We start from the raw sequence: 144,179 nt of genomic DNA, 5'->3' as shown, positions 1-144,179 counted from the left end.
CCTCCACTGCCCCTTCTCAACTCCACTCTCCATCATATCCCCTCCTTTTCTCCATTAGTTTCTCTTTTATTTTGATGTCATTGTCTTTTTCTCCTATTATGAGGGTCTTGTGAAGGTATTGCTATGCACTATGGGGTCATGGATATCAGGGCCAATTTCTATCTGGATGGTTGCATTGGAAGGAGTGGTACCCTTCCTTTGGCTCTTACATTCTTTCTGTTACCTCTTCTGCAATGGACCCTGAGCCTTGGAGGGTGTGATAGAGATGGTTTCATGCTGGACACTCCTCTGACCCTTCTTCTCAGAACTATGTTGCCTTTTGGGTCATCCCAGTGGTCACCACCATCTGAAAAGAGAAACTTCTCTAATCAAAAGTGAGAGTAGCATTAATATATGAATATGAACATTAAGTGTACTGCTTTCAGGGCAGTTTGGTGAGAATAATATATGCATTTAGCCAGACAAGAGCAGGCTTTACACCCCTAAGGCTCATGACCTCCCCTCCCATAGGCTTTTGATTTGGTTTTCAGAACCAGGCAAGTATTCCCTCCCATAGATCAGGCCTCCAGTCCAATTATAGAGCAGTTGGTTTTCCCCAGAGCAGACATGCTGCTATTGCACCCATTCTGTCATTTGGCCTGTCTGGACAAATTTGAGGCTTCCATTGTCTACTGTTTTCACCACTGATGACTTTTGTCTCCCATAGGGCCGCATACAGTGCAGCTTTATCCAGCTTTCAGTTGGCTGATCTACAAGGAGAAGGTTTATAGCTCAGCATCAGGCATGTGAAGTCTTTAGTAATAGGGTCTTACTATCTGTTTCTCAAGGGAACCCAAGGGCCTTAGCAATATCCTGTAATGTTTTGGAGGCAACAGGGACCTTCCTGGCCAATAACTCACTGAAAGGTATTCCATCCCTGACACTGAAGTTTTTCTAGTAGCAAATTTTTCTAGGATGGCTTCTGAATATGCCATTATCTAAAAAAGTGGGCTTTCATATGTCCTGTTCAGAATATCTTGAATTTTGATTTACACCCCACCCTTCTCTTATTCAATCTCTTCCACTGGCCTCACTTAGGCCATTCCACTCCCTGTGATCTATACTTCTACTTACATATATACAATACCATCTCCTAAAGTCCTTCCCTTTCCTCCCTCCCTTATAGCCTCTTTCTAGCTTACTGGCCTCTGCTACTGATTTTTGGTTCCAGCTCACACACAAGTCTAAACATTTGTAGCTAGAATCCACATATGGGAGAGAACATGCCATGTTTGGCTTTCTGGGCCTGGGTTACCTCACTTAGCATAATCCTTTCCAGATCCATCCATTTCCCTAGCAAACTTTATAATTTCATTTTGCTTTACCACTGAATAGAACTCCATTGTGTAAATGTACCACATCTTTATTATACATTCATCTGTTGAGGGACATCTAGGCTGGTTCCATTTCCTAGCTATTGTGAACAGAGCAGCAATAAACATGGTTGTGCAAGTATCTCTAAGGTAGTGAGAAGAGTCATTAGGATACATGCCTAGAAGGGCTGTAGCTGGGTCATATGGAAAGTCTATTTTTAGCTGTCTCAAGAACCTCCACACTGATTTCCTCAATGGCTGTATCAGATTACATTCCCACCAACAGTGTAGAAGGGTTCCCCTTTTTCCACATCCTTGCCATTTATTGTCATTTGTTTTCTTGATAATAGCCATTCTGACAGGAGTGAGATAGAATCTCAAAGTAGTTTTAATTTAAATTTTCCTGGTGTTATATCCTTTAAATTTATCAGAGTTCCAATTTTGCTTTTCTAAACATATATCCTTGGTTTGTTTGTATTAAATTACTAAAGTGTGTGACGTATTATTGAGTTTTAGGAAAAAAACTGTTATCTGGGGGTTTTGAGATATAACTTCAAGGGGCTGGAGAGATGGCTTACCGGCCAAGTGCTTGCCTGTGAAGCCTAAGGATCCTGGTTAGAGGTTCGATTCTCCAGTACCCACATAAGCCAGATGCCCAAGATGGTGCATGCATCTGGAGTTCGTTTGCAGTGGCTGGAGGCCCTGATGCGCCCATTTTTTCTCTCTCTCACTCTGTCTCTTTCTCACTCTGATTGTCTGTCCCTCTCAAATAAATAAATAAACCAAAAAAAGAAAAAGAAAAGAAAGAGATATAACGTCAGCTAGTATTAAAAATAGCTGATCAAAGAAGAAATCTTTAAATCAGGATAAAGGTTTATATCACTTTTACTCAGAACAAATAATCCGTGAACACTTTATTAAGTCTATTACAAGACAAACTATAAATCAATGCATGGTTTTCTTCTTCAAGAAACTTGCTTTAAAAACCATTAGCTGAACTAAACAGTGGGCTTAGTGACATAGCTGATTTATGTCACAGCAAAAGCTCCTAATCTTGTATGTAGAACAAACTTTGAGGAGTATGGATTTATATGTCATTTTCCTTGTTTGTTTTTTTTTTTTACTTGTTTGATTTATCATTGTCTGAAAAGGGCTTGTTTAAAAGCAGCTCTCAAGGTTGTGATGTTGTAACTTTGTTTCTATATTAATGTCAGCTTTTAATTCTTTTTTTATATATCTTAGGTGCATATAAGTTTATAAAAATTTTATCTGATTAGACAATGATTTGGGCACTCTGCATTAAATACTGATAATAACTGTACTAGTTTAAATATATGTCATCCCCCCCCCAATAGACTTAGATGTTTGATTAAAGTTTGCCTCCAGCTGCCAGGCTGGACGAGGTGTCACTGGGGGACAGATCTTGGGGTTCAGACCTAAGGTGTTACTGATGGCGAATCTGATTTCCAGATCAAAGGTATGCAGAGCAGTTTGACCTCTTCCTGGGTCCCTGCTGTTTGTGCTTGCTTGTGGTGCAGGCTATTGGTAGTGTCTCTCAGCTTGGATTTAGAAACAGGAACCAGCTTCTTCCACCATTGATGGAACTTGCCCTTGGATCTATAAACTGAAATAAACCCTTCATCCTATAAACTGTGTCTGGTTTGGCTGTCCATCCCAAAAACATAGTGCTGTCTTCAACAGTAGCTTACCTCAGATATATTCTCCCCTTACTCCTTAGCAGAAATACTCTAATTTTAGTTGGAGATGTCAGATGCATAGCTGAAAGTTTATAATTCCTGGTTTCCCTTATATATATATAGGAGTTGTTCTGTTATGGCTGAGTAATGCAAAAGTCTCAGGTGTCAGGTGGGGTTCTATGGGAGGAGGGCCTGGCCAGAGGAAGTAGGTTATTGCAGGCATGTCCTTGGGCTTTGTTTTGCCCTGACTTCTTCCAGGATACCTTTTTCTCTGCTTCCTGTATGCCAAACATGCCTGCAGCCATATGTTTTGCCTCACCATAGGGTCAGAAGCAACAGCCAAGGGCTGGGGAGTACACCTTCTAAAACCACAAGCCTCCAATGAGGTGTTTTGTCACAATCACAAAATGTCTAACCCATATGGCATAGATACACGTAAAGGAGGAGCCACTCCTTCTGCACATGTTCTTACTCTTTGTCCTGTCTAGAGTGCAGTGGACACACTGGATATCAGGCAGTCATTTCAGTATCTCCAGGGAGCTATGAAGATGACAAAAAGTAGAGAAGGATGTTGGGAGATTGCTAACAGCAGAGCCCATGCCAGCTCTAATCCACTGGGCACTTTATGCATTATTAAAATAAATTCCCTTTTCCGAGGGTCTCAATTGTAAGGTGTGTTCCTAAGATTGGGTCTTGTAGCCTGTTAACATTGCTGTACTGGGTTTTATTTCCATAATATAATATTTGCTTGATACATGTTTTTTTAAATTTATTTTTAGTCTTTCTGTTCTATTTTGTGTCCTTTTTTTAAAAAAAATTATTTATTTGAGAGCAACAGAAAGAGAGAGAGAGAGAGAGAATGGGCACACTAGGGCCTCCAGCCACTGCAAACGAACTCCAGACACATGGGCCACCTTGTGCATCTGGCTTATGTGGTACTGGGGAATTGAGTCTCAAACCAAGGTCCTTAGACTTCACAGGCAAGTGCTTAACTGCTAAGCCCTCTCTCCAGCCCTATTTTGTATCCTCTTGATGTCCCTCCCATATTAATGTGTGTTTTTCATGCAGTATGAGAGTGAAGCATTTTTAACCTTCAAACCAACTGTCACCTACAACTCCTTGTGCATAAAGTTGGCATGCTGAAGCCAGGAAGAGGGCATGGTGACCATGCCTGTAATCTCTTTCCTGAGAAGCTGAAGCAGAGCTATTGAGAGTTTAGGCCAGCCTGGCTATATAGCAAGAGCCTTTCTCAAGAAGACAAAAAAGAAAAGAAGAGTCTGTGTGGTGGTTCATAACTATATTTCCAGGACGCTAAGGCAGGAGGATAATTTGCTTAAAATGTATTTTAATTATTTGCAAGATGGGTTGGGAAGGAGAGAAAGGGAGGGGCCTCTTGCTACTGCAAATGAACTCTAGACACATGTACCACTTTGTGTATCTGGCTTTATGTGGGTACTAGAGAGTCAAACCCAGTGTGGCAGGCTTTGCCACTGAGCCATGTCCCCAGTCAGTCCCAGGAGGATCACAAGTTTAAGGCCAGCAGAAGTTACGAAAAAAAATAGTAACTTGTATTTTTACATGTGCCTAACATCTTTTTATAACTTATTTTAGATCTTCAATTTATCTTTCTTGTAACTTGTGTGCCTGTGTGTATATGCAATGACATGTGTCTGTGTAATGATGTGCACGCATGAGTGCGTGTGTATGTGTGATGTATGCATGTATATACACATGTTTTGAATTTCTTGGGTATTTTGGGGGTATGGGGCTTGAAGTAAGCTCTCACTCTAGCCCAGGCTGACCTGGAATTCACTCTATAGCCCCGTAATGGCCTCAATTTCATGGCAATCCTCTACCTCAGCCTCCTAAATGCTGGGATTAAAGGCATGCACTACCATGCCCAGCTTTGAATTTCATTTTTAAATTATCATTATTAAGGTGAAATCAGCCTACTTTGAAACCCAGTTCTATGAATTTTGATACACACATGGGTTTCTATAATTAACATCCCACTCAGGATTGAGAATCGAGAAGAAATTCATAACCTCAATAAACACCATCATACTGCTCCTGTTAGACAACCTCTTATCCTGATACCTGGCAACCATGGTCCTGTCTCTGTCACTGTGGTTTTCCCTGAAAGAATATCATATAATGAAATCACACAACAGTCTTTTGCAAGCAACTTCTTTTATTAAAAAATATTTTATTTGAGCCAGGCGTGGTGGTACACGCCTTTAATCGCAGCACTCAGGAGGCAGAGGTAGGAGGATCACCGTGAGTTCAAGGCCATCCTGAGACTCCATAGTGAATTCCAGGTCAGCCTGGGCTAGAGTGAGACCCCACCTCAAAAAAAATAATATATATATATATGTGTGTGTGTGTGTGTGTGTGTGTGTGTGTGTATAATTTGTTTATTAGAGAGAAAGAAAGAGGCAGATACAAAGAGAGAATGGGCATGGCAGGGCTGCTAGCACTACAAACAAACTCCAAAAGCATGCACCACTTTGTACCTCTGGTACTATATGGGTACTGGGAAATCAAACTTGAGTCCTTAGGCTTTGCAGACAAGTGCTTTAACCACTAAACAATCTCTCCTTTGAAAGCAACTTATTTCACACACCATGACACCATGGAAATCTACCCCCTTCGTGACACATATTAATAGTTGCTTCCTTTTGACTGCTTGGTATTACCCAATGCTATGAATGTACATTCACCTATTGAAAGATGTTTGAATTGTTACCTGAGTTTGGAGACTGAGTCTGGGGCAGGCAGGTTTAGCAACCTGGGACCCTGCTTGGCTTGCTTGCACTGCACACATTCCTTTACTACCAAAGCACTTACCAACTTAAAACTATCACCTAGGCCAGGCAGGATGGCACACACCTTTAATATCAGCACTTGGGAGGCAAAGGCAGGAGGATTGCTGTGAGTTTGAGGACAGCTTGGAGCTATAGAGTTACAGGTTAACCTGGGCTAGAGGGAGACCCTACCTTGAAAACAAACCAAAACAAAACAACAAAAACCTCAAACTGTCAACCTGCATACTTACTTACCCTCTCCAAAGAAAACACTGCCAACTTCCCCTAAGAGCTCCATAGCAATGTGCCCTCCACAGTAAACATGCCCTGGAACAAGAGGTGGGGGCTAATTGTTTTGGGTATATGGACCATAAGGTTGTGTCCTCTTCGTGAATTTTCAAGGAGAAACCCGTTTGGCATTTTATTATGCCTAGTCATGATTGAGCATGCATGTGATTAAAATCAGATGCACTCTGGGAAAGACGTACAGTGAACAAAGGCTTACATAATGTAACCCATCAATCAAAGAAGAAAAGCCATCCATACTCCTCCCCTAGCAACCAACTCTTCTTCCTGAACCTTCAGAAGGAAACCCAGTGCAATAACCCAGGGCCCTTGAGCAGCCTTACTCAAGCAGCCCAGTGCTCCTGTGCAGCATATCCATGCTGCACTTTCCCTTGCCCTCTAAACCCTCTTGCTGCTTTGCTATGTGTGTGACATCTTTCAGTCAGATGTCAAGAACCTGGAAACACCAGATTCAAACAAGACCACAAGGGGCAAGTAGAGATGTTGTATATATCACTTGTCCCAGGGTCCTACATGTGCTTTCAATAATCACTAGGACTATGCTTGCTGATGCATGTGAGAGTAGACTTCATCTGATGAGAGATCATCAAGCTCGTCTCCAGAGCAGCTGTGCCAGTGTGTGCTTCCACCAGGAATGCAGGACAGATCCCATGGTCCCATGTTTGCACCAACACTTGCTATTGTCCCGTTCTTGGTTTTAGCCATTCTAGAACAAGTTGTTTCCCACCACTATTTTAACTTGCATTGCTCTAGAGTCTGACAGTAAATATCTCTGAAAGTGTTTATATGTGGAGCTCAGCTTCTCTTTGGGGAAGTATCTGTTCAAATCCATTCTTCCAGAAACTATTAAGATTTGTAGGCATATTATATAATTTTCACAGCTTCCTTCTTCTACCTGCTGCTCAGTTTCTTCTTCCTTCTAGCATACATCCCATGGTAGGTCTTTATATGCTAATACATCTTAATGTTTATTAACATCACGTAATTATTTATCATTGAGCCATTGGAGTTCATACAATATGCTATAATCACCTTGAAAATCTGAATCCATTTTTTCTCCTATTGTGGCTTGAATATGAAATGACTCCTATAGGCTCATGTGTTTACATACTTGGTCCCCAGCTAGTGGCACTGTTTGGGAAAGTTGTGGAACCTTTAGCTGGTAGAGTCTTGCTAGAGGAAGTGGGTTACTAGGGACAGGCCTACCCCTACTGCCTGTTGACCCTCTACTTCCTGATTCCCATTGCAGTGACCCGCTAGCCTCCCGCTGCCGCCGCCATACCTTCCCCACCCTGATGGAATGCATCCCCCAGACTGTAAGCTAGAATAAACCCTTTTCTTCCTAAGCTGCTTCTTGTTGGGCATTTTGTCACAGCAACAAGAAACTGCTTTCTAGCACTGACATTGGTGAAGCCGAGAAATTGGCTGTGAATCTGATGGCTGTTCTTTCTCAGGTGGTTCTTCTTTTCTATCTGATGACATTTTGGCTTTTCTCTTTACCCTGAGGTTCTACCATTTGCTATAATATTTTCTGATGTGGAAACATTAAAGCACTTTTGTTTCTGCTCTTGGAGGCTTGTGGGGAAGCTTGGTGGGCCTTTTCAGTCTGATGACTCACAGCTTAATTTCTGAAAATGTCTTCCTAGTCATCACTGCTCCCTCTCCTCCATTATTTCTATTGTTAGAATATTCCTGGAAATGCCTCAGGACACATTACAGCGAGACCTGGGGTTGATGCTTTGTGTTGACCTTTGGCCCTCTGCTCTGAGTTCTGCATTCTGAAGGATTTCTTACACTCTACTTACAAAACTATTAATTGTTTTTCAATCCCATGAATGTTATTATTAAAGGCAAACAGTGATCTTGCAAATGAAGTCATAAAAACAACAAAGCCATCTAGGGATTTCCAGCCTTAGGAATATCACCCAGAAGTTGCTGGAGCAAGTATCAGCAAGCCAAGGCCTAAAATCTGCAAGAATGAAGAGAAGATGAAAGTGGAAAACCTGAAGTCAGAAAGTGATGACAGCAAGGTAGAATGGCCAACAGAAGAGGCTGATGGCTAGAGGTCCACAGCCTCAGATTTGGATGTTAAGTGGTCTAGAAGTAGCAGTGGAAGGGAAGAGAAGCAACTTACCCGCCTCCAGACCCACAGCAGGTTTTCTTGAATGGCTTTAGTGGAAGGAATTCTGGCTCGGCTCACACGCTAGCCTGCTCTCCCAGCATGCAACATCACGCCAGACGAGGCCTGAGTCACCTGCTCTGCCAACTGTCATCTTACTGTCCACGGACTCAGCCACACACAGTTCTGGTCCCAACTCCCCAGATTCTCCACACTGGATTACTCTTGTGCACTTGCTCCCTGCGTAACTCTACAATGCTGGTCCTGCCTCCTCGCGCCTAGCTACACTCGTTCCTCCTATTTCAGGAGTCACTTTGTGCACGTTTTTCTGAGCAATCTCTTTCCACCCTCCTCTGCGTGCCCTGCACTGGCCCCTGGCGGAGCCGAAGACACCAGAGCACCACTGCTCATGGTTGTTGACGTAGTCTCCCCTTGCTGTCTCCGGCAGACAGCTCACGGCTCTACTGGATTTGATCTCACCACAAATCAAGTGTGCTATTACTTATTGTGTACTTGAAAGTACCCTCTTTGATCCCCCATCCCACTTCATCTACTCCCACATTTTCCTGGTCCATCTTAGAGCCAACAACTTCAGATTTGCCCATTCTTTTGCAGTTTACATTTGATGTGTTTTTTGAACCTTTTTTTTTTTTAAATGATTTACATGCTGTTTTAGTGTGGCTCTGAAATATCCCCTACAGGCTCATGTTTGAGCTCTTGGTTGCAAGTTTGTGGCACTATTTTGAAAGCTGTAGAGTTTTAGGAAGTGTGGCCTGGCTAAGGCATAGGGGACAAGGGGTGGTCCTTTGAAGGTCATATGCTCCTGGTTGTGGCCCTGCTCTCTTTCCCTCTGGATCTGTGACTGTGACAGCCACTCTCACACAACACGCTGCCATGAGCTGAGACACTCTGCCATGCCGTCCCCACCATGATGAACCGCAAGCACCTGAAACTGGCCAAAATAAACCTTTCTTACAGGAAGTTGCATCAGTCAGGTCTTTTGTCACAGCAATGAGAAAAGTAAGACAGGTCCTTGTTTGCTCTGCAGTAGGGTATACTTTCTCTTTTTCCTTGCTTTCTTCCTTCTTTCCTTCCTCCCTCCCCTCCTTCCTTTTCTTCCTCTCTTTCGCCTTTTTTTTGTTGGCTTTCCAAGGTTGGTTCTCACTCTAGCTCAGACTGATCTGGAACTCAGTTTTCAGTCTCAGGCTGGCCTTGAACTTAAGGTAACCCTTCTACCCTAGCCTCCTGAGTGCTGGAATTAAAGACACGTGCCCCAACGCCCCACCTGAGTAATGTGTGCTTCCTTGTAGTCACTTTTATTTCTTTAGACACAGTTTCTTTTAGTTCTGCAGACATATTTAAAATAGCTGCTTAAAGTCTAGTATTTGGTCTGTTTCACTCTCGAGAAGACCATACTTACCTAACACTTGCCTCCTGGATGTATACAACTATTCTTTTCTTTAAAAAAAAAAAAAAAAAAGACTGGCATGGTGACATGCACCTTTAATCCAGCACTTGGGAAGCACAGGTAGGAGGATGGCCATAAGTTTGAGGCCAGCCTGGGTTAAAGTGAGACTTTACCTCAAAAAATAAATAAATAAATAAATAAATTAATAAAAGAGCAACAACACCCCCCCTCCCAAGTTTGCTTAAAAATAAAACCATAAGATCTTTAGTCCAATGCTGGGCCTCCTTTGAGATATTCCCTATTAGTTGTTTTATTTTCTCCCTATATAGAGACAATGCTTTCATGTTTTTTGGTCTGTCTCATATTGCTTGTTGTCAAAAACTGGATATTTTATTATATATTAATTTATTAGATAGAGATAGAGAGAGACAGAAATAGAGAGAGAAAGGGCATACCAGGGCTTCCAACCACTGCAAACAAACTCCAGATGCATGTGTCCCCTTGTGCATCTAGCTTGCATGGGTCCTAGAGAATCGAACCGGGGTCCTTTGGCTTTATAAGCAAATGCCTTAACTGCTAAGCCTTCTCTCCAGCCCCCAAACTGGATATTTTTAATTGTGATTCTGTTAGTATAGTGCTCGCCTAGCACCTGCAAAGCTCTGGGTTCCGTCTCCAGCACCACATAAAACCTGAAGTGGTGGTACACACCTGTGATCCCAGCACTTGGGAAGTAGAGGCAGGAGGATCCGGAGTTCCAGGCCATCCTCAGCTCCATAGGGAGGTCAAGGCCAGCCTGGGAGTACATGAGACCCTGCCTCTAAATTAAAGAATTCATTAATTTTAGTAATATAACAACTCTGAGAATTGGATTTTCCTCCCCTTCTCAATACATGTGGCTGCCTGTTTTATGTGCTTGTGTTTAGCAATTTTTCTGAACTAACTCTATCTGCATTTGCTTTAAGACTGAGATTCAAATGATAAAAACTAATGTAGTAATACTGGGAAGTAGGGACTTTTCACAGGATGGGTCATCATGCTGTGTATCCATTTACTCTGAATTCAAACACTGAATTGAAGCATTCCCTCCTGGAGGGAGCTCAGGAGATAAACAAGACTGGCAAAGAGGAAACTTGAAAGGTCAGGAGGGCCCCTACCCCTTAAGGACACAAAAGGATTCAGCTGTCCTCAATTGACACTTATGCTGGGGTGGGCTTTTCAGTGATGCAGTTGCCTTTAAGTCACCCATGATCCTGCAAGTAGCCCCTAACCCTGCTCTGTAAGTAACCCCAATAAACTCATTGGCTCATCACAATTGTTTTGGCAGAGTCGTGCTTTGCTCTGGGTTCTGTGCCCTATCTGGGGTGAGCAGACATGCAGAAGGCTCCATGTATAGATCACGATGAGGTCCTTTGTGAGATTCCAGATGCGTGTAAAATAAATTTCTCTTAGTCATAAGGCATACAATCTCTAGTAGCAACCATCTGAGCAGACTACAATAAAATTTCTTTTTGTGTGTGGCCACAGAAGTCTTTGTTTGTGAGCCCAGTGATCAGATAATGAGCAGACAAATTTCTTTCAATTCCTAAACTAATCATTCTCTGTATGTTTGCTAAGAGTACCGTGGTCAAGGTGAGCCATGCCTTCAGCAGTCAGCCAGGAGTTGACAACTCTGCCTTAGCCCTTACTTCCTGCTGACATGCCTCAAATTCAGAGGAGAGAACTTTGAGTTTTACCTTTCTTGAGTGGGCACAAGTCCATTGCTGAGATTAAAAACGTGACCAAAAGCAGGTTATGGAAGAAAAGGCTTTATTTGAGCTTAGTTTCAAAGGGAAGTTTCACCATGATGGGGGAAGCATGGCACAAGCAGACAGATGGCTTAAATCTTCACAGCAAGAAAGGGAGGAAGTAGCAAGCAGGAGTTCTCAATGTCCAATGGAGCTAGACTAAGAAAACTCAAGGTCTGTCCCCAGTGACCTACCTTCGCCAGCAGCTCCATTTCTCAAAGACTCTACCAGCTGAGGATCAAGTATGAGGCTTAATGACAAACACATGAGGCTATGATGAGCATTCTGCATTCAAACCACCACACCTGGTGATAGCACACTATCTCACACCAATACATAATAACAAATGACAATCTGCAGCTTGGACCTTGCCCTGATCTTTAATGCCATGTGTGTTACTCAACATCACTGCTTGACTTTTGAGAGCCATGTCAAATTTCAATTGTCTTTAAAAAAAAGAAAAGAACAACTACAGATCTGTACCTAGGATGTTCTTCTCCACCAATCATCATCGCATCACATTATAAACGTCACTCAAGCTACAGACTTTGAATCTTCAGTGATTCTTTACGTTTCTCCCAGGCCATATCAAACCCCTTGAAATATGTTGGCTTCACCTTTAGAATATATCCCTAAACGAACTGATGTGTACAGACCTGAGTCTCCCTGCCTCGTCCACCAGTGACTACGCCGGTCTTGTACTGCACCCTGCTTGCATCTTTGCTGTGCTAAATCTTTTATCAACATTGACAGCTGATAGATGCCACTAAAATCCAACTCCTGTGTTTTTCTCCTTCCCACTAACTTTCCTTACAAATGTTTATACAAGTCTATAGAGGAAACAGACATCTCCCCAGTAGCTAACAGCCTCCACAGGACCTGTGCCCCAGGGAATACCTATCCCCCCCTCTTTTATCCCTTCTGTGAAGCCTCCCTTGGCTTTCCTGGGAGGGTAGGCGCTACCCCCACGTCTAACATTCTCCTCTGGCAGCCTTCACGGCAGGCTTCTTCATTCCTTTCAGGATCTCCCTCAGGTCGCTTCCTCAGTGGATGCCTTCCTGACCACTCCCCACTTCCTACTTAGTTTCCCCTTAAGTTCTTACTGTATTTTCTCACTAAAGCTTACTTATCCTTATGATCTAGTCACAATGACTTCTTTGTCATTTGTCCATTGGTCCAGGTTCTGGAATGATCTGTCCTTTTGGAGTGATGTGCACCCATCTTCTTTCAGAGTCTGTATTCCCAGCAGTGGGATGACCATCTCAAGTGGTCTTTTCAGGTTGGTTACATTCTACAGATGTTTGCAGTGTTTCTTTGCTGGCACAAACAAGGACTCCTATCCTGCCACACAAGAATCTGCGATTTATGCATCTCTCAGGGGGTGTACATTATATAAGACATCTTATATCATGAATTCCAACCCTAGTCCTGTCAGTATTTATTTGAGAGCCTGATGCCATATCATAAAGATGATATGAACATTAATGCTGAAAATTTATGGGGACTAGTTGAAAATTAAGATTGATACCTTGTTGAAATAATAAAACACAGTGTTTTTCTTTTTAAGAAGAAAAAGAAATTTAGTACTCACATGGGATGGAAACTAAATCTTTCTTGGTAAACTCTGACTTAACCAACAGAGCAAAGCATATGACAAGAACTGTACCACTTTCAACATGGATAAAGTTGTGATTTGAATGTAAACTGTCCCCAATAAACTCAAGCTTTTAAATATTTTTTTCAAAGCTGGGTGTGGTGGCACATGCCTTTCATTCCAGCACTTTTGAGGCAGCAGTAGGAGAATCGCCATGAGTTCAAGGCCACCCTGAGACTGCATAGTGAATTCCAGGTCAGCCTGGAAATGAGACCCTACCTTGAAAAAAACAAACAAACAAAAATGAATGACATAAGAAAAAGACAAAGGCAGTATAAATCAGAAAGAATCAAAAGCAACAAGGCTCAACTCCAAAATACAGCTTATTTAAGAATGGTAAGGCTGGCTGGACATGGTGGCACACGCCTTTAATCCCAGCACTTGGGAGGCAGAGGTAGGAGGATCGCCATGAGTTTGAGGTCACCCTGAGAGCATAGAGTAAGCTCCAGGTCAGCCTGGGCTAGAATTGAGGCCCTACCTTGAAACACACACACACACACACACACACACACACACACACACACACACACACAGAGAGAGAGAGAGAGAGAGAGAGAGAGTGATAAAGCTGATCAAGTGTGCATCAATCAAATCTAACACATAACGTGCCTTGACATGGAAAGTGCAGTTAGCACTTCCAGTGCAGGCTTACATACCTAGATTTGGGGAGGGTATTATTGATCCAGTGTAAGTAGGCCCTGTTACCTTTTGGAATGGCTTCTGGTCTCACCTGTGCTGTTTACCCACCTGGGTCCCTCCTTTTTGCACTATGGGCTTGGCTAGGCTGTTTTACTTGGAGAATCTGCTGGTCCAGTTGGCTGTGCTGGATGCTTGGTGGCTGAGGGGTGCTAAGATCCTCGGAGTCTGGAGTTCTCCAGTGGCTCCCTGCACTGGTGGTTGGTGGAGGGGAGGCTGTGGCGAGCGCCTGGAGTTGTTTTAGAGCTGCTTAGCTGGTCCCTGCTGTTCAGTTATTCAGGCTTCTTGAGTTTGTGAGAAGGCTGGTGTGAGTGAGTGGAGAATCCCCTCACTGTGGCTCTGCTCCGCTAGCTAAGGCAGGGCTGGGTGTGGGCATAGCTCTTTCCAGCAGACTAGGACCACTGGCGTTGTAGCTGGAGCTGATTCTAGCTGTTTGTGTGGTTTCTAGAAGCTCTGTGTCTCTCCTGCTTCTCTGCTGTGGTTGATAACTCCTTATACACCATAACTTTTCTGTATAAGAGGGTATTGTGGTGTTTTTATGCTTATTTCCACCCCCTAGGCTGCTTTGGCATGGCTACTTTGCCATCTTAACTGGAAGCCAGGCCTTGAGTTTTTGTTTTTGTTTATTTTTTTTTCCCCTTGAGGTAGGGTTTCACTCTAGCTCAGGCTGACCTGGAATTAACTGTGTAGTCTCAGGGTGGCATCGAACTTATAGTGATCCTCCTACCTCTGCTTTCCAAGTGTTATGATTAAAGGCATGCGCCACCACACTGGGTGAGTTTTGATAGTCTCACTCTTCTGGGTGTTCTTGCTCTTGCTTCTTCCTCCATGCTAATGTGAAGACATGATGCTGGCTGCTCCAGACGTGCTTCCCCCCCATGACAGACAGCTCCTTGAAATCATAAGTGAAAATAAAATCTTGTCTTCCATAAGCTGCTTCTGGTTGGGTCTTTTTCAATCTCAGCAATGAGAAAGTAATTGATAGAACACTCTACTTCACTAACAGAGCCAAGTAACAAGATGTGTGCCACCCTCAAAGTAGATCACACTCTGCTTAACCAGTGGAGCAAAGTAATATGACAAGAGTATACCATCCTCAAAATTGATTACACTCTCAAAGTAAACATTTTCTCAATTGCTATATGTGGTGGTTTGATTCAGGTGTCCCCCATAAACTTAGGTGTTCTGAATGCTAGGTTCCCAGCTGATGGATATTTGGGAATTAATGCCTCCTGGAGGGAGTGTATTGTTGGGGGTGGGCTTATGGGCTTTATAGCCAGATTCCCCATGCCAGTGTTTGGCACACCCTCCTGTTGCTGTGTCCCACCTTATGTTGGCCAGGGGGTGATGTCCACACTCTGCTCATGCCATCGTTTTCCCCGGCCATCGTGGAGCTTTCCCTCGAGCCTATAAGCCAAAATAAATCTCTTTTTCCCAGAAGCTGCTCTTGGTTGGGTGATTTCTACCAGCAATGTGAACCGGACTGCAACACTATACATAGTAATTCCCAATGCTTTGCTGTAAATTTATTTTTTAAGAATGTTATATTAAGTTAATATCCATACTGCAGACATAGAAATGTACCTACTAAACTGTAAGCCCCACATACACAAGCATTTAATTAGGGAACATGAGGATGTGTGGTACTATGCATTTTACTTTCCATGTGAAAAAGAAGCATATAGTAACATCTATTGCTTCCAAAGAATCAAAGGAACATAGAAGAAATAATGAGAAACTGAAAATAATTTTTTAGATTTTATTTTTATTTATTTATTTATTAGAAACACACAGAGTGAGAATGGGCACACCAGGGCCTCTAGCCATTCCAAACAAAGTCCAGATGCATGTACCATGTGCATCTTGCTAAAGTGGGACCTGGAGAATCAAACCTGGGTCCTTAGGCTGCGCAAGCATGCACCTTAACCACTAAGCCATCTCTCTAGCCCCAAAACTGAAAATAATTTTTTTCCAGGTAGGCTCTCATTCTGGCCCAGACTGAATTAGAACTCATTCTGTAGCCCATACTGGTCTTAAACTCACTGTCAGCCTCTTACCTCAGCTTTCTGAGTGCTGGCACGATAGGCATAAGCCACTCTGCCCAGCAAGTATTGATTGTATTCATGGGTTAATGGCTCAAGAATTTGGATGAGCTTAATGAAATCTCTGAGCTATGTAGGTCAGCAAGTGTGGGTGGGCCAGAATCTTTCCCTCTCAGACAGTTTCTTCACACATGTGTCTGGATGCTCATTGGCTTTCCTCTGGTCACATAGTGTCTTACTATCTGGAGTGATGGCTTGGGCTTGTCACATATCAAAAAAAAAAAAAAAAAAAAAAAAAAAAGATATTTTTAGGGCCATTACTCAGAACTCCAAGAGATCAAGCCTACACTTGCAGGTCTTACAGGCAAAGCCTGAACCTGACACTGCCTTACGTCTGTACGTTCCAAGGTTACAAGCCAGCCCAGAGCCACAGGGAAGAAAAACACCAAGGTCATGGGAGACACAAGACACACTAAAGAACTTGTATCATTCTTAAAATGCCACAGAGAGTCTAAGTGGCTTAGCAGTGGAGAACTGTATCCTTAGCTGATTGTGTCACTGTGTGGCCATCATCCCATGCACCTGCATGATGGTGTCAGCTCATCACCCAACATCACATGCCACCAAGACATGCTTTAAACACAAGATGTAGGTAGCCACTAAAGTGCATGGCATGATGCTTTATAGTAAGAATCAATATATAAGTAGAAGGAATATATTCTAAAATAATGATTGTAAACACACAAACAGTAACACAATCATTTATTTACACTATCCAGGAGTATGTGATCAATATAGCTGTATGTGCCTTACTTTTAAAAGACTGGGGATACTGTGGGATTGTTTTCACTGTTATCACCACAGACATCATTGTGTTATTGCTTCATGATTTCCTATCAGCCAGTTTTGTATTTTATTTTATTTTATTTTATTTTATTTTATTTTATTTTATTTTATTTTATTTTATTTATTTGAGAGAGGGAGAGAAGAAGAGGCAGATAGGGAGAAAGAGAGAATGGGCGTGCCAGGGCCTCCAGCCACTGCAAACGAACTCCAGATACATGCACCTCCTTGTGCATCTGGCTTATGTGGGTCCTGGGGAATCAAACTGGGGTCCTTAGGCTTTGTAGGCAAATGCCTTAACCACTAAGCCATTTTCCCAACCCCAGCTTTGTATTTTAAACTTCTATCATCATCCTCAATGTCAGTAGTTTCTCTTTCATGTATCTGAGGACATACCTTTTAAACTTTTCTTCTTGGTGTTTGTCAGGTTCCGTCAATCTCAAAATGCTTTTTTGCTCATCACTAAAATATTCTTTCACATTTTAATATTATTTTTTATCTATTGGCTGTATTTTTGTCTTCAAAGAATTTGATAGACTTGTGTGCTTTGATTTTGCCTTACAAACCACATATAATGTCATCTTTATCCATTTTCAGTCAGTAATTCAAAGCTTCAAGTGATATCTTCAATTTTAGCAACCACACACACATATAATTGTATATAAAATAAATATATAATACTTAAATTCTTAGGAAGTTTACTCTGCTTTCTGCCTTTCACAGTGGCTCTTTCTTATGTACTTGTAATACACACATGGGTTTCTGAGGCTTAGGGTTACCATTAACATTAGTCAGGCTGCTTTTAGATAAGAAAGAGCCTATGTGCTTTCTAGTGTACAGTGTTTATTTATACTAAGAATTTTTTTAAGACAGGGTCTTAGGTAGACAAGTCTGGCCTCCAACTTGCTATGAAGGTGAGGAGAGCTTGGAACTCTTGAATTTCTTGCCTCCACTTCTCATGTGCTGGGATTATTTGTGTATACCACCATGCCCAACTATACTCAGAGTTTTTGTTTAAAGAATTAGGGACAGATAGGGGAGGACCCAGGTGTATTTGCTAAAGAATTTAGCCTAATGCCTCAAGTCAACAATTCTTAGGAGATTCCCAGGAAGCTACTATAAAGCCTCATGGATCTTTGGAAACATTTGCTCAGCACATTTGTGGGTGGCCTGCACAACCTGGGAAGATATGTGAAATTTAACATATGGCCATGTCACCTCGGAGTAATGTCTTTTCTCTCTCTCTCTTTTCTTTGTCTTTCTTATCTCTTACTTACAATAAAAGGGGGCCATATTCTTCCACCATCATGGAACTTCCTCTTGATCTGTAAGCTTCAATAAATTGCTTCCTTCCATAAGTTGTGTCTGGTCTGAATCTTCATCCCAGCAATGTAAAGCTGACTGTGACAGAATTAGTACCAGTTGTTTCTGAGTGATGAATCTGACCATGTAGATTTTGGTCTTTGGGAACTTTTGTTTTGGAGGAATGGACATGGACTTGGTACTTGTAACTGAAGATGCCTTCCAGAGCCGTAAGCCAAGTTTTATGGACTATTCTGGTGGGAATTTGAAAATCCTAGGTGCAGAGATAATTGTATTTGTAGGCTTGGTTTATGAACTTTCTAGGGAGGAGGACAGACTGCAGATAACTTTGCTGGAACTGGGCTACCAGCATAAGGGCTGGCTTCATTCTGCTGCCCATACCTAGAGAGTTTGATCAAGGTTAAATTTGTAATGGACTGATGTACTTGGCTAAATATATGGAACTGAGAAATTTAAGATTTAAAGATGGGGGACTGGAGAGATGTCTTAATGGTTAAGCACTTGCCTATAAAGTCTAGGGACCCTGATTCGAGGCTCGAGTCCTCAGTACCCATGTAAGCCAGATACACAAGGTGGCACATGCATCTGGAGTTCATTTGCAGTGGTTGTTGGCCCTGGTGTGCCCATTCTCTTTTTCTATCTGCCTCTTTCTCTCTCTGTTGCTCTTAAATAAGTCAATAAAAATAAAAAGATTTATAGTTGGAAAAACTCAAGCAAGTTTAAAGTTATTGGCACTGAGACTGGTTACTGAAGCTGCTATTGTTAAGGAGATATTACCATAATGGATTGCTCTTGGCTGGGGATAGAAGTTTTCTCTGGCTATTCAGCCCAGCTGGAATGGTGGAATTTGGGAATTTTGGAGACTGTTAGTCATTGGTTATGATATCAGACTTGAACTGCAGATGTTGATGTGTCCTTGATGATTATTGAGTTTGCACTGGCCCATTCTCTCCTTGTTATGCCTTATAGCAGTTGGAAATGTTTATTCTGTGCCTTTGTATGTGAAAGTCTATAACTTGTTTTATTTTACAGGACTCACAGTTAAGATACAGTCTTAAATCTCAGATGAGACTTGGGACTTTGGAACTATCTTAAGCTGGTAAAGATTGTGGAGACCTTTGAAATTGGACTGTGCAGTTTACAATGTGAGATGGTTATGAATCTATTGAGGATCAGAGGTGGAATGTGGTAGTTTGAATGGATGCCCTCCAATAGATTTAGAAGTTTTAGTAAGACTTTTTGGCTCTCTCTATCTGCTTCTCTCTCTTTCTCTCTCTCAAATAATAACATAAAAAATAAAATATTTTTTAAAAATGGGATGAAGAGATGGCTTAGCAGTTTAAGGCACTTACCTATGCAGCCTAAGAACCCAGGTTTGATTCCCCAGATGCTCAAGATGACGCATGCATCTGGAGTTCATTTGCAGTGGCTAGAGGCCCTAGTGTGCCCATTCTTGTGCGTTCTCTCTCTCTCTTTCTTTCTCTCTCTCTGCCTTTTTCTCTCTCTTAAATAATAAAATGAAAATAACATTTTTTTTTTAAGAAGATTGTTGGATTTCCAGCCTCCTGGACTGGCGGTGGTGTCACTGGGAAGATCATGGGGTCCAGCCTTAAGATGTTACTGGTGGAGGTTCTGAATTCCTGTCTAATGATATGCAGAGTGCTTGAGCTCTGCCTGGGTTCCTTAGAATGTGCTTGCTTGGTATTTCTCTCTGCATGGACCTGTGAAAGGGAACCAGCTTCTTTTGCCATTATGGAACTTCCTCTTGAACTGTAAGCTTTAATAAATCCCTTCCTCCCATAAACTGTGTTTGGTCTGGAGGTTCACCCTAGCAACATGATGGACCAGGCGTGGTGGCGCACGCCTTTAATCCCACTTGGAGGCAGAGGTAAGAGGATCACTGTGAGTTCAAGGCCACCCTGAGACTCCATAGTGAATTCCAGGTCAGCCTGAGCTTGAGTGAGACCCTACCTAAAAAAAAAAAAAAAAAAAAAAAAAAAAACTCAAAAAAACGGGCTGGAGAGATGGCATAGCGGTTAAGCGCTTGCCTGTGAAGCCTATGGACCCCGTTCGAGGCTCAGTTCCCCAGGTCCCACGTTAGCCAGATGCACAAGGGGGCGCTCACGTCTGGAGTTCGTTTGCAGTGGCTGGAAGCCCTGGCGTCTCTCTCTGTCACTCTCAAATAATCAAATAAATAAATAAAAATCTTAAAAAAAAAAAACCTCAAAAAACAACAACAACAAAAAGCAAACTTCCAACAAAGATGGTACTGCCTAGCTGCGCTGCAAATCCCAGGGAAAGAAAGATAGATGCAGATCCTAAGGAGAGAGCCACCCCATCATACCCCAAAAGGGCCCCGGCTGAAACTAAGGAAAATTGGCTAAACAAGCAAGGGTGCTGTTTTCCTGATGAACGGGATACCAGCACAAGGTGGAAGGAGACCAACAGAGAGAAAAATCAACTCCTACAAAATCAGAGAGCCAGAGCCTCAGAGGCCCTCAACACCTCATCACTGAAGCAGACCAAAGTGAACCGAACATGGCTCAGGGAAATTTTGCGGAAGAGGGGGTAGAAAGAATGTCAGAGCCACATGTTGGGTCATGATATGCAGAGACATTTATCGTACCAATAACTGTGGGCTAACTCCACAATGCATGACCCATATACCTCAACAAGGAGGGGCCAATGGGGAAGGGGTAGACATGGATGAGCCTAATAATGGTACCAAACTGCCTGTATTTGCTGAATACAAAACTAATAAAAAAGTAAAAAATTTAAAAAAAAAGAATACTTTCAGGGCTGGAAGTATGGCTTAGTGGTTAAGGTGTTTGCCTGTTAAGGACCCAGGCGCAATTCTCTAGGACTCATGTTACCCAGATGATCAAAGGGGGCACACATGTCTGGAGTTCTTTTGCAGTGGCTGGAGGCCATGGTGTGCCCATTCTCTCACTCTTTCTCTGTATATTTTTAAAAAAGATAACTTTCATTCAAAAAAGAAAAGACAAATCCATCAGCCTAATAGAAAAGTAACAAAACAGATGAGAAGATGCTTCTCAGATGACCAGTAAAGATGTCATTCACAAATGATCAATAAATATATGACTAAAGCATTTACTGCATCACTAGTCAGAGAAAATAAAAATGAAATCACAGTGAGATGGCGTTTTATAGCCATAGTTCTTTTGTTTTGTTTTGACAATAATGCTAAAGAGGAACACCTAAGAAACTTGTCAGAATAAGCATGCAAAATAAAGCAAGCCTTCTGAAAAACTAAAAAACAAAACAAAACAAAACAAACAAACAAAAAAACCTTCATGGATCTTTGGAAACTTTTGCTTAGTACATGTGTGGTTAGCCTGCACAAATTAGGTAGCTTTCTGGCCATATGTCTAATCACCTCTGAGTAATGTCTGTGCTCTTTTTTTTTTTTTTTTTTTTGGGTCTTTTTCATCTCTTACTTACAAGTGTCTTTCCTGAGCAAACACCTTCCCAAGAGCAGCCAGGGCTGAGCTTCTAGGAGCCATAGTCCCTGGCTCTCTTGCAATGTGAGGCCCATGTGTAGAAGTGATGGTAATGACTACTGAGGAACAACAATATAGCCCATGGGCTTCCTTTGTCACCTCTGTTTTCTTCCAAGTCTGGTGTGTTTGCTCATCTCCATCCTTCTCTTTCATGCACTTTCTATGTGTTTCAGTAATACAAAGTACCCAGGGGGACTTCTTGTCTGTTCCCATTCAAAGTTCCTAGCTCTTCTCTCTATGGAAAGTTGGGCAATATATAAACATGGCAGGGATCCATACCATAGTCAGTTGTGTGCCATGTTCAGTGGCAAAACATCTTGAGATATCCAATGGAGATTGGGTCCATGTCCCAGTAGGATATTAAAATCCATAAACACTCTGGGCTGGAGAGATGGCTTAGCTGTTAAGCGCTTGCCTGTGAAGCCTAATCGAGGCTCGGTTCCCCAGGTCCCACGTTAGCCAGATGCACAAGGGGGCACACGCGTTTGGAGTTCGTTTGCAGAGGCTGGAAGCCCTGGCGTGCCCATTCTCTCTCTCTCCCTCTATCTGTCTTTCTCTCTGTGTCTGTCAGTCTCAAATAAATAAATTAAAAAAAAAAAAGAATCTCAAAAAAAAAAATCCATAAACACTCAAGTGCCCTGTATAAAATTGCCTATAACATACACATGCCCTCCTATATACTTTAAGTCATCTCTAGATAACATATAATACCTAGTTCAATGTAAATTCTATGGGAACAGTTGGTATACCATGCTGTTTAGGGAATAATGACAATTGAAAAACAAGCCTGCACTTATTCAGTAAAAATGTAATCCTTGTTCTAAATATTTTCAGTTTACTGTTGATTGAATCCATGGATAAAGAACTTATAGATAGAGAGGGACAATTGTAAGATATCTTCTTTTTTTTCCAATTTCCTATTAGTTCAAAATTTCTTCATTCCCTCCCATGCTTCTCCAGGGAAACATGGCCATACTTATTTTTTTAAAAAATTTTTTGGTTTTTCGAGGTAGGGTCTCACCTAGCTCAGGCTGACCTGGAATTCACTCTGCATTCTTAGGGTGGACTCAAACTCACAGTGATCCTCCTACCTCAGCTTCCTGAGTGCTGTGATTAAAGGAGTGCTCCACCACACCCGGCTATGGCCATACTGTTAGGATGGATTAATTACATGTCTTGTTGTGACTAAGGATCTGACAAGAAGCAGCATAAGGGGCTGCAGAGATAGCTCAGTGAGTAAAAGCATTTGCTATGCAAGCATAATGACTAGAATTTCAATCCACAGAACCCACATAAAAGTTGGATATGGTAGTGAGCATCTATATTTCCAGCCTTCCTATATAGAGGTGGGAGGCAGAGACAGGAGAATCCTGCCAGCTCGCCTGACGTACATAATGGTGAACAATAAAAGAGACCCTTCCTCAATCAAGGTAGAAAGCCAGATTGACACCTGAAGTAGTCATCTGACCTCCACATGTGTGCAATGGCACATGTGTATACACACACACACACACGGAACACAGAAGCAACACAAGGGAAGAAGGGTTTACTTTGGCTTATGTTTCAAGGGTACATAGCCCACCATGTAAGTGAAGGCATGGCAGCAGAAGCATGAGGCAGCTGGTCACATTCCATCCACAGTCAGGAAGCAGAGACACATAGGAAGTGAGGCCTGGCTAGATTTGCTCCAGAGACTAACATCCTCCAGTGAGGTCATATTTCCTAAAGGCTCTACAACCTCCCCAAACAGCATCACTAGTGTGGGACCAAATATTCAAACACATGAACCAGGGGATGTCATGTCTCAATCCAACCACAACATAGGGAGTGTAGGACTTTAGAATCCACAGATACGAGCTTAGCTTTGAGTATTAAACATCTGTGCCCATTAAACACCTCTGCCTATTCTCTCTTTCCTTGAAAATAAATAAATAAAAATATTTTTTAAAAGCAGAAATGAGTGAGCTGGGCGTGATGGCATACACCTTTAATCCCAGCACTTGGAAGGCAGAGATAGGAGGATGGCCGTGAGTTCAAGGCCACAGTGAGACGACATAGTGAATACTAGGTCACCTTGGGCTAGAGTGAGACTCTACCTCCAAAAAACCAGTGTTCTTACAGTCATCTGTTAATGTAACAATCCAGGTTTTCAGCTGGGTACCTGGTCTTCTCAGGTTCAATTTTTATGGAACTGAATATTCCTTAGGAGCCTTGGAATACCCATTAGTCAGTGTTTATAAACACAGTATATTGCTATGTATCTTATATCACACTAGGGGTCCTCAAGGAGCCAAGAGCTTCATGGGATATTGCACTGAATTTTGTTGCTTTCTTTCTAAGTTTCCAGACACTTAGAAAAATTTGTGTAACCAATAAATAATAATGAAACAACATATATTTATTTCTTACATTGGAGACTGACCTTAGTTGTTTTTTTAATTCCTGAAACATAGCAAAAAATAAAATTATAGTAAAGAAGTTAAGGAAATAAAAAAAGAAATAAGGAGGTATGCTGGGGCTTTGTTTGAGGTAGGGTCTTGCTCTAGCTCAGGTTGATCTGGAATTCACTGTATAGCCTCACAATGGTTCTCCTAAAGGCTGGGATTAAAAGTGTGCACTGTTACGCCCAGCAGAAATAAGGAGTTTTATGTGCTGGTTTTGTATGTAAGGGTTGTTTTGGTTTTGGTCTTGCTATGGAGCCCTGGCTAGCATAGAACGCATTATGTAGACCAAGCTAGCACCAAATTTGCTGAGGTCCTCATGTATCTGTCTCCTGAGTGCTAGGATTAGAGATGTGCACCACAAGCCCAGATATAGAAATGCTTAGACTTACCTTAGTGGGACTTTTCAGGACATGTAGAAGCAAGTACCTGTGACAGTTCATTTCACATGCCCACTTGTTTTGATCCATGTGGTGAACAGACAGGTGAGCAGACAGAAATAAGGTTAAACCTTATTTCTGAAAGTATCTAGGAAAGCATTTCTGGAAAAGATTTAGCATTTGAATCTGAAGACTTGCACAAAACTGATTCCCTCCACTGTGGCCAATAGCCAATGTTTTGGGCACCATCCAAATTGTTCAGGGCCTGTATCTACCAACAAGGCAGAGGAGGCATGGATTCCCTTGCGTCTGAGCTGAGCTGTGGCATTCATGCTCTTCTGCTCTTTCAGCTTCTGGTGCTCAAGCCTCCAGACCTGGAATCTTTCTGACTGCAAGCTCCAGGTCTTTGAACTACCCCAGTGGCTTTCTGTCTCCTGCTTGTGGACAGCAGGCTGTGGAAGCTCTCAGCCTCTATAATCAAGTCAGTATCTTATAGCAAATCTCTTGTATGTAGGGTGTCTTAATGGCCTGTTTCTTTGTCAGTCTCTAGCACTGGACTCCAAATTGCATTTATCAATGCAAGGATTTAAGTCTTTCTTGTACTTAACATATTGGGCTTAGGGGAAAACTATATGCGTTTGGAGAAAGGCCAACTACTTAAAAGCTAAACATATTAGAATTTTCTCAGGAACAAAATAAGAAGAGACCATTGTTTGTATGTTTTACTGTCTTATCTGGGAACATCTGGAAAACATTGTTATTCCATTTATATTACTTTTCTAAGAAATGAAAAGTAAAAAGGAAATACCAAATAGCAATGTTTTCTTTTGCACAGCCAAATGTCTCTCCCTATCATTTAATTATTGATATAAATCTTAACAGTCAAAAGCCAGAATTACAGTGACTGTACACTGACAAGTGTTGAGTATGACAGTTACAGCTATTGTTTGATTGTGTGTGTGTATGTTCATGTGGGGGGTGCATGTATGTATGAGCATGCATATACATGTGTGCACATGTGTGTGAAGGCTAGAAGACAACCTTCAAGTGCCATGTACTTGTTTTGAGACAAAGTTTCCCAGTGGCATGGAGCTCATCAAGTAGTGTTTAGAATATATGAGAACTGGGCTCCATCCTCAGCACCACAAAAGGGGGAAACAAGTCATTAAGAAAGAAACTGTTAGCAAGTTGTAAGTTACTCTCCTGGGGCCTAATCACAGGCTGTGACATCCCCACACTCACTGTACTCTGTGGGTTAGAAGCTGGTCACCAGTATCTCTAGTGGAGGCATTGCCCTAGGGCAGTGTTCACTGTGCCTATGGTGATACAGCATGTGTACCCGGTATAAACAGCTGCTGTTTATGTCTCAGCACAGGCAGAAACACAGAGGGCTGAGTCTAGTACTCAGGAGGCAGAGTTAGAAGGATGACTGTATGTTCGAGGCCAGTCTGGGAATACTGAGTGAGGTCCAGGTCAGCATGGGCTACAGTGAGACCTGACCTCAGAATAAATAAATAATAAATAAATAAATAAATAAATAAATAAATAAAAAATACATGAGTGTTGATCTCCACAGTAGTCTAGCCCAGAATATTCTGACTCAAGTCTCAACAAATCTTTAAGCCAGGTGTGGTGACTCACACTTTTAATCCCAGCACTTGGAAGACAGTGGTAGGAATATGGATGTGAGTTCAAGGCCAGCCTAGGGTTACAGAGTGAACTCTAGTTCAGCCTGGGCTAGAGTGAGACCCTACCTTGGGAAAAAGAAATCTTTAGCCGTGACATCCACTTTACTCAAAATAAGCTGACAAAGGATCTATTTGCAGAAGGAAACAATCTGAGAAAAATTCTTTTTAAAAAGATTTATTTTTATTTATTTATATATTAGAACCAGAAAGAGGGAGAAAGACAGAGAGAGAGAGTGAGAATGGGTATACCAGAACCTCTAGCCACTGCAAATGAACTCCAGATGCATGCACCACCATGTGCATCTGGCTTATGTGGGACCTGGAGAATCAAATCTGGCTCCTCAGCCTTCACAGGCAAGTGCCTTAAGTGCTAAGCCAATCTCACCAGCCCATAAAAATTCTTTTAAGCCACTTTTCATGATACTAAGTCTAGCATCATCATTGAGAAAATACCCTGAGGAAATGAAAAGATAAAACCTAATTCTTTGTATGCTAATAGAAAAAAAATAACACAAAAGAAGTGTTTCCCTTCCCCTCTCTTTCCTAATCACCTTCTATCCCCCATCATAACCTCCCATTATTTTGCTTTTCCACATTTGATGGGTAATGTGCCAACACTGTAGCAAGGTCTGAGAAAGACACAGCTCATACAATGGTGCAAAACCTCCATCACATTTGTGAATCATGAAAGGATATAGATTCAGGTTTATTGATGTTTTTTATTATTGATTTTTGAGTTAAGGTCTTGCTCTAGCCCAGGCTGTCCTGGAACTCACTCTATAGTCCCAGGCTGGCCTCAAACTCACAGTAATTCTTTCACCTCTACCTCCTAAGTGCTAGAATTAAACACGTGTGCCACCATGCTTGCTAGTTTCAGGGTTTTTTGTTTTGTTTTGTTTTTTGGTTTTCTGAAGTAGGGTCTCACTCTAGCTCAGGCTGACCTGGAACTCACTATGTAGTCTCAGGGTGGCCTTGAACTCATGGTGATCCTCCTACCTCTGCCTGCTGAGTGCTGGGATTAAAGGCATGCACCACCACAACCAGCAGATTCAGGTTTTTAAAAAGCAAACAGCAGGTAAGAAAACTTCAATACAAATTGGGAATTCGAATATGTTAGGGGGCTATGAAATTTGTTAGGTATGATAATGGTATCAATAGCTATAGAGATGAAATATTGCCATGCCTTTATATCCATGAACTTCTTTCCTATAGATTGAAGCAAAATTGTTAAAAAAAATATTTGAAAGAACATCCTAGAAAGCTCCAAAACAAAACTTGAGTTTGTTTGGCACTGAGCACCAATATGCTACATCCACTCATAGCACACTCTGCTTTCTGTCTTCAGACTCTTACTTTTGTTAGCATGCACCATGGGTGTGTGCACTCGCCTCCCACCTGAATACTGGGTAGCTGGGTGTGAGTGTTCACTCTGCCTCTCATCTGAGGACTGGATAGTTAACTGTGCGTGTTCGCTCTGATTCCTGTCTGAGTACTAGTTTGTTAGACATGAGTGTTCACTCTGCCTCTTGTCCGAGTACTGGGTATATAGGCCTGCAACAGCTGCATCTGTACTGAACATGTGCAGACCTTTATCTGTAAAAACTATTTAAGAAGTATTTCTTTTGTTAGACACTTTAAAAATCTAGATGTATGTAGGGCAGGATGTATGTGGGCTATATGCAAATACTATACCATTTCCTATGAGTCTTTAGCATTCACGGACTTTGATTATCTACAAAAAAGTTCTGAAACTAATGCCCAATGAATACTGAGGGATGATTCTGTCATATGCTTTGGAAGTATAAGATGAATTATTCAATGATAAAGTGTTATGGAGGTTGTATTTCATTTTATAATGGCTCATAAAAATGTGTGCATAGTCTTATGCTAGGAAGTCATAATAGAAAAAAAGCCCAACATATACCAAGACCTGGGAGCATGATAATATTGTCAGATGTGTACGTCTGGTGTATGTCAATGTTCATGTGTGTGCAGGTGTGCATGCACATGTAAACATGTATGTTGAGGCCAGAGGTCAATGTTAGCTGTCTTCCTCCATCACTCTCCACCTTATTATTTTTTGTTTTTCAATGTAGGGTCTCACTCCAGCTCAGTCTGACCTGGAACTCATTATGTAGTCTCAAGCTGGCCTCAAACTTATGGTGATCCGCCTACCTCTGCCTTCCACCCTATTTTTCAGACAAAGTCTGTCACCGAACCTGTAGTCATCAATTTGGATAGACTAGCTGGCCAGCAAAGCCTGAGGATACTCCTGTCTCCACCTTCCCAGTTCAGGGATTACAGGTGTGTACCACCATACCTGGCTTTTACATGGTGTAATAAGTCCATCTTTGCTGGACAAGTATCTGATCATAAAGAGCTTATTGGAGAAAAGGGTTTATTTCAGGCTTAGAGAATCTAGGGAAGCACATCAGTGGTGGAAGAAGCTGACTTCCTTCTGTAGATCATAGCAGAGACACATCATCAAATATCCAGCACCACCAACAAACATGAACAGCCAGAACTCAACCTGCTCTTTACACATCTTAAAGCCATACTCAAGATTCTTCCCCAGAGGGCTGGAGTGATGGTTTAGCGATTAAGGCCCTTTCCTGTAAAGTCAAAAGACCTCAGTTCAGTTCCCCAGGACCCATGTAAACCAGATGCACGAAGTGGTGCATGTGTCTGGAGTTCGTTTGCAGTTGCTGGAGGCCCTGGAGCACCCATTCTCTCCCTCCCTCTCTCTCTTGCTCTTTCAAGATAAATAAATAATTTTTTGAAAATCTAAAAAAAAACATTCTTCCCCAAGCATACCTTAGGGCTTGTCTCCAAGATCCAATCAGAAACATGCTCCCTGAAGCAGGCATCTGTTTGCTAGGGGCCCAAATAGAAAGTTTAATAAAAAAAATACCTCAGTAAATAGGGCTTTACATTCAAACTACCACATTCCATCCCTGGCCCCACAGATTCATGACCATCTCACAATGCAAATTGCAGTTAGGCCAACTTCAAAGGTTCATATGCTTTATTAACTTTGAGACTATTCCAATGTCCCAGTGTTACCTGAAATTCAAGACTGTCTCTTAACTGTGAGTCCTGTAAAATTAAAAGAAGTTACATACTTCTAACACATAATGGCACAGAGTAAACACTTCATTGTAAAAAGGTATAATAAGGAGAGAGATGGCTTAGCACTTAAGGTGCTTGCCTGTAAAGCCAAAATACCTAGGTTCAATTTCCCGGGACCCACATAAGCCAGATGTACAAGGTGGCGCATTCATTTGGAGTTTGTTTGCAGTGGCTGAAGGCCCTACCATGCCCATTTCTCTCTGTCTCTCTCTTTCAAATAAATAAAATAAATATTTTTTTTAAAAAGGCATAACAAAGAGAGATTGCACCAAAACAAATCAATAACCATCAGGTTAATATCAGACATGTGAATTTCAAATCTGACATCCATAACAGTGACAACAGTCTCTAGATTTTCTATTCCACACCTCCAGCTGGGCTGAGTAGCCAGGGGAAAACTTTCATCCCAAGCGAACAGTGTGCCATGGTAGCTGTTTCACAGATCTGGTCTATCCAAAACTTCTTTGGGTTTATAGTGCAAACCAATGGGAGAAAGGGGTCTCTTTCCTCTCAGGACTTATAGTTCCACAAAATGGCTGTTCTGGTCTTCAATACACAGAACTCACCCTGCTTCATCTCTGCAGCTGTTCCTAGAACTGGTTCTCTCCATACAATACATATTGGGCCTCTCCACAGGGATTCAACCCCGTTTCACATACTGAATCTCAGGAGCAACTTCTGGTACCATGTGCAGTTCATGACCCTCTTCCCTGCATTTCTCATGCTTTCAAAACCATTACCAGGTATATGCATAGCAAAATTTGTTAATTCAGAGAGAAAATAAACCTGACCTTGAAGAGAAGAATGGACCTTAGAATTCTTTAAGTCAACTTCTTTCAAAAGAATTTGTGTTCCTACTCACTGAGCCTTTCCTAGATAGATTTCATCCTCGCACATCATTTCCATTGTCCCAATGCAAAGAAATTGGCCCATACTTAATGGTGATAATCTGTTTACCAACTGCAGAACAATTGCAAAAGCTTCAGTAACCTAAAACCAGTCTCTGTGACTTTAAACTTGCTTAAAGTTTTCTGTGATAAACTATACACCTTCATACCTACATGCTCCATGCCTTCCACCAAACACACCAGTCCATTACTTTTAATTTCATTTAATTTTTATTTATTTGACACACAGGGAGAGAGAGAGAAAGGAGGGCGGGGAGGATAATGGGTATGCCAGAGTCCCCAGCTGCTGCAAATGAACTCCAGATGCATGCACCACCTTGTGCATCTGGCTATGTGGGTCCTGGGGAATTGAACCTAGGTCCTTTGGCTTTGCAAGAAAGTGTCTTAACTGCTAAGCCATCGCTCCAGTCTCAGTTCATTACTTTTAAATTTAACTTTGATCCAACTCTCTTGGCATGGGTTGAACACAATCAGCCTTCATGGATGTAGCCCAGTTCCAACAAAATTCTCTCCCCCTTTGAAAGTTCATAAACTAAGCCTTCATAGTAGACAATTCTCTTTGCATTTAGCATTTTCACACTCTCATCAGTATAGCTCATTGCAACATTGTGTGGCTTCTGTGGTCCCAAGTACCAAGTCCATCCACATTCTTCCAGCACACAAGTTCCAAAAGACCAAAATTCACATGGTCAGACAAACATATGGCAGCTATGACACCACTCCTCTGGTACCACAGTCTGTACTAGTCAGGGTCCTCTAGAGGAACAGAACTGATAGAATGAGTTATAATTTAAAGGGAATTTATTGGATTAGTTTACATTAGTTCAACAATAGCAGTCTATAGGCTTCAGAGTTAAGGAATCTAGTTGCTGCTCAGCCCACATAGCTGGATGCCTCAGCAGTCCCAATCCTAATGGCAGTTTCCAGAGAGCCACTGGTCTTGATCATATTGGAAGGCATAGGAAACTTGGTTCCAATGCCAATGAAGGATAATGAATAGGATAGGGGCACATACGGGTGAAGGCACTCACGAGCAAGCAGCACAGGCATCCAGGTGGGAGGAAGGGGGCTCTTTCCTCGCAGAGCTTCCTTACATAAAGCCCACTACCAGGCGGGCCACCCACTCTGGGCCAAGGGCTCACTCTGGAGGAAGAACTTAAGCCTTCAGTCATTCCTTTCTGGAAGCAACCTCAGAGAGCCACCTGGAAGGAAGGTCTGTGGATTCCTAATCACATCAAATAGGTCTTGGGGATAAGAACTCAGGTCCTTAGCCAGGCGTGGTGGAGCACGCCTTTATTCCCAGTGCTCTGGAGGCAGAAGTAGGAGAATCACTGTGAGTTCAAGGTCATCCTGGGACTACATAGAGAATTCCAGGTCAGTCTGGGCTAAAGCGAAACCCTACTTCAAAAAACTAAAAACAAACAACTAAAAGAATTCAGGTCCTTGTGCTTGTTCAGCAAGCGCTTTACAGGTGGAGCTTCACCTGAGCCCCTCAGCTCTCTTATGAGTGCTTATTTTCTTTTGTTTTCGAGTTGCACTTAGTCTTGGTCAAGCCGTCTTTCCTTCCAGGGAGTACAGGGCTCACCAGAGCAGCTGCTCCTTGATGTGTTCACAAATGCTCAGCTTCCTCCTGGTGGGTGCGGCTCACAGAAAGCAGGGCTTGCTTTCTTACCTGGCAAGTCTAGCGGCAACATTGCTCCGTAGGGTCTCCTCCTCACCCGACACCCATCCTGCCTCTGCTCATCCGTCCTGGGAGGAAGGGAGTCCTGGTCCATATCCATGTTTCTGGACGCTGGTAGACCTAACAGTGTTCAGCAAAGTACATATGACAGGGCAGCTCTAGTCACCCACTTCTTTCTTGAGCCTCCCAGAGGATTTTCTCTGGTGTGGTGTGGTTATAACTGAGTCACAAGGAAAAGCGAGTCACAGGGAAGCTGGGAAACTAGTACTTAGCTATTCTACCTTCTTCTAGGGACAAATAAGGGAGTATGGGATTAGAAATTTGATTATCAAGATGCTAAGAAACACAAAGTTTGCTTCTACACATTTCCAGCAACAAGCTCTCTTTCTCTTTCTTTATCTAATATTTATTTATGTGCAAGGAGAGAGAGAGAGAGAGAGAGGGAGAGAAGAGGGACAAAGAATGGGCATGCCAGGACCTTTAGTCATTGCAAACAAACTCCAGATGCCTGCACCATTTTATGCATTTGGGTTTACACGGGCACTGGGGAATCAAACCCAGGTCATTAGGCTTTGTAGGCCTTAACTGCTGAGCCATCTCTCCAGGCCCCCTCTCTCTTTTGAGGTAGGTCTATTCAGGTGTATCTCATGCTGGCCTCAAATTTATTATGTAGCCCATGATGATCCTGAAATCCTGATCCTCCTGCCTCTATGTTCCAAGTGCTCAGAACACAGGCATGTGCCACTACTCCTGGTTTATGCAGTTCTGGGGATTGAACCCAGGACCTTATGTATGGTAGGCAAGCAGTCTACCAACTAAACTTTCTCCCCAGAACTTCAACTATATCTAAATGTACTTCTGAATAAATTTCTTTGGTTGGCAACTAAAATATTAAAAAGATTGCAAAGTAATTAGAAATTCTGAATTTATTGTAGATTATATCATTAAATTCCTTTTGTAAATATTTAATAAGCTGCTTTGACATGCAACTCCACACCACACATTAGTCTAAAACCCCAATTTACAAAGATGAATATGTGATGCCTTGTGTCCTCGGAAAGTTTATAGTACAATGGTAGGGACAGGTCTACACACACACACACACACACACACAGAGAGAGAGAGAGAGAGAGAGAGAGAGAGAGAGAGAGAGAGAGAGAATATATATATATATATCCTACAAAACAAATTCAGAGAAATGGCCTCACCAGTTGGTTGGAAGCCAGGACAGGAAAGCATAGCAAGTGATGAGGACAGCTGGTACCAGGGGAGATTTGAACAGTTTTGAACATGTGTTCTTAGAATTTCTAATTTGGGGCTTTCAAAAAATGTGCAAGACCTGGAGTCAAAAGTCTTCTCTCCTAGACTGGCTACTGACTAACTTTGTGAAGGATTTGTAAATTTAACGCAAGGAGGGCTGGGAGACGGTTCAATAATGTAAAGTGCTGGCTGTGCAAGTATACTTGAGTTCACATCCCCAGAACCCAAGTAAAAATCCAGACACAGTGGTAAGCATATGTAATCCCAGTGCTCCTGAAGTGTGAGATGGGAGATGGAAACAGGAGAATCCCCAGAAGCTCATGGGCCAGTTATCCCGGTGTACATAGAACTAAATGATGCTGCTTCAAACAAGGTCAAAGGACAGGACTGATATCTATGGTATCAGTAGCACATCCACACTCACACATGAGAACACACATCATACACACACACACACACACACACACACACACACACACACACACACAAAGAAATTTAACTCAAGGGAGTCCATTTATTGCTGTAACGGTACATTTCTAATCACATAAGCATGGCACGTGCTCTGCACAGTTTCTTAACTGGGTGGCTGACATAGTGCTTGGAATTGCATCCATCTGCTAGCACTTAGGATGTTTTTTTTCTGCAGAAAAAGCCAGATGTAACTTACTACAGCATATTTGTACCTGGAAATCTTGGTGCTGTGATGGCCCAAGAGCTCTGTAGTCATCTAGGAAGTCTGGAAGTTGAAACTGGGAAGGAAAACTGTTTCTTGTGTGGGAATTTCCCAGGACCACAGTGGGTGGCCAGGTGACTGGCAGCCTTGGAACAAACCCTTAGCAGAAGAAAAGATCCCACTCAGGAAACTCTGACATAACCTCATGTCTGCCAGATTGAGAGAGAGGTCATGCAGTGTCGTCAGCACTTTAACTTAAACATTTAAAGAAAAAGAAATCCTTCAGCTCTCCTTTTTTGGTCACTTTGGCTTTTCATTGGTGGCTTTAATGTCTTTTCTTCCATGACATGATAGGAAAGGCACTCTTGGAGCTGTAGTGTAGTTATAAATGACTCTCCCACAACTGTTTTTTATTTCCATTCTGTTTCACTGACTGAGAATGTAAATTGAACTCCGGGGCTGTTGTGCTTTGTTCAGCCTGTCTTTGTGAAAATGTGTTCTGAATTAAAGTCCACGAGCAAACCAGAGTGGTTGCAAATACTGCCCTGTAGCTTTTGAACAACCCAAAAGCCAAGAAAAGACAGAACGTGGTTTTATGAGCCCCAGATGGTGCAGTGGGTGTCATGGACATCTTTATGTGGAGAGGTCAAGGGATCAGGTTTCATCTGGAGGGGACTCAGAACCTTCATATCTATGGAAGAAAGATGAGGGCTTAGGCAGGAACTGTAGCCACCTGCAGGGACAAGGCTTGCTGCCTTCCCAACATAATCACCACCAGCACTCGCTCAGGCAGCTACAGGGAGAATGGTGGCGACTCAGAACAAAGCAAAACCATGAACTATTTCCCTGCCACTTTCTGTCCCCACCCACTGTTTTTGTGGAGATCCTTCAATCGACTTTTCCCTTGCTCATTATTGGCTTGGTGTCTTATTGCATCACTCTTGAAGCAAGTATGAATATGCTTTAGGCCATGACTATGTGATGGTCTTTGGAGAGGGAAGCAGCAAAAGAAAGTTTCTGGGGCTCAGTTGGTGAAGAGTTTGCCTCACAAACATGAAGGCCTCAGTTTGGATCGCTAGTATCCATGAAAATACTGGGCATATTGACACATGCCAGCAATTGAGAGACAGAGATAGGTGTATCCCTGGAACAATCTGGTGAGCTAGACTAGCCAAATCAGTGAGCCAAATCTGTGGTCAGGGAGAAACCCTGTATCAATAAACATGGTGGAAAATGGTAGAGGAGAGACACCCAATATCAACCTATGGCCTTCACACACACAGCACACACTCACATGTCCCCATGTACATTGAACACATATACACATGCATATCACACGCATACATGTGTAAAAGAAAGGAAGATATTGAGACAAGTTTCTGCTTAGCAGGTGCAAATTCATCTTGATGGTCACATTGGATGTAACATCCATCTAGCAAAGTTATGACAAAGCTGTAACATCTTTATGACTGTGCTCCTAATCCATATATATGTATCATTTTATTTTTTTATTACAAAAAAAACTTTGTTGGGGCTGGAGAAATGGCTCAGCAATTAAAGGTACTTGCTTATGAAAAATGACAGCCTGGGTTTGATTTTCTCAGAACCAATGTAAAACCAAATGTACAAAGGGGCACATGTATCTGGAGTTCATTTACAGTGACAGGAGGCCCTAGCATGCCCATTCATTCATTGATTAGTTCATTAATTCTTTCTACCTATCAATAAAGTCAATAAATATAATATTAAAAGAAACTCTGATGAATATGGTGGCACACACCTATAATTCCAACACTCAGGAGGTTGAGGCAGGAGAATGGAAGTTTGAGACTGGTCTGAACTGTGGAGTGAGAGCCTGTTTAACAAAGCAAAACAACAACAAAAGCAAAACAAAAAAACCCTAGCAAATAGAACCGAGTGTGATGGTGAACACCAGTAATTCCAGCATTTAGGAGGCAGAGGTGGGAGAATTGATGTAAATTTGAAGCCACCTTCCAAGTTATAAGCTACTTCCAGGCTATAAGACCCTATTTCAAACAAACAGAAACAGCGTCAATTGGGATAAAACACACATCATCTGAAAGGTGCGTTTCTGACCACACTTAGGAACTCAGTGTAGCAGCACTAGGGCATTCCCTCTGTGCAAGCACCAGTACCTTCTATCCATAGAACTCCTTTTAGTCTTGTAAAACGGAAGTTCTGTCCCTCCTCTGAGCTTAGTGCAACTCCTAGGGAGCTGACCCATGACAGTGGAGTTCCACGAGTGAGTCTGCCCTTAGGCAGACTGGTGAGCTTGTAGGTGGCTCTTCCCCATATGCCCTCAATGGGAGGGCAGAGTATATTTTGGAGTGGCATTTCCTCAACTCCTTAAAACACACTTTAACCAGCTTATCTGGATATCTTGGAAGAGCCCTTCATTCAAGTCTATGCTGAAGTCATGCCAGGTTTGACTCTCTCATTGCCCACAGCCTGCATCTCCTTATTTTGCATGGAACAAATCAGTAAATAAATCCCTAGCTCATATGGGGCTGCCCATTGTTTCCCTGGGGAAAAGCAACTAGACCACAGACCAGTGGCAACAATCAGACTTGATGCTCTACTTGGAAGGCTCCATCTTCCATGTAGCCATTACTTCCTTCTGGTATGTATGTATGTATGTATGTATATGTATGTATGTATGTATATGTATGTATGTATTGGGTTCTACAAATCAAACCCAGAGTCTCAGGTATGCTAAGCATATTCATTGAGTTACATCCTATTCTCCTCCTATTTTCTTTTATTTTTGCATGTGCATAGTGTACATGCATGTATGCACGCTCACATGTGTGTGAGCATATATGTGGAAGCATGCATATGGAGGCCAGAGGTCAGTTACTTTCCACCTTGTCTTTTTCAGACAGGTCATACTCTGAATATAGAGTCCGAAACTTGGTTATATTGGCTGGCCAGCAAGCCCCAGGGCTTCTCATGTCTCTGTCTCCCAGAGGAGATTGCAGGTGTATGCCACCACACCCTGGTTTCATATGGGTGCTGGGGATTGAACTCAAGTTCTCATGTTTGTACAGCAAGCACTTTACTCACTGAGCCATCTCCATAGCTCCTACCCCAACTTTGCATTTTCTTATTTTGAAATAATGTCAGACAGACAAGAAAGCTGAACAAATAGAACTGAGTCCCTGTACCCAGCTTCCCCAGAGTTAGCATGTCCCATCACTACAGCAATATGATAAGACCGCCAGGAAATCAGCATTTCTGTGATCATACTAATCATACTGCAGACCAGCCTGGGGTTTTGAAAGTTTCCCCTTGACTCTATTCTCTTCCAGAAGTCCACCTGGTGTTAAAGCTTCTCAGTTACTTAGCCTTCTCCAGTCTAAGGTGGTTCCTGTCTTTCCACAGCCTCAGCACATGCTGGAAGAAGTTTGTTTGTTCTTCCTGTAGGATGCCTCTGAACTGTGTTCAGCATGGTGTGCCACATTAGGCATCCACCCCAGAGGTGTCTCTTTTTCTTGGTGATGGCCTTGATGTCTTGGCCTGAGGTACCTGCTGCACCTCTCCCTGTATATTATCATCATGGAGGGTCCGTTCGCAGAGTCTGCAAACATGTTCTCCTTGAGTGCTTTACACGAAAGTAAGCCTCCACCTGTGGGTCTGCCTACAAGTCGTTACCATCCCACGTGCTCGCTGGGATTTTCTCTTCTCCCTGGTTCTCCACCTTTGTTTGAGTTTTGTATTAGCACACTCCTCCTTGTGCTCCTGCCTCCCTTTTTGCACAGCCGTCCTGTTGGCCTCCTTTGTGCTCCGAGACAGTTTTATTTGTCCTTGCATGTCACATAAACACACATGACTTTATTCACCTATGTAAAGTTCAGAATCCACAAATGTGAGAAAAGAGGATGTATTTGTTTCTGTGAGATTGGCTTAATTCACTTAATATGATTATCTTCAGTTGCATCAATTTTCCAGCATATGTCATGTCTTATTTTCTTTCCTTCTTTCCTTCTTTCTTTCTTTCCTTCTTTCTTTCTTTATTTCTTTCTTTCTTTCTTTCTTTCTTTCTTTCTTTCTTTCTTTATTCCTTTCTTACTTTTTTTTTTTTTTTTGAGGTAGGATTTCACTCTAGCCCAGGCTGACTTGGAATTCACTATGTAGTCCCAGGGTGGCCTTGAACTCACAGTGATCCACTTACCTCTGCCTCCTGAGTGCTGGGATTAAAGGCAAGTGCCACCATGCCTGTTTTTTTGTGTTTTTTTGTTTGTTTGTTTGTTTGTTTTTTTGTCCTGTCTTCTTTTCTTTATGGCTGAAAAAAAAAAAACATTATCTATATATACCACATTTTCTTTATCCATTCCTATGTTGGTTTTATAACTTGATTGTTGTTATTGGTACAGCTATAAACATTGATGTACGAGGATCTCTGTGGCATGTTGACTTAGAGTCTTTCAGGTAAATACCGAAGAGTGGTATAGCTGGGTCATCTGGAAAATTTATTTGCTCCATTGTTTAAAATTTACTTTTCTAGGAAAAATAGTTTATTGAGTCCATTGCAAGAGGGCAGCGGGCTGGGCAGTAACTGGCATAATCATTTATTTATTGGAGTTATTTGTAAGAAAGAGTTGTTTCATCTTCCTCATTCACTCATTCATTCAATCTCTACTTTACATAATTTTTTCCTGGTGTTGAGGACCAAACCAGCAGCTTTCCACTGAGCTAAACCCCCAACCCCTCCAATTTCTGTCTATACATCCCCATGGATCTTTATTTTATTGTAAGGATTATGGTCTGTTCCTGTCCCGGCTTTCTGGTTGCTCTGCTTCCTCATGGTTTCTCCTACTGTTCTCTTAATGTTGGGTTCAGCTCTCTCCTGGTGTCTCCCCCAGGTGAGGGTAGGCTCCACCCTCCCTTTCCACTTTGGCCTCACCATCTCCCATTCCTTTAAATGGATGTCCCCTACTACCTTAATACTTTTACTAATTTGTCTTGATTTAATGATTATGTGTACTAATAATAAAAAGTTTGGTACTCATGGGAGGTTTTGCCTGGCTTTTGAGTTGATAGTTATTTGATAAATTATGTTGACTTATTAAATGTCAATCACCATCATTATGATTATATCACTCACATGCAATACATAAGATAATTTGTAAGATACCAACAGAAATTGTAATTAAAAATCCTTATTCATAGATGAGAATATCTATCACACAGAATTTTAAAGATACATATAAGTATTTAATTTTTTAGTATGAGAAAGAGAAGAGAATTGACATGCCAGCACCTCCAGCCATTGCAATTGAACTCCAGTCACGTGTGCCATCTTGTGCACATGTGCAACCTTGTGTATCTGGCTTTATGTGGAAAATGGGGAGTTGAACCTGGGTCCTTTGGCTTTGCAGGCAAGCACTTTAACCACTCAGCCATCTCTCTGTCAAACTAACTCTCACTGCTTTTTTCAAGTTGTAATAATGACATGTTGGTACCTTTGTTGAGGTAGAATTAAGATAATTTTTGCACATGATACTTCTCTGAATATTTACTTTGTAAGCAATCCTATGTATTTCTTCTATTACAATAAAATCTTCCAAATATTTTGTAATGTAACCATTAAACCCTGCTCAAAACAGTGAAAATCTCGCTTTGCTTGAGACACATGGTTCCCATTCCTGGCATGGCCATGCACAGTGGCGTTGCCTTGGGCACTCATACTCATGTGTTTATACATTAGGATGGTGTTAGGCAAATTATTTTGATAGCTTGTTAAATATTTTATTTATAGTTTTTCTTTGGAAAACATACCATGAGAAAAATGTGATCTGTTCAAATTTCCTCAAAACAGTTAAGAATTTTAATTTACTTATGTTTTGGCTTTGAACAACAGGGTTTCTTAAACAAACTCTCTCAACATCCCAGAGTGTTGTGGGCTAAGTACTGGATTAAATTAACCAAGTCACATTTCCTTACCTAAGTGTAACTGTGTAAGACAATTAGCCCTGCATTAGAATGGCATTTGTTCACCATATTTTGTTAAAACCTTGAATGGAGCTCTAACCTAAATCAGTTTAATTCAGAAAACTTTCTATAGAAGTAAGCCTTGAGAGAATTGTTATTCAAGAAAATACTTGAAAGAAAGCCCCTCAGTCCTAATTTTGGTTGAGATGAAGTGCACTGTTACAAAAGTTCTTCAGATGGCCAACAGTTGAGGGGACAAAGGAGCACTCCCTGGGGATGGGGGAGGGGGAAGATTACAATGGGAAGACTGCCAGCACGGCCCAGAGTCCAGGCCCTCGCAGATTCTGGAAGGCTCCTTGGAGTTCAAAGCACTCATTAGTAAAGAACACTCCTTCTAGTTAAAACTTCTGAACTGTAGGTTCAGAAGGTTGAGAGGGAAGGGGAGGGGAGGGGAGAAGAAGGGAAGGGGAGGGAAAGGAAGGGGAGGGGAGAGAAAGGGAGGAGAAGGAGAGGAGAAGGGAAGGGGAGGGAAGGGGAGGGAAAGGGAGGGGAAGGGAAAGGGAGGGGAGAGGAAGGAAGGGGAAGGGAGGGGATGGGAAGGGAGATGCAGATCTTCTACCTACTCACTGTCCACAGAAGTCCTTTCCTGCAGTTCTGGTTGCTGTGAAAATGGAAATATAAAAACGTGCTTATGTCACCTTGGCAAGGAAGGAGTGAGGTTAAGATGTTATTTCTTTAAAAAAATTTATTTTATTTTAAAAATTTATTTCAGAGAGAGGCAGATAAAGAGAACAATTGAGAGAAAAAGAATATAGGCACACCAGGGCCTCCTGCCACTGCAAATGAACTCCAGTGAATGTACCACTTTGTGCATCTGGCTTTACACGGGGACTGGGGAATCAAACCCTGGACTGGCAGACTTTACAAGCAAGTGCCATTAACCACTGAGCCATCTCTCTAGCCTGTAACGTATATTTCTGAGTAATTTACTTTTTACTTTCTGTGGTTAAGGACATTGAACTCAAGGCCTTGTTCATGCTAGCTAGGTAAGTGTGCTACTGCTGAGCCACATTTTTAACCCTAGCTTAAGACTTAGACTGGTGACTTATTTGGTAAATGAACCTTACTTGGGATGTTTAGTTTCTGAGAATCTGAGATATTAGTGGGTGGTTTCTACTTACAACTTGCAAAAGAGATTCTTGCTACCTTTCATGAAATGTGATGGTTCATTTTAGGTATCCTCATAGCTGGGTCTTGAGATGGCCAGAAAGTCGGTAAAGAAGTTTCTGAGTTGAACACATGAGGGTGTTTCCAGACAACACTGGCATTAATGTTGATGGACTGGGCCAGAAAGGTGGGCTTCACCCATGTGGGCAGGTGCCATCTACTGGTTAAGGGCTATACAGAGCAATGTAAGTTGTGGTCCATCTTGTGGAGCCAGGGTCTCTTCTGGCCTTGAACACCTGAATCCCAAGTTTTCTGGCTTTTGGGCTCTTGGATGTGCACTAATGGGCCTCTCAATGTGAACAAGACTGCCTGGCTAGCTCACTCAGTAGAGCATGAGACTCTCAATGTGGACAAGACTGAGACACGCCATGGCTTCCCAGGGGTTCTGGCTCACAGATGGTGAGACTCCTCAGTGCCCATAATTCCACAAGCCAATTCCTATCCTCTACTGTCCCACTCTGCATGCCATGAGAGTGTAACCAGAATACCAGAGTTCCTCACTGCCTGTCACTTCAGATGCCAATAAGCAGAGACAGGAAGTGAATCTTTAGAACTGTACTTTAGGGCTGGAGAGATGGCTTAGCGATTAGGATGCTTGCTTGCAAAGTCTGATGGCCTGAGTTCAACTCTCCAGTACTCATGTAGAGCCAGATAAAAAAAGTGGCCAACGCATCTGGAGTTCACTTACAGTAGCAATTTTTCAGAGAGCCAACAGTCTGAGAAAATAGTGGATTATTATCTGAAAAATCTGTCTTAAAGTCAAAATTCAGTTTAAGCAGAAATTTATTCAGCAAAGCAAAGCAAACACTCCCTAGAGAGTTTGGAGTGGGTTTCCCCAAAGGTGGTGGTGGGGCATTCAGTGGATCTGTGTTGTGAATTTTTGAACATCTATGAAGTGGGGTGACATACTCATGAGGTAAGGTAACCCTTTTTCCTTCCCAAATCATGGTCGACCAGTTTTCCATTTTAGGTTGTTTCTTCCCATGAACCTATAGAAAATAGAAGGGAGTGTGAAAACCACATTGCAAGTTATATTACAATGATATCAGGTCTGTTGAGGATATTAACATTTTGTTAGTGCACATATATGGGAAAAATGCTATTGTGCCTTTGTTTTGGATATAGAAGTAAAAGACCTACTTGCAGCTTCAAGAATGTTTAACCAGACGGGCATGGTGGTATACGCCTTTAATCCCAGCACTCGAGAGGCAGAGGTAGGAGGATTGCTGTGAGTTTAGAGGCCACCCTGAGACTACATAGTGAATTCCAGGTCAGCCTGGGCTAGAGTGAGACCCTACCACTGGGGGCAGGGGGGAGAAGAGTGCTTAAACCACAAACAGGTATTCTGACCATGAAGAGATGGCTGCCAAGATGTAGCTGCAGGTTTCCTGGGTTACCTCTTATCTAACTCCTTGCCTACTCAATATTAAAAGAACACTGATAAGAAGGACTGTTACCTTCTCAATGCTGGAACTCTTGACCAGAAGCAGCTTACAGGAGGAAAGGGTTTATTTTAGGCTTATGTTTTGGAGGGGAACTTTCACTATGGCCGAAGAAGCTGGCTCACTCCATCATACATACATAGCAGAGACACAACAGCCAGAGCTCAAGCTGGCTCTTTATACACAGCTGACTGGACACACCTTAGAGCTGGACTAGAGATCTACCCTCAGCGACACACATCCTCCAGCAGAGCTCTGCTTAATTTAAAAAACCTCAGGCTATGGAGCCATTTCCATCCAAACCATGGGAACTTAGGCTCTATTTGGTGTGGCACTGACCATTCCATGAACTTGCTGATAAGCCAAAAGGAAAACTGTTTGCTGTGAAGGCGCACCTTGGAGATTGTATAAGCCAGCCTTTTCCCAGAAACAGCAGTATCCTCCAGTTACAATTCTCTACAGGCAGCTTATGTGAATCATCTGAATGTCCCCTTTTACCCACCAGGACACATTCTGGTTTCCACTTGAAACCTGGGCTCCCAGAATTGTAACCGAAAGACCTCAAATCAATGCCTGTTTGCTTTAGAGGTCATGTGGACCTCATTGGATTATAAGAGCTCCTTGGTTGTGTTTTCATGTAGAACCCTAAGTAGTGGGTGGTCAAAGCACAGCCCGGCGGGGGGTCGGGGAGAGGTTGGCAGGTCTGCAGCTCAGCCCTGTGAGGGTCACAGTCATAGTCAGTAATTCTGGAACCTGGAGACCTCCTGGCCACATGCCTCTGCTAGAGACCCTGTAGAGCCCTCTTCCAAGGACTTCCTACAAAACAGGCTAAGCAGACTGAACAACATTCTTATTTTCTCTTGCTTGCTTTTAAACTGGATAGTTGTGAAACATCTAGCTAGTTAGATTAAACAGCAGAGATCATGTTTTTTTGTTTGATTGTTGGTTTGTTTTGTTTTGTTTGTCGAGGTAGAGTCTCACTGTAGGCCAGGCTGACCTGGAATTCATTATATAGTCTCATGCTGGCCTCAAACTCACCATGATCCTCCTACTTCTGCCTCCTAAGTGCTGAGTGTGATTTATTTTATAAATGACTAAAACATTAGATTAGGTTATACCACCCGCTTAGCCACAGAGGAGAATGAGGATGAATAAGTTGTGTAGGAGTGAGCTCACTCTGGAAAAATAGTACAGCATTTTCAGAGTCAAGCACAGGCAGGGAGGACAGAAGACTAGTTAGTGTCAGCTGGGAAGGAGACAGAGAATTCTAAATATATCAGATAAATGGCAGCTTATGGGCCAATAAATTTGTGACAGGAGTTGGTCTCAGCAAATGGCAGAGAAAACGAGAAGCTGTACTTATATGTCTCTATCAGAAATTGGGGTGGGCAAGGGGGAATGGAGCTCAGCCTCTGCTTGTGATGGGCCTCTGGTCCATGTAACTTGAAGCACTCCACACTGCTGCTGTTTGTCCGAGGCTATATTTATTTCTGGTTTTGTTTTTAGAAATAGGGTCCAGCTATGTAGTTTAGGCTGGCTTTCAGATTGTTGATCTTCCTGTCTCTGCCTCTGAGGGAATGGGTATGGTAAGGTTTTGCTCATGCAAACTTATCTCAGTGCTCAGTGGGAAAGGCTGGTCCTCCCTTCCCTGTGTGAAAGTAGAGGGTTCCTCTGTGAAAGGAAGTGCATGCCAGACATTTAAGCAGGTATGAGAAGACAGAGGGTTTTTCCTGAGTTTGTTCTGCTCTAAAAAATCCCTATGACAAAAAGAACGTATTTTGAGGTGCATTCTGACCCCCTTCAGAATATTAAGAAATGCCTATCTATACTAGTGGTTCATTTAATGGGAAGTCAGGTTTGGTACCTCACCATGCTCACCAAGACTTAGGCTCCCTTCTGCTCTCTGCTTCTCCACACTTTATGTATAGCTGATATTCCTTCTTATTGAGATAAGATGGCTGCACTTGTTCCAAACAACACAGCTGAGTCACAAGGATAGAAGCAACACAATTAAGCCATCCTCAGAGGATCTCTCCCTGAATTTCCTTGTCAGAACTGTACCATGCCACAATCAGTCCACGGGCTGGCTGAGGGGTCTTGGATAAATATGTCTGGCTCAGACGTAGAGGGAGTCATAATTTGCATACCTCCAAATCTAGATTCTGAAAATAAGTAAGAAAGGGGAGACAGCTGTTTAGGAATCTGAGGATCTGTTGGGGTGCAGGTCTGCACTTATGTCCAGAAGGGTAGGGTGACTAGTTATTTAGGTGTTTGGGTAGAAGACACCTCTAAGATTGTACTCTTTAATATAAACTTGGTTAGAAAATTTGATTGAATCAGAGGCATTTAATGTAAACCTTTGAAATAATGGGAGTCTGTTAAAGCAGAACAGTCTTGGGAGGCAGGGTGAGGTTCAGAGCACCCACCTGCACATTCAAGGGTCTGGCTTCCATCAAGCACTGCCAGAGGAAAAAACAAAACAAAAGCAAATGAACAAAAAGCCTTGAGCTGTACATTAGCTAATTTTTACTTATCCATTTTACCTTTTTTTTTTTTTTTTTTTTTGTGGTACTGGGACCAAATCTAAGGCCTTGTACATGCCAGACAAGCTCAACACTGAACTACATTTGCAGGACCTAAGTAAATTTTAGACAAAATTTATTGACACATTGGTTTAGACTATACTTAGTCTATGTCTTTTTATCATAAAGATAAGCTTTCAGCTAAGTTTGGTTGTTGTTTGGTAAGAAGAGTAAGGTAGTTTCTTGTTGGGCTCCTGAGGATTGACAAGCACAGACTGTTCATGTAAAATTTAAAATGTATTTCTTATTAAAGCTGACTTTGCTCAGTCACCTCAGTGACTCAATATGACTAATTTACTTAGATCTGATTAATCTGGACTCTTCAAAATGACAATGCCAGCTGGAAGTAGTGGATCACACCTTTAATTCCAGCTCTCCAGAGGCTGAAGAAGGGAGATCACCATGAGTTCAAGGCCAGCCTGAGCTACAGAATAAGTTCTAGGTCAGTCTGGGCTGCAGTGAGACTGCTTCCAAAAAAAATTAAAAATGACAATGCCAGCCCATGGTGACCCATGCATGCTGGAATTATAGGTATCAGGAGTTCAAGGTCACCTTTGGCTACAGAATGGGTTTAAGGTCAACCTTGGCAACATGAATCCCTGTTTCAAAAAAACCAAAAAAAAAACAACAACAACAACAAAAAAAAAACAGAAAACTAGGCTCTGGGAGATGGATCAGTGGTTAAAGGCGCATGTTCTGCACCCCTGTTGATCAAAGTTCACATTCCCAGCACTCACATAAAGCCAGATGCATAGTGGGGCACATGTAGTAATCCCTGTATACGAGGTAGAGTCAGGAGATTCCAGAAATTCATGAGTATCCAGTCTGGCCTTTCCAGAGGCAACACAACAAGAGAGACCCTAACATAAACAAGAAGGAAGGAGAGGACCAACACCCAAAGATTGTCATTTGACCACATGTACACTGTGCCATGCACATGCCCATACATAGATACTTCCTACACATACTCATGCTCATATGTATATGCACACAATAATTAATAACAATAATAACTATGGCAATGCCCAATTCCCTGAGAACCTGGGACACAGGTCAGGGTGTAGTCTTTTAGAAACATGCATATATAAATAAAACATGGCTAACAGATTAGTTTAAAGCACAATTCAGAAACTCTGCTGTGATATTAAAAGTTGCAAGATTGGTGTGTGTCTTTTAAACCCTCATTCTAGAGTATTTCACAGACTTTCTCAATGTGAAGATTCATGCCTGGGTTTTGAGAAGTTTCTATGTATTTCATTTAGGAAGTGTGAATATTGGATTGTATATCCATCAATGATCCTTTAAGAAGTACCACATCTAGGTAATGTGATAGTTAAGCTTTTAGATAGTCTAGTTAAGTAAGTTTCTGTTCTTTCCTCCGGTTCACTGGATAAGAGACACATCACCTAAAATGACTTTCTTGTATACTTTTCATTTCTTGGTCATATCTATGCCAGGATTTCTTTATTATCTTCCAGTCTTCCTCCTGAACTTTATAAAAATAATTCTTGCTTTCTCCAAGATCCTCCTTTTTTGTCTTATATGATTATTTTAAAGTGATGAGTACAGAATTTTCTTTTGTTTTTGATGACACTCAACCATAGGTGTGTGCATGTTACCCAAATGTCGTAGGTTTCTTTGTGCTACTCCCCTTTCATGCTCATCATTCCTCTTTACATTCAGGAGAAAGGCACTAAGAAACCTGATGCCTCTCTCTGAGGGGCTTCTGGCCTGGTGGCTCCCATTAGTGTGTGCCTGGCAGAGAGCTAACTCTTTCACCCCACACACCAGCACCTGGAGATTTCTTTTCCACAGAAAGATCTTGTCGGGGACCAGCACCACAGTGAGACTGGCTTGCTAGTATTTTGGAAGAAAGTAAGGGTCACAGTGCTGGAGATGCACTCCCGCACTGTCAGTGGACAGAGGTGCACTGTTCCGTGGACCCTCAGAGTTGGCAGGTAGCTTTAGCTGTCTGTCTCCCTCCCTCTCCTTTTTGGTGTCTATATCTAGCCTTGAACTTGAATAGTACATCCATCACACAGAGAAAGGAAACACAGCCTAACAGAGGGTCATCTGAGTACCTGTGTTGAACTGTGCTTACCATGAGCAATGTCACTTTGGGGGCTCTGTCAACTCTGAGCTCTCCCTTGCAAGTTTTGCCACCAAAGCTGTAGCAGACCTACTGGTAGCTGTGCTTCATGGCTCCACTTCCCAGTGTTGTCCTTCCAGAAGAGGAGCGTTTTCAGGCTGCAGAGGTCTCTCAGAAGGTCCCACACAGACCTGCTGCCCATCGGGACCACCCTCATTCACCATGCACTCTGGACAACCTCCTTGTCTTCCTTCCCAGACTCCCTTTCAGGACCTTCCCTGGTTGGCTTTCACAAAACCCACTAGTCCTGCAATCTTTCCCTGGGTTTTGCTTCTGAGGGAGCTCAAACCAAGACACAAATCAGTTGGGCCAGATCCTAGATGTCCAGGCGTGGCCTTCTTGTCACCCTGTCCTCTGGCTGCTGTCAGTCCTTCCTGACTAGTCACTGCTCTGTGAGTCAGGGATTCTGTTGTGCATGGACTGCAGTCAGGAGATAGGAAGGACTCTGAGGAAGTGTTTCTTCAGAATTTTATTTGCCAGTCCTTCCTCCTTCCCTCCATCTTTCTCTCCCTCCTTCATACTTGAAGGAAACATAAAGAAAAGGTATGAATAGTAATCCAGTGTGATTTTGGATTATATTCTGCCTGGAAGATCTCAGAAAAGTGAACTAGTCTTTGTCTCTGTTTTTGTCCTTCAAGTGGATTTTAAATGAGATGCAACTTATTAGACAGTTTGAGATATAATACTATAGACATCCTGTACCTTAGGGTAATCTTAAGGTAAGTCTTGGGGGAAAATTAGAGGATTGCATTGGGTCTCCCTGACTGTGGATATGTGATAGTACTGTGCATGTAATGAGAATCTGCACTGCAGGTCTGTGGAGTTGGCATGAATTCCTGCTTAGTAAAGATACATCTCAAAACGTTTTTTCACAAATTCCCTTAGAAATATGGAAGATCATGGAAATAACACATCTATCTTTGAAGCAAAAATGTGCTTGGAATTTTATTTTTATAAAACTATTTGAGAAATGGGTGGTGTAACATAATTTCTAAAACAACATAAAAGATGGAATCAGACAGTCTGTAAATTATTTAGATGTGACAGTCTATTTTTTAAACCAGTCTTTAATCTTAAAAAATAAACATTCTTGAAATCAGAAAACAGTATATATTCACTGCTGGAGCCAACTTTATATCCTTTCATTTGATAGCACTTAGGGATGGCATAAAAGGAGAAGTTTTTTTGTTTTTTTTAAGTCTTGACCACTGGAAGAGACAATGAGGGGGAAGGAGACCCTTCAATACACAATGTGCATGTAGCCACCAAGCCAAAAGCACACTCACATGTTTTAGTGGCAGGTTATTTTACAGTAGTTTTCTGATCATTTAATAATTACTCATTGAATAATCTAACTAGTGTCATGTATGTGTCTGAGAAAAGACGTCAAATACTGACAAAATATTAGATGTTTGATTGTAGCAGAAAGACTACTGTTCCAGATGCAAGGTAAAAGGTTGTATCCTACCAACCTAGAAATAAGATAGTTAAACAACAATGTTAATAATTAATATGAAACTTATATTAAGTATTTAGAACCTACATGAAAGTCCCAAATCATTTCAGGACACAAGGTCTGCCTCAGTAGCAATTTTGTAGAGGGGTGGATGCCAGCACCCTACAACCTGACTTAAAACAATTAAGTCCAGATGCTTTGCCCCAAAAGAGGTCTATACCATTCGCCACCATGACCTGGATTATATTTCAAAAGTGTCAAATCAAAGCTGTCCCACCAAAGCCTGATTTCTTAATGAATTCCTTATGCATCTCATGTCTTGAACACGAAAGTTGGGTGTCCATTGGGGAGTAAAATTCAGACTTAAGAAAACAAAATCTAACTGGTGTGAGCCTTTTGTGAAACCCACACCCAAGCTGTTGGCCTTTGACTATGGGGTTATCTCCTGCCTCCTTCAGATGTTTTCACTTAATAAGTCACAGTAGAGCCATCATAATATTTACAGAGGAAAAAGATTGAGAGCTAAAGGAAGTTTACTAGATAGCTGGACAGTTAGGTCTATTAAAAAACACAGAAGTTCTGTCATGTTAATCCAGTATCATGAAGAGTGAAATTTAAAAATTTTTCCATTTCTGTATTTAAATACTGGCATCCTTCCTGGTGGGATGTTTTTCAGCCCTAGTATATCATGCTTAGTATGTCAGGAGCTAAACAGCAAGTGCACCTCCTTTGGAGAGCAGATAAGAACTATTCTTAAGGTGACTAAATATACACATTTAACAGATAATAGATAAACAGTAAGGAAGGTGGACTGGAAGATGGGAGGATAGAAGGATAGACTGACTGATAGATATGGTGTTAAGTCAATCAATAATTCTGTCATGAAAAGAGCAACTTCCTGCCTTTAGGTCACCAGTTTAACATAAGCTTTCCTCATAAGGATGCATACTTACAGGCTAGGGAGATGGCCCAGTAGATAAAGCTCTTGCCATACAAGCATCATAACCTGAGTTCAGATCCCTAGAACTCGCCTAAAAAACAGAGGTCAGATGCAGTATCTGTATTGTAATCTTAGTATTCCAATAAGATGGGAGGCAGAAACAGGAGAATCCCCAGAAACTAGTGGGTCAGCCAGCCTGGCATATGCAGTGGTAAGCAATAAAATATTCTGTTTCAAACAAGGTAGAAGACAAGGACCTATACACAAGGCTGTCCTCTGACTTCCACGCTGTGATGTGGCACATGCACGCCCACATCCACATGCACAGACACACATATCACCTCTCCCCACAAATGTGCACACATGAACATTAAAAAGAAGCTGGGCTGGGCATGGTGTCGCACACCTTTAATCCCAGCACTTGGGAGGCAGAGGTAGGAGGATCACCGTGAGTTCAAGGCCACCCTGAGACTACATAGTGAATTCCAGGTCAGCCTGGGCTAAAGTGAGACCTTACCTCAAAAAACAAAACAAACAAACAAAAAAAGAAGCCAGGCATGGTGGCATATACCTTTAATCCCTGCACTCAGGAGGCAGAGTTTGAGGCCACCCTGGGACTACATAGCAAATTCCAAGTCAGCCTGGGCTAGAATGAGAACCTACCTTCCAAAAAATAATTAAATAAATAAAAGATACATGCTTACAGCCCTGAGAGGTATTAATCAAAGAATTCATGGCAATGCGGCTTGCCTTGCAAAGGCCTTAAGGGCTCTGAAACTCAAGTATGAAACCTGTTCCTTCGTTCACTCAGCAAATAGTCATAACGTTCACTCTGTAACAACGCCCAGCAGAAACTCCTGCTTTCATGGACTTTAAGTAGTCAGTTTATTCCCAATTCCATTTGCAAATCCTTAAGCAACACTTCCAGTTACAAAACAAGGACTTATGAATCAAGTGTGGTTGTACAGGCCTGTAGTCATACTGATGCTCAGGAGGGTGAGGCGGGAGGGTCACAGTCCAAGGTCAGCCTAGGCTACATAGTAAAGCCCTGTCTCAAATGGCAAAGCAAACAAAAAAACAAACAAATGCCCGGAAAATTATTCGCCCTGCTCTGTAACTCATCATCCTGCTGCTCTGCAAGCCACCCCTAACCCATGCTCCTGTAAGTAACTCCTTTCCAGTGCTCTCTAAGTAACCCCTCGCCCTGCTCTGTAAGCAATCCAATAAACTCATGGGATTTCCAAACTGGACTTTGGTGGAATTATGCTTTGGTCTGTTGTTTGTGCCTTTTCTGGGGCGAATAGATACATATTCATGTCACCCCAAGGAAAAGGTTTCATGCAACAATGATAATTTCTTAAATTTAGAAAGAGACATAAAACCTCAGAATCATAAAGGTGACAGAAACCAAATGTATAAAGTCAAAGAAATTCACACCAAAATGCATCATAATTAAACTTCCCCCAAACTAAACACACACACAGTTCAAACCAGCTTGACTAACGATGTAGAACCTGTAGATGAAAACAGCTGGGTGACAGCTGGTTGCTCTCATCCAAAGTCATCAGAGGGCAGTTTATGAGAGAGTGACTTCAAAATGACAGGCAGGAAATAAAGGAACAGCAAAGGCTATACCATTCCAAGAGGAATAGGAAAAGACATAGGGTTGACTGTGCTGATGTTAGAGCAAAGTAAATTTCAGGGAAATAAAATTATTATGAACAAGATGGGCTTTATTTAAAGATAAAGTTAAATCTTCCAAACTTTCAAAATACATGAAACAAAGACTAGTGGAACTGAAAAATCGACAAATTTAGAATTGTAGTTGGGGACTTCAAAGCTCAACTTGCAGTCATTGATAAAACCAAAAGAGCAAGTGTCAAGGACGCAGAAGGACAAGCACCAGGATAAACAGCATCTAAGTCAGATCCTTTCCAGGGAAGGAGCAGAATGTGTCCTCTGTCCAAGAGCCCATGGGGTCATGGATGTTCACCAGAAAGCCCATATCCCAGATCATCCCGCAAACTTTAACCAGTGTAAAAGGACTGAAGCTGTGCATAATATGTTCTCACTATAATGGAATCAGAGGCAAATCAAAATCTGAGAGTAAAATTTCCAAACAGCTGGAAATTAAAGGATGTTCTTGCTTCCTACATAATCTATGGATCAAAGGGCAGTATCCAAGAAGATTAAAAAATAAAAATAGGGGGCTGGAAAGATGGCTTAGCAGTTAAGGCACTTGCCTGTGAAGTTTAAAGGCCCAGGTTTGATTCCCCAGCACCCCATAAACCAGATGCACAAGGTGGCCCAGGCATTCAGAGTTTGTTTTCAGTGGCTATAGGCTCTGACGTGCCCATTCTCTCTCTGTCCTTCTCTCTCAATTAAATTAAAAAAAAATAAAGATAGGGCTTTGAGATGGCTCAGCCATTAAAGGTGCTCGCACACACACACACACACACACACACACACACACACACACACACAGTGAATAAATATTAAAAAATAAAAATAAACTTTCCTATGATTGACAGCACTTCCTGTCTTCTTAGTCGCCTATCCTCCCCTGACTTCAGTGAAAGAAATCACTGAGCTCCTCATCAACAATGTCTCTGGCATGTGTGGGGCTGTGCTCCCTTCCACTGATGGGCTATGCTGACACTGGGATGTCACGTGAGTATGGGAAAGAAGGATTCCTAAGTGAGCAATGAGGTAAGTCCCGAGCAAGATAAGCTGAAGAACCTTCTCTGGCATCTCACTGTCCCCAACTGGGATGATATCAAGAAGATCTGGCACCACACCTTCCACAAGGAGCTGCACATGGCCCTATGGGGCACCTGGAGTTGCTGACGAAGGCCCCTATCAACCCCAAGACTAACAGGGAGAAAAAGACCCAGATCATGTTTGAGACCTTCAACACCCCAGCCACATATGTGGCCATTCAGGCTGTACTGTCCCTGTATGCCTTTGGGTGTACCACTGGCATCATCATGAATTCTGGTGAAGGGATCACACATATGGTGTCCATCTATGAAGGCTATGCCCCACACCATCTTGCATCCAGATTTGATTGGTGGGACCTGGCATGACTTCATGAAGACCCTGACTGAGAGGCCAAAGCTTCACCGTCAGGGTCAAATGGGAGAGATTATATGTGACATCAAGGAAAAATTGTGCTATGTTGTCCTGGACTTTGACAAGAGATGGCCATGGCTGCATCCTCCTCCTTCTTGAAAAACAGCTACGAGCTGCCTGGCGGGCAAGTGATCACCACGGGCAATGAGTAGTTCCAGTGACAGAGGCACTTTTCCAACCCTCCTTCCTGGGCATCCACGAGACTACCTTCAACTCCGTCGTGAAGTGTGATGTGGACATCCACAAGGAGCTGTATGTCAACACAGTGCTGCCTGGTGGAATTGCCATGTACCCAGGCATTGCCAACAGCATGCAGAAGAAGATCACAGCCCTGGCACCCAGCACAATGAAGGTCAGGATTCTTGTTCCCCTGAGCACAAATGTTCCAGGTGGATTCGTGGTGTAACTCTGGCTTCGTTCTCTACCTTCCAGCAGATGGATCAGCAACGGGAGTATGACTGGTCGGGCCCTCCATCATCCCGCACAAATGCTTCTAGGAGGACTGAGCAGGTGTCAGGCATCTGCTGCATAAGCTGATTCTGAAGCATCAATCTACCCTGACAAAAATACACATATCATGCTAGCCTTAGAAAACTAAAATGCATCTTTCAATAGAAATTTGAGGAGCTGGGGCTGGAGAGATGGCTTAGTGGTTAAGCGTTTGCCTGTGAAGCCTAAGGATACCGGTTCAAGGCTTGCTTCCCCAGGACCCACGTTAGCCAGATGCACAAGGGGGTGCACACATCTGGAGTTCGTTTGCAGTGGCTGGAGGCCCTGGTGCGCCCATTCTCTCTCTTTATCTACCTCTTTCTCTCTCTGTTGCTCTCAAATAAATAAATAAAATTAAACAACAACAACAACAACAAAAAGAAATTTGAGTTGCTAGAGAAATAGTTCAGTGGTTAAGGCTTGCCCATGAAACTTAAGGACTCAGGTTCGATTCTCTAAGACCCATGTAAGCCAGATGCTCATGGTGGTCCTTGCATTTGGAGTTCATTTGCAATAGCTGGAGGTTTTGGCATGCCTATTTCTCTCTCTCTTTATCTATCTATCTATCTATATATCTGCGGGGCTCCTTCCCGCACAGGTAGTGCCGAGGGAAGGACCAGGCCTGCTGGTTCCTCCCTAGGGGTTGAGGGGATGATGAGCGTCGGACGACTCAGAAACCTCTCCTGGCCACCGGAGAAAAACCACACTGAGTCAGGAGTCTTTGCAATGCAGGAACAACTCGCTTTATTACTCTGAGCAGTTGCTTACATAATGTTGGGGACTAAGGCGGGGATTTTAGGGTGGGAGAAGAGGTAAGGGCCAATAGTAAACTTTAACTATTGAAATGGTAATTACAATTACCACGAGGAAGTAGCAGGCCAGAAGCCCTTAGGCATCCTTCTGAGTCATAGCTGGCCAGAGACAGGTCGCCAAACTTTAGCTAGGCTCAGGAAGTTCCACTATGCCTCACGCCTGGGCCTTTCAGGGCCCAACATATATCTGCCTCTCTCTCAAATAAGTAAAGAAAAAAAATTTTTTCAAGGTAGGGTCTCACTGTAGCTTAGGCTGACTTGGAATTCACTTTGTAGTCTCAGGGTGGCCTTGAACTCATGGTGATCCTCCTACCTCTGCCTCCCAAGTGCTGGGATTAAAGATGTGTGTGACCATGCCTGACTTAAAATATTTTTTTAAAAAAGAAATTTGAACTTGAAGCTTGTATCTGACATTAGCATTTGTTGCTAATATTTTTAAAGATTTATTTTTATTTATTTGAGAGAGAGAAAGAGAGAGAGAGAATGGGAACGCCAGGACCTCTGGCCACTATAAACAAACCCCAAATGCATGAGCCACTATGTGCACCTGGCTTACATGGGACCTGAATCCTTAGGCTTTGCAGGCAAGTGCCTTAACCACTAAGCCATTTCTCCAGCTCTTGTTGCTGATTTTTGGCCTTGTATGCAAGCTAACTGTTTCCTAGTACCCTGTGCATAGCTGGATTAAGCTTCTGGTCTAAGTGGCTCTGTCACTTAGTGGCTGAGGCAGAGAAAGCCCCACTGTTGGATATGTTGAACACATGCTGTGATACGCTCAGGGTGCTGAGGTCAGAGCTGACTGCTCCAGGTTGGCAAGGGCTCCTGAACCAGTTATCACCTCCATCTTGCAGGTCTAATAGTGGGAGGTTCTGAGTTTAGAATCCAGTTTCTGTTCTGGCGTTTCCCCTCCTGACCACTGTGGGTTGTTCCTTGCTTTGAGTTGGGAACGTTTGCATGTACACTTGTAACTTATTTATTCTTTGATTTATGTATGGTTTTGTACTCAAGTCTTTAAGAGATGACAAGTTTTGGTTTACTAGTGTTAAATGAGAATATTAGACCCCAGCAACATGCCATTGTATAAAGTAACATAAAGTGCTGCAGTACACTGAGGAAAAAAAAATCAAATAAATAAATAAATAAAAATAAATGACATAAATAAAATTGAAACCATACCTAAGAAAAATCTGTGGATTTTAGCAGTCAGGCATGGCAGTGTATGTCTATAATCATACAGTTAGGAGGCTGAAGCAAGAGGACCACCAAAATAGACTTTGTCTCAAAATTACAATGTAACACACAACTGGGCGTGCTCACACAAGCCTGCAATCCCAGCCTTTGGGAGGTGGAGGCCCAGGATCAGGACTTGAAGGCCTGCCATGGCTACACTGGCAGTTCAACCTGGGCCACGTGAGACTGCCTCAACAAGACAGCAGCACACAGCCTGTAAGCCTCAGCTGACATAGTGCTGAATGTAAAAATTATAGCACTACATGCTTACATTAGGAATGAGAAAGTAGGGATAGGAAGATGGTGCTTGATTACAAAGTCTAACAACTTGGTTTGATTCCTCAGTACCAATGTAAAGCCAGATGCAGAGTGGCACATGTATCTGGAATTGGGTTTGCAGTGGCAGCAAGTCCTGGTGTACCCATTCTCTCTCTCTCTCTCTCTCTCTCTCTCTCTCTCTCTCTCTCTCTCTCTCTGTTTGCAAATAAATAAATAAACATATTGAAAAAGAAACAAGGAGCTAGAGAGATGGCTTAGTGGTTAAGGCTTCTTATGAAGCCCAAGGACCCAGGTTCAGTTCTCCAGTACCCACATAAGTCAGATGCATATGGTGCCACATGCATCTGGGGTTCGTGTGCCGTGGCCTCCCATTCTCCCTCCCTCTCTCTCTAATAAATTAAAAAATATATATTAAGAAAATGAGAAAGCATTTTATTCAATAAGCTAAGTTCCTACCTCAAAAAAAGTGAAAAGAAGGCAAAACAAAACAAGTAGAATGAGTGAAACAGGAGCAGAAATCAATGGAAATTAAAGACAAGAGAGAAAATTAATGAAATAGAAAGCTTATTTTTCAAAGAGAATGAATGACATTAGCAAACCTCCAGGAGCGCTGACAGATGGAGCGAGGAAGATGACACACATGACTTGTATGAAGATGAAAGAGGCCACCACACCCAGCTCACACACAGGAAAGCATCAAAGAAATGGGGCAGCTGCTCAAAACCACGAGTTACCCAGTCCTCAGCAAGATAAAATAGATGATATGAACAGTCCCAGGATCACTAAATAGAAAGGTTTTGGAATTCAAACGTTCCTAAAAGTGAAAATTATAGGCTCCAAATGTTTTCAAATAGAGAACTTCCTTAACTATTTGAAGAATTCACACCAGTTTATTTATTGTTTGTTTGCCTTGCTGGGGACCAAGCTCATGGCTTCCTGCATGCTAGGCAAGTACACTATACTGCTTTATGCTCCTAGCTCAAATCAACACCAATTTTATAAATCTACCACTGAAAAGAATGGCAAGGACAGTTCCCCATTAACTCATACATAACTCATAACTTATTGTATAAGAACACTATTACTTTGATATCAAAACCAAGCAAATAGAGTAAACAAAATTATCTCACATGAACTTACGTGCAAAAGTTCTCAACAAAGTATTGGTAAACTGAAATCAGTAATACATTAGAATTGCCACATAAATCTCATGACCAAGTGCTTGACCGACTTTCTGGAATCCATCGTCTCACAATATGAAAAATGATGAACAAGGTTAGTGGGGCAATTATGGAGAAGTAAAGTAACAACTCACTGAAGCAGGGAGGGCTCCACAAGACGTTGCCAATGCAGCACTCTGGACGGGAGGTTTTTATTCCCCAAGAATGAGCCCAACTGGTTTGGTCTATGATGGAAATTAATTAAGCATTGAGTTGAGATGAGTGTGATAGATTCGTTTAGGCATATATGGAGGACTCTGACGGGTACATCCAGAGTGGCAGGCACTGGCAATAAGGACTGTCCAGCTGGCTGTTTAATTGACAATCCTCGGCTCAAAGCAGTAGGACACCAGGGAAGAGTCTAAGAGCTATAAACTAGGGAATAAAATCTCCCATCCCCCAACATTTTTGCTTATTCACAAGACAATAAGCAGCATAAGAAGTGCTTATAAGAACTTTTATTATTATTATTTTGGTTTTTCAAGGTAGGGCCTCACTCTAGCCCAGGATGACTTGGAATTCACTATGTAGTCTCAAGCTGGCCTTGAACTCATGGCAATCCTCCTACCTCTGCCTCCCAAGTGCTGGGATTAAAGGCATGTGCCACCACGCCCAGCTCAGAATTTATATTATTAACTTTGAGTTATTTTTAAGATTTAAAACATTTATTTTTATTTTTATTTATTTGAGAGTGACAGAGAGAGAGAAAGAGGCAGAGAGAGAGAGAGAATGGGCATGCCAGGGCTTCCAGCCACTGCAAACAAACTCCAGACGCGTGTGCCCCCTTGTGCATCTGGCTAACATGGGTCCTGGGGAATCGAGCCTCGAACCAGGGTCCTTAGGCTTCACAGGCAAGCGCTTAACTGCTAAACCATCCCTCCAGCCCATTAACCTTGATTTTAACAGTGATAAGAGTAGTTTTAACAACTTTCAACTCCTGCCCAGTGCCCTAAGAAGGGGGACAGTCTTCTTAAATATAATAAAAAAAAAGATATAAGTCATGATAACCAAACACATGAAATATCTAGGAGTTATTCAATAATGTAAAATCTTTAAAACTCTAAGGCGATAAACTGAATACACCTGATCCCACACTCTTAAGTTAAAACACTGATGTCAATCATCTCCCCCAAATTACTTTATGAACTAGTTACAATTAAAATTTAATTTTACTAGGTTTTTTTTTTTAAAAAACTCAGTTCATTTAGAACTATACATGAAGGAATAGGAGCCTGTCTATTTCGGAAAAAGTCTGGGCATATTCTGCCAGATATAAAGTCATTCTAAAAAGCCACATTTTGGGCTGGAAAGATTGCTCAGGTATTTGTTTGTAAAGCCTGTTAGCCTGGGTTCAATTCTTCAGTACCCACATAAAGCTAGATGCACAAAGTGATGCATGTGTCTGGAATTGGTTTGCAGTGGCAAAAAGCCCTGCTTGGCATGCCATTCTCATTCATATTCATTCTCCCTTAAATAAATTTTTTTTAAATTTTTTTTAAATTTATTTATATGAGAGCAACAGACACAGAGAGAAAGACAGAGAGAGAGAGAGAGAGAGAATGGGTGCGCCAGGGCTTCCAGCCTCTGCAAACGAACTCCAGACGTGTGCGCCCCCTTGTGCATCTGGCTAACGTGGGACCTGGGGAACTGAGCCTCGAACTGGGGTCCTTAGGCTTCACAGGCAAGCGCTTAACCACTAAGCCATCTCTCCAGCCCCCTTAAATAAATTTAAAAAAAGTATTTTTTAAAGCTGCATTTTAAGGAAGACTTAGTAAGACTGGCAACAATTCACTGGCAACAAATAGACTAAGGGAACAAGATCATTCCTAATCACCTGTTTGTAAGAGAATTACTGAGAAAGTATAGAAATCAATTAGAGGGTAAGCAAGAGACTGCTTCCTAACTGAAGAGTAAAAACAAAACACAGTTATTTCCTAACGCCATCTACAGGAGTAGACTCTAGATAAAGAGGAAAGTATGAAAAGCAAAGTTAAGACCTTAGCAGACAACTCAGGGGCCCAAGGAAGTCCTTGACAAACACCAAATGAAAAAAAAAAAAAACCAGCAAAACAAACAAACAAACAACAACAACAACCAAAACAGCGGTTGGGGGAGATGGGCTAGGGAGATGATTGCGTGGATACAGTGCTTGTCAAGCACGTGGGAAGACCTGAGTTTGGATCCCCCATCCTATGAAATGCTGAACACAGTAGCACCAAGGTCTGTAAACCCAGTATGCCTACAGCGAGAAGGGAAGCAGAGAGAAGAGACTCTTCCAGAAGCTCTCCTAGGATCCGCTAGACTGGTAAATGCAACAGTGGGCAATGAGAGACCCTGCCTCAAAGAGGGTGGAAGGCAAGGTCTGATACACAAGCTGTCCTCTGACCTCCTCAGATGTGCTGTGGCATGTACTCACACACATGCACACACACACACACACACACACACACACACACACACCATCATTACATCAAAATGCAGGCGTCTGTTCAGGGACACAGGTAACAGAAAAGTGACAGACACCTGACAGTGTAGAAAGGCTGCCAGAGGTTACTACTTAGCACGAGCCAGGAACTCCTACAAGAAGGGACAGGGGTGAGATGGGGAGATGACTCAGTGGTGAAGGGCATTAGCTTGCAGACAGGGGTCCAGTTCCTAAAGCTGAGTGCAATCTGAAGACCCTGCTGTAGCAGCAAGAGACTGTTCCAGAAGGTGGGGCACAGAGAGCTTTGTGGTGTCCTTTGGCTTGCCCATGCATGCTGTGACACATATGGCTCTCCCCACACACATGCAGATGTCGTTTCAAATGTTAAAAAGAATGAAAAGGTAAAAGGCAGTCGTTTGAAAAGTGGGGAAAGGATAGGTATAAAAAAATAGTTACGTAACGGGAGATTCCAAATACTGCTGCAGGCTGATGTGTCAGAAAATAGCACCCTGCTATTGTTGAGGCAAGTGTTTGGCTTTCCAGATGAAGAGAACAAGGTTTATGAAGTTCTTCTTGAGGGCAGGATTGAAAGTAGGCAAAAGTAGGAGTGGGAATCCTTAAACCAAATGCATGTATTATTTGAACTAAATGCATGTATTATTTACTGGTTTTTAAAAATTTTTTCTCTCTCACTTGTGTTTGTGTGTTCATGTGTCTGTATGGGTGTGCCAGGGTCTCCTGCTGTTGCAACTGAATACCAGCCACAGGCACCACTGCGGTGTCCAGCTTTAAGAGGACGCTGGAGAACTGAACCCATGCTTTTCTCACCTGTGGCGGCTGCAGCAGAATATTGAGTATCTGCGTCCATCGTTCTTCTGCCCATGCTCCTTTTGAGCTGGTATCTCTAGCTGATACTGGAGTTTGCTAGCTTTCACCAGCTTGGGCTACTCCCTGGTCTCAACTTCCCCTTTTAAAAAATTTAAATTATTATATTTTATTTATTTGAGAGAGAGAGAGATACAGTAATAGGCAGGTAGGAAGAGACAGAGAATGGGCACGCCAGGGACTGCAAATGAACTCCAGGTGCGTGTGCCTCATTGTGCATCTGGCTTATGTGGGTCCTGGGGAGTCAAACCAGGATCCTTTGGCTTTGCAGGTAAGCACCTTAACTGCTAAGCCATCTCTCCAGCCCCTCTGCTTCCCTTTTTAGGACTGGGGTTATAGGCACATGTGGCTACACCCAACTTCTTATATGGGATCTGGAGATTTGAACTTGGGCAGTTTCAGTCCCCTTCATGCTTGCACAGGAAGTTCATTTAACTGTTGAGCCATTTCTCCAGGCCCACTGTGGAATATTTTACATCTTCTGTTAAATGAACACACAGAATTCATGGGTACAGGGAACCTATAGCATGAATGTGTGTATGCATATTCAACAAATAGCACACGAAGAGACAGTGACTTTGAGCAAGGAAAAGGTGTGTAATCAGTGAACAGGAGTACAGACACTGGGATGACTTGATCTGAGTTCTTTTCAGATTCTATCTCTTATGGTGAGCACCCCGCCTCTCTGTTCCTCAGTATTCCAAGTATAAAACATAGATGTCAGTAGCAGCTGCTTTATAACGTTTTTGTGGAAACTAAACGAGTTAGCACACAAAACGAGCTTGGCACAGTGTCTGGCACACACTGGCCTCCAGTGCGGGAACACAGCTCATCTGGTTTCTGGCAGAAGCAGGAGCAGGTGAGGAGGCCGACTTTGGGCCTGTGACTCTGGAGGGGAGGCCCATGTGGGCCTGTGCTTTGTGACGCTGGGGAGTTTGTCGGTGCTCTCACTGTTGGAAACAGGATACCACTGCTCCCCCAGGTCTCAGGCTATTTCCACAACCTTCCAGAGATCCCATGAATGGAAAGTGCCCTGCCTCTTGTAGGTGCTGAGAGGAAGTGTGCATGGTAGAGAGGCTTTGACTCTCTGAAGCTTTACCTGAATTTCCACCCTCACCTTGTACTGTCGTTCATGGAGCCTCACCCTAGAACATTCCCCATACTCAGCCTCCACAGGGCACCCACTGCAGCATCAGGTGCTGCCGTCACCCTAGAGTAGAGAGAACACGTGACTTCCTGGGTTGTGAAGGAGCTGGCCAGCTGTGCGGAGGTGAGGTCTTTGCCCAGAGTCCAACAGCTGCAGTAAAAATGGAGTCTTAAGTGCCTATGCCAGCAGCTTATTCTCTCTGTTCATTAAGTGGTTGTGAAAACTCTGTGGGAGGCACAGTTGGTCTGTTGGTGCTAGGGACACAGGCAAATCCAGCACAGTGACCTCAGTAACTCTTAGCTTAGCAGGCTAGGAGAGGTTTCTGTCCACACAGGCTGCAGCATCTGCATCTCTCCAGGCAGTGAACAATGAGTGTGGTAGAAGGGAGGCTGCGCGAATAAGCAGACAGTTTGGAAACTGGACAGATTTAGTGCTCTTCCAGAAGAGACAAAACTTAAACAAGAATGGCCAAGAGTATTTTGAAACAGAGAAAGATAGGAGGCTTGTATCCCCAGACCCAAAACCATATTAGAACCTCAAAATACTCTGGCTGGGTCATTTACCCTTGGTTGAGATGGATGAACAGCTCAGCAGGCGAGTATAAACAAACCTAGGAACTTGAAGTGAGGGGCATGATGACATACGTCTCTTAACTTGGCAGTAGGAATGATTCTGTAAGCAAAGCAAGACTTCCAGGATATACTGGAAAGCTCTGATGATCAAAAATTTGTAACAAAGGCAGGCATGGTGGTGCACGCCTTTAATCCCAGCACTCGGGAGGCAGAGGTAGGAGAATCGCCGTGAGTTCGAGGCCACCCTGAGGCTCCATAGTGAATTCCAGGTCAGCCTGGGCTAGAGTGAGACCCTACCTTGAAAAACAAAAACAAAAACAAACTGTAACCGTTGTAGGCAGAGATAGAGAGAGAACAACCTCAGTAACTGACAAATGATAATTGCGACACAGAACTGACAGCACACAGAGGTCCAGCAGGATGTTCCTCGGCATCTGTAAAAATTTTGCAAACCCAGCCCCAGTAACTCCAACTCCAAAACCCCTATCACAGAAATGCCTGCTGCTCGGCAGAAAGTTATGTGCTCAAGGAAGTTCTCTCAGCACTGTAACAGGAAAGAAGAAAAAAAAGTGAAATGTCTTCAGAAAGGAAATGGGTCAAGTTAATTAACTGTACCACAGCCAAGCTGCAGAGTCCTTTGCCAGAGTTAAAGGCTCCACTACCTCTCACTGGTGAGATCAAATTCCGGCACTATGTCAGAATAATGAAATTGCTTTGTTTATGCTATGCAGAAAGGCATTAGGATATGGGTGGACGTGAAAGCGCACATAGCATATTCTTGGAGGATGAACAAATTGTTGAGAGTCCTCTCTGGAGAGAGAGGTGAAATTGGGTGGAAACAGGGTTTTCAAAATTTATTACTCATGCCTCCTTATGTGGTTGTTTAATATGAATGCGTATCACCTACATAATTTTAAAGATGTAAGCAACAGGAATGTTGCTCCAGGAGTGACAAAGGACTGTGCCTGTCAGATGAACCACAAATCCTGAGCTGGGAGGCCACACCTCCCCCAATCCTCTGCAGCCTGGGGGCAGATGTGGCAGCCTAATTATGATTAGTTTTCATCCGAAGATAATTCTCATTCAGCAGATACTACTTTCCCTTTGCAGATGAAGACAGACAATGCAACTGTCCAAGCTTAGACACATGGAGAGAGATGCTCACTTCTTGCCTAGAGGTCTAGTTTGAGCCTGCTCTCCAGAGCTTTCTTATTCCTGGACAGTGTGGTCAGCTACATCCTTAGGACTTGGCTCATGGAAAGTAATGATGCGTTCCCCGACGAGGTGCACAGCAGTGAGCACAGCCTTTGAGGAAACTGCTTCAAAGTTATTGATCAAGGGAGGGATAATATTGACTTCTGGTGGGCAGAATATGTGTTAGTCCATTTTGTTGCCATAATGAAATACCAGATTCAGACTAATTTATGAAGAAAAGAGTGATTTAGTTATTTTGGATGCTCAATATCCAAATAGCATAGTGCAGGCTCTGGCAAGGGTTTGCCTCGACCAAGAGCATGTGAGAGGAATAGACCACGGTGCTAAACAGGAAGTCAGAGATGGGAGTCCCACAATCCCTTCAGATGGGGGTATCCCAATGACCCAATTTCCACTAGGCCTCACTTACGAAAGGCTCCACTACCTTTCATTTCATACTGAGAGCCAACTTTCTAACACATGAAACTTTGCAGAACCCACTAAAATTAAGAGTTTTGGAAACTTAACTCAAAATTTGAAGCTTACTGGCTCATATACATTTTTAAAAAATATTTCTTTTTATTTATTTGAGAGGGTGGGGGAGAGAAGCAGATAGAGAATTGGCACAACAGGGCTTTCAGCCACTGCAAATGAACTCTAGATGTATGAGCCACCTTGTGGATCTGGTTTATGTGGGTATTGGGGAATCAATCCTGGGTCCTTAGGCTTCACAGGCAAGTGTATTAACCACTAAGCCATTTCTCCATCCCTCATACATTTTTGTTGTTTTTGTTTTTGTTTTTGTTTTTCGAGGTAGGGTCTCACTCTGGTCCAGGCTGGCCTGGAATTAACTATGTAGTCTCAGGGTAGCCTCGAATTCACGTGATCCTCCTACCTCTGCCTCCCGAGTGCTGGGATTAAAGGTGTGTGCCACCATGCCTGGCCCCTCATACATATTTTTAAACATGTAGGACATTGACTTACTGCGAGCAAGAACGAAAGAGCTGCTGAACCTTTCTGAGAGAAGGTGACTGATGTCTCAGAGTGAACTAGAGTCCTTCAGGATGGGCTGAGGAAAAGACTATGAAAATTCAAGATAATTATGGAGAAAATCCTCAATCCAACCTCTTAGTTCATGGACTTGCTGGGTGAGGTGAAGTGTCTTCTTCAAGGACTCAATAGCTATTAAGAATGAGCTAGGGCAAGATTTGACCCCTGCTGGCTGCTCATTCTCATCCTTCCCTTGATGTACAGACCTGCCACTGTCTACAGACCGATTCCTTTCTAAATGTTTATTAGAGGCCACATAGATAAGAAAATACTTGCTGTAATGACAGAAAGTGCATTAAGTCATTAATAACATCTGTATCTCTTGTCCAAAGTTTATACCTATATTTGATTCTGTGATTTTTGGTACCCACGTTGAACAGCCCTTATATAAAATGCTTAGAAGCAGAAATGTTTCAATATTGTCTCAATTCAGACTTTGGAAAAGCTGCATGTGCATAAGAAACTGAAAACGGGACCCAAGACCCATGTCAAAACACAACATTCATTTGTTTCATGTATACTTTATACACATAACATGAAGGGAATTTTTTCTTTTTCCTTCCGTTTTTTTTTTTTTTTTTCAAGGTAGGGTCTTGCTCTAGCTCAGGCTGACCTTGCATTCACTATGTAGTCTCAGGGTGGCTTCAAACTCACGATGATCCACCTACCTTTGCCTCCCAAGTGCTGGGATTAAAGGTGTGTGCCACCATCCCTGGCTGGTAATTTTTATACAATATTTTTGTTTGTCTCTTTTTCAAGACAGGGTCTCCCTCTAGCCCAGGCTGACCTGGAATTAGTCTCAGAGTGGCCGGAAACTCTTGGTGATCCTCCTGTCTCTGCCTCCCAAGTGCTGGGATTAAAAGTATGCAGCACCACGTCTGGTTTATACAATATTTTTAAAATATTTTTGTGCATGAAACAAAACTCCATGGTATGTAATTCTCTATATATGGAGCCATATTAGTGCTCAATTCTGTTCTGGGGTTTAGAGCATTAAATTTTTGGGTTTTCATAGTAGAGATGCTCTACCTATGTACAGAACTGTGCAGCTATCACTCCAGTCCAGCTTTAGCATCACCATGAAAAGACCCCAGAGGTGGTTCTGAGTGGACCCTATCCTCATTCAGCTACAGGCAAGCACATACCTCCCCGTTGTCTCTTGTTCAATTTGTTTTTACTAAATGTTGAATCTATACTAAATCATATACTCTGTGGTCTATTCTATCTGTTTTTTTAAACTTGGAAATTTTATAAATGTATTTGAAAGGAGAAAGGGGGGGTCTGCCATTGCAAAGGAACTCCAGATCCATACACTACCACACTGTGCATCTGACTTTGGGTGTGTACTGGGGAATAAATACAGGCTTTGCAAGCAGCACCCCTAACTACTAAGCCATCTCCTCAGCCCGACTTAGATGTTTCTGAAGCCATCCACGTTGTAACATTTTGTTAGTTGTCCATTATTTTTAGTTGCTGAATTGTATTTCATTGTATGTGCATTTTGTGTATTCATTTATACGTAGGTGTTTGGATTGATTCTAGTTGTTGGTTACTACATAAAAGGCTGCTATAAATGTTGTATGCTAGCCTTTTCATGAATACATTTTCCATCTTTCTTGGAGCAGAACTGCTGAGCCATATTCTTAGTTTGTTGAGTCACTATAATAAAACATCATAGGCTTGCAAACACCAAAAACTTCTGATGTAAAGGTTAGGAGGTCTACAGTTAAAGCATCAACGGATCTGGTATCTGGTGAGGACTCATAGTGAGTGAGTTCCCTTGGACACTATTCCCATGATCCCTCATGATCTACTCACCTTCAAATGCCCTTTCCGTCGATGTTTCATATTGGAAAATGGATTTTAGCATGTGTATTTGGGAGTCTGGTGGTTTTGATGTGGAATGTCCCCATAGCCTCTTGTGCTTGAATGCTTGATCCCAAGTTGGTGGCACTACCTGGGAAGCTTGTGGAACATTTAAGAGGTAGAACCTTGCAGAAGGAAGTGTCACTGGAGTGTGGATTTGATGTGTTACAGTCCAGCCCCACCTGCTGCGTCTGTTTTCTCTCTGTCAGTATGGAGGGGTGATGCAGCTTTCCCTGCTAGGAAAAGACTTCCTCTCAAGACTTTCAAGCTTAAGAGAACACTGAATTAGAGTGACTTAAGGGGCCAGGGTGGGAGGTAAAAATGATCAGATAGGACAAATTCAGGAAAGAAGAAATCTTGATCAGGGCTGTGCTATTGATGACCCATCATCGTGGGCAGTTCAAGTCTGCAAGTGTTAGGTGTAAGCCACAAAAATAAGTTCTATCTACAAGTGACCCCCTACTTGTGAGCTGTTGGGATGTGCAGTTACAGGTCATCAGAGGCAATAGCCTAGGGAAGACCCTGGCCATGCCTGACCCCACTCTGAAATTGGGGTCTCCCCCCTTGGTGGTCTGTTAGTGCACAAAGCCATGTGCATCCCCACCCAAGACCCTTTACCTTGATGTTCTGTATCATATTTTAATGGAAATGCGAACATATTGAAAATAATTTTTTTCTTGGTCTTTGTTTGCTGTTTTGCTGTTAGCCTCTAATGTGCTAGAATCACAGAAAGACTTTATAAGGATGGTATAAATTCTCCTGCACGGTTTAATTTGATATCACGTAAATATTCCAAAGCAGGCTACCTTGTGGTTTTGGCCTTGTGTTATGTTGATAAGATTGATTTACCGCTTAATATCACTTTATCCGTTTTTTCCTGAACTTTTAATGTAAAAAATAAAATCAATTAAGGGAGAAAAAACCACATTAGATGAACTGTAGGTTGCAGCAAAGACCCCAGGGTGTGAGAAACGCCATGACAGACTCCCCATAAAACTGTAAACTGAAATAATCCCTTTCTGTCCATAAGCTGCTTTTGGTCTTATTAGTTTGTCCCAGCAAGAAAGTAACTGATACAGGTAGTGATCACACATTTTGACTGTGGTCCACATGGTGAATTTATGTTAACTTTTAAAGGAACCACCAGAATGCCTTCCTAAGTGATTACATCATTTTCCATTTTCACTAGCACTTCATGAGGTTTCCACTTTGGCCAATATTATCTGTCTTTTTGTGGATGGCTATTCCAGTAGGTGTGATCTCTTTATAGTTTTAATTCATACTTTTTTCATGATTAATGTTTTACTCTTTCATGTACTTTTAGTTTTTGATTATCAACTACATGGTTCTCTTGTGAAGATATGAAGCTTTTCATCCACTTGAAATTTAGGTTTCCTTTCCTTAATTTATGTGTGTGTGTGAGGGGGGGGGGAACCTGGGTTGTTAGACTGTGCAAGCAAGTCCCTTTACCTGCTGAGCCCAGCACGGTAGTTTGGGTTTCTGATCTGCTTTTACAGAGTTGTGTCATGTGACCAGATTCACATCAGATACATGACATGAGATTTGCAAATATCTCCCAGTCTGTGGATTGTTTGCATTTCCTTGTTTTGTTAGCTTCTTATGCTGTTTTGGTGTGTTGGGTGGTTTCTGCATGCTTGTGTGTAGATGTGCATGCCTCATGTGCACAGGCGCAGAGGCAAGGGGGGAATAGTGGGTGTCCTCTATTGCTTTTTCTCTTCACTTCCTTCTGACAGTCTTTCACTGAACCTGGAATTGCTTTTTGGGTCTAATCGGCTCATCAGTATCCTGTCTGTACCCTTCAGTACAGTACCTGTGTTACAGGCATGTGTGGTCATTCCACATAAAAAGACTCAGGCCTCCATGCTTGTGCAACAAAAGCAGTCTTATCTGCTGAGGCATCTCCCCAGCCCAGGTCTTTCACATTTATGTCTCTCATGCCTTTAGTATTACATGTAAGAACTCCTGCCTAGGATGTAAAGTTTTCTCCTAGAAGTTTTATAGTTTTAGCTCTAACCTTTAGTTCTACTGTCAGTTATGAGTAAATTTTGGTATACGATGTAAAGTAGGTCTAAGTCTGGCAAATAAACTCTTAACTAGTTTCCTATGGCTTCTGCAATAAATAGGCCAAGGTGAGTGGCTTAAATAATAGAACTTTTACTTTTGTACTTAAAGCCAGAGTCTGAAATCAAGTGCCAGAAAGGCCACCTGCTCTCTGGAGACTCCCTGCCTCTCCTAGGTGCTGGAGGCTGCAGTTCCTCTCCCTTCTTCACACTCACTCTCTCTGCAGGGCCCAACTTCCAGTTTACCTTATAAACATACTTGTATGGTTATTTAGGGACTACTGGTGTAAATCAGGCAATCTCATCTCACATCCTGACTAAAGCTGCATCTGTGTTTCCCCTTGTTTTCTTCCTTGGGTTTTTGTGTGAATGTGATACAGTGTGTGTGTGTGTATGGGATATGTAGTGTACGGTGCCTGCACGTGTGTCCTGCTTGAGGTGGCAGGAACAGAATGTGTTTCGCTCTATTGCTCTTTGCCTCCCCCTTCTTGTGTGAGCACTCTCTTACTCACACTGGAGCTTGCTGCTTTTCACTAGCCTGAGTGATTCCCTGGTCTCCGCTCCCCCTTGTGGGACTGGAGGTGCAAGCGTGTGTGGTCACACCCAGCTGTTCTGGGGATTCAAATTTAGGTGGTTTCAGGGCCCCTCAAGCTTGCACAGGAAGTGCACTTAATGGCTTAGCCATCTCTCCAGCTCCATTTCCCATATTAAAAATAAAACAACTTTACTTACTTGTATATGTGTGTGTGTGTGGTATCTTGCCTCTGCAAACATCGGATGCTTACACTACTTTTTGTGTATATGGCTCTGGCTTACATGGATGGCATGGGAATTGACAGGCTGGAAAACTTGGCAAACAAGCACCTTTAACCACTGAGAGATCTTCCCGGTCCTACAAACACTTGCCAATTCCCAAGATCATGATTTGTGCCTTTGGGTGGCTATTATTCACTCTACTACATTATCCAATTTCCCCAGAAACATTTGTTCAAAAGACTCATCTTTTGCCCACTGGATTGATTACCTGGACACTTGGCTAAAAATGTCCATTGAGGGGCTAGAGAGATGCATCGGTGGTTAAAGAAACCTGTTGCAAAGACTTCTAGCCTGGGTTTCATTCCCCAGTATACACATAAAGCCAGGCACACAAAGTGGTACACGCATGTGGAGCTTGTCTGCAGTGGCAAGAAGCCCTGTTGTGCCCATACTGTCTGTCTGTCCCTGTTCACAAATAAATAAAATTATTATTATTATTATTTTTTTAGGGTTGGAGAGATAGGGCGCTTGCCTGCAAAGCCAAAGAACCCAGGTTTGATTCCCCAGGATACACATTAGCCAGACACTCAAGGTGACACATGTGTCTGGAGCTCATTTGCAACGGTTGAAGACCCTGATGGGCCCAATCTCTCGTTCTATCTGCCTCTTTCTCTCTCCCTCTCAAATAAATAAATAAATAAATAAAGATTAAAAAATATTTTTAAAATGTCAACTAAATAAAGCGCTCACTGCTTAAGCTGGAGCATCGGAGTTCAGTCCCCAGATGTCAGTTTAAAAACCTGGAAGCCATGGGCAGCTTCTGTAATCTTAGCAGCTCTGCTGCCGATGAGATGGGATTCAGAGACAGCAAAATTAGGATCCAGAGAAACTCTGTGTCACGATGAGGTAGACAGCACAGAATAATACAAAGTTGTCCTCTGACCTCCACACATGCACCATGGCACACGTGTCCATACTCACCCACAAACATATATATACAAGGACATGCAGGCACACGCACTAAGAAGAACAACATTTAATTCTGGACTCTCAATTCTGTTCCACTGATGTATTCTTGTATCAGGAACAGTTCTTTAGTATTACAATAAATTATGAAGTCAGGTAATACAAATCTTCCAACTTGTGTTTTACTTAAATATGATTTTGGCCAATGTAGAACCTTTGTATTTTCATACATATTTTAGGATTAGTCAATTTTAGAAAAATCTTGATAGGGACCACAGTAAATCAATTTGGGGCATACAATGGCTCTTCATTTATTTAAATCTTTTACTTCTCATAGTAATGTTTGTAGTTTTCAATTCATGCCTTACTTTTTTTCAGTTAAATTCAATTCCTCTTATTTTATTTTTTGACTTATTGTAAATGAACTTGATTTATTTTTTATATTATATATTTACATATTTATTTATTTATTGACATCTTCTATACTTACAGACATCAAACCATGGTATTTCCTTCCCTTGCCCTGCCCTCCCCTCCCCCGCCTTCTCCTTCATAGCTCTGCTCTCTATTAGTCTCTCTTTTAATTTGATGTCATTATCTTTTTCTCCTATTATGAGGGTCTTGTGTTGGTATTGCTAGGCACTGTGAGTGAACTTGATTTCTTAATTTAACTTCCAGGTTTTTATTGCAAATATATGGATGTAGAACTAATTTTTACATTGATTTTATATCTTCTCAGCCTGCTAAAACTCATTTATTAATTGTTCTTTTGTAGTAAATTCCTTAGGATTTTTTACATGTAGGTTCATGGCAGCTATACATAAAGTAATAAGATACTTTCCACATCTTCCTTTCCAATTGGCATGCCTATTTTTCCTTTACTCTGCTCCCTCGTTCCCGTCCTCAGTCCCTTTCCCCTTTTCTTATATTAGTGCATGGGCTAGCTTCTCTAACACCATTGTGAATACATTAAGGGTATTTGCGCCATGTTTAAGAATATCATGGGTTGGATAGTTGGCTTAGCAGTTAAGGTGCTTGCTAGCAAAGCCAGAGATCCCAGGTCTGATTCCCTAGTAGCTATGTGAAGCCTGATGCACAAGGTGGCACATCCCCTCTCTCCTTGCAAATAAGTTTTAAAATACACACAAAGATATTAAAAAAAAATATATTAAAAAACCGGGCATGGTGGTGCACGCCTTTAATTCTAGCACTCGGGAGGCAGAGGAAGGAGGATCACTGTGAATTTGAGGGCACCCTGAGACTACATAGTGAATTCCAGTTCAGCCTGAGCTAGAGTGAGACCCTACTTCAAAAACAACAACAAATTTTATTAAAAAAAAAATATTCCTATGTAGCTTCCTGGTAATTTGTCTGTCATTGGTAGCAGATGAATTATCTCATAGAATGAATTGGGTAATATTCCCACCTCTACTTTGCTGAAACTTGTGAGCTATTGGTATTGTTTCTTTAAATATCTGATAGAAGCTACAAAGATTGTGACTAATTTTGTGGGAGATTTTAAATGACTAGTCCTTCATTATAGGCACACAAAGAACTCCTATTTCATGTTGACAATTGTCTTGCTTTGATAATGTCTTTCTTGACATGTGTATCATTTGCTTAATTTGTTGGTATATTGGTAATATTAGTATAATTTTTAGTTTCTGTTAAGCTGGAATGTTATTTCTCAGGATCTGATTTTGGCAATCTATTTCTTGTTTATTGTTTTCTTGGCTAGTCCACCTAGGATTTGCTAATTTTGCTATCTTTTCAATTTTCTCCATTTTTCCTGATTCCCTTTCTAACCATTTTTCCTTCCCTTGCTTGCTTTGTGCTTAACTTGCGCTTTGTTTTTTAGTTCTTTGAAGTGGAAGCTGACTTAAAGCGCGTATAAGTCTCCTCTTAACCAGGGTTACATACAGCCATCTCACATTCTTACTCTGTACTTCACTTCATTCCATTCATAACACTGCAAAGCTTCCTCTGTGCACTTCTTTGGCCCATGGGTTCAGACAGTTGCTGCTGAGTGACTAGATGCTTGGGGGCTTTCCCTACAGTGGATCACCCCTTTCATTGCCAGAAAATACTTTGTATAATTTCAGCCTTTTAAAATTTACTGAGACTTATCTTATGGCCCAGCATGTGATCTAACTTGGAGCCATTTCATATACACATGGAAAGACTATATAGTACAAAATCTCTAGGCCAAGTGTCCTATAATTGTAAGTTTGTCCAAGTTGGTTCACAGTGTCACTCATGTCCTTTAAACTGTCACCGACTTTCTTCCTAGTATTTCCACCAATTATTTACAACAGACTAGTCAAAACTCCAGCTATTATTTCTTTTGTTGTTATTGTGAGGCAGGGTCTCAAGCAATCAGGCTGGCCTTGAACTCTTGATCCTCTTGCCTCCACCTCCCATGTGCTGAGATTACAGGTCCGCACTACCATGCCTGGCTCCTTCAGCTGTTACTCCTTAGTTGTAGATTTCCCTTTTTAGTCAGTTTTGCTTCATTTATTTTAGGAATGTTTTTAGGATTCAGTTTTGTCTGCAGAAACATCTTCTTTCTTAAAGTACACTATTTTTCTGATATATACTTTCACACACGCACACACACACCAGACACTTGTGCCCCTCCTTTTTTGTGACAGGCTTATGTGGATGGCTTGGGACTTGAACCCCAGGCCAGCAAACTTTGCAAGCAAACGTCTTTAGCTAGCCATCTTCCCAGTCACCATTTTCCAATAGTAATATAAGCAAAACCAGCTCTCTCATTATTGTTTGCCTGGCATACTCAGTTTTCATCCCTTCTATTTCTTCTGACTTGTGTCTTTGAATCTAGCCGCTTACAGAAACCAGTTTCTTTGGAAAAATTCAGTCTGTCAATCTCAGCCTTTTGAATGGAGTGTTAAAAGTCCATTCACATTTGAACAGAATTTTAAAAATATTTATTTTCAAGGAGAGAGGAAGAAAGAGAATATGAACTAATGGGAATGGGTGCACCAGGGCCTCTAGCCACTGCAAATGAACTCCAGATGTATGCACCATTTTGTGCACCTGGCTTTATGAGGGTACTGTGAAACTGAACCCAGGTCATTAGGCATTACACATGAGCACCTTAACCATTGAGCCATCTTTCTAGCCCCGTATTTTTTGTTGTTGTTTTGTTTGAGGTAGGGTCTCACTGTAGGCCAGGCTGACCTGGAACTCACTCTGTAGCCCCAGGCCGGCCTTGAACTCATAGCAATTCCCCTACCTCTGCCTCCTCAGTGTTGGGATTAAAGGCATGTACCACCACACCTGGCTCTTAATAGATTTTTTGACATAGCTCAATTTTTACTAATTTTTCCTTTTTATATTTCTCATTTCATGTTTTCTTTTGTCTTAAAGATTGCTTAAAATTGACTACTTTAATTTCTCTTCATGTTTTAAATTCTACATAGCCTAGACTTGCAACTTTCCTGCCTCAGTGTCTTGAATGCTGAGATTACAGGCATGTACCACCATGTTCAACTCTATTTTTATAAACTATTTTTACTTATCTGCAAGGAGGAAGGGAGGGAAAGAGAAAAAAATGGGTGCACCAAAGCCTACTGCGACCTCCAACTCCAGACACATGCATCACTTTGTGCATCTGGCTTTCGGTGGGTACTGGAAAACTGAACACAGGCTGTCAAGTTTTTTCAAGCAAGTGTCTAATCACTGAACCATCACTCCAGCCCCCAACTCTTTTTATCTGATGAAAATTAGAAATTTTATGGTGTGCCATGTCATGTTTTGATCTATGAACATATTACCAAAGATTCAAGCTCATTAATGTCTACATCATATAGATGTCTCATTCAGTGAGAACTTCAATCATTTATTGCTGCCAATATTTTTGTTAATATTGAGTCACTTTGTTTGCTCTGGTGGTTACAATTCACATCAGAGTAAGAACCTAGTTCCAATGGAATGTGAAACTGTCTGCAACCTACTCCTTTGAGTTATGACTGCCACATTTATCTGTCAAAAACTCTGCCCCAAAGCAGTTACAATTTTTGTTCTACACAATCTAATGTTCGTTTAGTTTTTTGAAAGAGTAAAAGACATTGCAGTGAGGTCGTCCTCTGACCTCCACATGCATGGCATGCATGTACCATACACATGCATACCATGTACACACAGAAAGAAAAATTCAAAGAAACTAGAGGGTTGGAGGGATGGCTTAGCAGTTAAGGCATTTGCCTGCAAAGCCAAAGGACCCAGATTCAATTCCCCAGGATCCACGACAGCCAGATGCACAAGAGGGCTCATGCATCTGGAGTTTGTTTGCAGTGGCTGGAGGCCTGGCACAACCATTCATATTCTCTCTCTCTTTCTCTGTCACATAAATAAAAATATATTAAAATGTAATTACAAATGTGTATAAATTATCAAGAGATTCTGCAAAGAAGATTGACAGTAATAAATAATAGCTATAATATAATAATAGATTAGGTAGAAGTGTAAGGGAAATTTACTTATAGCTTTTAAAACTTCTGGGCTGGACAGACAGATGGCTTAGTAATTAAGGCATTTGCCTGTGAAGCTTAAGGGCCCAGGGTCACTTCTCTAGGACCCACATAAGCCAGATGTACAAGGTGCAGCATGTGTCTGGCATTTGCTTGCAATGACTGGAGGCCTTGACACAGCCATTCCCTCTCAATCTAATCTAATCTAATCTAATCTAATCTAATCTAATCTAATCTAATCTAATCTCTGTCCCTCTCAAGTTTTTTTTTTTTTTTTTTTTTTGGTATCTGGCAGCTTCTCATCTTTTTTTTTTTTCCGGTCCTTTCTGCACAGTTCTCCCTCTTGACACCATGCTACAGACAGAATACTATTTTGGCAAAGTCTAGAAAAGATTTTCAGCCATTCTTGAGCTTGTTGACTCTAAAAGACTCACGCCTGAGTGATGAGACTAGGAGGCTGAACATGGTTTTGCTTCAGGGCTTGAGTCACTGTTACATAACATTGCATCAATGACAGACCACACATGCAACAGGGCTACCCTAAGGTTCTATTCTGCACTGATATCATGAACACTTGATGGTGTTTTACTTTATGTACACTCATAAATGCTTACGTACAGTAGATTTCCTGTGTTAGTTACCTTTCCTGTTGCTGTGACAAAATACCTGACAAAAGCAACCTAAGGAAGGGTTTAGTTTGGCTTATGGTTTTCCATCACAGTGGAGAAGACTGCATGCAGCAGCAGGAGAGTGAGACATCTGGCTGGCCACACTGTGTCTGCAGTCAGGAAGCAGAGATGAATGCTGGTGCTCAGCTCACTTTCTTTTTATTCTGTCCAGGACCCCAGCCCATGGAATGGTGCCACTCACATTCAGGATAGGTTTTCCCGGCTGTGGTGGTTTGATTCAGGTGACCCCCATAAACTTAGGTGTTGTGAATGCTAGGTTCCCAGCTGATGGAGATTTGGGAATTAATGCCTCCTGGAGGGTGTGTGTTGTTGGGAGGGGTCTTATGGGTGTTATAGCCAGTTTCCCCATGCCAGTGTTTGGCACACTCTCCTGTTGCTATTGTCCACCTTATGTTGGCCACGGGGTGATGTCCACCCTCTGCTCATGCCGTTGTTCTCCCTGCCATTATGGAGCTTCCCCATCGAGCCCGTAAGCCAAAATAAACCTCTTTTTTCCCACAAGCTGCTCTTGGTTGGGTGATTTCTACCAACAATGTGAACCTGACTGCAAGAGTAAAGTTGAAAGTAAAGAGAAAGAGGTAGCTCTCTAGAGACTCCCTCCCAGAGTAGCCTGCCTGGATATTTGTCTCCTGATTCCAGAAATAGACAATTCATAACTGTTAAGTTGTGCACTGAGTAGTGTGATAGTCTTGTATCATCCTGTACTGTTCCACCAAGAATACGACCCCATGGCTCATCATCGACATCAGCACCACACACACCAGTCTCCTGTCAGTTGCTGGGACACCGTCTCAATTACCAGGTTCCACACTACTGGCATTCAAATGGCTCTTATATAATAGTCCAACTGACATACCTATGCCATTCTCACTTCATTTCCTCACAAGGCTTTTGTATCAGTTAACATCATCACAGGAAGGGAAGTACAACCCAGTAAGATATTGAGACCACAGTCACACAATTTATTGATATAACTATTAGTTCTTAGTGTTAATAGAATCTTTTATTGACTTTTTTATACACTTCTAATGTATTCTTAAAAACTTGAGTGTGTATATGGGTGTATGTGTGCCATAGCTCATGTGTGATGGCCAGAGGGCCTCAGGATCACAGGACAGGTGTTGTTGGTCAGGTAGGACAGCAATTCTCCAGTGTCCACCTATCCCTCTTACAGACAGATGTTACAGACATGCCTGAACGTGGCCAACTTTCTATGTGAGTTTAGAGGCACTGGAACTGCAGAAGTCTAGGGACCCCACAGGCGCTCATGCTTACGCAGAAGTGCTCTTATATGCTGAGCCACTTCCCAAGCTCCCACCTGCTTTGTGAGACATGGTCTCTGGTTGATTTGCTATTTGTGTAAGCTTCTGGATTCTCCTGGGTGCCAAGGAGGACCAAAATAGAGTTGGCAGGTTTGCAAGCAAGCTCCTTTCACCACTGTCCCATCTCCCAGGCCTTTATAATTAACGTATTTTGATAATAATCCTTCTTATTATCATCTCTGGTCCCACTTCCCTGTCCCCTTTCCACTAATCCCCTTCTTCTGGCCGTCACACATGAGCTACGGCACACATAAACCCATATACACACTCAAACCCCTTCTTCTACCAAACTCCATCTACTCTTTTTTGATGTCTTCTTTTCTTATGTATGTAAGACACACACTTTAATTAGGATTGCCTGTGTGAGCATGGATGAGCGGTTATTACCAGAGCATATGCCATTTACCAGTGGCTACATCAGTGCAGAAAATGTCTCCTGCTTCCCCAGCAACCATTAACTCCTCAGACAGGAGTGGGGCTTCACGTCCTCCTCCGTCACCCATGACAAAATGTTGATGAGCTCAATATTATGTGGGTCTTGTGCAAGAAAAGAGTCACTGTGAGGTCCTGAATGCAAGTGTTATTTCACATCCAGAAGACATTTCAAAGCACTCCTCCCCATCCTCTGGCTCTTACATTCTTTTTGCCCCCTGTTCTTCAATGTTCCCTGAATAATGGAGGGGGTAATGCTGATGTCCCATTAAGCACTAAGTTTTCCAGCCACTTAATCCTATCACATTGGTTCATGACTTCCTGACAAGCTGTTGTCTCCTCTAGCAAGGCTTACGATTACAATATTCAATTTTAAGCTTGAGCTGTTTCTCTGTAACCCATTCAAAGACTTTATGGATATAAAGCCCCATTCATTCATTTTCCTTTTGATCTCTGGAAATGTTCCATTTTATTTGCATGTGGCCATTTGGAGGATCTGTTTGTGTTCCATCCTTCAAGAGCTTCCCCAGCCTCTTCCTTTGGCGAGGAGAGGATGGAGCTTCAGAGTGCTCTACAACACAGGGTGATGACGGCGTTTTTAGTGGATGTCATCATGTGACAGTATGTGGGTGGCACATGGATTTAGTTAGGTGACCACAATTATCACTGGACATCTCTCCTGGGATCACAAGAAAAGATGGTGTCAAGCTCACACAGGTTTTATGTTACATCTCTTCTATCTAATTGGCTTGTGTATTTCATCAGGTGGCTATTACGGAAAGCAGGTGTGTGCATCAGTGGATTGCAGACAAGCATCTGGGCATAACCTGGAGCTCTGCACATGAAACACTAGTGTCCTTTGTCCCAGCTTGCCTCAAGTGCTACTTTTCCTGAGTTGGGCTCTCTAGAGAGATGGTGACACCAACATCAGCATGGTTCCTTCTCTCCTGCAGGCAAGTATGCTCAATGGAAATGTCCTCCACATAGTCTCGGTGTCGCTCATGAGAGCCATGTCATTTAAAATGCAGAATCGTGGAGAGCACTACTGAGGCCTTTATTCATTGGGACAGAGAAATTTGTAACCTACTTAGTATTTGATATACTGTGCTTTCTCAGCAGTTTGTGTCAGTTTGACCCAAACAGTACTTTTCCTAACAGATATATCTTGGGGGATGCATACTGTTGTAATGTGGTCATTCTATATTTTAGCATAAAGGCACTGGTTAAAATGCTGGTGTGGGGTGGGAGAGATGGCTTAGCAGTTAAGTGCTTGCCTGTGAAGCCTAAGGACTCCAGTTCGAGGCTCTATTCCCCAAGACCCATGTTAGCCTGATGCACAAGGGGGCACAAGCATCTGGAGTTCGTTTGCAGTGGCTGGAGGCCCTGGTGTGCCCATTCTCTCTCTTTCTCTGCCTGTTGCTCTCAAATAAATTAATAAAAATAAAATGCTGGTGTGTTTTGAGGATTGATATCTACTACTGAGCTTCCTAGAAATTTCCAATCTTTTTTAAAAAGAAGATAATGCTCTAGATGCCATTTTGACTTGGATAATATTATAAGAGACTAGAAAGCTATGATTTTATCTGTTTATAATAATAATGCGAGTGTTTTTATACTCCTAAGTAGCCAATATTGAAGTCAGTAGGAACTTAGGAAATATGAGATACTATACATTCCTTAGCTGGGAAAGAAGACACTAATAAAAAAGTTTTTCTAAAGCACAAGAAAAACACATAAAAGTATACTGTCCTAGGGCTGGGGAGATGGCGCAGTGGTTAAAGGTGCTTGCTTGGAAAGTCTGTAGACGGGAGGCTTGAAAAGCCTTCATTACTCATATAAAGTGGGATGCAACATACATACATGCATGTGTAGTTGATTTGTAGTGACAAGAGACCCTGGCATGCACGTACACACACACACACACACAGAGGGAGGGAGAACACTGCCCTAGATTTGCAAAAAGGTGAAACCAAGAGACTGTTCTGTTGAATACATCATGCAAACAGACTGGTTATCAGGAATGTAGGTTTACTTCACTGAAAAACAGAACTGCTGCATCCTGGTAGGACTATGTCCATTAAAGCAACAGTAGTCACAAGGCACATATGTATGAAATTCCTCCAGCATAACAGAAATGGAACATTTAAAGCACATAAAGAGATGCTGAAGTCCATTTACAAATACAAGCACAGATTAGTTCTCATCTTCGCAGCCTAGAAAAAGCCTGCAGCTCTATGTCTCTAGGCAAAGCCACCATAAGAAAGAATTTCATCTGAGATATTTCCAATTATCAAGGATGTGAATTATATTCTGGGATCAACACAGTAGCCTTCCAGAATCTGATCAGAAGTCAATACATAATAAGTTTAACGGTCAATTACATAAAAATGTTTGATTTAAATTATATTGCTCACTTAAGAAGTAACATGAATTTTCTCTAGTTAGTGATACTCAGATTAGAAATGATATAATATTGATAACTAGTATATATAAAATTCCAGGATTTAAATATATGAAATTTATAACAATATACACAAAGTGTTCCTTTACTTATCAGCCACCACTTAGCTCTATACAATGAGACCAGGAAAGATATAGTTCAGTTAGACCTTCCAGTACATTTTGTACCACATATGAAGAGTTCCTTTTAGCAGTGAGTTACAAAATCATTTTTCTATGAAACAATATAGAGTAATGACATAATTGTCACTATAGAAGGGAGAGAAGAGAAATGGAAGCTCCAGATTTAAACAACATGAATAATACAAACGCTAGTGTGATGAAGCATTGCAACAGTGCTAAATGGCAACGTTCAAACACTAGCTAAATGCTGTCATTCTTTTTTTTAAGAAGTCAGCTCATGGGCTTTTAGAAGTGTTTTCTTCATTTAAAAAAAATGAACACCTATCCTTCTCAAGGACAGACATTTGACCCAGAACCACAGTGCTGAGTAGCAATCCTACCAATATCCAAGTTTTTTTTTTTAAGTCATTCTTGGCCAGCGAGGTCTGTGAGTTCTGCCTGCATGACGTACCGGGAGCCTATAGCAGAACAGCCGGGGCCACCTCCTTGATGGTGGATGCGGCTCTGTCCAGTTCCTCCTCTGTTTGTTCCACTGTAACCACAAACCTGATGCTAAGAAATAAGGACATAAAAATTATCAAGTCAGAGTTTACACCAAGGTTAGCCATCTGCTAGAGAGCCAAGCCTGGCTTCTGTGAACAGTTTGTCAGAAAGCTGACCAGCAGATGTATTTCCACCATGTGGCAGAGGGGACTTGCAAGCCTAACACAGTTCTCTGTCGCCACAGGCAGCTCTGACCTCAGCCTGTTTGTCCATGAGAATCTAGTACTGAATGTTCTGTTGTGGAGGTGGTGAACTGTATTCTTTCAATGGTTCTTGCTCCAAACAGTCCTGGGTACAAAGCAGGAATCCAGCCTTTTTCCAATCAGCACTACTGGGCTGTTCCTACTGAGCAGTTCAGTAAGATCCACGGGTGTCCTATATTTAATTCAGTCAGAAGCATGGGCATCCTAGATTATTTAGGGACAAGCAGGAAGTTTCAGATCATAGGACATGATGAACAAATACTTACTCTGACAACATCTGCCTTAAGCACTGGACATGTGTGAACCCAGAGTATGCTGGACACGGAGCATCAAGGGCACAAAACAAGCGCAGCTCCTGTCCTGAACCTGTGTTCTTATGAGGGAAACCAGGAGTGCACATTCAGGTGGGTACAAGGAAAGACAAGCAGAGATGTAGGGAGCTTCTGAGCTGCTCAATAATCTCTACAGATTCAGATCCAGCGTCCACATCTACAGAACAACCAACTTTCCAGGGCACTCTGTTGTGCCCTTGCCCACTTGTAGCTCAAATTATGGACTCAACGATGTGCCCAAGGTGTGACAACCATCACAACCCCAAAGAGTATACACCATCTTATGCGCTAGAAGGCCAGGGTGCCCTCCAGGGGTCTGATGAACAGAAAGATGCTGCTTGGCTCAGAGTGGACCACACTCCACAGCCCTCTATAATGACTCTGCATCTAATCTGCCCAACACACTGAGTGCAGAGCTTTGGCACACTTACATGTTCCCAGTCATACAAGCCTATAGTTGAAAACAGTACCTTACGCAAAACCTTTTACAAAGTGTCAAATATTTCATGTAATTTCTTAGACACTGTACTGAAAATAAAGTAGTAGGCTTGCACGAGTGTACTTTCTCATGGATAGTTGCCTATGTTGAGAAGAACCATCAGAAGCTGGGGACTGTTTGTACTTGACTTTCCTGGGTCAGGGTGTTACTTTCTTGGAAACCTTAGCACCATGCCCAACATCCTCTAACCTCTAACCAGGGCTGTGGTTGTTGGAATCTATTCTCCTTCATTATCTCTGTCTGCTGACTCTACATGTACCCAACCTGTGGCACATAGGCCACATGCATTCCAGAATAGCTGTGACTGCAGCCCAACACAAGACCATCATAATAGGAGGAAAAGATGATGACATCAAAATAAAAGAGAGACTGACTGAGGGGGGAGGGATAGGATGAAGTGTGGAGTTGCAAAGAGGAAAGTGGAGTGGGGAGGGAATTACTATGGTTTTTTTGTCTATAATTATGGAAGTTGTCAATAAAAAAATAAAAATATAGTATTTACTTTCATAAATTAAAAAAAAACTTAGCACCTATAAGATGACAACAAAAAAAACCCCCCAAACCTGGCCAAGTTCATTCTTGGGCTGCCAGACACTGAATTATCTGGGAGGACACTCAGTCCACAGCCCTGAGGTGCTTTGTAGTTAAGAATCTCTAGTTTGAAAATAGAACACAAGAAATATTCTATAATAACTTAAGAACATTCTCCCTTATTCAATGATAATCTTCTAAGTTTCTCAAGTACAATAAATTTCAAAGAGTTTAAAGTAGAAAGAAAGGTGAAATTGTGTTTTAACATTCACTAACCTTGGAGGAGGGAGGCACTTCTCTTCCTTCTCCAGGTAGCGTGCCTGTGTCAGGGCAATGCCTCTGTTCATGCACTGTGGGTAGAGAGGGGTACATGAGCCACGCAAACTTCATGTATGGCCAGAACAGATGCTGAAAGCCCTCAAGAATAGTTATCATACTATTTCCATTCTGTTAGGAGAGAAACCTAAAGACATGTTTATGTCATCTTACAGCTCTTCCTTTTCCCAGACCATCCTGCCATGGCACATGTGTCTGGTTGCAAAATCAGACAACTGTAGAGCCCCATGTGACTTCTGAACACTTGGGGAAATGGCAAGTGCTTCTGAGAGACTGCATGTCTTAATTCTATGTACTTTTGCTCAGTTTGGGTTCAGATGTTGCCATGAGTAGAGAGCACTTCAGACAAAGTAGAGCGAGGCGGTGGAAGCAGCAGGCAAAGCTCTGTGGGCTCAATGAGAGCCGAGCCTCAGGACAAGGCAGACACACTGTGTCAGGTGACAGCGGTACAGTGTGGGTACACTAGTGACTTTCGTGGGTTCTATGTGGGCAAGGTGCTCCAAGGCAATGAAGTCTGAAGTTGATAAAGATTTTGTCTTGTATTCCCATATATTTAACACCTGCCAATATATTTTTAAAATTGAAACATTCTTGGAGGCTGGGGAGATGGCTTAGTTGGTAAAGCGACCACCATGCAAGTGTGAGGACTGGAGCTCAGATCTCTAGCACCCACATAAATGCCAGGCGGGCACAGCAGGCCACCATAATCCCAGAGCTTCAGAGAAGAAAATAGGATTCTTGGAGCAAGCTGGCATGCTCTGGGTTCAAGTGGAGACCCTGTCACAATAAATAAGGTGAAGACTCCCAAATTCTACCACTGGCCTCCACACATACATATCAACACATCTACACACGAAAAGAATAAAAAGAAAAAATTAAGTTAAAATAAAACATTCTCTATTATAGTAAACATAAAAATTAGGGCAAGGTGGGGTTGGAGAGATGTTTCAGCAGTTAAAAACACTAGCTTGTAAAACCTGCTGGCCCAGGTTCAATTCCCCAGTACCCATATAAAGTACATGCATTCGGAGTTTGTATGCAGTGGCAAGAGGCTCTGATGGACCTATACTGCCTCTCTCAAAAAATATGAATATTAAAAAAAACCAGAAGCTGTGTATAGTGGTGCATACATCTAATTCTAGTGACAGGGAGGCAGAAGTAGGACTGCTGTGAGTCTGAGACTACAGAATGAGTTCCATGTCAATCTGGACTAGAGTGAGACACTACTTTAAAAGTAAAGCAAGACAACAGGTTATAGGGGTTTCCTCTGGAGTGCAGTATTTTGAAAGTAGGCAGAGGTAACTGTAGGACTTTGTGAATATACTAAAAACGTCTAAATTGTATGCTTCCAAGAGTTAACTTCACAGTACGTGAATGATGCCTGTCTCTATATATGTATGTAGACACAGGTGTACACATGATTCAGTGTAAAAATGGCATGGAAAGGAAAAGAACAATTTCAAATGTTCAGCGGTGAAAGCACCATGGAGGAGAGATGGGCTGTGAGATGGGAAAGTGCACAGGCAACATGGATAGGCTCCTGAAGACTTCACAACCAGGAATGTTCAGCCTTGCTGAGTATGAAACACTACAAATCACAGCTGTCTGCAAAAGCAACACAAACTTGGTGGCTCTCAGTTCTACGAAGATTAACAAGACAGGGATTCTCATTTTCCTTAAATATAGAAAAAAACAGGGGTGTAGGACAGAAGATTGTGAGTACCTCTAAAATGGGGGAATGGTGGTGTAAGGAAGTTTCCAGCGAGCACCTATCCCGACTTGGTCCACTCTTGCCTCACTCCAATTTCAAATGACTTCCCAAGATAGCCCGTGTCACCAAGGAGGTGTTGCTTAAGAATAATGTATGCTCGCAGTTTATTCATGTCAAATCATATTATGCAGATGAGTCCATGTCTCTCTGAAGAGCAGCTCACTTAATGCAAAACAACAGACTGGAGTAATATGGAGTCAATACCCAAGCATTAAGAGAAGGTTCGTGTCCTAGGAAGGTTGAGGAAGAATGACGGACTCCTCATGTTGACCCTGACACAGGCACACATAGGTCTTACAGGGCCTGTTCTATGGCCACCAGCCTTGACTTACCAACAAGGGTGATGCTGTTGTAAACAGCAGACAGACCTGTTAAGCAGGAGTATGGCAATGAACCTGAGCCGTGCCAGCTTGTCAATTTCCTTTGGTATTGAATTTGGAAATCAGCCTTTGTGTTTTTCTTAGTCTATAAACTAATAGCAAGCTTACTTTTAGGGCTACACATACTTAAGCATTATTAGGGTAAAATACTAAGGCAGTACAGGGTGTGGAGAAATGTTTTCTTTTAAGGCCTGTCTTTTCTCAGGCCTTCAGAGCTGAGCCCAAGGCCATGTGTGACAGGTCCATGCCTGGCATACAAGTATTTTTAACTTGATCTGACACATTTACATAGCTAGGAATCTCAAATTCTATGTTTATTTTTGCTTTTAATACAGCCAACCCCAGAAGGCCACATATTGTACATAATCCTCCAAAGATCCTTTGTTCTAGATCACATGGCTCAAACACTGTAGGATGATGACTGAGGCAGCGTGTGTAGCCAGAGCTGACCTTCAGCTAAACACTGAAGAGCAGAATGACCAAAAAGAGCCATCATGACTCGCCACAGGGATGGAGCAGGGTAAGTAGTAGCCATCATCATTACTCCAGGGTGCCTGGTGCCACTTTCTCAGGACAGCAGGACCTTAGGTGCATGTCCCAAGCACTGCAACCCACCAAGTTAAAGAGGAGGAGGAGCATGGAGCAAAGAAAACAGGCCTCAGGAGGCAGCTGCTGCTGAGAGGACGGGCGGTTCCCTAGTGAATGTTGCTGAGTCAACAGCTAAGCAAGCTGTAGCAGGAAAACAACTCATACAAGAGAGAAATTTAGCTGGGTATGATGGCTCATAACTGGAATCCTAGAGCTCTGTAGGCTGATACAGGAAGATTGCCTATGAGCTTGCGGCCAGCCTGGGCTACACAGTGAGGTCTAAGTTAGACTGAGCTGTAGCGTGAGACTCTGTCTTTAAAAATGGCAAAATGGGCTGGAGAAATGGCTTAGCAGTTAAGTGCTTGCCTATGAAGCCTAAGGACCCCGGCTCGATTCCCCAAGACCCACGTTAGCTAGATGCACAAGGGGGTGCACTCATCTGGAGTTTGTTTGCAATGGCTGGAGGCCCTGGTGTGCCCATTCTCTCTCTCTATCTGCCTCTTTGTCTGTTGTTCTCAAATAAATAAATAAAAATAAATGAAAAAATAAATTTTAAAAATGGCAAAATGCAAACCAAAGTAAATAAGATAGAAAAATTAAAATACATCTCTCAAATTATGCATGACTCAAAAGAGCAGATCTTCATGTTAATTCAGGTGTTGTGACTGTAGAACGACAGCTGATGGGCCATCTCTGAGGCGGGGGTGAAGCCACACTAACAGCTATATGAGTCCTTCACACAATGCCCCTAAGAGCAAGTCTGTTAGCGTGGCCTTGCAAACAACGAGAAGCAAGATCTGCAAGGCTGTGCATGGAAGAGGCTGAGTGTAGGCAAGAACAACTCAGCACTGAACCTAACACCTACAGTGGAGTGAGCTGAGCCGGGAGGAAAAGCCAGCAGCCTCTCCGTAGGCATTAGGACAAGGTACTGATGTGAGTGTGGAAGCCAATAGCTTGTGCCATCCTCATCCCTCAGGGCATGGATCTTCCTGAAAAATGAGGTAGTTGAGGATGGTAGGAAAATGGGGAGCTCACTGGAGTGACTGGATACTCACCTAGTTTATGGTAAAGTGAGGTAGGAGAGGTGACAAGGAAATGAGGAGCTCACTGGAGTGACTTTATGGTAAAATGAGGGCAAGGGTGGCAGGGATGCAGGGTGCTCATGGTGTGACTAGACACTTACTTGATTTACAATCTCCTGAAGCAGTTTTACATCTTTCTCCCGAGACCCGGTGCTCTCTTCCAGCTGTAGGTGAAACGCTGGGGACAATGATTCCCCGACCACTTTTAATCCAGAGATGCTGGGGAAGCAAACATAAAAGCAGGGCATTGTACTCTGCAGGCTCAAAGCTCTCATGCTGACGTAACTCAAAGCTTGCACTCTCCGGCTGCTGGACATAACAGCAGGCGGCTGTGATGGCACATCCAGCTCCTTTGAGGAAAGGTGCTGGAGAAGAACATCTCTGTCCAGGAAATGGCCGCACGAATGTGGTCTCCTGTCTCCCATGGGAGGTCTGAGTAACCTCACTCTTTGTACTACAGACATCTGACGCATGACTCTCTGGCCTCTGGGCTTGGTCTTCCCTTCTCATCCCTCTGCAGTGCTCTGCTGTCCTGAGAATGCAGACATGCCAGGGCTCAGCTCCAGAGTCACCTATGGAGGTGCCTCTAGGCATCATTGTACGGAAAGTTCTGCACCACCATTTTCTACCATTTACCCTACCCAGTTCCCGCATGGGCTGCTTAAAATATCTTACTATGTCTTCTGTGTCACTGTTCAGGTCTTCAGGATGTATGCTGTCCATTATGAACATAAATATTTCTTCTAACATTAGCAACATCATATTTTGACTACCAGCAACTGGTTTAGAATGAACAATGTTCTGTGTATTTGCATGAATACTTTTAAATTTTATTTGGATTAAGATTTTCTTCTTTCTTTGATTTAACAGGACAGAAATCTGTGGTTTTTCAGGGAGGGAGATGGATTTTAAATTGATTATTACAGATGTCATAACAACCATAAGCCATGTTATTTAGCCAAGTTCACTTAATCCCATTTTAGCCTATAGCAACAACAAAAAGATTTTTGGTCCATCTCCTAGGAGACAAGTAGTGACACATGTCTACTGAAATGGGGCTAAACACTGTAGATCAACTGCTTTCATTCAGTTCACTTTACTTAGAAAAATCTGTTTTTCCCTTAGAATGAAATGAAACACAAGGCAGTATTTTCAGTGCTCTCAGCTCAGGGCTCAAAAAGCCTTTACAGAATAGGAAGTGTTTCAGTTTAGTAACTGTCCCAAAGGTCATGTGTTAGTACTTCAGACCTCAGGAGGTCCCTAGGGGGGGATGTTCCCTGAATGACTAGTGATGTCCTCCTCTACTGGAAGGGGCTCCAGAACTTCAGATTTTTGGGGTTGTTTCTGAATGGTTAGTGGATCTTCTTTTGTTTTCTAGCATAAGGCAAGTGGTTGATTCTGTGGCACATTTCTTGACTTGCCAGAAGTCCAAAGTTTCCTCAGGTCACCTGATCATGAACTGGAAAATCTAAAACTATGAGTCAAAACAAACCTTTCCAATATGTCATTTAGTTGCCTCAGGCATTTTATTATAGTTATAGAAAGATTATACTACAACCACCTTATGCTATGACTTGGGACATGCTGAAAGTTGATTTTTCCCAGCTTCCAGACAACTCTTGAATGTTACAACTTCTGAGTCCTTTATTTCAATGTAATACCACACACCAGGTGTGCTCAACAGAGCAAGGTGCAGGTACCAGTTTGGAACTTAGAATCCAGAGTATCTGGAATGTGGGAAACCTAGACTAGTTCTTTCACCACTGCTGAACCAAGTAACAGATTTTCACTCTATTTCTACTGTGAATTTTGAATAAGTATACAAAAAAGAACCAATTTTCTTAGGTTTTCTCAGTGGATAACTTAATCTACTTTTTCAAGCAGCATTTCATATGACTGAAACAGGCTGGCTTCCCCATACAAACAAGGCACCTTCCCCTAATCTGGCTTGTGCTCTACTCAAGGTAGGCTGGGCAGAGAAGACAGGACAGCCTGCAAGAGGGAATAAAACTATGCCTGCATCTACTGCTGAGGCCAAATGGTACGAGTCTAACAAAAACCAAAGGACATAAAAATGTAGTCAAGTTCAGAAAGTTAAGGAACTTTTTTTTTTTAAAGGAAAGCAAACATTTGTCCAAAACATTTTACCCCAAAGAGTAAATAAATACCAAATCTTAGTCTAGGCCCCACAATCAGAGCCCTCAACAGATAGCCATACCCTCTACAGTGTTTTTAGAATCCAGGGAGGACGCCAGCCACTAACACCTTCTCTACATGCAGTGGGCAGACAGCAAAGGCTGGTGACTTTCCCCAAACACAACCTCAGAGGTTAGAGAACTATTGGTGACAGGAAATGAAAGAAAAATCATTGGATCTAAGCACTGAAGACACCGCTTTAAAAATATCTACTTTTAAGAAACTTACTGAGCAAGAAAAAAGCAATAAGCTAAATAAATGTCCAAAGAATTAGAAGGCACACAAGGAAAGGAGAGAAGAAGCACCTAGTGAAGGAAATGAGTTGATGAGATTTATTGTGGTTTCCACCTGCAGCTGAGTGTGACTGAAGTGCAAACACACCACACACACACACACACACACTCTCTCTCTCTCTCTCTTAGTGAAATTTCAATGAAAATTTTAGCAATAATTTGAGGAGTCTGTGTCTTAACATTAATAAGTGATAAATGTTAAATCTAGTAATAAAATCAAAGGCTAAGGATTAAGCAAGTAAGCCAATGAGATGGAAGACAGCTCAAATCCATATCAAGGCATAAATGGGAAGCTGCATGTAGAAGAGAAGACCTTCCCAGACAGTAGAGAGTTTGGATGTTATTCAAATCTGTCATTAAAAAAAAAAAAAAAAAAAACACAACAAAACAAAAACACAACAAAATTGGCTATACTCATTTTTCAAGATTCCAAATTTTTCCTCTTGCCATCACCCCCTTTCTGTTCTGCTTTACTGAACAAGCCTCAGAACTGTTACTGAAGTTGCATTCAGCTCCTCTTCCCAGTCTCTCACGTTCTTCACACAGGCACACTTCGCTTCCACTCCCTGAGGTGCTCATCAAGTCCCAACAAGCCGTGCGCTGTAAATCAGAGGGCTAGCATGCAATGCTCCACCTGTACTAACACTAACGGCAGCAGCACCCTGGCCATAATGCTGACCTTCTCCACCTGCTTCCAGAACCATGGCCCTTTCTGGTCTGCCTCTTCCTCACTGGCCGTTTGTCATTCTCTTTAACCAGTTCCTGACCTCTGCCTATGGAAAGATTTTAAACACTAATCATGTGCTAATGACAAACACAATTAAAAAATTGAAAGCCTTTAGATTAGGGTTGGAATGACAGCTTGGTCAATAAAGTGCTTCCCTCACAAACATGAAGACCTGAGTTTGATCCCAGACCTACATGCAGTATTAATGCTTAAAATCCTTGTGGTGGGGAGGCAGAAACAGGTGTCTGGGGCTCAGTGGTTAGTCTAGCAAAATGGGTACACTCCAATCAATCAGAACCTGTCTCAAAAAGAGGTGAATGGGGTACCTAACAAGTAATACCAAGGTTCTTTGCTGTTATCCACACATGTATGTGTACATGTGCGCACACATGCTTGAGCACGTTCACACACGTAAACATGCATACCACACACACAAACAAAAGAGAAAAGCCTTTAGGATTTACCATGATTTGGTCTTTCACATTCATCCTACGTATGAATTTTTTCGTAATCATTCTATGTATGAATTTTTGTTAGATCCACCTGACTCTCCCTTAAAATCATACCCAGAATCCAAACACTTCTCATTGTTACCACAATTTCACAGGCACACTGCCTTTTATTTGGAGCATGTCTCTTCTCCTTTGCTCTTGTTGTTGTACAACATATCATTTCACATGACACTGGAGCAAGTCCACTTTCCCCCTTAAACCATGCTTGGATTCTACCAAGGCTCTTCCTGGCCTACAAGGCTCTTCCTGACCTGGACCCTCCTCACAGTGGGTTCCCGCTTCCCCCTCCTTCCTGCTGCATTTGCTGTTCCTTGCCACATGCCTTCCAGTGTGTACAGCTCCTGAGTATGCAACTGGACACCCAATGTGGAGCCCTAATGTGTGCCACAGAGAGCACACACAATCTGTGAGCTGTCCACACACATGAAACGTGGACAAGAGTAAAGCTTCAGGAATGGAAGGATGCAACCCAGGAAGCTAATGAGAAGCAAGGAGGACAATCAAGGACTCAGCCCTAAAGAGCAGGTGCTGAAGAAAGCTTCAAGAAAGATGAAGAAATTAAAACTTACATCCTAAGTTTGATGTAGCAGAACCCAAGGAAGGATGGACACGTGCATTGAAACCACCGAGACACAGATGAGCAGGGAAGTGGGTCCCCTTGATTCAGCACCACAAGTCACTGGGGATCCCACAGCACAGTCTGGGTGAAGTATAAGAGAAGCAGCTGGGTCTCAGGAGGAGATATGCGGGTGGGGAGAGCACAGAAGACCAGAACTAAGGAAGGCACAAAAGTGGAGAACTTGCTTGGGAGGGGCTCACTAGCAAGAGGAGTTTGAAGACAAGGGTCAGAGGGGACCTGAATGTCACAGAAGTAATCCAAGACAGGGAAGGAGTCAATGACAAAACAGAGGGGACAAGTCCTTAAGAAAGAAGGGACTCTGCTGGCTTAGGGAGGATTTCTCTCTAACAGGGGAGGGTGGCTCAGCTGACCATGGCTATGAAGAGAGATCCTGAGTGATAAAATGAGGCAAGGATGTCCACTCAGAGTTAATGGAGGGAGACAGGAGGCCAGGGACTTCAGAAAGAAGAAAAGGCATGACAGCTGGATGTGGAAGATGAGACTCAGCCAAAGACCAGCATGAAGGGCATCTATGCATGGTGCTAATCAATGTGCATGTCTTCGATGTGTTGTGCCTGTTGGCAAATTAGTATTTCACTGGCTAGTAGAACCAGAACCCATGTATATGCCTTGACCATAAAACATTCAAGAATAGTTAATGTTACCCAGGGCCTTCAATGGCCTCCCCCTCTTTATTTTTTCTGAACACCTGCAGCTTACTCAGCTATCAACTGCTCATCTTTTAGTAGAGGGTCTAGTTCCCATACCTTGCAAGGAAGATAGGACTTTCACAACTAAAGAAGCATGCTTTGCCTGAGAAGCAAAAAGGACTCACCTGAAACATGGACAGTAGAACTAGTGTCATCCAATGGAGAAACAGAATTACAATGAGGAGAGGTGTGCCAGTGTATACCTTGGTCATTTCTTGAATAAGCTATTGGGTTATTTTTATCTTGCATATCATAGCTGTATAATTTTCAGAAAAGCAAAGACCACTTCTTGAAAACACAAATAGCCAAATAGTTTTAAACAATAAATAAAGGAATGCAGACTTGTTTCATAGTGGCAAATGTGGTCACCTGATCAGAGCCTATCCCATCTACGTTTTCATAGCTGTTTAGGCATGGTGCACAAACATCTTAGGTTGGTGAACATCAACACTTACCCTTGTAAAGCCCTATGAATGTGTTGGCACTTTTTCTTCAAAACTGCAAAAATACCTGCATAGAAAAAATATATCTGATGGTCCATGTGAAGCAAGTGACAGTACTCCCCCTTAGTTTAGAATGCTGAAGATGTGCTAGCAGACTCCCAAGAACTCACTTCCCAGAACCCAGGCCTCATCTCTGGCTGTTAATCAACTAGACTTTTGTAATCCCGAGACTCCAGTTTTAGCAAAGTTTGGAGCAATGGCTCCAGAACCAAACAGTGATTCTTAAGATTCTATACCTATTCCAGCTAAGAATTACAGGGACAAATTTATTACTATCTGTTTTTCTTTTTCTTTCTTTATTATTTTCTTTTGAGGAAGGGTCTCATTCTAGCCCAGGCTGATGTGGAATTGACTATATAGTCTCAAGATGACCTTAAACTCACAGTGATCCTTATGCCTCAGCCACCCAAGTGTTGGGATTAGAGGTGTATGCCACCACACCTGGCAAATTATTTCTTGATTCTAAAGAATCTGGAAAATAACTGACATTAGCAGTTATTTTATTTATATATATTTATTTAGGTTTTTCAAGGTAAGGTCTCACTCTAGCCCAGGCTGACCAAAAATTCACTATGTAGCTTCAGGGTGGCCCCGAGCTCACAGTGATCTTCCTACCTTTGCCTCCCAAATGCTGGGATTAAAGGCCAGCAATCCTGGTAGCAGTTCCTTCCTTCCTTGCCTCCCTCCCTTCCCTTCCCTTTCTTTCCTTCCCTCCCTTCCTTCCTTTCCTCCTTCCCTCCCTCTCTCTTTCTGATATTTTAACTTTTGGTCCACAGAAATTCCCAGTGAAGACAATGTAATCAGCGGGCAGAGTGTCAGACCACCTTCCAGTAGGCATCTGAGTGTGCACCCTGGTACCCATCTTCTGACCTGCCTGGAAGCCAGCCTCAGAAGTCCTGGTAAGGCCTATTTCTCCTTGTCTGCTTTGAAGGCAACACTACCTACCTTAAACAAAGGCCATACTGTTAACTTGAATTTGCCCACTAAGTTGCCTCTTGACAAAACAAGCTAGAATCCACATGAAAGTGATGACTGAAAGACTGAAAAGGAGTATCTACAATAGTTAGAAAACTATATAGAACAAACCTAGGACACTCCAGTAAGTTTCAGGAAAGGAAGAAAAAAGAAAGAAAGAAGCCGGGTGTGGTGGTGCACGTCTTTAATCCCAGCACTTGGGAGGCAGAGGTAGGAGGATTGCCATGAGTTCGAGGCCACCCTGAGACTCCACAGTGAATTCCAGGTCAGCCTGGGCTAGAGTGAGACCCTACCTCAACCCCACCCCCACAAAAAAAAAAAAAAAAAAAGAAAGAAGAAAAAAAGCAAGTAAGCAAGCAGGCAGGCAGACAAAATGGCAATTGATTAACAAACAAGAGCACCTAAACTTGGCCCTGAGCCAGTATCCTTCACCTCTTCTGACACCCCACCTGCTGGAATAGCCAGCCATGCTCTGGCTCCAGCTCCAAGTCCTGGCCCACAGCAATGAGGTGCATTGTGTCTGTACAGCCAATTTCCCATCAATGGCAGATGAGGGGCGAGCTCCCCCACCTGAAATGCTTCAGGGAAGAAGTGCATCAGGTTGTAGTTTTCCAGACTTTGCTGACTGAGCTTCTCCACTCTGAGAACCTCTAACTGCCTATGCTTAAGAAGTTCTGGATTTGGGATTTTTAGATTAATGATGTTCAACCTGAGAAGTAAGAGAGTCAGTTTGCTTAGCTAATTCCTCTAAAAACCTGGGCAGTACCATGGCTAAGAAACTGAATCTGTAAGATCAAACCTGGATTCTCCTCCATGATGTTGAGAGCCTCCATGGCGGCAGCTGCCAGCAGGGGCGGTAATGAAGCTGAAAAGCAGTATCCCTGGCCAGAGAGGCGCTGAGAAAAGACACACAATCAGACATTTACCTTCACTTGTCCACATTCTCTCTTTCTCCCTCTCTCACTCTCTCCCTCCGTCCTTCTCCCTGTTTTGGCACTGAATTTCTCTACCATCTGCTGACTAGGATACACAGGGGTCAGGAGGTCTAACACATGTACCAAAACCAGAACTTTTTGTTAAGTGGGGAATAACTGTTATGAATTATCCATTAATAATAAATAAAATAAATAAATTAATAAACTAAGAGTCAAATTTTGTATTCTAAGGTCACATTTAAAAAAATTGTTTATTTTTATTTATTTATTAGAGAGCGACAGACAGAGAAAGAGGCAGATAGAGAGAGAGAGAATGGGCACACCAGGGCCTCCAGCCACTGCAAATGTACTTCAGATGCATGCGCCACCTTGTGCATCTGGCTTATGTGTGTACTGGGGAATTGAGCCTTGAACTGAGGTCCTTAGACTTCACAGGCAAGCACTTAACTGCTAAGCCATCTTTCCAGCCCCTGAAGTCACATTTTAAGATAACCAATGGAACAATATGTTGGGAATTTTACTTTAAGAGCTTACCTGGTGGTCAATCACAAAAGACCTGCCACAGCAGAAGCCCCCAACAGAAGCGAGTGCGTGCTCCATGTTGGCACTGATAAGATCAATGTCATCAATCTGCCAGAAAAGTGGACAGCAATATTCTTCATCTTAAAGAAAAAAGTCAGTCAAGTCTACAGGTAACAATCTGAACACTGACAATGGCTGTACACATCTGGATTTATAGAATACTGTCATGAATAAAGGACAAACTATAGAAAACCTGCTGCTGAAGGATCATAGCATCATGGCTTGTCTCTGTTAGTGTCTCAGCTTACATGGCCTTGTTACTTGCTCATGCCTCAGCGCCTTATAGAGGAAGAGATGAATAAGTAGAGTGGAAGGCAGGGGGTGTGGTTTAGTGGTAGAGTGTTTACTTACCATACATACAGAGCCTGGATTTAATTCCCATCAAGAGTCAGTGAGGGAGAGAAAGAGGAGAGGGAAATAAGGAAGAGGGTCAAGGGAGGACAGAGAAGAGGAAAAGAAAATAAAGAGAGGAAAAAGGAAAAAGAAGAAATCTAAGGGCATTTAATACTTAAAAGTAGTCACAAAATGAGATTAGTTTCTTGCTAAAAAACTGAGCTGGCTGGCCTTCATCACAGAAGGACCTGAGATAAGTAAAACTAAACCATAAAGTTATGTGTGTTTTTTTTTCCCCTGAGGTAGGGTTTCACTCTAGCTCAGGCTGACCTGGAATTCATTATTGTAGTCTCAGGGTGGTCTCGAACTCACAGCAGTCCACCTATCTCTGCCTCCTAAGTGCTGGGAATAAAGGTGTGCACCACCACGCCCAGCATAAAGTTGTTTTTTATGCACCTTGTCCTTCCATTCATCTTGCTTTTCATTACTAAATCACACAAACTCACACACACAGAAATGACCAAAAACTTGACATCTTGCCAACACAATCTGGACCAAATTGGATCCAATGAGCAGTGATGAACCAAATGTACCATGTGGGTTTCTTATGTTTTCTCTCTCAGAACTCCCCTGGCCTCACTTCTGCTCTGACCCCAGCATGAAGTCCCATTCTGGGCCAACAGCAGGCACTCACTAATGATTTTTCAAGGATCATGATAGTGTTCAGTAGATCTTACCTGTCATATTTCTTTTTTTTTTTTATATTTTTTGTTCATTTTTTATTTATTTATTTGAGAGTGACAGACACAGAGAGAAAGACAGATAGAAGGAGGGATAGAGAATGGGCGCGCCAGGGCTTCCAGCCACTGCAAACAAACTCCAGACGCGTACGCCCCCTTGTGCATCTGGCTAATGTGGGACCTGGGGAACTGAGCCTCGAACCAGGGTCCTTAGGCTTCACAGGCAAGTGCTTAACCGCTAGGCCATCTCTCCAGCCCACCTGTCATAGTTCTGTGTGCTCCATAGATCTGGCATGGCATGTAACATTCTCTCTAGATGTCTGGAACCCTACTCTTATATTTTGGACACTGTATTATAGAAAGCTTTGAGAAGCAACAAAGTACAAAGTTAGCCTGTCACCCAGAGTCAGTCACCAAACTCAAGGATGGTTCTGCTTTGCCTATAGCTAATACCCCTTCATTCCTCTACAGCAACCCCGGGACTACGGAGCCTCATGCACTCGCACTTCGGCGTGCACTTCAAAAGATGAAGCCTTCTATTAATCAAGTGCTGAATATCGGTCTGTTTTGGATCCATGTGGTTTAATGTAACTTCATGGGCACTATTCTGTATCCTACATTTTTCTCCAGAACAATGTGGTGCTAGTTTGCAGATAATCTAAGAAGATTGATGATTTATTGATTTATTCATTTAGGTATGTGGTCACAATACATATGGTGTGGTATTGTGTAGTGTGGTGCAGATACAGTGTATGCACGTGTGTATCTATTTGGGTGTGGCTGTAATATACATGATGTGGTATTGTATGTGGTTGGTGCATGTATCATATTTGCACATAGGTATGAAGGTTCACATGCCCCATGCATGCACATGTGCTGGCTTGAGAAGAATGCTGGGTATCTTCCTCTACTGCTCATCTGCTTTATTTCCTTGAGATAGACTCTCAAGAACCCAGAGCTGCTGTTTCTGTCAGACTAGCTGACCTGTCAGCTCTAGCAGTTCTCCCATTTCTGCTGCCCACAAGACTGAGGCTACAGGAATGCCTGCTGTGGCCATGCCCAGTTGTTTGTGGGTGTTGGGGAATAAACTCTCTCAGGCCCCCACGGTTTTACAGCAAGGGCTGTTACTGAGTCATCTCCCTAGCCCAAGCTTTTACATTTTACTGTTCACCTTTGTAACAGTGTGCCAAGCTTCAATGTACACATGTTAGAGGAAGGGAACCCAGTATCTCTAGCCCTGTGCCAAGACTGCCTGCCCTCACAGTGCTGAGGCTCCAGGAGCACAGCACACCAGGGACACGGGCACGGTGCTCCACGTCCCTCTAGCAAATGAAGCAGGGTAAAGTGACTCTAACTGCTTGAGACTTCTAGTCAAGGTTTTGCTGAGTCCATGCCACTGATGTTTCTGACATGTGTATGTGTGTATATAATAATTTTAAAAAATATTTTATTTTTCTTTGAGAAAGAGATATACAGAAATAGGCAGAGAGAGAGAGAGAGAGAGAGAGAGAGAGAGAGAGAGAGGGAGGGAGGGAGAGAATGGGCATACCAGGGCCTCCAGCCACTGCAAATCAATTCCAGATGTGTGCGCCCTCTTGTGCATCTAGCTAGCATGGGCCCTAGGGAGTTGAATCTGGGTCCTTTGGCTTTGCAGGCAAGAGCCTAAACACTAAGCCATCTCTCCAGCCCATAAATAATATTATGTATATATTTATTGTTTTTATACCCTATATGAACACACATATCCATTTGGAATAATTGTACCAAATTTACGTAAAGAACTTAAATCCTTTGACTGTTACTGGAAATCCTTCCTTAAGGATTACTGGGGGATTTGTATTTTTGTGTTTGAGCTGTCTCATTCTGTAGCTCAGGCCTCAAACTTGCAATCTTCCTCCCAAGCATCCATCTCCTAAGTGCTGGGATCACAGGTGTGTGCCACTGTAGCCACCCACACAGAAAATTCTTCATGATTTTAGGAAGTACAACACAAAATTCAACTGCTCTAGAAGACACATGAAAACTCAAAGTCAAATACTCCATGTAAACGGAACAAAATTTCCAGAGGGAAGACAGGTTCCCTTGGCTGGGCTAGCTGAGCAGTCCCACCCTGAGCTTAGTGAGGTGACAGTGTCATTACCTTCAAAGTGCATGAAGGCTACTTTCTCGTGCCTATGACTATATGGTCAAATAGAATCACAAACTTCCTAAAGAAGGGAAATTCTCTCTGATGGAGAACTCACATTGATTCCATAATGCTCAGTGACTCCTCGGCCATGCTCCCCAAGGACTCCAAATGAAAGGCTTTCCTCCAGAAAGATTCTTGCTTTGTATTTGTATTTTAACTTAACCTGGGAATTACACAAAATCCAGCATTAAAACCATGATAAGCAGCATATAAGAATGTATTTGGGGAAGAAGAATTAAACTTATAAAAGATTGTCCAGTTGACTCTCAATACTTTGCTTGCAAATTCACTTACTTGCTAAGACTCATGGGCTACTCCTAACCAATGTTCATCCCACCTTCCTCTCTTTCCTCCTTGCCTGTCAGAAGATGTATGCAGGCTCGCAGCAGTAAAGAACGGAATCATCTGACTAGACGTTACCAGCTAAGGCCAGGACACTGTTCTTGAACAGGTAAGCTTTCACAGACACTACTGCCATGTTTTTCATTTTTGTGCTTTTTGCTGATTCTGCTAGTTCAATGGTCCTGCTAAAGTGCTTTCTAGTGTTCCTAAGTGCAAGGAGGCTGTAATATGCCTTAAGAGAATGTGTTAGAGAAGCTTCCTTCAGGAATAGTTATATGGCTGTGGACCATGAATTCAGCAAGAATGAATCAACAATATGTAGCACACAAGGTGTCTTTAAACAGACACACACACACACTAAGCAATGTGACCAGAGGCTCACAGAAGCCTCAGCCTGTATCTGCCCCAATAGCACTATTGCCATTTCAGTATCTGTGGAAGTATTATAGAATACAGCGATCATGAATAATGGAATCCATTGTACTTTAAAGCTCAAAAATGTCCAATTTAACTTATTAACACAGACAGCAAAATACCAAGTCATAAAAGAGGAGATATTTAGACATACAGACATATAATTACCAATTACACACTGGTTTAACTCCATGTAAAACTTCGTGGGGAAATATATTCTTCACTTAATAGCTGTTTTATTTTAGACTCATGGAATTTTCTGAATGTAGAAAATGTTTTTATTCCATTATTATAATAGTTCACAGTTGGTGCAAATGTGTGCATCCCAAAAGCTTCCTTGGAGCTGGGTGTGGTGGTGCATGCCTGCAGTCCCAGCTATTCACAGGACAGGACAAATACTTGAATGGGCTGTAGTGTGCTGTGCTGACTGGGTGTCCACACTAAGTTCTACATTCATGTGGTGACCTCCCAGGAGTGAGGAACCACCAGCTGCCTGAGGAGGGATGAACCAGCCCAAGTCGGAAATGGAGCAGGCAAAAAGCCCAAGTGCACAGGCCAGAACAGAACGTCTTGTGTCCTTCTCTCTTGCTCTTCCACTTGGATTGCCTAAGAGTCTTTCACTGAACCTAGAGCTGCTCTCTTTCAGTAAGACTGGCCAACCAAAGAACCCCAGTGATTCTTCTGTCTCTAACCATCTCAGCAGTAGAGTTAAAGGCACAGGTTTTTATGTGGGTGCTAGGTATCAAACTCAAGTCCACATGTTTGTACAGCCAGTGTTATTACATGTTGAGTCATTTCCACAGTCTTCTGATTTTATTTCATTTTTCATGTGCATTTGTGTGGGCAAGCATGTTGGTATATGTGTGGGTACAGGTTCACATGCATGTGCATGGGGAGGTAAAGGTTGAGGTCATTTGTCTTCCTCTATTGCTCTTACTTTCTGAGACAGGTTCTCTCGCTGAACCCAGAGCTCACTGACTGGACTGGACAAGCTAGCCAACAAGCTCCAGGGAACCCCCGTCTCCACCTCTCCAGAGCTGGCATTACAGGCATGTACCACATTGCCTACCATTTCACATGGGTGTCAGGGATCTGAACTTAGGTCCCCACAATGGCACAGCAAGCACTTTACACACTGATCCATCTCCCTGGCCCCTCTTCATGAACTTTCTGAGGCAGAGCCTTATTCTGCAGCCCAGGCTGGCCGTGAATTTTCAGTAATCCTGCTGCTTCAGCCTCCCGAGTGCTGGGACTACCACTGTCCGTCATCATGCACACTTGTAGTTCTTCCTGTCTTTGGGCTTTTCAGAAGATCCTATTCTGCCAAGTATTTTAGAAGCATTTTTATCTCTAGGTTGTTCTAACTATTTCAAGGTTTTTTAAGCCCAACAATCTATTGGGAGGTGACACATGCATATTTGTATGCAGGTGCTCCCCTTATTTGTATTAATTTACTTTCCCATGCCTCATATATAATGAGTTTGATAACTGAATTTAAGCCCAGAAGTCATGAGCTTCTAAATTTCCCTGTAGATGACAGAAGTAACTGGGATCTTTAGTCTCCTGACTCATGTATATTTTGTATCAGAAACTAATTATCATAGGTTTTGTTACTGAGCTCTTTCTTCTACTGAAAATATAAAACTAATGTACAGAATTGTGTAAGAAGGTTTGGTATTTCATGATACAAGTTTCAGTTAACCTACAAATTTATGTATTTTGCTTGTGTGTGCATGCATAGACACCATGGTACTCACATAGAGACCAGAGGAAATTCTCAGGGGGTTTATGCTCCACATTCTGAGACAAGGTCTGCTACTTCTACAACTATGAGCTTCAGGCTACATCTAGCTTTATGGAGGTATTTTCCCCAGAATCTAGGTCACTTTGGTTTAAGTTTTAACCTTTAAGTCATCTCTCTAGCTCTCAGATAATTTTTTATCATTTAAATTTTATCTGCTCTTATAAATCATTGTTAAATGGGGGGGGGCATGGAAATAATTGAGCATTTGTGGCAGGCTTTGCAAACCAGTGCCTTTAACCACTGAGCCGCCTCCCCAGCACCCCAAAGCTGAGTTATAAAATACATATTATTTGCTTTCATGCCTATGAAATTCTACAACAGATAAAACTAATGTACAGAACAGGAACAGAAAGTCCATCAAGCATTGCATGAGGCCAGCATGGGCACTGACTTCAAAGAGACACAGGGAAGTTTCTGGAATAATGGCAACATTTCTGTACTTTGTGATAATGGTGGCAGCAGAAGTATATATAGTTGTATATATTCATTAAAATTTAGAATATGCATTTTACATGTTAGTTTTGCCTCAACAGAGTTTGCTTTTTCAAAGCTAAGTCTTAATTATTGTTTGAAAGGTAGCATTGGTCAGTGATGTTGTTCTGCTTCCCTGACAGGACAGAATGACAAAACATGTTCATGATACCTATTGTCAAAGGAGTAGGTACCATGTTTTAAATATTACCATAGCAAAATCATCTATATAAATCAATGAATGAAATGAGGAAAGTGAGCTGCTTACCAATTCTGGAAGAGGACAAATAGTTCCTGTGTTCATATACAATCCTTCCACTACGATGAAGCGTCTAGTTACACGAGCCTTGCGAGGATTCTTAAAGAGATGAAGCAGACACCATAGATTTCAGTAGCTCCCAACATAAATTTGTTTCCCACTCCCTAGAAATTTGATCTCACAAAGGATTTACCTAAAAAGGAAAAGAATCATAAGGATTTAAAACCCAGTGTTTGAGATCCTATTATTATAAGACACACAGAGAAAGGGCGTTTCTCCTCCTCTCAGATAGATTCTTTGTCATGTTAACTAGGTGACCTCACTTAACAAATAATTTCAAATCATTCTGATGATATTAAAGCAAACAAACCTTTCTAACCTCAGAATAGCAGGGACAGAGGTCAAGAAAATGTTCTGAGAACTTCGGACTGTTTTATACTATGACAAACAAGGACTCTTGGAACAGAGTAAAGCCATTTTCAAAATCACACGGCTATGACTTTTACATTTTATTATCAAAAGAGAAAGAACTACATTGAAGATCACCACCATCACCATGGACACCGCCTGAGAAGCAGGCACAGGTGTAGATGGTACAGTGTGGCAGGAGGTTAATGACCATACTGGCAGAGGGATGGGGAGTGGGTTGATTAGACTGCCCTATTTTCTTGTGTGTTGCAATCTCTGATGTCCCTCATCCATCAAGACATAGTGAAACACTTTTCTTTCTCTGTTCTTCATTGACCTGTCAGGAGATTAGATAAAACTTCAACTACAAAGGAGACTTATTCAAACAATATGTACCTTACCACACCTTGTGCACAGTAGCTCACTAATAAATCTCTTGCATCTAAGATTGTAGATATTCCACACATATCAGCCTGAAAACATCCTAGACCCACTTATAGAGCTACAATTCAATACTACCATCCTCAGAAGCTCAATTATTAGAGCAATATTTTAAGGGGTGTTTTAGAAATCACATCTGTAAGTGTGTCTTCCAAGGTCAATGAGGGGGCTATTTCTCTTCATTGTCCTTGTAACTCAGAAATGTTTGCTCCACCTTGCAATAGGGATCTCTCAGTAGTCACTGAGGTAAAGAGGCCACCTGCATTTCAACACAGTAGCATCCTGACTTCCTGCCATAAAGAAATAACCTGGTCTTTTTAGCTTCCTCAGGATTCTGCACACGTTAAGGAAGTGCTCTACTAGGGTCACAACTCATCCCAAGTATTTTCTTAGGATGCTAAGATATTCAATATAGGAGCCTTAGGATATAAAAAAATAAACTGAAGATTTTAAAGATTAGCTAGCCATTCTGTACAATAATTCTGACTTTCTTTTACATATATACGAATGTATTTGTTTAAAAATCAGGATTTTACTATAAATTTATAATTTTATTTTTAAATATTATGTTGTAATCTATATAAGTTAATATTACTTAAAAAAGATTTTAAAATATATTTTACTTACTTATTTATTCGAGAGAGGGAAGGAGAGAGAGGAAGAGGCAGACAGAGAAAGAATAGATGGGTATGCCAGGGTCTTCAGCCACTACAAACAAAATCCAGACACATGTGTCACTAGTGTATCTGGCTTATGTGGGTATTGGGAAATCGACCCTGGGTACTAAGGTTTCATAGGCAAATACCTTAAGAGTTATTCCATCTTACCAGCCCTAAAAAATGATTTTAAGAGATATTTTCTACCTTGTAAGTATATCACACTCACTGATCTATTCCCCTAATGTTGGATTTAAGCAGCTTCCCTCATTTTGTCTTTTTATATGACATTGTGAATATTCTTCAGTCTTGAGCATCATAATTTTTCTAAAGACAACACCTTAAGAATGGGTCAAGGCAGTTATTTATAGACTTGAAATGTGTCTACCTACTCACTGTCCACAAAGGTGCTGGTGCACTTCCCATATTGCAGAAGTGTCTTTCCTTGGCACTTGGACTAGCACTGATAATCACTGGTAAAAACATTCCCAGGGGCTGGAGAGATGGCTTTGTGGCCAAGGCATTTGCCCACAAAGCCAAAGGATCCAGGTTTGGTTCTCCAGGACCCACGTAAGCCAGATGCACAAGGAGGCGCATGCACTGGAGCTCATTTACAGTGGCTGAATGTCCTGGCGTGCCCATTCTCTTTCTCTCTCTCTGCCTCCTTGTCTGTATCAAGTAAATCAATAAAATATATTAAAAAGAAAAAAAGAAAGGCATGAGCCACCATACCCAGCTCCAGCTTTAAAAAGAAAAAAAAAAAATTCCTAAATCTGACTGGCCAGAATTCTAAGCCCAATTTCCCTAATGACTGAGGTGAGGCTACCTTTCACTTGCATATTCCTTCCATGAACTACTTTTCATTGCTTTCTTGCTTCTGTGTGTGCACAGTATGGTGTTACCCCCATTTCGCTTGTGGGGTGGAGGTGTCACTTGTCTACGGTGGCTGGAGTGGAAAGTCAGGTGTTCGGCCTCTTTGCTCCTCCTCCAGGTCTTTGCTTGGAGCTGGCAGGGGCTCTGGTGATTCTTGATTCACTGCTCTGTCCATGTGGGTTTGGGGTCACAGATGCTCAGGGCCACACCTACCTATTTACATGGGATCTGGAGACTTGAACTACAGTGGCCCCGTCATCAGGCCGTATGGCTTTTGTGGTAAGTACACTTAATCACCGAGCCACGACTTTTCATTACACTTCCCACTTTCCCTCTTAGGAAGAATATGGGGCAAGAGAACAAGAAGGAATAGAGATGAAAAATGAGAAACAAAAACCTGTGAATTATGACATAAAAACTTAAGAAACTTATGACAGCAAAACTTTTCCAAATGGAGACTAAGCTACAATCATTTAATTTACTAACAAAGAGAAGATAAATATTCCAGTAGGAGACTAAAAGAGTTAACAATCAGAATTACTGATTTATGTGGAAATAAAATTGAAGGAGACCATTTGCAGAAAAGAAAAAAAAAAAGATAAATTATTCGGATAATCTGCTTCTGGAACAAAAATGTGGTTTCAGTTAATTACTGAAGTAAAATTAGGGTTGGTTGGATGGCTTAGCAGATAAAAGGTACTTCCTTGCAATGTTTGTCTTCTGGGTTTGATTGCCCAGCATCCACATAAAGCCACACATACAAAGTAGCACATGAGTATGGAGTTCGTTTGCAATAGCAAGAGGCTCTGGCATGACCATATTCTCTCCTTCTCATAAATAAATAAATGAATAAATGAAAGATTAGGGTTAAAAAAAAGTAAAATTAAATGTCTACGATACATAGCTTCATTTCTTTTTGTTGTTCATTTAAAAAGGTTCATAGAGGGGCTGGAGAGATGGCTTAGCGGTTAAGCGCTTGCCTGTGAAGCCTAAGGACCCCAGTTCGAGGCTCAATTCCCCAGAACCCATGTAAGCCAGATGCACAAGGGGCACATGCATCTGGAGTTCGTTTTCAGTGGCTGGAGGCCCTGGCGTGCCCATTCTCTCTATATCTGCCTCTTTCTCTCTCTCTGTCACTCTCAAATAAATAAATAATTTTTTTTAAAAAAAGGTTCATAGATTATAAATCTTTTTAAAAACACATATAAAACTAAAATGTCACACTTTGCAAGTCTAGCCACATAAGACAGCATATAGCTCTTTGGTTATACTTCCGGGAAAAGGAGTCTTTAAGTTGGTGGTTAGGATTCTATTTCTAACTCAGAATGGCAGCAACCCAACCATTTACAATCTGTAAAAAGAATTAATCAGTGGAACAGCCTTCAGTTAAGAATTTTCTCTGTATAGTTTTCTACACTGTGTAAATGAGAAGCCCTGGCTGATGGCAGAGCAAGATACAAAATGGTGAATTCCTGCATTTCCAGTAACATTCAGATTCATGAGTATATTACTTAGGCTGACTTCTTAACAAAGATGAAAGTATTTGGGAAAATAGAAATACAAAATTGAAGAATGTGATGAACATCTTATCAGTTAACCTGGGCTAGGAATGAGTTGGACTGGCCAAGTCTACTTGTAGGGGACTAGGCTTCCAAGACAGTCCTCCTGAAGAGCTACAGAGAAGACTGATCCCTCCCATCTATGCTGACAGGACAATGAGTCATAAAAGGACACATCTCAGTCATAAAAGGACACATCTCTGTGCCATGCTGTACGAGGAGCCACTTTAAAATGCCACCACTAGGGGCCTGGCAGATTGCAGGGAAGGAAGAACTGAAAGCAGCTTGAAGGACCCAGAAGACTCTGTTGGGGGCAGTGACTCCCCATAGGAAGAAAAGGCAGGAGGGGAAGGAGTCTTGCTTGGCTTGTATTTTCTTTGAGATCTGCTGCAGTTTCTCCTCCATGTAACTAAACATGTCTGTTCTGATAGGAAGTCTGTTTTGAATTCATTACATACATCTTGTTAAAGACTAATGGTTTTGGTGCTACTTGGCAGAATGAGGATACCCATCTTCCTGCTCCCTGGGTACAAGCTGTTTCTCCCCACTTCTGCCCCCTGAGAAAGCGGCTGGAATAACCACCCCTATATCTGCTGCAGATACTTGTGTGAACAACAAGGCTATTATTACCATCAGATGTGGCTCTCTAACCCAATAAGCAGGAACACCCTTACTTAATATCCAAATGTGATCCACAGGCAAGTTGTCAATGACAAATTACCATTCCATACATAATTTAGCTGGTTAGAAAGTACAAAAGAACTGTATTATTTTCTTCAAAAGGATCATACCTTTTGATCTTCGATCTCTTGTTCTTTTAGTAGTCGCTCCAGGTCAGCTACATCATTATGATTAAAGAACTTAATGTCACTACGAGATGCCTGTAATCCTTTCTGGATAGCAAAGCAAGCCGCTTTGTCCCTGCATGAGATAGAGGCATCACACTGGGGTTAAAAAGCCTTGTCAACATTTTTAGGAAAGGAATCTTTGCTTATGTTAGTTGACCAACCTCTAATTATTAAGTGAAAATAGCAAACAAAATGTGCTCAAACACTTAACACAACATTGTTTGCCCTTTGCCCTGCAAGCTCTTTCCAAAGAATAATAATAATCATTAATTTATCTTAGGAAACATGCTGCAGCTAAGTTCTAACCTCTCTGAACTCAGGTGCATCTTGTGGACATACCTGAGCTTACTTACATATGTACTCTTTTCAGTAAAGACACAGAATCAGCTGGACTAATTGCTACAGGCACCTGGATTTGTACTGGCTTATTACTTCACCATTACTTCCCTAGGAGAAGGAATGCCAGCTGTTCAGCTGGACAGTAACCACCCAAGTACAGCCAAACACCACAGGATCAAGTCATGGCCTAACCTCAGTCACATGAGCAGAGGCTGAGTTCGAGAGAGAGAGTAGATTCTGACCTTTGAGGGGCTGTAACAGGTACCCCACGTGTTGCTTAGGGAGCACAAGCTTCCAGCACAGTGGTAGTAATGGGAGACCTCCCATCGCCACTTGGTACTGTCAGGGAGGTCTCGAGGAAAATCAAGACTATAATTATGCCCCAGCAGCAGCATGGCAATGGAGGCCACATAGGGACCAGTAGTAATAACACAGCAATCTCCTCCCACCTGCTTCCCTGTGTGAGCAGTGTCAAGATAAGTATAAGCACCTGACCTGAAACTTGGTGCCAAGTGGATGAAACCTAACACTGGACACATACTAATCCTTCCACCCCTTTCTCCAGCCCAGGACAGAGCTTTTGAACAAACTCCCAGATGCTCGCCCCTGGTACAGCAGACTTCTGTTACAGCCAGAATCACCTGTACTAGCTGCACTGGTCTTGACCACGAGTCTACTTCAGCTAAAGGCAGCTCCGTGCAGGGTGCGTTTCCTTCTTCCCGGACCATGCTGTTCAGTGGGCTGTAGGCTGACACTTCCACAATGATTCAGCTGAGTTGGACAGGGTAGGTACTCCCCTGGTTCACTAAGCAACCAATCAGCTGAACTGAAGATAAACGTGGGCTTGGATTGCCCTCTAGTGTTCCAAGACACCAACAGCCAGCTCCTGGCAAGCCTGGTGATCACAGGGGCTGTAGACTCGGCAAATAAGCAGTCTGCTTGGAATTCTTAGAGACAAACACAAGCAAAGGCACATTACAAAGAATGGGATACTCAGCACCCCAGTGACTAGAAGAGGGTTCATACCAACAAGCTCCACGACCTCACCTAAATATGTCAGAGCTGACCAGACAGTAGTCAGTGTAAAAGAACACCCAAGAGAACTCAACATAACTGTTTTAATGAAACCTGGGCTCAAAGGAAATAGGATAAACTATCCAATAGTCAAGAGGAAGCTATGACAGGGAGATGGACACAATTAAAAAACAGTAATCTGAGCTAAACCATGCACTCAGTGAAACTTAAAATGTGACAGAAGGTATCAACAGCAGGAAAGATCAATGAATAACAACAAACCAGGTCAAAGGTCAGTCACCACTCAGACTTAACTGAACCAAGACGGCCCTAAGACACATTAAGACATATGTCATCTAGTTCTTGAAGGTGAAACATAAACTGCCTCTCACTGCAGCAAGAGAAAACAAACATTTAAGGTTATTCTTATAGCCTCACAACAGACTTCTCTACAGGCTACTGAATGAAAAAACATGCCAACAAAGAATACTGTATCCAGCAAAGCTCTCATTTACAAGTGAAGTGGCAATAAAGACATTACTAGACAAATGAAAGTTGAGGGAATGTATCTCCAACTAAATCACCTGTAAAAAGCATTATAGGCACTTGGCCATATTGAAGAAAGACATGCTAAAAAGACTAAGGAAAAGCTCACTGGCTGGGCCTGGTGGTGAATGTCTTTAATCCCAGCACTTGGGAGGCCAAGCTAAGAGGGATGACTGTGAGTCTGAGGCCACCTTAAGACTACTTAATTATTAGTTAATTCCAGATCAGCTGGGGGTAGAGCAAGACCCTACCTTGAAAAACAAAAACAAACAAAAAAAGCTCACTGGAAGGAGAAGCTATACAAACAAACTGAAAATGCTGTCATGTTGGAAGCACTACATATAAACCACTCATATCATTGGAACGAAGATGAAAAATCAAACAATAATGACCAATGACTACAACTGTAGGGTAAGACGTAGGCAATACAGAAAGATGTAAAATGTGATATCAAAAAATTTAGGTGGAGCCGGGTGTGGTGGCGCACGCCTTTAATCCCAGCACTCGGGAGGCAGAGGTAGGAGGATCACCATGAGTTCAAGGCCAACCTGAGACTACATAGTGAATTCCAGGTCAGCCTGAGCCAGAGTGAGACCCTACCTCGAAAAACCAAAAAAAAAAAAAAAAATTTAGGTGGGATGCTAGAGATGGCTCAGTGTTTAAGTGCTATGCAAGCATGAGGTTGTAGCTTCAACACCCACATCAAAATTCAGACATGGCCATGCATGGCAGTAACCCCAGGGCTGAGGGGGTCTAGACAGGAGGGTCACTGGAACTTTCAGATCAGTACATCTGACCAAGTAGGTGGCTACAGGTTCAATAAGAGACTCCATCTCAAAGAAATAAAGTAGGAGACAGAAAGAGGGCATTCAGTGTTCTCCTCTGGCCTCTGCACACATGCACAAGGGTAAACTGCATGTAACACCCAACCACACCCACACACAAATTGTAGTGTAGCAACAGGTACAAGTTTTCTTATTAGTGTATTCTGTTTCTGGTCTGATGATCATGGTTAAGGTGCTATCGTTTGAAAGCAGCAGTTTATTACAGTCAAAATATGTTTATAAGCCACATGGCAATCACACTGGTGCTTCTGACTGGGGTCACCAGGTACTTGGCTGGTGGCTTCCCCTGTTAGTAAACAGCTGGACCGTGCATCCAGGGCATGGCTCTGAGTGTGTGGACCTGATGTAGGCACTCAAGATATCTCCAACTGATAGCTCCTATGTTAACTAGTTTTAGAAAAATATTTTTAGTTATTTATTTGCAAGGAGAGGAGAGCAATAGGGGAGGGGGAGAGTGAATGAATGAGAAGGGGTACACCAGTGCTTCCTACCACTGCAAATGAACTCTAGACACACATACCACTTATTGCACCTGGCTTTAGATGGTACAGGGGAAGAGAAACCAGGCAGTTAGGCTTTGCAAGCAAGCACCTGAACTGTGAGCCATCTCTACAGCACAGCTCCTATATTCTTAATAAGAGCTGATGCAAGATCACCATACAGGAGACTAGATGGGTTGGTGATGAGAAGTGTATGACTTTTGCCATGCTTTGTAACAATGTGAAGTCACGATCACAACTGAAGGGTGTGACAGGGCCATAGAGCTTAATGGGGAAGACAAAAGGCAGGCCTCATCTGGACATCAAGCAGTATAATCACAATGCCAGGGAAGTGACTACTGAACCCTTTGACATCTTTCAGGTAAAGATCTGACATACCTTGGCTGGGGAAACTAAGCATCTCTTTCATTTTAAAAAGAAGTACTTTTATTTATTTGTGTGGGTGGGTAGGGTAGAACACGGTCTCTTACCATTGCAAACAAACACCTGAAGCACAGGCCACTTTACATCTGACTTTATGGGTACTGGGGAATCCAACCCAGGACAGCAGGCTTTGCATGCAAGTGGCTTTAACTGTTAAGTTGCCAGCCTCCTAAGCATTTCTCTAAAACCCAAAATTCCTGATTTTAGGTAGGTAACTTCCAATGCAGGAATGCTCTAGAGATCCGTAAGTGGTTAAGGCACTTGCCCACAAAACCTACGGACCTGCATTTTATTCCCAAGTATTCAGATACACTAAGTGGTTCAATCATCTGGAGTTCATTTGCAGTGGCAGGAAGTACAACCACACTCACTCTCTCTTTGTCTGCCTGTTTTTCTTTCTCAAATAAGTAAATAAATTGTTTTTAAAAGGTACAGTTAATGAAGAGTAGAGTTTCAAAGGGGAAAGTGTGGGGGAGAATTACCATGGGATATTGTTTATAATCATGGAAATTGTTAATTAAAAAAAAGTGCAGTTAAAGGCTACTTACACAAATATGATGTCCCCTCTCTTAGAGTAAGCAGGAATTGCACTGGCTATGGTGGAAAAGCCGAATGAGTAAATGATGGCTTCTTCAGTATTCATGAACTTTGCCAGGCGCTCTTCCAAGTCCAGGTGAACATCTATTTCAATGGTAAAGTTAATCTGTTAAGCTGTCTTATAACTCAGTTTCCCTTATTACTCAATAAAGAAACATAATTGTTTGTTGACACCTTCTATTAAAATAATAAACTCTAATAGATTAAAACTGGGCCCAAAGCACATGTGAAGCCTAGCACTGAAACCAGCTCTGCCTCTCCATCCCTCTGCTAAGAAGGCCTAGCCCCCAGACTCCCTGCTGCAACTGCCCTTGACTAAACCTCTGAGGCTTGGCCGTAGTTACTGAGGGCCTTTGCATACCAGCAAAAAGAGCCTCACGCACTCTGACCGAGATGGCGATGTGCTAGAAATAAGTGATCTCTTCTCTAACAAGCCAGGTTGGCACTCAGGTGGGGAACCTGCCATTCTGTTGTGGGACTGGGATTATAAGTTTCTAAGACAGAATATACCACAGAATGGCAATTTACAGTAAGAAAAGAAATAAGGAGGCCGGGCGAGGTGGCTCATGCCTTTAATCCCAGCACTTAAAAGGCAGAGGTAGGATGATTGTCATGAGATTCAGGCCAGCCTAGAACTACAGAGTGAGTCCCAGTTTATCCTGGACTAGAGTGAGACCCTACCTCTAAAAAGGTAAAAAAATAAAATGTCTTTTTTATAGAAGCAGCTTAAGAATGCCAATATAGGGCTCAGCTGATGGCTTAGCGGTTAAGGCGCTTGCCTGCCAAGCCTAAGGATCCAGGTTCGATTCTCCAGGACCCACATAAGCCAGATGCACAATGATGGCGCATGCATCTGGAGTTCATTTGCAGTGACTAGAGGGTCTGGTGCACCCATTCCTTCGCTCTCTAATAAATAAATGAAAATAAAATCTTTAAAAAAAATAACAAAAGTTGTTTTAAAAAAAAGAATGCCAATGTAATTATGAGAATAAACTTTAATTATTAAACTGACATGATTTTCTTTTTATTAATTTGTTTTTTATTTGGGACCGAAAGAGAGAGAGAAAGAGAGAGAGAGAGACAGAAAGACAGACAGACAGTGAGAATGGGCATGCCAGGACCTCTAGCCACTGTAAACAAATTCCAGATGCATGCGCCACCATGGACATCTGGCTTATGTGGGTCCTGGAGAATCGAACCTGGGTCCTTAGGCTTCGCAGGCATGCGCCTTAACCGCTAAGCCATCTCTCCAGCCCATGGTTTTCTTTTGCATGTCCTCCCACTTGCAGTCTGAGCTATGAGGCCTTATGCTTGGGCCAGAAGAACAAGCAATGCTCAAAGACAGCAAGCCACCAACCTTTGGATCCTAGAGCCTTGAGGTCACTTTAGCATGAGACATTCCAAAGGAAAGAAGCACAGCTCTAAACACTGCTTTACTCTCCACTGCAGCAGGATTCACAGATGAAGGACCAGCTCACAGCACAGCAGTGCCTCAGCCCAGGGAGGAAGAAGCCAGGTTCTGGGTCTCAGGACTCAGGATGGGAAAGGAGGGCAGAGGGCACAGAGGCAGATTCTGAGGTGACCAAAGAGGGTGGCACAGAGTGTCATTAAGGAATCTCTCAACTGTGGGGCGTGAAGGGGTCTGGCCATTTCCAAAGAGAGACGAGGAGTGCTGGGGGTTGGCTGGCAGAGTCTAGTTTATCTTTTTCTTTTTTGGTTTTTCAAGGTAGGGTCTCACTCTAGCTCAGGCAGACATGGAATTCACTACATAGTCTCAGGGTGTCCTCGAACTCATATGGATCCTCCAAGGGCCTTCCAAGGGCTGGAATTAATAAAGGTGTGCACTACCACGTGAGGCTCCAGTTTAGTTTTGTAAAAGGTGCTATAGAACTGTTTCAATGAATGATTTGCTCCATTACAATCAAGCAGTGATAATAGACAAAGAAAAAACAAGACAAAGCAGGCTTACTTACTACTTACAATGTCTATAAGTGCAGACTACCATCATCTAAGAACTAGATGAAATGCTATCTAATTTCCATTACCAAATGGCTATAATCACTTTACAGACTGGTACTTTTTATTATGTCAACATTAAGTAAATGTAGGATTTCACAAGACTAAGCTTTAAAGAATGTATCTAAATGACATTAGCTTCATACAAAGTGAAAGTTACATGACTCCTATCACAAGAGGTGTCGCACCGCAGAAGGGTTCCAGGGAAAACTTGGCCAGAAAGAGGAAAACAGTGAGGAGTTAATCACCTCACAAGCAGATGAGCACATCTATCTTTCCTCCTTCTTTCCCTTCCTCCCTTCATTCTTTCATTGCTGTTCCCTTCCCCCTCTCTTCTCCTTCCCTCCCTCCCTTCATCACTGTCCTCTAAGCACCGTGATCCTATGATTCTCACTTCCCTGCCAGGCAGGTCTGGGTAGAAGGGTCTCCTTCAATCTACAATATTGCCTCTTGCCTGGGATTATCCACCACATTTAACCAATAAGTCAACACACCAGGCCACAGGAAACTGCTTTCATTTGAAATTTCCACTTCTCATACTATAGTATGGAGAAAGACACATGATTTTACTAACAGTAAAAGGGAATTTCAATGGTTCTATGGGCCTCTCAACTCTCAAAGACTTGACAATGATGAGGGATGAGATCATGAAGTTAGCTGGGGTTTTGTACCAGGGCTCCAGAGAGAGCTCCCCTGGTAGTAAATATTGCATGTTAGAATATTCAGGTCACAAATATAAATTAGTACAGCCACTATGAAAATCAGTATAGAGATTTCTCAAAACACTAAAACAGACCTATCAGATGACCCAGCTCCACCACCCCTGGATGCTAACACAAGAGAGCAAGACAACTCTCATCGAGATACTTGCTCATTAAAGTTTATAGCAAAACTATGCACATTCACTAAGTTGTGGAACTAATCTAGGGGCCTGTAATACAGGAATGCTGAGAAAAATGTGGTATATGTATACAATGGCATTTTTTTTCAGTTATAAAGAAAACAAAGTTATGGTATGCAGTAAAATAAAAAAAACTGGAGATAATCATATTAAGTGAATTAAGTTACTCTAAGAAAGACAAATGCTTTCTCCCATTTGTGGATCCTAAATTTTACATAGATACAAACAATCATGTACAGAGGACATGAAAGCAGAAGCAAACCTGTCTAGAGGAACAAAAGGGATTAATGGAAAAGGCAAGAAAGAAGAAGTTGATGGGGAACTATAGCAATGTGATCATAGTTCATTATATACATGAATAAAAATGGCTTTATGTAGTCCAATAAAATAAAATGAAAAAAGAATGTTTACAACATTATGCACACTAAAGAACACTTATATAATAACCTGACATGAAGAATCTGAACAATAAATCAATGATTTAAAGCCAGGTGTGGTAGTGCATGCCTTTAATCCCAGAACTCAGGAAGCAGAGGTAGGAGGGTTGTCATGAGTTCCAGGCCACCCTGAGACTACATAATTCCAGGTAAGCCTGGGCTAGAGAGAGATCCTACCTTGAAACCCTATCCCCCCGGCCCCAAAGCAAGCCATTAAATCAATGACTTGCCTGGCCCTCAAAATTTCAACACATGTCCTTTCCTTTGAACAACCGTGGGCTGTGTCTGACATCTGCCTGGCAGAGCAGGTTCTATGACAGGTAATGTGGGTAAGTGCAGAACTTGTTTCTCGAGACTCTAGTTTGTGCAATGAAGACACTCCCAAACAAAGGGAAGGAGGTAGTGAGGACTACTCGGGCACAGTTCCTTCACCTCTCATGGCCCCGTCTTCTGTGTGTAGTTTCATTCTGGCAAGAGGTGTCATAGCTTTGAAGGAAGTCAAACTTTAGCACTACATTTTCCAACTCACAACTATAGAAAGAGGGCACTCTTTAAAAGTTTCTGTTGGTCTCAGGGTATTCCCTCTGTCACACCTAATGATCTGTCTCAGAGAGGAGGCCTGGCTTCAGAGCCATCTCAGACCTAGTGCAGCCAGGCCTTCTAGGGCTTAGACTGTAGCCAGGCCGCAGGGTTCAGGCTAGGCTTATGATCACTTGGTGTGTAGCCAGACAAGTCTGAAGGTGTTCTGTGCCTCTTGGTACCCTCTGATGAACAGCAGTAACAGACACACCTTTCTCCAAAGGAAAAGCTTGGTTATCACTTATCTTTTAATTAAGTTATCTGAATTTCCAGAAGGAAAAAATCTACCTTGTATACTTACTCAGCCTCTCCCCTAAAAGGAAGAAACATCACACCTTCTCGGTGGTTTTCCAGAAGACAGACCAGGGAACAGTCAACTTTAGAATATTCAAAACTAACCAACCTACTAAATTTTCTCTTAAGAACTTCATATTCAGTATACATATGTCTCTTTAAACAAACATATGAATAGTATACACACACACACACAAAAAAAAAAACAAAAAACAATCCATAAACCTGATCTGACAGAGGCCGCTGTAAGTGCAACTATTTGGCAAGTTGGGCAAGGAAGATCATAAGTACAAAGCCAGCCTGGGCATCTTAGTGAAATACTGTCTTAAAATAAGTAATACAAAAAGACCTGAGGGTATAAGTCCAATGGTAAGGTACCTGCTTAGAATGCACAAGCCTTGGTATTCCACCTTTAGTAATACAAACACATGCACACAATCCCTCAAAACACAGGCTATTCCCCCCTTGAAACCAAAAACAGTAATACTTGCAAACTCAAATAATGTGCTGAATATTTTTCAAAATGTTTAAAAATGCAGGATCTTACAGGCTGTGCAAACAGGTACTACTGCTCCCTATGCCTGAAAAACCATGAACCCATGACTGGTAGAAAAGCAGTGGCACATCATCTTCCTACTAAAACGCAGTCACAGTCCAATTGATACTCTCACAAGAAACAAGACATTTCACTTTTTACCTTCAGCTCTAGACCAGAATGAAATGATACCCTCTGCAGAGAGTGTGCCAAACCAGTCTCCTGACTTAGTATAACAAGTGACCAAGCAAGTATAACTTATGCTGAATATGACATATGACCAATAAAACTAAATGGTTGGTTCTAAAATACAAAAGATGGGTTGGGGAGGGCTCAGTGTTAAAGGCACTTGCTTGCAAAGCTTGTTGGCCCAGATTCAATACCCCAGTAGCTTTGTGAAGCCAGCTACACAAAGTGGCACACGCATCTGGAGTTCATCTGCAGCAGCAAGAGGCCCTGACATGCCCATTTGCTCTCCTTTTCTTTCACCCCACACAAATAAATAAATAATGGATGGAAATATTAGTCATCTGTGCGTCTGACAGTAGGTTAATATCTATTCTATGCAGAGAACCAAACAATAATAAACTAAATAAACTGAATAATAAAAAAATCAAACAACCTAATTTAAAAAAAGGGCTATGGAACTGAATTAGAGTTCTCAAAAGAAGAGATATAAATGGCCAATAAACATCTAAAATTATTCTACATCCTTAGCCATTAGGGAAATACAAATTAAAATGACTTTCAGATTTTATCTCACTCCTATCAGAATGGCTAGCATCAAGAAATGAAATGACAATAAATGCTGGTAAGGGTGTGAGGAAAAAGGAACACTTCTCCAGTGTTGGTGGAAATGTAAACTGCTAAAAGTAGATGATAAAAGTAGATTTATCATATGACCCAGCTATACACTCCTATGTATATATATATCCTAAGGACTCTGCACATTACTACAGGTATACTGGTTCATTGCTGCTCTATTCACAACAGCTAGGAAATGGAACTAGCCTAGATATCTATCAACTGATGAACAGGTAATAAAGATGCGGTACATATACACAATGGAATTTTATTCAGCAACAAAGAAAAATAAGATGATGAAATTTTCAGGAAAATGATGATCTGGAAAATACTATAGTAAGTGAGGTAACTCAGGTTTAAAAATCAAATGCTGCATTTTCTCTCTCATATGTGGATCCTAGCTTCAAATGTTTAGATTTGTATTTTAGGTGGAGTAAAAGTAGTATAGGCCAGGAAGCTAGACAGAGGCCATAAGAGAGGGAAGAGTAAAGGGCTTAAGAGGATATATAGTAGTAGATATGTAAGTAGAGAGGCAGAATAATGGGAGTAAATGGTATAAGTGGGGTGAGGGGATGGAGAAGAAGATGGGATAGAAGTACAGTTAATTCAAGTTAAAGATGTTATGAATAAACCATATGGAAACCTAATGCTTCATTAGCTAATGATATTAATGTTAAAAAAGAGTCTATGGGTTGGAGAGATGGTTTAGTGGTTAAGGTTTTTGCCTGCAAAGACCAAGGACCCATGTTCAACTCTCGGGATCACAAGTAAGCCAGACACACAAAGGTGAGACAAGCACATAGGGTCACATGTGCCCACTAGGTGGCACAAGCATCTGGAGTTCAACTTCAGTGGCTGAGGCACTGGTGTACCAATTCTCTCTCTCTTCCAAAATTTAAAAAAAAAAAAAAAATACAGTGTATGGATAGAAGTACCCAGTGGGGCTAGATAATCTATGGCCAGATGCCACAGATTGTTACATGAAAATTTCAGTGCCAGGGTGAAATACTGCCTAATGAGTTGTTGGTCAGGAAGTCTCCTGATGCCCTTAAAACATTACAAACTATTGCCAAGGCTCCTGGTTGCCAACTAGAACTAGATGGTAAAACCCTAATGCTGAAGACATCACCTACTTGGGCTGCAGGACACTGAGAAATCAAATGGAGCTGAGATGGAAGCCACCACCCTGCTGACTAGCTGTCAGGATGCTGGAAAGAGCTATGCAGCAGTGTTGGGTGAGAAAAGTCATCAGCAGTTTTAACCAGCAGTAGACTCTGCAAGCTTTACACTCGAACAGCCAGGTCAAATTGGTGCAATGATGGCACATCTGTTATGGGAAAACAAAATGCTCTCTGACTGGACGTGAGACCCAGTCCACACAAGGGAATTTCTGCCTCATACTAAAGACCTAACCAAAAGCCTATGATTGAGGAGGTCACAAGTCCTGTTTCCTGAGTAAATGGATATATTATGCCCAACAAACTGCCCTCTAAATATTTATGTTTATACCCATATACTAATATTACTCTCATTTTTGGTTAAAAAGCTTCTGTTTTCACATAGTGGTTACCAGTGAGGGATTCAAAACTCACCAAAGTGCTGAGAATATATGACAGTCAACTGTTCAGCACTAAGTGAGAAAACTCTATCACCCCCTCCAAGGCTCAGGACCATTGTGGAAGGGGCAGCAGACAGAATCTAAGAGCCAAAAGGTCAGGAGTACTTTGCAATCCTGTCTTCCAGACTCAAAGGGGCCATGGCATTCATGACCACACAGGGGCTGATGCTATCTACACAAGACCTTCAGGAAGGAAAATACGATGACATCAAAACAGAAGAGAGTAGTTGGAAAGGAAAATAGATTCAATGGAGGGGGACTCAGAGGAGGAAAATGGAGGGAGGTAGGAGGGGATTATTATGGCATATAGTCTATAGGTTTGGAAGTTGTCAATGAAAAGGTTTTTAAAAATCTACAAAAGGAAAAATATCTTTAAAAAGCCCCAAACTATTGAAGAAGGTGGGATGATCTCTCAAGGCTATTTTTGTTGTGCTTTTAACTAGAATTATTAACATAGACAAGTTCACAGGACTCACGATGACATTTCCACATAGACCACTAGAGAAGGGCAATGTCCAGCCTAGAGTCTACATAGATTTTCATCCACTCACTGCTCCACTGTCTTTTCTCTATTAATCATCTAACGAAAAAGAGAATGTGTTAATTAAGATAGAACAGAGAACTACAGGAGGCAGAGGGCTTTGAAAACAGATGGCTGAATGTGATCTGCCAGGGGGGAAAGATCAAATTAATCCAGACTTCTGTGGGCCCAGAGGAAACTGACTTGAGAATACATAAGCAACTACAAAGCAGAGGTGGGCACCCAGGTCTGCTTTAGGGCTCACTGCAGAGGGCATGTGTGTCCTAAGTACTCCAAGTAATTTACCTGTAGGGAGTCCTTGAGAGCTTTAAAATACAGACTGAGATGAACTCAAGTAGTTTCCTCTAATTTTGAGGTAGATGAGTATATTCAAATGATGACTTCCAGAAAACAGAAAAAGAAGCTTGGTTGAAAGCCTAAAAATACAATGTAAACACAAGGACACAGGGACAGAGGAGACAGAGGGGAGCAAATGAATTTGAGAGGCTGAACTACATTTGAAAATTTTAACTGTAGTTTCAGGACACAAATCAGTTCCTGCTCTATAAAGCAGTTTACAGAGGGTCTGATACACACGACTGTATTCACTATACTGCCTCTGGTGGCCAGTGGGATAACAGAAAAATCAAATCAAATTTAAGCTTGAAACAGTCATTTTGGGGTGGGAGTGTAGCTCACTACTAGAGCACTGGGTTAGCACACACAGCAGCCTGGATGTGCACGCCAACAGTCCAAAGCAGAGCAATGCACAAGGGTTAGTGTTTTGTGCAAAAATGAAAGGAATGCGCATACATGGAAGTAGATGCAGCAGGAGTGCAGGGACACAGGTTCACCGACTGCTTGTTTCCACGGCTGTCTTCTGTTTTGAAATTACCCTGCAACAAACTAACTACACAGCAGCTGGTCCCTGGAGCAAGTGGTCCAAATGGAAAGTAGATTGGGCTTCAGCGTTGGGGAATGAGTCCTAAAGATGTGAATCTCTTCCCTCCACAACAATATAGCAATGAATCTCTTCTGCCTTCCAGGATTAACTCCTAAATGGGGGTCAAGGCCATGTAGGCAAATAAAATCCAGAAAGAAAAGTCTTTAAAAAAAGTAATTTATCTCATCAACCAGTCACCAAAAAGAAAAAAAGAACATTGTTACAAAAAGTGGCTTTTTTTTTTTGTTTTCTAGAACTACTTCAATATAACAATTCCCTACCAATGAAAGCCAAGCAAACAACCTTAGAATAAAATGGAAGGCTCTAGTCTGAGTTCAGTCATTTGATCTTGCCATGGAGACTGAAAGAGTGTACTAGACTGGATTCTAGTTTTCGGGGTGAACTGAATGAACTGTATGGCCAAGGAAGATGTTTCATTTTTCTGAGTATTTACTGCCTCTTGAATACTTGCAATGACAGAAGGTAAGATCTTTTGAGATACCTTCTAGCTGTAGGATTTATAACAGGATTTTGGGATTCAGGAACAGTTCTTAAACTCCAAATCCTTTGCTTATATACTTTTTTAAAAAAAGAATTGAAATAAACAGACTGAGAAGGATAGATTATACATTATTACATTTATTCAGGGGAGTCTGTAAATCATTCATGTGGCCTGAGAGTCTATGTGGGAAGCTGAGCATGGGCATGGAGGGAAATGTGAAAAGTGTTTTCTCAGGGAAATTTTAAAACACCAAAGCTAAAAATAAAAACTAAAAACAGAAACATAAAATGTAGTAAGATAGTATAGATGAAAATATTGTACCAGTACTGGGAACTGGGACCTCTGAAGTTCAGGTATGAAGAGGGGAGCAGCCAAGAAGGGGAGTAGAAGTTGGCCTGCTGATGAGCTGTTATTACTGTTGTGGTGGGCTTTACCTTCAGGCTCAGGTGATTAGCGGATTAGTCTGGACTCTGCGGGCAGCTAGGGAAGAGGCCAGAACACCTGAGAAGGGGTTCTGAATTCTGTTAAAGCCGGTGGTGTGACATTTCTTTTGGTTCCTTGGCTCCACCTTTGGACACTTCCCTTGCTGACTACCTGAAAATAAAGCTACCTGACTAATTCCCCCTTGGGATTAGTGGGCACTGATTTTCATTTGTTTTCTTCATAAAATAATTTAACAGCAAAGAGCTTAAAAAAGACGGTGCTCCCTATCATAAATACAGTTTAAACACTGAAATAAACACACAGAAACATTCGGGAACAGAAATAAGAGGAAAAAGACTGCAAGATGGCTCAGCAGTTAAGGTGCTAGCCTGTAAAACCTAACCTCCATAGTTCAATTCTCTAGTACCACATAAGCCAGATGCACAAAGTAGCACATGATCTACAGTCCTTTGCAGTAGCTAGAAACGCTGGCATGCCCATTCTCATTCATTCATATGCCCTCCCTCACTCACTTGCTCTCTCTCTCTCACTGCCAAGCATGGTGGCACACACCTTTAATCCCAGCACTCAGGGGCACAGGTAAGAGGATCGCTGTGAGTTTGAGTCCAGCCTGACACTACAGAGTGAATTCCAGGTCATCCTAGGGCAAGATACTACCTCAAAAAACCAAAACAACCAAGAACAAATAATAATAAAAAAAAAGAGAACAGAAGATCAGGTGCGGTGGTCCACGCCTTTAATCACAGTACTTGGGAGGCAGCAGTAGGAGGATCATGTTGAGTTTTAGGCCACCCTGAGACTACATAGTGACTTCCAGGTCAGCCTGGACTACAGTGAAATGCTACCTCCAAAAGCCAAAAGCAAACAAACAAAACAAAAGGAATGAGAGCAAAATAAAGAAGAGCTCGCTTGCTCTATGTTCTCCTAGAAGATCTGTAAAGTGGGATGCTAGTTTCAGGAGTCACCACACGAACAATGAGTGCCACTTCAGAAGCAGAGTAGCACACACAGTAATTACGGTCATGAGACGTACTGGTGTAACCTGAGCTTCATTAGGTGAAGTGTTTGTTTTCACATAGTATCTGAACATTTCGTTTGGACTGACCTGAGTCCTGTACACACAAGATCAGTGATCTTTCATTATTCCAGAAAGAAAAAAGTGCTAGTTGATCTCTGAGCCAATGTGCTTTGCCTCACTCCCTGGCTCATAGCTGCCCATCAAGGCTTCTTTCCCTTTTGGAGCAGGCACGGCCTAGCGTTAGCTCTTGCAGAGGACAGGGGGGAAGAGAGCTGCAAGGTCACAGCTCTGGCAGAAGGGCACTGCTGCTGCACCTCTGTTCCTGCACTCCTTGACTGTGGTCCACCAGGCAGACAAGGACAGTGGCCCCCAGCACTATAGCAACGAGGCAGCAAGACTCGGGCTGTTGCATGACCAAGATAACACAGTCACTGGCAGCTGAAGCCTTCACAATACAACCAGTATGCATGACAGAAAAGCCCTGTCACACGACTAGACATCCCACACAGATATCCTCAGGATTGGGGCTCACTGTTGAACAAGCCACACCTCCACCTACCAGTGCATTTCCTACCATAGTCCCATACCATGAATGGAAACTCGAGGTCCACACACTCAGCTTTATTGAGCATGTTTTCCATGTGGTTTTGAAATCAAACTGAATCTCAGCTCTTGAAAGGAGTGTGAAAAAGAACACAACTTACCAAATGTGCCATAAAATCCTCTAGGTCCACAGGTGCCCACGCCATATTTCTTTAGAGATGCTAAGGCTGCTGCCTTTATTGAAGTAAAAAGTTTTAACAATTTACCCATTAAGAGGTCAAAACTGGTGTTTTATATTCTTGAACCTGAACAGTTCTTTCGCTGGCTCTCTTACTCCTTTAACTATGACAATTCTAACTGGTTGGAAGTAAATGTAGATGTAACAACTCATACATTTGAATTCATGGGAAGTTACAGTACCCTGACTCTGATGATCTCAAGGCCTTTATCCGTTGTACATTTGTGGATCTGAGTCTTTCCTGAAATAGGTCTGCTAGCCCACAATCCTAGCAGGACATGGAGAAAATTTCCTCACTATTCTCTATTATTCAAGTCTGAATTCCTGGGTGCTTTGATGCCCCCTCCCACTAAGCCCTTTAGACATGTGTGCCTCCCACTATAATCCCCAAGTTTATGAAAGGACACTGGGAAACACTTCTCCCTTTCTGACAATCCACATGTGTCTTTTATGTCCATTTAGTTCAGAAAGCTATGCCATATCACACTTCAGTACTATGTGCTACTTACCTTAACCCGAGGGTTATCCAGTAATCCAAGAAAATTAAAGCAGGCAAAGTTTACACATTCTTTCCCATTTACCACAATATTGTGGCTTGGAGGGCTAGGGAAAAGGGAAAAGAGACAAAAAGTGGTTAGCTTGAGCACCCACAGAGGGCCCATGCTAGCTTATTACCCAAGAGTGGTTGGCTTCAGCACTGAACTGTGGCCAGTGCTCACATATTACCAATGACCAGTTGGTTTAGGCACCCACCCATGGACCGTGCTAGTTTATTACCAGAGTGGTTGCCTTCAGTACTCACCTGTAGCATGTGTCAGCATATTACATTGGTGACAAGCATAGCACAATTGTGCTGTTTGTTATTCTACACTGTTTGCTTTTCCACCGTCTCTTTTATTCATTTCTTTAAAATTTTTATTCATTTATTTGAGGGGTTGGGGGAGAGGACTGTGTGGGAGAGAATGGGTGCATTAAGTCCTCTTGCTCCTGCAAACAAATTCCAGATACATGTACCACTTAGTGCCTCTGGCCCTACATGGGGAAATCGAACCCAAGCCAACAGACTTTGCAAGCAAGTGCCTTTAAATAGTGAGTTATTCCCCAGCCCTATATTTTTGGTTTTTAACTACTAGAAAATGGTAAATTAAAAACTAATAATCTTTCCATTGGTCTCCTCTTTAAGAAGCTCACCTATACTACTTAAATACAATATGGTTCTGAAATAAAATCACACACTGATCTTAGCAGATGAAAACATGTTATCAGATGAAGTTCAACATCCATGTACAAAGTTAAATTCTTACAAAAGTAAGATCAGAAGGGAATAGTCTCTAATGTTAAGGACCAACCCTATATCTTGCATTTGAAAGTGGTAAATTAAAAATTAAGTATCTTTCCATTGGTTCTGTTCTTTAAGAAGCTCACCTATACAACTTAGATACAAAAGAGAAGTAAGCTGCAATTCCAAGACTTATGAATAGTATATTTTTGGCTTGGTTTACAAACTTGTTTAAGAAAGAAGTAGCTAGCATGCCATCGCAGAAGAAACCCTGGAGTCAAACAGGGAGGAAATAGAAAAGGATCAAGATCAAAGGGAAGAACAGGCAGTGAGTTATGACCTGACATAGCTAAGGTGCTGAAAATAAATGTCATCTACAGGAACCTACTAAAGGAATATCTGGGATATGGTTCTAATTTCTGAAGCTGATGCTGGGAGGACCACCTATACCCTACCCAACCCCTCAAAAAAGTATTAGGATAGTCAGCTACACAGGAGTCAGAGCTGAACACAGCTGGGATGAGAGAACAGGATCTTGGGGAGACACGCTGCTGACCCCTTTGCTATAATACCCTCAAGCTGTAAGGCATACTTCAACAACTTGACTTCAAACTATTCAAGGTAATCTATACCAAAGCCTGCTGCGATAGCCTGTTGAGGGCATTCTATAAGAACTTTAGCACACAAAGAATAAACTATGAAGAATAAATACAAGCCATGTGTGGGAGCTAAGGCCTACACCACCACCACCACTGTGAAGTGGTAGATGCATTCTTACAGTCTAGTCTAGCCTACAAAGCAAGTTCAAGGCCAGCCTGAGATACACAGTGAGTTTTTGTCTCCCTCCTCCACCCCCATCAAAAAAGCAAGATTCAGGGATGATGCTCTATGGTAGAGCACTTCTTTAGCACAAGAAGGACCTATGTTTGAATCTTAAGAACATGCGCGCACGCACGCACACCCCCCCCCACTGCCCATCCAAATTGAAAACTGTGAGCGAGAATGTGCAAACAACACTGATGCAGAAGTACCAGTACCCCAGAACACGACAAAACAAGGAAGCATCAAGGATCAAAAGCATAAACACAAAGGTGGAGGCACTTGAAATACTGAACAGACTATTGCACAAGTTTTTAACAAAAGACATGAAGCAAATCTCAACAAGAGTTCTGGAATGGGACTAGAGGGATGGCTTAGTGGCTAAGCACTTGCCTGTGAAGCCTAAGGGCCCCAGTTCGAGGCTCGATTCCCCAACACCCACATTAGCCAGATGCACAAGGTGGGGCGCAGGCATCTGGAGTTAGTTTGCAGTGGCTGAAGGCCCGGGTGCACCCATCCTCTCTCTCCCACTCTCTCTCTCTCTCTCTCTGCCACCTTCTCTGTCTGTCACTCTCAAATAAATAAACAACAACAAAAAAAACAAAAATAAAAATAAAGAGTTTTGGAATGACCAGAAAGGGTATTATCTAAAACATGGTTTCCAAATGTGTGGAATCAATCACAAATCACTAAGACAATGGCTCAAGGAATGCCTTATGCTTGATTAAGGAATGATGAAAATTAGCAAAGTTAAAAAGAAAGTACGATTACAAAAGCACAGGCTGCATGTAGAATAGTAATAAGGAATTTAATCCCTTAAATACGAGTCTACTCTCCACTATGTACAATTTTTAAAGTAGCATATTCATTTCGTACTATAGCCTGTGCTAAAAAAGATATGAATTCATGTATTACTTTTACTTTTCGCAGAGAATGGAAATAGTCATACAGATGCTGCCCCAGGCTTCATAACAGTGATTCTAGAACAAGCAGTGACACTTCATCTTCCAAAAGAAAACAGAATCCCAATGCTTATTAGACACTAGAACTGCTACTAGGAAAAAAAAAAATTGTGTGTGTGTGTGTGTGTGTGTGTGTATAATAAAATTAATGAATATCATAGGTACACAAGAACGGAGCTGGCTCAGTGATTAAAAGCACTTGCTTGCAAAGCCTGTCAGCCTGAGTTCATTTCCCTAGCCACAGACAAAAAGCTGAATGCATAAGGTGGCACAAGCATCTGGCATTTGTTTGCAGCAGCAAGAGGCAACGGAACGCACCCATGCACGCACACACACACACACAAATAGAAAAGGAAGTAAAAACAAACTATTCAATTAAAATATACTTTTGAAATAAAATCATATACTGATCTTAATAGATGCAGACATGATATCTGATGAAGTCCAACATCCATGTACAAAACAAAACTCTTAAAAAAATAAGATCAGAAGGGAATATTGTCAAATGTTAAGGTCTGTGTATGTCTGTAAATATAAAGTGGGAGACAATGATGTCATTCTCTATAAGAACAGGAACAAAGCAAGGGTGCGTGCCATCTTAGCATTCAGCATAGCCTAAGAGGCCAGACTAATACTATAAGGTAAAGATAGAAACAAATAGACCTGTGCACATGTATATGACCACTTACACAATGATTACTTTCAGGTGATAAGAACCATCTTATATAAAAAAGCCAACAGAACCAAGATACTATTGGAATTCATGGTGAGACTAATATACAATGTATGATAAATACAAAATATCTGTACTACCAAGAAAAATAGAAATGAATAAATGGAAGAGTTATGATATTCCTCAGAAAACAAAGTTCAATACATTAAAGATATTTTGCAAAAGCAAACTATAAACTCAATCCAAATTAAAATTCCTTTAACACTTCTAAAGAAGTGCCACAAACTGCAATAATTTAATTGAAAAGTTCGTAAGTGGTTAAATGAATTTACAAGTAAGGAGAAAGATATTATACAGACAGAAGCAAGTATTTCAGACCTCATTCCTACCAGGTTTGGCTCAGGAGCAGGTAGGCAATGATATTAATGAGAATCTGGACTACTGGAGAACTGTAGATATACAACCTATACAAACTATACTTCACAAATACTTGGCAAATGCGATGAGATACCCCAGAAACCACTAGGTTACACATCCCTCCCCCAGGGGATTACATCAAATAACCATATGCACAGGTAAATTCCAAAAAAGAACTTAAGGTAGTTTAGAAGAAATAGCAGAAAAAAATATAGAATACCTTTGCAACCTTGAAGAAGAAATGAAGCATTAATACCTTGTACAACATGTCTGTTCTCTGAAAAGCATTATGCTAAGTAAATAAGCTGGACATAAAAGGCCACATACAGGGTTGACGAGATTGCTTAGTGGTTAAAGCATGTGCTTGCAAAGACTTAACACTCAGGTTCAATTCCCCAGTACACACATAAAGCTAAACACACAGGTGGCACATGCTTCTGGAGCTCATTTAGAGTGGCTGGAGGCCCTGACACACACATACACACACACACTCTCTCTCTCACTCTCTCTCTCACTCTCTCTGCTTCTCCTCAAATAAATAAATATTTTTTTAAAAAGGGTCACTTGGTATATGGCTTTTTTATACAAAATACCCAGAACAGGCACTCAAAACAGACTGCAGACTGATAGCTGTTAGGGCCCATGAGCCAGATACAGAGAGGAAGAAATGAACCTGGGACTTTTTTTTTCCTTCCTTCCTTTTCAAGGTTGGGTCACTCTAGCCCAGGCTCACCTGCAACTCCCTCTGTATTCCCAGGCTGGCTGTTGGGATTAAAGGCATGAGCCATGCCTGGCGTAGGATTTCTGTTGAGTGGGATGAAAATGATCTAGAATTGCCTAAGGACAACAATGGTACATCTCTGTAAATATACTGAAAACCACTTAATGGTATACTTTAAAAGAATGAATCTGATGGTACATGGACATCCCAATAAGGTTTTTACTTATAAAAAAAAGAAAGAAAATTCACTTTTATGTCAACTCAGTACTGAAAGAAAAGACTGCATAAATGGAAGAAACATAACATTTAATTTATCAATATCAACAAAAACATCCTTTGAGGGATGGGGACAGAGCTCAGTGGACAATACTTGCCTTGCATGGTAGTTCAAGGCCCAGGGTCCCACTCCCAGCACCATGAAAACAAACTTCAGAATCTCTGTCTCTGTCTCTCCCTAACTCCTCTCTTTCCCATTATTTTGAGACAGAATCTTACTAAGTTGCCCATACTGGTCTTGAATTCATTCAATAGGCCAGGTAGCTTTTAAATCTGTGATCCTCCTACCTCAGCCTCCTGAGAAGCTGGGATTAAAGGCCACTAGGCACAGATTCTTGTAATGTAGGTTTTCCAAACAATATGCATAAAGCTCAACTATAATGAAAACATTATAATGTTGAATAAGGAATGCTAAGGATCACCAGATCAAGAAAAACAGGTAAGATATTTAGTGCTGGGGCTGGCAAGATGGCTTAGTGGTTAAGCGCTTGCCTGTGAAGCCTAAGGATCCCGGTTCAAGGCTCGATTCCCCAGGATCCACTGATGCACAAGGGGGCGCATGCATCTGGAGTTTGTTTGCAGTGGCTGGAAGCCCTGGTGTGCCCCTTCTCTCTCTCTCTGTGTATCTCTCTGTCACTCTCAAATAAATAAATAAAAATGAACAAAAAAAATTATAAAAAAAAGATATTTAGTGCTGTATAAAAGTGTGAAATCAAAACCATTTTATATTGTAGAAGAAACACCTTCCTCAGGCCCATCTCTGGAGTCCGAGTATACGGGAGAAAACTAAGAGAGACAGATAGAACAACCCATGCAGAAGATAAAGGAATTTCCAAGTCAAGATACAGGAGACTCCAGGACCACTCTGTGCTGCACGTAATATACCAACCAGTCAAGACTGAAGCAGGACACAGAGTTCTAGGAAGAAATAAAAAGGAACTGAATGGCCAAAATGTTTGAATATTCTGAATAGAGTCACACTAGGAGAGGAATATAAGGCTAAATTTCACACTGCTACATAAAACTAAGTGAAGGAACCATAGAAAATAGTTAACTCTAGGAAAATGAAGAATATAAATGAGAAAATACAGTCATACAGCCCTGGCCTATTTAATGCCTTAAATCACTGTATTTATAAAATTATAATGACTAAACAATCTAGGGACACAGTCCATGGTACCTGACCTCTGTCAGGGGAAAGAGAGCAGGGACAAAGTCATCATATGCATCTGAGTGGCAACATCTGCGCTGCGGCACTCCTGAGCAATTCCTCAGCAGAGCTCCATAGGAGGCTGCAGGCCCTGCTCAAGACCACCTTCTCCCAACCCAAACAGACCTCACACAGGCTGCAGCAGCTCTGGGGAAAGCAAGTGTAGGAATATTTTTATGTACACAATATCTCTCACAACTAATAGACATAATAAAAACCTAGAATGAGAAAAAAAAAGAATCTAGAAACACCACCATGTAAGTTTGAGAATATAGATTTTTTTTCAAGAAAAATAAGCCTCAGTACCCAAACTAAAGATATGCATAACACCCCTAAAATAAAATTTTAAGGCAAGCAGTTTACCTCATTTAAAAAAGGATTATTAGGGCTGGAGAGATGGCTCAGTGGTTAAGTGCTTGCCTGTGAAGCCTAAGGACCCCACTTCAAGGCTCGATTCCCCAGGACCTATGTAAGCCAGATGCACAAGGTGGCGCATGTTTCTGGAGTTCATCTGCAGTGGCTGGAGACCCATTCTCTTTCTCTCTGTCTCTTTCTCTGTCTGTTGCTCCCGAGTAAATAAATAAAATAAAAATATTTTTAAAAAGGAATATTAATAATTAGGGCATCATGGCACACACCTTTATTCCCAACACTTTGGAGGCTGAGGTAGGAGGATCGCTGTGAGTTTGAGGCCAGTCTGGACTATAGAGTGAGTTCCAAGTCAGCCTGGGAAAGAAAGAGGAGACCCTGCTTCAAAAAAAAAAGAAGAAGAGAAGAGGAAAAGAAAAAAAGAGCTGGAGAGACAGCTTAGTGGTTAGGACACTTGGCTACAAAACCAAAGGACCCAGGTCCAAATCCATTGAGGTAGCACACATGCCTGGAGTTTGTTTTCTCTTTCTCTCAAGTAAATAATTTTTTTTCTTAAAAAAAAAAAAAAGAAAAGAAAAGAAAAGAAAGAAAGAAACGTTGGGGCCAGAGAGTTGGCTCAGTTGTTAAAGACACTTGTTTATAAGACTTGCCAGCTTGGGTTCAAGTTCCCAGCCAGCCATGAAAAGCTGGATGGATGATTGTTTGCAGCAAGAAGAAACCCCAACATGCCTATACATGTTTCCTTGTGCAGGCATGAACACACATACATACATATGTGCAAACAGACAAAAAGCAATAAAATAAAAAGGGCTACAACATGAACTGATACACACTTTCGCAAATATGTCTGAAAGAAATTGGACACAAGTGTTCAGTTAGCAAATCCAACTTACCCGGAAACAATGTTGTAGTTGAGAGCAGGATGATCTTTTGAGACAGGAGGGACAAGAGGTTCTGGCTGCCACTCTTCAATCAATTCTTCCTTTTCCTATGGGGACAGGAGTTAGTACAGCATAGAGTAGTCTGTCCATGTACTCTGGTGATATCTAACCTGTGTGCTGGACTAGAAACATAAAATGGAGAGATAGCCAAGCTAGCCCAGGCTGACCTGGAATTTACCATGTCATCTCAGGCTGACCTCAAACTCCAGAGATCCTCCTACCTCTGCTTCCTGTGTGCTGAGATTAAAGGCATGAACCACCATGCCTGACTACTTTCTTATTCTATGCTTAAGATCCTCTTTTTCATGCGGTTTTATAAATGACCTGACCATTAAGAAAATTTATTTTTATGCTCAAGCTTTTTCTCTTTTACTCCACAAGACATCTGACATTGGAGTAACTAGGAAGCTCTTTACAAAAGACCACAGGAAGATCTTTTCCCAACAGGTAGCCTTCACATAGACGCTGGAAACACAGGAGACACTCACCCGTCCCTTTAACCACCCATTACTCCCATCCTACCCTAAGATGGCACTCCTCTCAATCCTGACTTTACCTCGGCCTTGTGCTGTGCCTCCTCTGCTATCTTTCTTTTTCATTTCCTCCCATTACAGAAAGTATTTTAACATAGACTGCACATGTGAGTCCCTTAATTCCCTATTAAAAAGATGTCGCCATTACAATCACACTTCAAATAAAACAGGCTTATTATCTTACCTTGGCAGTAAGGTCAGACCTTTCTTGTAATTTGTAAGTTTTAGAGAAAACAAGTCTGATTATCCAGAGTATGAGAATTCCTTCCAGAATAAGATGGTAAGCAGGTGCCTGTGAGTGATGAAACAAAAACAAAACAAAGAAATGCAAGAAATACTTTCAGGGCTGGAGAGATGGCTTAGCGGTTAAGCGCTTGCCTGTGAAGCCTAAGGATCCTGGTTCGAGGCTTGATTCTCCAGGACCCACGTTAGCCAGATGCACAGTTAGCCAGATGCACAAGCAGGCACACGCGTCTGGAGCAGTGGCCAGAGACCCTGGCGTGCCCATTCTGTCTCTCTCTATATGTCTCTTTCTTTCTGTCCGTCGCTTTCAAATAAATAAAAATAAATAAAAAAAAATTTTTAAAAATTGATACTTTCAAAGCCTGCATGTAAAATATGGCCCACCCACATATGCTGCCTCAAGACCTTCAATCTATTACTTACACCTGACTTCCGAAGTTTCCTGGCCAGGCAAGGTGGTGCACACCTTTAGTCCCAGCAATCAGGAGGCAGAGGTAGGAGGACTGCCGTGAGTTCCAGGTCAGCCTGGGCCAGAGTGAGACCCTACCTCAAAAAACAAAATCAAAACAAAACAAAGTTTCCTGTATGTCTATTCATTGCTTTTCCCATCTCAACAGTTGGCAGCTTCTCCATCATAGGAAAAACTTCTAAATCTGAGACACAATTTAAGTATTTTATTGGAGGGAGAGAATGAATGGACATACCAGGGCCTCTAGCCACTGCAAATAAACTCCAGATGCATATACCCCCTTGTGCATCTGGCTTTGCCTGGGTATTGAGGAATCGAACCTGGGTCCTAAGGCTTTGCAGGTAAGCACCTTTACCATTAAAGCCATCACTCCAGCCCTAATCCCAATATTTTAAAACAGGATCCCAGTATTTTTCAGATCATTTAACTTTTAAACCAGCAGGAAGTGATTGCAAGAAAATACAACACAGCTTCACAAGCCTTCTCTTACCTCTATAGACCCATTGAGAAGTTAATAGAGTTAAGCTGAAACGAGCTTCCATTGCTCTTAGTTTTGCACGCTATTTTTTTTTGCCTTCTATACCCTTACTAAGTTTCCTATTTAATTTTTTTATCTTTATAAAAAATTTGCTTATTTTTATTTATTTGAGATCAACTGATAGAGAGAGAGGGAGAAAGAGGGAGGGAGGGAAAGAGATATATAGAGAGAAAGGTCTTTCAAGTCAATGTGCTGATACCTTTAAGACTACATACATATGTGCCCCCGAGTCCTCAATTTCTGGCTATAGTAATTAAAGACTCTATAAAGTACATAAAGTTGAGAACAGGAACAGAAGCCTCCAAGATGATTTATTTTTCGTGTGCACATGTGTTTATTCAAAGTCTGTGTATGGTGTGGTGTGTATACTTTGTGGTGTGTGTGTACTTGTGTGTCTGGCAGCCAGAAAAGAATACTGGATGTCCTCTTGTCACTCTCCTTTGAGATGAGGTTCCTCCTCCAAGCCACAGCTTCTGTTTGTCAGCAAGCCTCAGGGATTCTCTGGCATGCCCATGCTCAAGATTTTTATGGGGGTTCTGGAAACTCTAAACCTTATCATCTCCAGTAGGAAAGGCCTTCATGCTTAAGTGGTAGGCATTCTTAACCACGGAGCCATCTCTCTAGTCCTCTTAAGTCAATTTTTAAAATGTGCTGACCCCCTTTAATATAATTGTTTGAGGAGTAAGTTTCGATACTCTTAGTTTTCTCATGATTGGGCACAATCAGGCAAACAGGTGTCCGATTCATTAAACCATCCAACCCATGAAGAAATCACCCCAAGAAAAGATGAAAAACTACTAAAGAACAATTAAAAAATATCACAAATGGGGCCGGGCGTGGTGGCACACTCTTTAATCCCAGCACTTGGGAGGCAGAGGTAGAAGGATCACCCTGAGGTTGCATAGTGAATTCCAGGTCAGTCTGAGCTAGAGTGAGACCCTACCGCCAAAAGCCAAAAAGGAAAAAAAAAAAAAAATCACAAATGTCAATTCTTTTCATCCTCAAGAAATGTTACAAGGAGTTCTCCCAAGTGTCAGTCACTTTTTAGGAACGAGATTATTATCGCATCGTTAAATAAACTTAGAAGGGAACGAACATACAATAGAAACTTAAAAGTAATTTCTGGGCTGGTTAAAGGGACGATTGTAAAGCCTGACGGTCTGGGTTCGATTCCCCAATATCTACGTAAAGCATAGTCTTTCATACTTGGAAATCCTAATTCTGCTTACCAAATCCACTCTTCTCCGCACCCGACAGAAAGTTTCCAATTGATCTCCATGCTTTCCCTACAGCCTAAGACTGTTTTCTTCCACCACCTCCTTTCTGCCATCCGTTCCGACTACGATTTTGGGGCGACCTACGTTTCCACAGCGTGCCTGCCACCTTTCCCCTCCCGGGCCGGCAGCAATCGAGGGCTGGATTTCGAACCCAGCCCACGCCCGGGCCAGGCTCTCCCGCGGCCGGGCGCACGACCCTGCCGGCCCAGCCCTGGCCCGGACCGCGGGCACCCACGCGCCGCCGCACCCGCCCCAGGCCAGCGGGTCCGGGTCCGGGCCGACCTCACCTCATAGAGAGCCTGCACCATCTCCACCAGCACCCACTGCTCCGCCACCGTCGCCATGGTCAGCAGCCCGGCTTCCTTCCGGAAGGCGGGTCGCGGGCGCGTCAAATAGTGCGCGGCGCGGCGCGCCCCGATGACGTCAGAGCCGGCGGGCGGGGCGGTTTCTGGTACCCAGTAACCTGCAGGGAGGAGTGCTGGGGAAGGAGCTCTGGAGAACAGGAGCCAATGGCCGTCCAGTTGGCAGTCCTCCGGGAGGGTAACATGAGTGAAACGTGCCCTTTTCAATTACAGCAGCAATCCAGTCAGGCAGTATTTCAAAAATAACCCACAGAATACATAACACATCCTAACCCTATAGTGTGTTGCTTCTCATAATTGTGTCATATATCATAGTCGGGTTGTGCCACTGTGTGTTTAGCTATTCCCATGTTAAAGGACATTGGAGTTTTCCAGTTTCAGGCCAATGCAGGGTAGCTAGGAACACTGGCATACAAAGATTTCTGTGAACACCAATTTTCGTTTCTCTGAGGTTTGTCCAGAAGAACCACTGGTATAGGAATTTCATTTTTTAAAAATTACGAACTGTTTCCCAGAATGTCTGCAGTATTTTTCTTTTCTTTTTTTCTACAATTTTATACATATATAATGAAATTGTAGCATATTACCCCCCAAATTCTCTTATTGCCCCTCCCATACTCACTCAACCAACTTATTCATTTGAGACAGAGAGAGGGAGACAGTGGTCACACCAGGTACTCTAGCCACTGAAAACAAACTCCAGACACGTGCACCATTTTGTGCACCTGGCTTTCATGGGTCGTGGGGATTTGAACTGGGGTCCTTTGGCTTAACAGGCCAGCACCTTAACCACTATTCTTCTCTCCAGTCCTTGATTCCCTTTTATTCTACACCTTTTTCAGTATTTCACAATCCATTCTGGTGTCTAATTATATCTCATTTTGTTCTTTAAATGTACTTATTTGCAAACAAAGACAATGAGAGCGAGAGAGAAGAGGGACAGACTAGGCATGTCAGGGCTTCCAGACACTGCAGACGAACTCCAGATGCACACAATACTTCATGTATCTGGCTTTACATGGGTCCTAAGGAATGGAAACTGGGTTGTTAGGCTTTGCAGGCAAGCACCTTAACCACTGAGCCATCTCACCAGCCCTTCATTTTGGTTTTAATTTGAATTTTCTCACTGGTGATGATACTAGAACCATCTTATATGCTTACTTGACATTACTTGAATGAAAATATACTTTGGTAAGGGAGGGTGCTGGGAAAAGATTATGATCATGGTGTATTAACTAGATGAAAGGAGATTTTCAACAAAAATCTTAAAAAAGAAAAATAAATTTCATTATTTAAAAGTTTAAAAGAAAATATACTCTGGTAGAATATTTGTTCATGTCTTTTCTCCATTTTCCAATTTGATGATTTGTGTTTTATTGTCCCATTTTTAAAAATCCTTGTGTATTTTACATATCTAGTCGTTGTTTGGATAAGTGGTACTTGGGTAGTAGATGTTTGTTTTCTAAAATTTGTATGTTGGAAACCTATTTGTCAATGCAATTATATTATGGTTTGAATGTCAACCCTAAACTCATGGTGAAATTTAATTGCTATTGTAATGCTAATAAGAGTCAGGACATTTAAGAAAGAATCAGGCAGAAGGGTTTCACCCTCATGAGTGGACTAATTCCATTATCATGGAGCAGATTAATAATCACAGGAGTGGCTTTGTCCTGTAAGCCAGCTCTCTGTGCTCTCTTGCCATATGATGGCCTCTGGCAGGTTATGGCCAAGTAGGAAGGACCTCACCTAACTACTGGGCTTTCCAGATTTCTAAACTGTGGAATATCAAGTTCTTTTCTTTGTAAATTATACAATCTGTGGTTCAGTTGTACCAGAAGAAAGCAAAAAAAGATGGTTTTAGGAGGTAGAGGCTTTGAGAGATGGTCAGATATCGTGAGGGTGGAGACCCTGTGAATGAGATAAATGTTTTTGGTAAAGAAGCCCCCAGAGAGTTCTCTCACCTCTTGCACTACATAAGGACACTGTAAGAAGGTGCTGTTTATGAACCAGTACATGGGGCCTCGCCAGGCACTATTAAGGTGGTACTTTAATTTTAGTCCTTCCTGCCTCCAGAACCCATGGTTCTAGCATCTTCAACATACTGGGTTCTCCATTGCAACTTAGGCTTCTCCTTCCTAGCTTCATATAGGGGCCTCTAGGGGCCTTCTTTACAGGGACGCTGATCCTGCCACACATTGCCTGGCTCCAGCAGCTCTCTGGTAATGTGCTGAAAGATACTAAGACCCTTCTCAATCCTGCTTTTTATGCCTGTAACACCAGTGCCACATGGCTGATGCTAGCGGCTCGGAATGGAGCTTGTTTTGCAGTTGTATTACCTTCTGTGAGCTGGCCTAGGATGTTGTTTTGAAGAGGCAGCCCCTTCGTTGTTGCTCTCAGTTTAGGCTCTGTCTTTGTAAATTGAATCTGCATTTTCACACGTTAGAACCTTCAGGGGTGGGGGAGAGGTCTATGGGGATGAAAGACACAACAATTACAGAATAACTTACAAAATGCCAGATTCAAGTACATATATTCCACACAGGGCAAGGTGGGGTCAAAATGACAGGCATTTCCAGATTCAAAGGCTCCACAAAGTGGCCAACAACATGATATAATTAGCTCTATGATATTTAAGGAATGAGACAATAAAGAAAGCTCCTGAAGTTTCCAAGTGAGTATAAAAGGGCAAGTCTCATAAAAGATATTTTAAGGGCTGGAGAGATGGTTAAGTGGTTAAGGCATTTACTTGCAAAGCCTAATGACCCTGGCTCAATTGCCCAGTACCGATATATAAATTCAGATGCACAAAGTGACAAGTGAATCTAAAGTTTGTTTGCAGTGGCTGGAGGTCCTGGTGCATGTATTCTCTCTGTCTGTATCTCTTCCCTCTATTTCGCTCTCTGCTTGCAAGTAAATAAATAGATAAATAAATAAATTTTAAGATGTCATAAGAAAGATCACACTTTTATTATCAGCATTAGAAGCCAGCCAGGGAACAAGACTTTAATATTTCTGAAGGAAATTATTTCCAAGAAATGATTCTCTCTTGCTAAATTATTCATCAATCATAAAGGTAATGTGTGTCTGTCATGATAGGTTAGGTTACAGAAGCAAACAAACTTCACATTTCTGGGGCTTGTAACGAAAAGTTTCTTTCATTTATATTATTTTACTGTCATATCATATATCCATTGTATGTAGTGACAAGTTTCATAAGATAAATCCTGTCATCTCAGCACTCAAGAAATGGAGTCAGGAGGATCAGAAGTTCAAGGTCATTCTGGGTTCCATAAGGATTTGGAGGCTAGCCAGGGATACATGAGTGTTTCACAGTAATCCTCCCCATCTTCTGAATCTTACTCTTTTACCCACTCCTTCTCAAAAAAAAAAAAAAAAAAAGTTACAAAGAGGGAGCCTTATCCTAACAGGGACCACCAGCTTTTAAAGTCATACAATCATGAAAACCCTCAGAATGGACTTAACTAAAAAGCGGATGAGAACTATAGTGCAAAACTTGGAGGAGGGAAATGTGCAAGGAAGAAACACTAGAGACTCGTGCTTGCTTCTGTAATATACTGGGTTATGCCCTGATTTGAAGCGTCATCCACAGGCTTGTGGGTTAAAAGCTATGTCCCCAGCTCATGGTGCTATGTTGTAAGGTTCTGGAAACCTCAGGAGTTGAGTTCAGCTGGAGCAAGTATGTCACTGAGGTTGGGTTCTTGAGGGTAAACTTGTCCCTAAAGTCTTTCTGTTCCCGCTCCTTCTGTTTCCTGTTCCTCATGAAGTGAACAGCTATTCTCCATCATTCTCTTGCTGCCATGCTACTCTGCTCACATATATGGGGCCAAGTGACCATGAACTGAGCCTTAAGGCAAATTGTTTTAATCATTAAGTTTTGAGGTGGTTTATCATTAAAAAATATGTAACAAAGATAACAATTTGTATCATTTTAGGTCATATTTGGTGTAACAGGGCACCCACATTAATAAAGTACTAGAGCTCATATGCTTGTCCCCTTCAAAGCTCAAGTTGAAATTCATTCATTATTGTAGCAATATGAAGAAAGAAGGATCCTTAAGGGGTGAGTAGGCTATGATGTCCCCACATTCATGGGTGGGATTAATGTTTTATAATAGAAAAAGTTCATACTCTGGTTGCTTCTTTTCCTTCTGCTATGGGAAGACAAAGCATTATTTCTCTCTGAAGCATTCTCATCCCTGTGCAGGACATAGTGCTCAAGTTATCCTCAGAATCAGAGCCACTACACTTTCTAATTTCTTCACTTCTAGCCTCCAGACCCATGAGCCAAAAGGCCCTTGATTTTTTTAATGTTCTGTTGAAATTTTCATATATGTACATAATATTCTTTGATAGTAACCCTTTTCAAATACCTTCTTTGGTCACTCATTTTCCATCACCCTTCCATTGAACTCCCTCTTCTTTTCAAGTAGATTCTCTTCTATTTTGATGTCTTTTTCCCCACTTCCCCATCATTTATGATGACATGTTGATGGGCCCAGTATTGTGCAGATTTTGTTCAGGTAATGACAGCCACTATGAGTGAAAAATGCAGTGACACCCTCAGGTCCAAAAGACAGTGTTTCACAGCACACCTCCCTATCTTCTGAATCTTACCCTTTTCCCCCACTCCTTTTTTCACAATATTCCTTGAGCCTTGGAGGGCTAATAGAGATTATCTCATCTAGGGCTGAGCAGCCAATAGTAATTTACTTTCAGCATTTTAATAAGCTTTTAGCCTTCACAGTAGACACCACTATCTGCAAAAAAGAAGCTTCTCTGACCAAAGGAGAAAGCAGCACTAATCTTGAAAAAAACATAAACATTTACAGAGGAATTGGATGGGCACAAAATGCCCATTTATCCAGAAAGCAGTAGTATGAACTCTTTATTACCAAGTCTGTGGTTCTGGTATAGCAATGCAAAGAGACTGAGAGACTAGAGATTTCAGTGAGACAAGAGGGCCCAAGTCCACAAGGCTTCTATGTTACCATATACCAAGCAGAGGGACTAAGCAGACATGAGGCTTCAGTGTTCCCACATAACAAGAATGTTTGGGAGGCAGTTGTGGAGCTTATACATGGTTGTCAGGGACCATACTGTCTGGGTATTTTCATCCTTGCTTGTGTCCTTAGAATTATCATTGGCTCCAGATGGCTTTACTGCCACACTGAAGTCAGGAAGACCAAAGCAAAACAGAGATCTCTTTTTAAAGAAGATTTTATTTTTGTATTGATTTGAGAGAGAGAGAGAGAGAGAGAGAGAGAGAGAGAGAGAGAGAGAGAGAGAAAGAGAGAGAGAAAGGAAGAGAGAGGGAGAGAGAATATTGTGTGCCAGGACCTTCAGCTGTTGCAAACAAACTCCAAATGCATGTGCCACTGTGTGTATCTGGCTTATATGGGTCCTGGAAAATTGAGCCTGGGTCCTTTGGCTTTGCAGGCAATTGCCTTAATTGCTAAGCCATATCTCCAAGCCCATATATTTCTTTTTTAAAAAAATATTATTTATTTGAGAAAAAGAAAGAGAATGAATGAGTGAGAGAGAGAGAGAGAGAGAGAGAGAGAGAAAATAATGGGTGTGCCAGGGCATTCAACTGCTGCAAATGAACTCCAGAAGCATGTGCCACCTTGTGCATCTGGCTTATGTGGGTCCAGGGGAATTGAACCTGGGTCCTTTGGCTTTGCAGGCAAGCACCTTATCCATTAAGCAATCCTTCCAGCCCCATATATCTCTTTTTTAAAGACAATTGAAGTAGGAAACTTGATTCCTTCTTGGATCTCTTCAGCATACTTCCATTTATTACTATCTCGTGGCCACTTCTAAAGTCAGTGAGAAAGGAGCAGATAGAACTAGCTAAGCGATTACAACTTCCCTTCTTGGGTTGGAGACTGGTATAACCTCCCTGAAACCATGCGGTTTCTGCCTACTGCTTCAATAAGATGGAAAGAGCCTGTGGAATAGGATGTAGCGTCGTGCTGCCACCCTTTCAGGGAAAGCCAAGTCTTTAACTCCTTTTCCTCCACACTCCAGTACCACAGGCCTTTCCCATCCTTTCTGTGTGCCTCCTGTCATATGCCATGCTACATGCATGAATGAGCTTTTGTAGTCGCTACCAGCCATCAGCTCAGCGCCAATGTCAGCATCCACAGGATCTATCTCATCCTAGACTTCATGTCCTGTTGGAACTCTGCACCGCTTCACATAATGAAACCCAAGTATGGGATTGTATATGTCTGGTTTGATGTCTGCCTTCTACACAGAGTGGAAATTGGAGCTGTGACAATACTTTTGTTACTATATTATTTTTTACATTAATGTATTTTATGTGTGTGTGTAAGAGAAAGAGAAAGAGAGAAAGAGAATGAGAGAATAATGAGTGTACCAGGGCTGCTTGTTGCTACAAATGAACTCCAGATGCATATTTCATGTTGTGCCTCTGACCTTAGCTAGGTACTGAGGAATTGAACGTGGACTGGCAGGCTTTGCAAGCAATTGCCATTTCTCCTGCTCTATTTTTTTTCAAGGTAGGATCTCACTCTAGCCCAGGCTGACCTGGAGTTCACTATGGAGTCTCAGGGTGGCCTCAAACTCATGACAGTCCTTCTACCTCTGCCTCTTGAGTGTGGGATTAAAGGCATGCACCAACACGCCCGGCACATTCTTTTTTATTGCATTCTTAAAACACATTTTTTAAGTTGCAGAAACACTGTGTGATATTTGATTTCTGTGTAGAATTAAATGATTCCTTTAAAAAATAACCCAAATTTCTGTTTTAAAGTTAGATTAACATACAAAGTAATGAGTGCTATCATTACCCTATTTAGCTTTTGATAACTGTGCCATGCACTACGGGAAAATCCATATGAACATGATTAAGCAAGCCATGCCCTTAAAGACAGACTAGGTTGATTTTTTTTTAAAGTTAATGTTTTATTAGTATACCTTATATATAATGATTAGGACAGAACTGTGAAACTGCTTTTTGAGGAAAGTAAAACTCAATGCTGGAAGAGGTCGTTGGAGAACTCTTTCGGTAGTGGGCAAGTTTATGGCTCATTATTCAAGCAAGAGATTTAAAGTACTTCTGTGTTGGGCTTGAGAGATGGCTCAACTGTTGAGGCACTTGCCTGCAAAGCCTACTTACCCAGATTCAATTCCCCTGTACCCATATACAGCCAGATGCACAAAGTGCCACATGCATATGGAGTTTGTTTGCAGTGGCCAGAGGCCTTGGTGTACCTATTCTCATTGTCTGTCTCCTATTTCTCTCTGCTTTCAAATAAATAAATAAAAATATTTTAAGAATAAAACACCTCCATGTTATTTGAGAGAAATGAGTACACTGCTCTTTGTGATGGCTTTCTCCTAGAGGTGCTTCCTGTACATGACTTTGGGACATTCACTGAACTTGTCTGCCCAGTTTCCTCAATAGTCAAGAGGAGATAAGTTGCTAATGATCAGGCAGGTTAGTGCATGCAAAGTGCGAAGGACAGGACAGGTCCCTGCCAAGTGTCATTTGATACCTGTCTGGTTACTGTTCCCTTGGCTAGCAAAGCAGCAGACTCTGGGTACGCAGCCACTAAAACATGGCATTTTGACCTAGATTCCACCCTTCACTACCTCTGAAATCCATGGTGAATAATTCAACTCCTCCAAATCTATGCTTTCACTTCACATAATGCAGCACTTGTGATGAAAAAGAAGATGAAATTGAGCAGTGGCTGCAGGCACCTGGATGCAGCAGAGCTCTTCTGCACTCCATGCAACTCTGAGACACCTCAGCCACCAAGAAGTCATTACCCACACAGGGAAGACTCAAGCTCCTGGGATTAGAGAGCAGGACCCTGGGAAATCCTTCAAGTCTAGTTCAAGTTCACTGGCATTTCAGAGGAACCAAGCCAAGACCTGAAAGTGGATGAAGTGACTTATCTGAAGGCCTCCAAGAGAAACTTCCAGAGTTTACATTGTGAAAGGACTATCATGTCTGTGTTTTGAACATTTACATAGTTACCTCATGTGGTGGTTTGAATAGAATAGGTGGCCCCCAATATATTCAGTTGTTTGTTTGTAGTTTGCATCTGTAGCCACCTGCTGGAGGCAATGTCACTGGGTGATCTTAAGGTGAGGTGGTGGGTTTCAGATTTCAATCTAAAGATATGCAAAGTGTGCCTAGTGGGAGTTCTTGAAGTGTGTTGTGTGGCTTTTGACCTTTAGGTTTGTGTTTCTCTCTCTCTGCTTGGGCCTGTGAAGGCAGGCCAACTTCTTCTGCTTTTATGGAACTTCCCCTGGATCTGTAAACTTCAATAAATCCCTTCCTCCATAACTGTGCCTTGTCTGAAAGTTCATCTCAGTGAACCTGAAGCTGTCTGCTACACCTCATGTGTCCTCAGGATCCATATCCATGGAGTCAGCCAGCCACTGGTTGAAAATACTTAGGAAAAAGTGTGTCTGTACTGATTGTGGATAAACATTTTTCTCATTATTTCCTAAGCAATGAAGTATGGCAACTACTTACATGGCATTTATATTGTCTTAGGCATGTTACATGATCTAGAGATGATTGAAGATAGATGGAAAACATGGGGTTTTTATGAATATCATATCAATTAATGTAAGGGAATTGGACATTCATGTGGTGAGAATCCTGGATCCAATTTTCCTATGGATACTGAGGGATGACATGATTCACATTGTGCTATTATTGTTTGTATGTGCATACATGTTCATCTATGTGGATGCATGCATGTACATGTGGAAGTCAGAGGATAGCCTCAGGTGTTATTCCTTAGTGGCCTTCTGTCTTTTTTTTTAAAAGATTTTATTTATTTATTAGAGACAGAGGGGAAGAGAGAGAAAGAGAGAGAGAATGGGCATACCGGGGCCTCTAGCCATTGCAAACGAATTCCAGATGCATGTGCCACCATGTGCATCTGGCTTACGTGAGACATGGAGAATCGAACTTGGGTCCTTTGGCTTCACAGGCAAGTGCCTTAACTGCTAAGCCATCGCTCCATCCCCTATCTGTCTTTTTTTGAGACAAGGATCTCACTGGCCTGTTTTTCTAATTATGAAGATGAACTACTTTAATCCATAGGAAGTAGGTAGCTAGCAATAATTTGACAGCTACTATCTAGAAATCTCCAGGCTGAATGGGGATGGAAGAGCTGGGAGCCTTTATCAGTTCCTCAGAGGATAAGTCCAAAATTTACTAAAGGGGTGGTGACACAATGTGATTCCCAGCTAGGATGATCAATTCCCCCTTTTTTTTGGTTTTCTGAGGTAGGGTCTCGCTGTAGCTCAGGCTGACCTGGAATTCACTATGTAGTCTCAAGGTGACGATCTTCCTACCTCTGCTTCCTTAGTGGCTCAGTTCACCTTTAATGGCTTCATTTGGATCATCTGGAATGAGGAAAGCATTTGCGTCTAGCTGGAACAAACATTCCTATCAGTGATAAGACAAAAGGAGTCCAAAACAAGCTTAGGATTTCAGCTTCCTTCTTCCTCCCACAACAATGGTCAATATTTAATGGAAAGACTTTTACACTTTGGCACAATTCACCTTGACACAATGAACAAGTGAGTTTGGCTGAATCCTTTAGGGCCTGAGTTGCGCATGTGTTGCTCCTTCCCTTAGTGCCCCTAGCTAACCTTTCTTGGTCTTCCTTTCCTGAACTAAGCATAAAGGGATTTTGAGGGAGTGCTTGCTAAGACATATACTAGCTCACCTTCTCTCCATCCCAGTCACTTTGGTGTCTGATGATTGAGGCCTTGGATTGGTTAAAATGAATGAAACCAAATTGAACAACTCTGTAAAGATAGTCAAGTGTGTGTCAAAGGAAAGGGTAATGTAAGAGCCCATTACCAGCAGCCATTGTTTCAGTGGACAAGGGGATCACAGAGCTAAGAAGGCTAAGATGTGAGTCATAGAGAGTTCTGTGAGTGCTAAACTCGGGCCCCTTCCTCACACCTCACCCAGCATTGTGTGCACATGGACTAGCCCCTTCCAGAAGCAACCCAGAGCCTCTTTTTATCCAGACTGTAGACTGAGTTGCATTTAACTTTTAATATGAAACTCTTATCATGGTTTGTGTTTGAAAATTCAAACTCTCACTGTTACTTTTTTCCCTTTTGAGGCAAGGCCTCACTTTAGTTGAGGTTGGCCTGGAACTCACCCTATAACCTCCAGCTGGCCTGGAGCTCACAATGATCCTCCCTTAGCCTCCCAAGTGCTGAGACTAAAGGTGCACCACTATGCCCAGCCACTATAACTTTTTAATGTCACACTTTGGAAATGATTAATTACCAGTCAGTGTTCATTCAAATATGTGGATGGTCAGATGTGTGTCAAATTCGTCCTGACAGCATTAGGCTTAGGAAGATTAAAAAATGGAGGTGCCAAGGAAAGTGACAGTGTCACAAATCCTCTTGAATGTTTCTGTCAGAACCAAGTACATGTTCTGGAGTCACACAAAGAGCAGGACAGGTCTGAGAACAGCACATTCTCCTTTGCCGAGAGTTACTTTGAACTAGATTTCCTAACAGGTTTGCACAACATTTAGGAGTCAGCTTCTTAGTCATGTGTTTTCTTTTCATTCCTGTGATCAAACAGGAATTTAAATCCTCAAACTGAATTTCTGTGGAGTGTAAGTGGTTTCTGCAACCCAAATCATTGTTAGGGACATGGGAATTCGAAACTGTCTAGAATTCCTAAAGGAATAGGCTGGTGGTTACACATATCTTAATATGCCTCACTGTATATCCCTTTGCTTCTGTGGTTATACATTCATTTTTTTAAGCTGCATACACCCTTGATATAAAAGACTCCAGGACTACTTAAAGGTATAGAAGAAAATACAGTATTTTTAACCCACATACTCACCTCACTTCCCTTCTCAACTGACACTTAGATCAATATTTAAACTCTGGTAACTGTCTTGAGATCTTTCTCAAAGCACTTCCATTCATATTTACAAGTGCCTGTGTCTTTGACAAAAGCATTAGTGGTATCTTGCATTGTATTGCTAATTATTTATTCATTGAAAAACATGTGGCAAAGACTATGATGACAATTAAAGGGTTATAAAACCATATTAAGTTCTAAAACTGTCTCATGGGACACAGACATGATTCATGAAATGCCAGATGCATGGATGCTCAGGGAGGTGCCTGGGCAGGAGGGGTGGAGAGGGCATACCAGGCAAGAAAACAGCATGTGCACAGCCAGGTCAACTGGAGTAGAGGGCATGGACAAGAAGAGGCAGACAGTGAGCTGTGACTTCCTGTTTCTTTTTTTCCTTTTTTCTCATAATCACCTCCCATTCCCTTCTTTTGTCTCCCTCCCATCTCCCTTCCATAGTGAACCCTTTCTTTTTTCCCAATTAGTCTTTTGTTGTTGCTGTTGTTCTCCTCCATCATCCATATTGAAATGTTGATGGTTCCTGAAGTATGTGGTTCTAGATCACATAATGACACTTGCTGTGTGGGTATAAATGCAACTGCCTCTTCATATCCAGAAGACAGCACTTCAGAACTTCTCCCGACTCTCTGGTGCTTTCTCCCCTCCCCCTCTCGTTCTGCCATTCACTGAGTCGTGGAAGGAGTGATAAAGATGTCTCATTCCGTGCCCAGCACTCAACTGTCCCCTCCTCTCAGCGTTTTGGTGAGTTTTGAGCCTCCCCGCTCGTCACCATCACCTGCAGAAAGAAGCTGCTGTTGAGCTGCAGTGGGGATCACTGCACCAGCCACTGCACAGGCCTCACTCCCCGCTGCCCTCCTGCGTGTCTACCCACGCAACCTGCGAGGAAGGCTGACTTTATTATTTCACATTTAGCGGTCCCCGCTAATCTACTGGTGAAAAGCATTCATTTCCACAGACCCTGAGGTCAACTGGTCATTTAAATGCAGATCACTTTTCTACCTCTCTCCAGTTCAACAAATCTGTGTGTCCATCTTTATCTTTGATCATCTCTTGTCTTTGAGGTCAGGTAATATGAACTCTTAGTGCTTTTGTAATTTTTAAAAATATTCTGTATCATTTAAATTTCTATGTACACTTTAGAATCAGCTTGTTAATTTCTGTAAGAAAAGCTTGCCTGGATTTTGATCATAATTATATTTAATCTATAAATCACTTAGGGTAGAAAATACTTTAAAAATATATTTATTAATTTATTTGTATGTGAAGGGTGGGGTGTGGGCATGCCAGAGTCTCCTGCTGCTGCAAGCAAGCACCATACATATGTGCCACATTTTGCATCTAGGGTTACAATAGTACTGGGAATTTGAAATAGGGGTGGCAGACCTTGCAAATAAACACCTTTAGCCACTAAGCCATCCCCCGAGCCCTTGAGTACACTTTTAACAGCATTAAATCTCGTTCGATACTTTGAATCTTTTATTATTGCCTGATATGTCTATTTCACTCAGATGAGGCTAGCAAAACAACTTTTTAAAATTGATTTTTGGGGGCTGAAGGGATGGTTTAATGGTTAAGGCGTTTGCCTGCAAAGCCAAAGGACCCAGGTTCAATTCCCCAGGACCCACGTTAGCCAGATGCACAGGGGGTGTAAGACCCCCAGAACGAGGACCCCACACTCTGTCCGGAAATGGTGACACCCCAAATCACTCACGAGAAACAGTCTTGATGCAAACAGCAAGAGGATTTTTATTCCAAGCGCGCT

The 144,179-nt window shown here is 42.1% G+C and overlaps 1 protein-coding gene, 1 non-coding gene and 1 pseudogene across 2 annotated transcripts; 1 reads left to right on the top strand and 2 right to left on the bottom strand.

Annotated features, from left to right (window-relative positions):
- Positions 1-26,651: 26,651 nt before the first annotated feature.
- LOC123453953 lies at positions 26,652-26,752 on the bottom strand. The gene has a single exon (XR_006633115.1). It is a non-coding gene; the product is annotated as a small nucleolar RNA U13 (small nucleolar RNA).
- A 25,474-nt stretch (positions 26,753-52,226) lies between these two features.
- LOC101600684 lies at positions 52,227-53,086 on the top strand (annotated as a pseudogene).
- Positions 53,087-78,508: 25,422 nt separating this feature from the next.
- On the bottom strand, positions 78,509-131,490 carry Sptlc1 (serine palmitoyltransferase long chain base subunit 1). The gene is made up of 15 exons (XM_045131782.1): positions 131,404-131,490; positions 128,774-128,881; positions 128,009-128,103; positions 120,899-120,992; positions 120,313-120,385; positions 108,949-109,081; positions 104,677-104,806; positions 99,958-100,047; positions 96,714-96,821; positions 93,350-93,445; positions 92,680-92,776; positions 90,858-90,912; positions 85,447-85,564; positions 81,465-81,538; positions 78,509-79,632 (listed from the first exon to the last, which is right to left on the bottom strand). Exons 1-15 carry the CDS (start codon positions 131,458-131,460, stop codon positions 79,539-79,541), a joined length of 1,422 nt encoding a protein of 473 aa, XP_044987717.1. The 5' UTR covers positions 131,461-131,490; the 3' UTR covers positions 78,509-79,538.
- Between the last annotated feature and the right edge of the window lie 12,689 nt (positions 131,491-144,179).

Source organism: Jaculus jaculus, chromosome 12, assembly GCF_020740685.1.
Source record: "Jaculus jaculus isolate mJacJac1 chromosome 12, mJacJac1.mat.Y.cur, whole genome shotgun sequence".
Lineage (NCBI taxonomy): Eukaryota > Metazoa > Chordata > Mammalia > Rodentia > Dipodidae > Jaculus > Jaculus jaculus.
Note: the sequence above shows the minus strand (reverse complement) of the source record. Positions and strands in the feature narration are given on the sequence as shown.

Coding starts and splice junctions, on each gene's coding strand:
- Sptlc1 (XM_045131782.1), bottom strand. CDS start 131,460: ATGGCGACGGTGGCGGAGCAGTGGGTGCTGGTGGAGATGGTGCAGGCT. Junction 128,882..131,403: donor TGGTGCAGGCTCTCTATGAG/GTGAGGTCGGCC, acceptor CATCACTCACAG/GCACCTGCTTACCATCTTAT. Junction 104,807..108,948: donor AGAGGGGACATCATATTTGT/GTAAGTAGCCTT, acceptor TATCTCATGCAG/GGACAAAGCGGCTTGCTTTG.